At 43.7% G+C, this 123,798-nt stretch overlaps 7 protein-coding genes across 8 annotated transcripts; 5 read left to right on the top strand and 2 right to left on the bottom strand.

The window, feature by feature from the left end:
- The first annotated feature begins 2,413 nt into the window (after positions 1-2,413).
- Positions 2,414-20,171, top strand: LOC109902022 (semaphorin-7A-like). The gene is made up of 14 exons (XM_020498074.2): positions 2,414-2,655; positions 5,007-5,146; positions 9,644-9,706; positions 10,136-10,231; positions 10,454-10,559; positions 11,110-11,217; positions 11,760-11,899; positions 12,218-12,402; positions 12,917-13,025; positions 13,292-13,493; positions 14,128-14,243; positions 14,391-14,563; positions 14,805-14,860; positions 15,663-20,171. Exons 1-14 carry the CDS (start codon positions 2,574-2,576, stop codon positions 16,007-16,009), a joined length of 1,923 nt encoding a protein of 640 aa, XP_020353663.1. The 5' UTR covers positions 2,414-2,573; the 3' UTR covers positions 16,010-20,171.
- Positions 20,172-26,018: 5,847 nt separating this feature from the next.
- On the top strand, positions 26,019-30,335 carry LOC109901726 (toll-like receptor 2 type-2). Its single transcript, XM_031786790.1, has 3 exons — positions 26,019-27,131; positions 27,351-28,533; positions 28,733-30,335. Exons 1-3 carry the CDS (start codon positions 26,137-26,139, stop codon positions 29,219-29,221), a joined length of 2,667 nt encoding a protein of 888 aa, XP_031642650.1. The 5' UTR covers positions 26,019-26,136; the 3' UTR covers positions 29,222-30,335.
- A 5,597-nt stretch (positions 30,336-35,932) lies between these two features.
- On the top strand, positions 35,933-38,633 carry s100a1 (S100 calcium binding protein A1). Its single transcript, XM_031786789.1, has 3 exons — positions 35,933-36,039; positions 37,418-37,577; positions 38,018-38,633. Exons 2-3 carry the CDS (start codon positions 37,437-37,439, stop codon positions 38,165-38,167), a joined length of 291 nt encoding a protein of 96 aa, XP_031642649.1. The 5' UTR covers positions 35,933-36,039; positions 37,418-37,436; the 3' UTR covers positions 38,168-38,633.
- A 767-nt stretch (positions 38,634-39,400) lies between these two features.
- On the bottom strand, positions 39,401-43,841 carry mettl25b (methyltransferase like 25B). Of its 2 annotated transcripts, XM_020498077.2 has the most exons (9): positions 43,569-43,819; positions 43,132-43,250; positions 42,819-43,035; positions 42,634-42,696; positions 42,376-42,513; positions 42,129-42,221; positions 41,314-41,855; positions 40,866-41,050; positions 39,401-40,730 (listed from the first exon to the last, which is right to left on the bottom strand). In XM_020498077.2, the coding sequence occupies exons 1-9, from the start codon at positions 43,671-43,673 to the stop codon at positions 40,615-40,617; spliced, it is 1,578 nt and encodes a 525-aa protein (XP_020353666.1). In that variant the 5' UTR covers positions 43,674-43,819; the 3' UTR covers positions 39,401-40,614. The 2 variants fall into 2 exon arrangements, with proteins under 2 accessions (XP_020353666.1, XP_020353665.1); XM_020498076.2 differs by having other exon boundaries at positions 41,314-42,221; positions 43,569-43,841.
- On the top strand, positions 43,793-48,953 carry LOC109902026 (interferon-stimulated 20 kDa exonuclease-like 2). The gene is made up of 4 exons (XM_020498078.2): positions 43,793-43,880; positions 44,393-45,277; positions 47,975-48,175; positions 48,331-48,953. The coding sequence occupies exons 2-4, from the start codon at positions 44,579-44,581 to the stop codon at positions 48,430-48,432; spliced, it is 1,002 nt and encodes a 333-aa protein (XP_020353667.1). The 5' UTR covers positions 43,793-43,880; positions 44,393-44,578; the 3' UTR covers positions 48,433-48,953.
- A 2,917-nt stretch (positions 48,954-51,870) lies between these two features.
- On the top strand, positions 51,871-72,296 carry LOC109901727 (brevican core protein). Its single transcript, XM_020497699.2, has 14 exons — positions 51,871-52,082; positions 57,502-57,584; positions 57,966-58,352; positions 59,219-59,393; positions 59,546-59,673; positions 59,762-60,055; positions 60,171-61,697; positions 66,141-67,280; positions 69,238-69,345; positions 69,474-69,632; positions 70,179-70,261; positions 70,523-70,667; positions 70,776-70,958; positions 71,111-72,296. The coding sequence occupies exons 1-14, from the start codon at positions 52,078-52,080 to the stop codon at positions 71,236-71,238; spliced, it is 4,545 nt and encodes a 1,514-aa protein (XP_020353288.2). The 5' UTR covers positions 51,871-52,077; the 3' UTR covers positions 71,239-72,296.
- A 26-nt stretch (positions 72,297-72,322) lies between these two features.
- Positions 72,323-75,951, bottom strand: LOC109902028 (hyaluronan and proteoglycan link protein 2). The gene is made up of 6 exons (XM_020498082.2): positions 75,763-75,951; positions 75,498-75,602; positions 74,920-75,276; positions 74,624-74,740; positions 74,322-74,504; positions 72,323-73,069 (listed from the first exon to the last, which is right to left on the bottom strand). Exons 2-6 carry the CDS (start codon positions 75,574-75,576, stop codon positions 72,792-72,794), a joined length of 1,014 nt encoding a protein of 337 aa, XP_020353671.1. The 5' UTR covers positions 75,577-75,602; positions 75,763-75,951; the 3' UTR covers positions 72,323-72,791.
- Positions 75,952-123,798: the final 47,847 nt, after the last annotated feature.

Here is a 123,798-nt window from a genome sequence, read left to right as displayed (position 1 = left end):
CAGGAGTGGGGGGGACAACCACAATTAGTGCAATGTATACCTTCCTGGTGACAGTCCTTCTCATGGGGAGAGTAAAGAAGAACTCCCTAAGAGAGTACTGGAGCACAGATCCCATGTTTGCAACTCCCTTCTTTGCCACCCTCTTTTCCTAAGACTGCTTCCTAGTTCTGCTGCGATGACTGCATTTCATCAACAATAGAAACGGTATAACACGACATACATAAACTATTATAAGGTAATAAGACACTTACTTTGATAGAAACGCAGTCTGGATTTGAACATGCGTTGCAAAATAAATGTAGAAATCTATGTTATTCAATTATTGCACCCACACTGCTCGCGCGCGCCAACGAGCGTCTGCGTTGCCAAGGGCTAAAATAGAAATCAGTTCTATTTCTGATGCAGATCGCGCTGCAAGTCCTGCCTCTCCCATCTCCTCATTGGTTATACCCACGTGGGTGACTGAAAGACGAACGAGGTCAGTGGCGGTAATGCACCTAATTTATGAAAGTTGCCAATCGCAATATCAAGTCAAGAGAAGAAAAGGCATGGAAGGAAGAGAGATGACTAGAAACGATTCGGTGTGTTATACCCACGTGGGTGATTGAAAGACGAACTGTGTTGCCGGTTGTCGTGGTAACACTATAAAAGTTTAGATGACAATCACCATATAACTCACCCCATTCCATACAAATGTGCGCAACCTCAACATTCAAACGAGGCTACAAAGAAAACTAATGGGACTGTAGCGACTGTGTTGACTTCAAAATTGGGGGTGTGAACTAGGTTTCTATTCAAGTGTTGATCAACATGGTAATGGCTCTATAGTATTGGAGAAAAGTTGAAAAAACTGACCCTCCGTTACATCTTGACGTGTCATGTCGTAACGTACAGCACGCATAAAGCTACTATCTCTCTCCACCAGGTGTAGCACTTCTATCATCCTTTAGAAACAAGAAATGGACAGCAAGGGGGGATACCTAGTAATTTTTTTCATCATCATTGCATGCGATCATCATTCTCAAAGCCGCTGTTTACTTTTAAGATCACTTTAGCACCGCCCTAAAAACCAGATTCAAATTCGACACAAACCTTCAAATAGGTATGTAATGACACATTATATAAACTCTTTATTGTGTTTTATTTACATTTATAGAGGCGGTTTGGGTTCCGTGTTTAGGGAGCTGAGCCACTTGGGATTCATAAGGCCAGGGTAGCTTCAAAATACCACACATGCTAATACTTCTCTGACGCAATTAGAATTGTTTTCCAGAGCTAATAGAAGAACGTAGCTAGCTACCTAAGCATTGAGTAAAACACCATAAAGGTTATGAAATGAGTAACGTTACCCCGCGTGTCCACTGTTATAAGGAATATACACCAAAAAATTATGCTACAGTAGAAACGACATGCAGAAACTATTATAATGTAACAAGACACTTACTTTGATAGAAACGCACACATTTCCAAAGTTATTATTGGTAACAAAAACAACTATGACTGCGATGCAGGCAGCAGATGTAAATTGTGAACACGTTTGTGCAGGACGGGAGATGAGCAAATGTCTGCAGAATTTTGTCCGGGTCAGAAATGTCTGCAAAAGTAAAAATGACTACTTTTATGTGAATGAATGAGGCGGAACACACCTCAATTCAAACTGTTCTTAGAAAAAAAAAAAAATATTGAAAATAATTTGAAATTGACTAATTGAAAACAGCCTATAAATAAAAACAGGCTGCCTGCTTTGATTTGAGGGCAGAGCAGATTAAATGTACTGTTGCATAACAATCACATTCTGGAATGGAGAGAACGTTCTAACATCACGTGCATAAAAAAACTCACGCTGGGGCGACCATTACACGGAACCCAAACAGGCTGCGCGCGTGCACCATCATGCGCCAACGTGCGCCATCGTGCATACTTTTATTTTGTCCTCCTACACCAAACGCAATTGCGACACGCAAGTTAAAATATCAAAACAAACTCTGAACCAATTGCATTAATTTGGGAACAGGTCGAAAAGCATTAAACCTTTTTGGCAATTTAGCTCGCTAGCTTGCATTTGCTAGCTAATTTGTCCTATTTAGCTAGCTTGCTGTTGCTAGCTAATTTGTCTTGGGATATAAACATTGAGATGTTATTTTACCTGAAATGCACAAGGTCCTCTACTCCGACAATTAATCCACACATAAAACAGTCAACCAAATAATTTCTAGTCATCTCTCCTCCTTCCAGGCTTTTTCATCTTTGAATTTAAATGGAGATTGGCATCTAAACTTTCATAGTATTGCTACACTGACCTGCAACACAGTTCTTCTTTCAATCACCCATGTGGGTATAACCAATGAGAGGATATGGCACGCTGCATCAGAAATAGAAAGGAGTTCTATTTTAGCCCTTGGCAACGCAGACGCTCGTTGAGGTGCTGAGCAGTGTGGGTACAATAATTGAATAACATAGATTTCAAAATTTATTTTGCAACGCTCGCGCACGCGACGCAAGCGGTGTGGTCAACCTATTAGAGAGTTTTGGAATTCACGCATGAAAGGGTTCGGGCACATTGAGGACGTGGAATGATGAATTATATCATATTGGCGACCGTTTTTTCCATGGTTTTTGCCGAAAAGTCACCTCGGCTGAAATTCATTGTAAAAGGTATGTGCTAATTTAGCTATTTGCGTTTAGAGTGGTCAGATACGCCCTGTCTGTGTATTAGGGTATATGCGAGAACCTTGTTTTTTCCTCCATGGAAATAGTTAGATTAACAATGAACAATAGACTGTAGTCTACTTGAAAATCAAAGTAGTGGATCACTTTCCTCATCACGCGTTTATACATGCATGGCATCATGCATGATTCAAGGCAGACAATCATGTAAAATGTTCCACAAAACAGGCTATACCAACCAAATAGAAATGTAGCCTAATAATGATAGTAGGCTATATTAAATTGACAGAATGAAAGGCATTGTGTCAATGAGAATGGATCTCAGAGAAACGCAAATAATGTGATGAGAGAGAAAACATGTTGGACTTGGTATAATTATATAATTTGAATAGCCGATTTGTCAAATTGTTATGCGTCCCAGTTCTCAACTAAAGGAAATAAAATAAGCAATTTGTATTAGATTAAATGGAATAAATTAAGCACTGTGTATTAGATTAGATTAATCTTCATGTGGGCTAATTTAGGCCCAGTTGCCTATTCCATTGTAATGAAATGGAAGGGATAGAAGCCTTCATACGTTTGGAACAGGTTTATGGCAGCGGGAACGGTGGAATTATTCAGAACCAATTGTGTTTTACAAGAAATTAGCTTAATTAAGATAGCCTATTATTGCTATTTAGGCGTTGATTATTCGGGTAGCCTGTCCTATACAATAGTGACCCACTCATACGAAGACATCTAATCTTGAATTCAGAGCGCACATCAGCATGTCAATGCAGAGGCTGTATGTTAAAGGCCCAGTGCAGTCAAACATATTTTGCCTGTGTTTTATATATATTTCCACAATATGAGGTTGGAATAATACTGTGAAATTGTTTAAAAAAATAGGTTGATAATGCCCCTTTAGTGTAAGACCTGTTTAAAAAGGCCGTTTGGTGGGATGGAATTTTAGTCTGCCTGGTGAAATCACCATCACCAAATTCGGCTGCATTGGTCCTTTACGTGTTTTGACAGGCTCGCAGTTTTGCACGTTTTGGCATTTCGGTCATTAATAATCCATGTGTGAGGTTCAACCTAGCGCAGTGGGTAGACGTTTGCCAGTTGTCATGGAAACGCAGTCCTGGTGTTGTTTACCAATCAGACAGCTGTTATTTGTGATCAATGCCCGGATATTTCTTCTGATCTGCACCTCATTTGGTCTTCAAGACAGAATATAAGGCTAAATGATACGTGCTAATTGAAAAGAGTGCCGAGGAGCTCTGCATGTAATGTCATTAAGTTTACTTAAACACACAATGTCAGTGAACGTATTACAAAACCACTACATTACAGTTCAAACCCAGCATTATGGTGAATACTTAGCTCGCGCTGCAGAACTGCAATGCAGGTGCACGAGCTGACGCGTTGATGGTAGGTACTGCAGTAGCTGACGCTTGTTGAGGACAGAGCAGCAGCATTAGCTCCAGGACCTCATTAACACACGCGAACACAAGCGCGCGCGAACACGCGCACGCGCACACACATCCACACAACCCAATTAATATTTATGAGAATTCCGCGCAGCAAACTAACAATTATATTTCCAAACTCATGCCTCACACCTTGCACAGTGGTCTAATATATTCACAATCAATAGAAACAGGGCTATCAAGTTAAGATGCACAGACCCTATAGTCGTTACAGGTGTAAAGGACAGTATTCCTCTTGGCAGATCAGCAGTCAAATACAGAACAACATGGTGTATTTTTTTGACATTTCAAACTTATATTATAGAAAAATATAAAGGGATTTCATGTTAACGACATTCAGTCTTAGTGTACCGGACAGAGACATGTCAATACAGAAAGATTCAATTGATGAAGCATTACATTCCTCTCAACATGGAGGTTTAAATTACTAAAGCCTATGTCAACACCTGGGACAGCGCCATTTGCCACTCTTTTGTCGGCCAATTGAGGAACTTGTGGTCTATTTTCCTGTATCATTGAGAATGTCAGTCACAGAATTGGTAGACACACTAGTGTCAGATTTGCTTGTGCCTGTAGGAATAGGAGTCCCGAGGGTAAATTGACCTTAACCATGGCAACCAATTCAATTTCAGTACAGACTCTCTCTCTGATCTGTACAGCTTTAGCCTCATATCAAAACTAAAAGACTTGGGCCAAAAGGTAGACTGGCAGCTTTTTGAATTTTATTTTAGACGTTACATGACCACACCAAAGAGCTCAATTAATACATTCTTGTTAAATCCAATTAATGAACGACACTGATCTACTGGTATATCATATAACGACTTTGTAACAACACCTTCTCCTAATTTACTTTGATATGGCCCACAGAGCCGGCCAGGTACCACTTCTCGAAACCGGAGAACTACATGTCAGTGTACCACCAGGAGGGCACAAATGTGCTGTACGTGGGGGGCCAGACAGTGATCTACGTGCTGACTTTCACTGACAGGGGGGTCCGTGACCTGCAGGTGAGTTGCTGGTAACCATAGAGATGAACAGAGATACTCGGTGGTGGTGACACAGTAACCCAATGCAGGCACAGGAGACTGGCTTAAAGAGGAGGCAGCAGCTGTCGACCTAGTTCAACAGCCTCCGTCGCATGAGATGGGTCATGCATACATTTATAGAGCAGATCTCATCTCTGTCCAATCGGAAAAGGAAGTGATTATATAGTGTGGGCTTATGAGGTCAACATACTGTGGTAAACCGTGGGGTGTTGGGTTGAGCGTGCAGAGATTGACACAGAGACAGGGAGGTTTTAGTCCGCAAAAACAACTTTACTAAGACAGAAAATAAACATAAACAAAGAAAATTCACTTAGGTTTGGCTCGGTGTCGGTCTCTCCCCGTTCTCTCCCTCGCGGTGTGCCACAGTGCTCCTTTTATTTGGCCTCCACGGTTGGTTGGCACTTTCCCCTAATTACCTCCACTTGCTATCAGCTATCCATGTCGGGGTGCCCAGCTCACGTACCGGGTGCAAACAAAGCGCATCCTTCAGGGCCTGGAACACTGCCTCTGTGTCCTCCATCCATTGCACCGTCTGGGGTAGATATGCTTTTGTTAAGTCTGTGAGGGGAGAAGCTATTGCGGCAAAGTTAGGTACAAATCTACTGTCGTATCCTGCTAACCCCAGGAATGACTTCACCTGCCTCTTGGTTCGGGGGACTGGCAGCTTTTTAACATTTAATTACATTTTTTAATGTATTTTTATTGGGGTTTCACATTTCCCCTCCCGATCTGATAGCCCAGGTACTCCACCTCGGCGTAGCCCAGCTTGCACTTGTGGGGGATCGCGGTCAGACCTGCATCCCTTTGCGCATCAACCACTACCTGTAACCTGCAAAGATGTGACTCCCAACTGTCACTGTGCACAATTAGGTCATCCAGATAAGCTGCTGCATACTCACTGTGCGGCCGCAGGACGCGGACCATGAGTCGCTGAAAGGTCACTGGTGCCCCGTGGAGCCCGAAAGACAGAACTCGGTAGTGGTATAGCCCCCCGGGGGTGGAGACGTCAGTCTTCTCCCGGGAGGCCGCTGCCAGTGGCACCTGCTAGGACCCCTTTGTCAGGTCCAAGGTGCTGACGTATCTCGCTATCCCCAAGTGGTCGATAACTTTGTCCACCTGGGGTATGGGGTAGGCATCGAACTTACTGACCTCGTTCAGACCCCGGAAGTCATTGCAGAAGCGGACGCTTACATCCGGTTTCGGAACCAGCTCTATGGGGCTAGACCACTCACTGTGGGACTCCTCCAGTACCCCCATTTCTAGCATTGTTGTCACTTCCCGCTGGTCCGCCACCCTCCGGGCTTCTGGTATCCAGTATGGCCACTTACGCACTTTTTCTCCCAGACGTGTGTGGATATGATGTTCCACGAGATCCGTGTGCCCTGGCACCTCGGAGAACACGGCCATATTCTGTTGGACTAACTCTCGGAGCTCTTGTCTTTGGGTCGGGCTGAGGTCTTCCCCCATTGCAACTTCGACAGAGAGCGTGCCATGCTGTGACCGGATCCACGTTACGCACAGCGCCTCGCGTGCGTGCCATTTCTTCAGTAAGTTCACATGGTAAAGCTGGAAGGGTTTTCTCCGCCCCAGTTGGCGGACCTTATAGTTGACGTCGCCTACCCGCTCAACGATGTCGTAGGGCCCATGCCACGTAGCCAGGAATTTACTCTCCATTGTAGGGATCAGCACCAAGACCTTCTCACCTGGTTGGAACTGTCGTGGTGGGGCCCCCCGGTTCGAGACACGCTCCTGGGTACGTTGCGCCTGGGCCATGTGCTCTCTCACCACTGGCCAAGTCGCCGTCATCCTCCCCCTCATCTCCTCCACATCCTCCCCTGAGAAGGGGGGGTTGGCTGCTATTCCCAGACCTCCTTGGCTAGGTCCAGCAGCTCGCGGAGCTGACGGCCATACAGGAGCTCAAAGGGGGAGAACCCAGTGGATGCTTGGGGTACCTCGCGAACTGAAAACATCAGGTGGGGCAGCAGCTGGTCCCGGTTCCTCCCGTCTCTCTCGATGACCTTCTTCAGCATCTGTTTTAGGGTCTTATTGAAACCCGTCTATTTGTGGATGGTACACACTGGTCCTCACCTGTTTTATTCGTAACAGATTGCAGACATCTTTCGTCACACGAGACATGAACGCGGTGCCCTGGTCCGTTAGGATTTCCCGCGGAATACCCACCCGGCTAAATAAATGGAAGAGCTCCCATGTGATACCTTTTGCTGCCGCCGTGCATAGCGGGATTGCCTCAGGATACCGGGTGGCGTAATCCACGATTACCAGGATGTATTGGTGTCCCCTCGCGGTCTTCACCAACAGACCCACCAGATCCATTGCCACCCACTCGAATGGCACTCCTATGATGGGCAAGGGAACCAAAGAGTTTCTATACTATACCCTTGGAGCTGTGATCTGGCACTCCGGGCAACTATGGTAGTAGTCCTCCAAGGCACGCTTGACTCCGGGCCAGTGGAACCGGTTCTTTTCTCCATCCCATGTGTGCCCCAAGCAGGTGGGTGTGGGCAAGCTGCAACACAGTCCTAACATACTGGCTGGATATGAGTAACAAATCCTTTGTCTCCCCATTATGGTTTACTGCCTGATACAATAAATTATGCTTGATTGTGAAGTGGGGGTAACGCCAATCACTTACCCCAGGTAATAGTACGCCATCCACCCCAATCACCTGGCCCCTAGCGTTCTGGAGATTGGGGTCTTCTAACTGGGCTGTCCCAAACTGACCTGTGAGGATTCCCGAGTCGGGAGGTCCGTCTAGGGCCTCCACCTCCATAAAGCTGTCTTTGTGTGCGCCCAACAGGAGGTGACCTAACTCGCCATCCGGGTTACCCCAGTGCTGGGGGATGCGGTGGGCATGGCCTCCTCCCGGCTGGGACAGCTCCACGCGAGGTGCCCCGGCTCACCGCACTCATAACAGCGTCTCTGACCTGGGTCCAGCAGCCGCCGACGTTGTCGGTTTGGGTCATCCTCTTTCTTCACAGCCTCGGCTGGTTCCGTCCGGGCCCCCTTCAGCCCCTCGCCTCTCTTTGTGTTGTTTGTCCCCCTCTCTCTGCTCGGGCCCCTAGAAGGTCCTGGGTGTTCTGGTGAATTTCCACAGTGGTCAGCAATTCCTCCAGGCTCTGGGGGTTCTGCATGCTCACCGTCTTCTTCATCTCGTATGGCAGGACCCGAAGGTATTGATCCAGGACGAGCTTGTCGAGCATCAGGGGGGATGGTACTTCGTCAGTAGCCAGCCCTTGGTCAGGTGCACCAGGTCGCTCATCAAAGCACGGGGGGAAAGGGTGGGGTTAAAGGTCCAGTCGTGGACCAGTTGTGCACGGCGTGCGAGGCTGAACCCATAATGGCTCAGGATCTTCCATTTGAGTCCCTCATAGTTCGCGGCCTGGTCAGCGTTCAAATCAAAGTAGGCCTTCTGGGCCTTCCCAGAGAGGTAGGGTGCCAACAGGCTGGCCCATTTGGGCTTGGGCCATCCTTCCCTCTGTGCCGTCTTCTCGAAGGTGCACAAATATGACTCCACGTCATTTTCCTCCCTTAACTGAACCAGGAACTGATTCGGGCCAGACTCCTGAGCCCTCCCAACCTTCAACTGGGCTACCTCCACTACCAGTCTGCGGTTTTGTTGGTGCTGCTCCTCCAGTGCTTGCTCCTGGAGAGCCTGTTGCTTCTGCTGGCTGAGGATGAACTGAGCCACCAGCTCCTCCATGGTAATCTCTGTACACTTGACCCCACTGCACCTAAAGCTACTGAGTTGCCCACATTCTCCACAGTATGTGGTAAACCGTGGGGTGTTGGGTTGAGCGTGCAGAGATTGACACAGAGACAGGGAGGTTTATGTCCGCAAAAACAACTTTACCAAGACAGTAAATAAACATAACAAAGAAAATTCACTTAGGTTTGGCTCAGTCCTTCTTCTCTGCTTTTGCTCGGCGTCGGTCTCTCCCTCGTGGTGTGCCACAGTGCTCTTTTTAATTGGCCTCCACGGCTGGTTGGCACTTTCCACTAATTACCTCCACTTGGAGCTATCTGTGTCGGTGTGCCCAGCTCGCATACTCCCAGCAGAGGGAGCCAGCGTCGCATCACGTACCTCCCCTCCATTACCACCCCTCGGGGTAGACCTCCTGGGATACCACAATACAATAAAGATAATACACTGAGCTAATAATGTCAGCGTTGACTCGACAAACATGAGCAGAAGGTAGCCTATCATTTGTGTTGTGACTTCTGATTGTCTGTGCCCTATAGTTACGCTTAGTTGATCAAATATTAGAGACAGTAAAGTAATCCTCCCTTTGTTCGTTTATGGTACAAGACCAGACTTTTGTCATTTTCAATCAGCACTGAATTTGATTGCAGTTAATTGAGTATTTGAAAAGGCCTAATTTGCCTACGAGTTATGGATAAATTGTATGACATACTGGAATGTATCTTATATTATTACAGATCCCTGTGGTAACCGATGAAAACGCAAAGGCAGCTTGCATCGCCAAATCAGACCCACCAAAGGTAGGTGGTCACCACCATCATCCTCATCATCAATCTTCGTCATCATTATCACCATCATTACAGTGAGGAAAGTTTGTTGCTACTGAGAATATTAATTAAACAGAGACATAATATCAACATGATATCGACACCAGTAGAAACTGTCCCAAAGGTTAAAGGTTGGGACAGGGGAACGGTACAATGCTGTATTTGGTATTCAGACACAAATTCCATCTGGAAGTTTCTCTTGAGATTAAAGTCCTGCCACTGTACTTAATGAATAAGTGATGCAATGCATATGAAGTTATGCAGACAATGCATTCCCTCAGTACTGCAGAGGTAATTGTTGCGCTATCTGCCAAATTAGGGAAAATGGATCAGTTCCAATATTCTCTCTCTCTCTCTCTCTCTCTCTCTCTCTCTCTCTCTCTCTCTCTCTCTCTGCTACAGTTGGAGTGTGACAATTTCATAACAGTCATTCAGAAAGTCAATGACACTTTTGTGGTATGCGGGACAAATGCAGGAACCCCCAAATGCTGGCTGCTGGTAAGATGACATGATGATGAATAGAATAGCTGTTGTCTTCAACATGTGTCTAGTGTTCTCACACCGTTCACACTTTCATCTTACTTATCTCCTGTATCACTTTTATAAAAGTTGGTAATAGTGTTCAATAAAAAACTTGAACTTATATCTCTATTTGTACTGTATACGTAAGAGCATTCAGGATATGGCTTGTGAGGTTGTGATGTCATTTCCTCTCCATAGGTAAATGACACTGTGCTGACTGACGCCCCCACCAATGGACAGATGGCACCAGCCTCTGACATCTCCCCTCCCTACCCCTCCCAGAGGTCCGTCAGTCTGTCCGCAGGTACGATGAGAGGACAGACAGACACTCCAGCCAAACATCCATGGAAACTCTGCTATTGGCACAATACCAAACCCATCCCTCACCCCTCCATCCAGCCATTATGTTCATAATTATACAGACCAATCAGATCCTCAACATTGGCTTTGGTATGGGATAGGAGATCTGTTTAAAATGGAACTATAGTACTACAGATGGTTTACGACATGTAGCGAAGCTGTAACTCACAGTATTATCGGAATCATGGCAAGGTTACTTTGTATAGCAGGTTCTGTGATAGCGCAGACCAGGCTGGACTGGAGTGATAAACCAATGAGCCATTTGCTAGAGTGGTGCAGCATTCTGATAACGTTCAGTTCTCATTGAACCATTAATGTCTTGATCTAAATTACCTCCCTTATTGCTATGGAGACAGTGCCCTAAGTGGGGTAATTGTAATACGGTTATGGGTGGGTGTTGGCGCAGTCAGCTGTCTTCTGTTGACTTATTTTTTTATCTCTCCCTCTCTACTCTTTATCTCTCTCTTTATCTTTACCCCCCCTCTCGCTCTCAGATGGGAATCTATACTCTGCTCTGTCAGCAGTGGGGCGTCACCCTGGCTCTATCCGCCGGACCTACGGCACTCAGAAGCTCCTGAAGACTGAGAACAAGTGGCTGCAGAGTGAGTGGGATGAGAGCAACATGGGACTATAATGATGTAGGAGAGCTGCATGAGGCACTGGAATGGATGAGCATGGAAATAGCAAGTCTATATGATCTAATATCTTGTAACTGTAACATGCTGCATGGAGAAATGTAATCCCTATGAATTCTTCCAATTTTAAAGATCATAAGTTAAATTCACAGTTGTGATAGTCATACAATGTTTTAACTCCCTGTATTATGTACTGGAAGTCTTTATTAGCCTATGAAACTTCCAAGCAAACACTTTTATCACAATGTATTTTTTAAATACACCTTTATCTCCGTACACACTATATGGCCCTGCTAGAATGAAATGCATTAGTTTGAAATGGGCCCAGATAGTTCCAACCAGTGACTGAGTTGGCCTGGTGCTCACTGGCTTCAAATGTTTCACTACCTGATTGAGTATTATAACATAGTGCCTGTTAAATAGTGATGAGTACCAGCTCCCAAATATAAAGAGTATTATTTCAGTCCACTTCAAGCACTGGTGGAAGTCCTTTCTCTCTCCTGCTGCAGGCCCGCAGTTTGGTGGAGCAGCAGTGATGCCAGCCTCTCAGAAACACAAGGAGGAGATCTACTTCTTCTTCAGTGAGATCAACAAGACGGCCATGGTGGACGAGGAGCCCTACAGGTCGCGCATCGGCCGAATCTGCATGGTAACCACAACAACATCACTATATCAGCTGCATTGCAACGTTATTGCGTATTAAAGCTGAGCTCCGCGAAAGGAGAAACAGCACCACTGGTCACCCCATGCACATTTGTTATTGTTGAGGTTTTTTTTAAACAGAAGAGATGAGCATCCAGCCTCATGGTAAAAAGAAAACTTAGCACATACTCTGATGTTCGTCCGTGCAATGATGTCAGAGGGGGGACAAAACTGGGTTTGTTGTTTGAAGTAACATCTTTGTTGTTGTAATATTGCAAACGAACCTGGCAGTTTCAACTGTTGTATACTGTGTGTCCGTCTCCAGGTGGACGAGGGGGGCATAAAGAGCCTGCTGGCGGACTCGTGGACTACCTTCCTGAAGGCCAGGGTGATGTGTGGTGCGGGTAGCACCCCCCAGCAGTACAACAACATCAGACAGGCCTTTGTGCTGTCTGACGTGGCCCACGAGAAGAGGACTGGGGTCATGTACGGCCTGTTTGCCAACGCCTGGTGAGTAGACACCTTACACCTTACACCTTCAACACCCTCCAACCCATATGGCTGCTTAAGACTGTATCATGCTTAAAATGCAGGAGAGGAATGAGCTGCACAAACAACATAATCAGAGGAAAGGAGGAATTATGCACAGCACATCCAAATGGGGCACAGGAGCTGGATAGACATGGACAGCAATGAAAAGTTTCAGTGAGGAAAATATTTGATTGTATTTGAAAGGGAAAGGGACAGGGGGATACCTAGTCAGTTGTACAACTGAATGCCTTCAACTGAAATGTGTCTTCCGTATTTAACCCAACACCTCTGAATCAGAAGTGGGCTATGCTCTGTGGAGGCGGCCAATTACTTTTGAGCTTGAGTGCTTTTATTAGCATATTAGAGCGGCCTTAAATCTTAATTCAATCAGTCTGTGATTGAATTGCTAACAACATTCCGATTCACATTAAGTTTGAAAAAAATAAGTAGAAGGAAGGAAGGCTTTTAAGTGTTGTATTGTTTGGTTGACCAGGGACACAACAGTGATATGTGCTTACTCCATCGAGGACATTGACCAGGCCTTCGCCACGTCCAAACTGAAGGGCTACAGCAGTCCTCTGATTGGACATCGCCCTGGCACAGTAAGACACCCACTGAATCAGTTAAATTAACTTTCTTTTAATTAACGTTTTGTAATGCCAATCAAAGTCATTTTACAAAGGCCAATTGCATAAGCTCATGCATGTGAGTCCTCAATTTTGGGGAAGTGGAAGACTCGTGTTTCTATTTTGGAACAGTTGCAGATGACAGACGCTGGTTGTGAAATGATTGTTTAAGGCAAAGCCACAGCCTAAGTCTGTCTCTCTTCCTGATTACATCACTTTAATTACATCACTTCCTGTCCCAGTGTGCCTTCAAGAACTCCACGGCAGCCCACAACCCTAAGACCCTAGTGGTGATCAGGGACCACCCGGAGATTGAGGACGTGATTCGTCCGGTCGGGGGTGCTCCGCTGAACCTGCCCACCGACGATCACTTCACACACACTGTCGCTGCCATTGTGCTAGCAGTAAACGACGAGCACTATAGTGTGCTATACCTGGGAACAGGTGTGTGTGTGTGTGTGTGTTCGTGCGTGTGTGTGTGTGTGAGTGTGTGTGTGTGTGTGTGTTTTTGCCGTCAAGCTGTATCCCATGTACAGGCGTTTGGTGTAACCTATTTAAAAGTTATCTTTTAGAAGACGTAGTCTCCTTGAAAAAGTAAATAAACAAGTTGTTTGCTCAATGCAGGCATGAGTTGGGGCTTATTATAAGAGTGCATTTTTGGCATGAATCCCAGATAAATTGACTGAATTTAAAATAAAATAAAAAGTAGCTACAGCCTAATCGATGTGCTCTGTTAAAGAAGTCAGTCGCTACCACAGGGAAAGTAGTGATAGAGCTGTGAACAGAGCCATGGGTCTCTGAGGTGGCCTAATAACAAACTAGAGCAGTTAGTCTTCTGTGGGAAGTAATAGCCTCTCAATGTGGGGAGGAGATAAGAGAGGACAGGCCGGCTCCTCTCCGTAAGTCACCCACTGATGAATTGACCAGTAGAGGAAAAAGGCAGCATGTGCTATTATAAACCTGGGGCCATATTCAATCAAAAATAGTCACTGAGTTTCCGGGATCCATAAAAAGGAACAGGTCTCGACCATGGTGTCTCTCTCTCCTCTGATAATGTTCTCTTTCTTTCTGGTGATAGAACAGGGGAAAGTGCTCAAGGTTCTGCACACTATCGAGGAGGCCTTTATTATATCCCAGTACTCCCTCTTCCACAACGAGGGTCCTGTTCTAAGCATGGCCATCGACTCTAAGAAGGTACTGTGAGACCCTCAGCGAACACTCCTTAACAGCTCACACTAATATCCGTAGAAGAATTGGTTTATGACGTAGCTGCAGTCCAATCCATTTAAACAATGCACTTCTAGTGATAACCACTGTGTGTCTCCCTGCCTTCTCCCCCAGGGCCACCTTTATGTGGGCACGGCAATGGAGGTCCAGCGCATACCATTGGCTGACTGCGGTCGCTATGGAGACAGTTGCCGGGAGTGCATTCTGTCTCGGGATCCCTATTGTGGTTGGGACGCAGCCAGGAGGAGGTGCACACCCATCCCAGCTGGATACAACATCAGCACTGGGTATGAGATGTGATGATGTCACTCCTGGAATACAGTTTAGATACCTATGGAAAACATGCAGCGTACCAAAAAAATAACAATCAATACCAGCCATAACATATCATTTCTTGCAGAGGAGTGTCGGGGTTCCAACTACTATTCTAGGTTTTATGATAATTGTTTCATTCACATAAAATGGTTGATTGTTCAAAATGGTACATGCTAATTTGATGTTCCTTCAATAATTTGTTTCATACCACAGGGCACTCACTCAGAGTCTGGACCACTCCAATGCCTCTATCTGTGGTGAAGCTGCTGGTGAGTGCCCCTCCGCCTCCTCTCTGACTCTCTGTATCTTCATTAACTGAAATAAGGAACTTTTTCCCCAGAGCCTAACTCAGAAGATGATATCATATAATTGAGCGGATGCTCAAACCCATTGGGTGGTTTAATATCAAAGTTTGCCCTCACTTCAAAGCCCAATAGCTTCAGTCATATTAACCTCTAATAATCCAAACAAATGATGGGATATGTACTGTCTTTGTTAGCAGTCTCTTTTTTCCATTACTTCTGTTGGTCGCAGTCTCAGTGCAGCTGTCATGCATATCCGTTGACTATTTCCCTTTCTTCCATTCCTAGAACAGTGTTTTTTAAACTTAGGGAGTGGAGGATGAAAGGTGATGCAATATCGTATATCAAGATATTATATTTTAATCTGTTATTTTAGCTGATATTTTCCAGAGAGAGCAAGTATCAGACCACAGAATAAAATAGATGCATCTCTGTGTCAGTTTGTACACGTTAGTCTGGTTTTAGGTTTACCTAAAGTCACAATTGTCCTACTAACTGAGAGCAAAGTTATAATTTACAATAACCTGTATATTTTTTCACAACTATTAGTGTGGCCTCTTACCCACACATTTGTCACATAATGCAGCAGTCCTGCCAATCCTGTCCTTCCATTCCCATTTTGAACTCACCTATGATTGTTACCGTATATATGTAAACAATCCATAGGTATGAAACCATAGCATATTCTCTAGTCTTGGGAGCACATAAGTAAGTATTTAATTTGGGTGAGATCAATGTTAACCAGGCTGTGCCATCTGAACCCCCACAGCACCGAAGACCCATAGGACAAACCCCAAACAGGTGGTGATTGACTCGGACGGCCCCGTTAACCTCCCCTGCCCCGTGCGCTCCTTTCACGCCACCTACCGCTGGGAGAAGGACAACTGTATCCAGCACTACCCCTGCTTCATCATTGGAGACTCCTGTGTGCTGGAACCCACCCCTAACCTGCCCCTTAAGCAGGGGGTGTTCCGCTGCATGGCCACGGAGAACGGCTACAAGGTGGAGGTGGTCTCCTACAGGCTGGTGATCAACAGTGCGCCTCTGCCTGCCTCCTTGGCCTCCACCCTGGGGCCCTGCCTCCTGCTTGCTGCAGCCACCCTCTGGCTCCTGTAACCATTGCAAATGCTAAAGCTAACCCCTTAGCCTCTAAGGCCCTCTCTCTGTCAGACAAGAGAGGAGGGGCCACCATACCAGATTAGGTTCGCAGAGCATTGCTATTAATGGTCGGGTAATGCGATCAGTGTTGCCCACAGAGACTGTTTTCAGAAAAAGTGTTTTTTAAATTTAATTTACATTGTTCAGGAAATGCCTGAAAATAAACAAAGCCACTTATTTTTTAATTATATATGGGCTTACCATACTAACCAATACTGTACTGTTTAAACAAAAAAAATACCTAAAACAAACTGAAAATACACAACATTTAAACTTAATTAATACATTAACATCATATGGAAAGACAAACTATAATATCATGTCTTAGTCTGAATTTTAAATACAGATTCAAACCACAAGATGTGCTTTGCGAACCTTGCCTGTTCCACCCAAGAGATGACATCTCATGAGTTGCGTTAAATACAATATCAGGCCAATTTCTCAACTTATTTTTAAACTTGATTGTCCTACTTTGTGAATATTTGAAGCTTGAATACTGCTCTAACATCCAAACATCCTGTTGAATGTCATAAGTATAGGATAGTATTTAGAAAATGTCTGGTATTGTGTAGAAAAAAGCCTTAACAATTCTGGGACATACCTGCTAAGCACAATTTGCAGTGGAAGCAAAACTGATCAATTATGTTGACTTGAAACTGTGAATGAGGTGGCCAAGCCTTACTTTGATGCTGGGAGGAAGTGTCATCATTTTGACAAGAAGTCATATTTTTGACAGGAAGTAGGTAGAAGAACATGAGCTCATCCTCGAACATCACTGTGTCTCGGCAAGTCCTCTGCAGTAAAGGCAGTTTTTGCATAATTTTATTGGATAGTATCAGACATTAAACATCATTCAGTGGCAGGTGAGGCCAAAGTAGAATTGAGTAGATGACATGTAGAGTTAGTGGCATTTTGTAGTTTGCTATATGAGAAAAAGCTTGTGATTATATGAGTACTGTGTGTTAAGTATTTTATTGCTCCGCAAATGCTGATTTCCACCATTGCTGCCTATGTATATGAAAGTTATTCTTGATGGTTCAAGGTTTTATACTGTGCGGAAGTCCAGAGAGGACAATAAAAAAATCCTTGTCATGGCGAGATAACTTACTTATCTCGTGAACACGACATAACAAAAGTGGTTTTGTCAACATCACGAGAATGTTCTCATGATCACGAAAAAACAAAAGTTGTTTTGTCGACATCACGAGATGAACTCTATAAATAGGAGTAGACGCATTGATGATAGATTGACATTATGGCAGAGGCGGTAGAGTCCATGGTGGATCAGCACATATATTTTTATTGATTGCTACACTAAGGGATGGTACATTTCATGTTAACATGTTGCTCATTGACAGTTTATAAATTAGAATGTTAGCAAGCTAAATGTCCCTTACCTTGAGCTAAGAGTGGCAGGTAGCCTAGTGGTTAGAGCATTGGGCCAGTAACCGAAAGGTTGCTAGATCAAATCCCTGAGTTGACAAAGTAAAAATCTGTCGTTCTTCCCTGGAACAAGACAGTTAACCCACTGTTCCTAGGCTGTCATTGTAATAAGAATGTGTTCTTAACTGACTTGCCTAGTTAAATAAAGGTTCAAAATAAAAGAGCTCTTGGGGCATCTGAGCCTTCATGGGGCATTTGAGCCCTGAATGATACCTGAAAGGCTGGCTTGTTTCCCAGGTGGTATGCCAATTGCATGCAAGCAACAATGCAGCTAGTCTTGTGAGTGTGTTAGCTAGGTAGTCTTATTAGCTAGCTAGCTTGTTATATATGCTGGTTGTTAGCTTGCATAACTAATGTGTGTAATTATAAGGGGCACTTCATGTTTTATGGATAATATTACAATTTACAGCGTGTGTGAGCTCAATTCCTGACTGATAAGATTATATTTCTTCCTCAGAGCTTGATCAGATTCAATAGCAGTCTCAGATTCCACCTTGTAGGGTGTTTCATAGGTACCGCTTCTTGCAGGCAGATTAGCAGTCAGTGCATTATGTATATGATCAAGATTGAGTGCGCTCGTTTCCTGGCAGGCTGATTTGATTCAGTAGCAGCCTCAGAGGCTGATAAGTCAGGATGCTGCCTAGTAGGGTGTCTGCAAGGAGCCTTACATATGAAACAGCCTACAAGGCAGCACCCTGATTTATCAGCCTCTGAGGCTTCTATTGAATCTGATCAACTTGCCAGAAATAGAGCTCACCCACTTTGGATTGTATGCATCAGTCTTTACAGCGCTGACGGCTAATCTGCCTGCAAGGAGCCTTACCTATGAAACAGCCTACAAGGCAGCATCCTGATTTATCAGCTTCTGAGGCTGAAATGTAATCTGATCAGCCTGTCAGGAATGCAGCTCACCCACTCTAAATGTGTCAGGCATCGTTCAGGGCTTAAATGCCTCATTTTGCGATCAACACAGCCACAGGGCTCCTTGATGAAGTGGTTATCGTGCATCTGAAGAAATTAATGGATGATGCGTTGTACTTTTGATTATCTCGTGATCTCGACAAAACAACTTTTGTTATGAAATTAATATGTCTTGATCTCGACATAACGAGGGAACTTTAAAAAAAAATCATATGTCCTCTCTGGGTTTCCGTAATACTGTGGTTCTACAATGATATAACTCTTTGACTGCTTTAACTAACCTATTCTCAATGGGAAAATCCAATGCATAATTCTCAAAGGGGTTATTTTCATACTTGTATCTGTATGCTGTGACAAGCGCTTTACATAATTTGATAGGCTCCTTTTGTGAAGTAGAACACTGAGCAGCCACCATACTCTGGGGAGAAAGACTGGAATGAATGATTTACATATTTGGAAGATATGGAACAAAATTCCTCTTAAAGCAATCAATGTTTTTTAATTTAGCACCTGACCTCAAATAATAATAGTATGTTGGAGGCAGAGAATGTTTGCTGGGAGGGAGTGGTTTACTCAGAGCAAATGTTGAATGTAACATAGTAATATGAATGTAGTTGCAACAAAATGCAAGTCTATTGTTCCCATTTATTGATTGTAGTATCTCAGTACTGAAGCACCATCTTACAACCACTACTGTGTTTTGAACTGTGCCACTGAGCTTTGTGGCAAATTTTGAAATGGCAAAAAACCCACTGTCGCCTGAAAATATTGGTAGAAAACAGGCTACATAATGCTGTTCTTAGAACAGTTTTAGCCATAGTTCTGCAGGTTCCATCTTTCTCTCTGGGGGTGGCTGTACGTTTGTTGTCTCGAGGTCTCAGGAGGATCTGCCTGCTGCATTGCACTGATGCGGGATATTGACTGTGCCAAACATAAGCTGTGTTGTGCCGCCTCATCCGCAGCCTGCCGCTTCTCACTCACTTAGCACTTTGAGTAATTGGTTTCCCAAATCTCTTTCTCAAACTCACACATATTCTTATATATGTCACAAATACACACAGGCATATCAGTGCGCGAACACACACACCTCTTGTTTACCAATCACTCACTTCAATCTCATTCTCTTTACTGAAGCTGGTGTGTCTCTGAAAACAGTGAACAGAAGCCTCTCATACGCTAGCCAACACTAATTAGGCAACTGAACCTGTATCGCTCACTGCAGAGAAATACAAGCTCTTTTACCAAGACAGATGGCCTAGAGTCACTGGGTATTGTTAAAAACGGTCAATGAATCATGTCTGTGCAGAGTTGATTGTATTTGGCCTTTCATGGATTTCAAAATTGATATGGGAGTTTTGTTTCTCTGGAGCACTTTATTTAATGACCACCTTCGTAGCCAGGAGTCCCTGCTATGACGTGGACATAAACAGTGGCTATATCGCATGCGGGCGATTATCATTATCCTAGAAAGATTTAAACCGGTTTGTTTTTGTTCAGTTTACCCGTCTGATAAATAATGCCAGCGGAGAAATAGAGTGAAGTGAATCTATTGTCTTTCAATCCTTTCTCTGGCGCTTTGGACAGTGTTGATTCTGTGTCTTAGTACGTTTTATTACCATAACCATTCTTTGTTTTAAGGACAGATGTCTGTCTATATGAAGTGTTAATACATGTCCATGTAACACATCTGTAACTCCATATGTTTCCCTTTACTGAACATGTACAGTGAAAATCAATAAAGTAATCGACTACAGTATTTCCTTTTTTATGGACTTTTATTTATTCAGGGTAGCCCAATAATGTATTTTTTCACAAATGTATATCATTGGTCCTTTTTTAATTTGCATGTGTGTCTGTGAAGAAAGAGAGCGAGAGAGAGAGAGAGGCAGAGGAAGGGATGTGGACAAGCATATCAAACGAGGAGAGGGAGAGAGTGATTCATACTTAATGGTATAAAACATGGCACGGTTTGCGGCAGAGTGGAAAGTTGGGTTACTTTCAATTGTAGCAGATTGTGTTCAATTCATGCTTGAGAACCACAAAATGGTTGAATTCCACATTGAGTAAACTATGTTAAATGTTGCACCATCTACTGGTGTAGAAATGTATGACAGTTCAGTGTCAATGCTCCACATGTGATTTTCATATTAGTAAAATAAAATAAAAACATCACTTAAACCATGAAACAGACAGGTGAACCATATTTATACTGGTGATGAACCCTATTTATACTGGTGAATGCCTATTCTAGGACATTCTAGGACATACTATTTTTGCCAACTCACTGTAAGCTCATTTTCTATCCATCACTTTCTACTTTTTCCCCCAAAGGATACTTGGCTTGACATGGTGATGGATCACTTATGATTAATAACAAGATCTTACAAGACAGCTTGCATTTGTTATGGGCTGTCATTCACTTTTTAACACCCACCAACAAACAGAGGCAACCATAATGAAGAACATATTTATTTCTCCCAAAATACAACCCACGACAATCCCCCATCCCCCTCCCTTTTCCATTAAGATCATTTCTATCCATTTCCCATGAAGTTAGTTTCCTATTCGGAATGAAGAAGAGAAACAACTAATCTTATTCAATAACAGACAGGCTTACTTATGGACTGCCAGAGATAGCCACACGAAACAAAATCAAAACCCCTGCTACATACAAACATAACAGTATATTAATCATCCATTTTATAAGGTTCAAGCTTTCCTCGGTGCAAAGACAACCACAATACAAGTATATCTAATGACACGTCTCACTAAATCAATATAATTGCCAGAGAGGTTTTAACTATGATCTTTGAATGATCTGACTTAGCATTTTCTCCAATGTGTCAGAATACCCAGGGTGGAATAATAACAGAGACAAAACTATTTCAATGTACTATTGCACAAGATGGCCCCACATCTTATTTTCCCCACAGTCACCTCAAAAGACATCGTATGCAATTAAAGGTTGCAAAACCTGGCAGTAATGCTTGACTTGGACTGAAATAGGTGCCGGTACTCATTTTGGGTGCAGGTACCTGTTATATTTAGGTGCTCAACTCCAGTACAAGTCAAGCACTGCCTGCAGGAAAGGGAATGGCTTTATCCCCAACATTCCACATTCCTGAGCGCTTACATACAGAGCAATGTGGAAAATAAGACTTAAAGGGCTGGTCTTCTTCCTTCACGATCAGTCACTGACAACACATGTTAATGTGTTGTTGAAAACTGGTAACTGAAGGGCTGAATTGGTTCACTAATATTTCATCTTAAGGTGAGTTCTGAGAGTTTGTCTGACTACTTAATGTAAAATGTTGATCATTTTAACAGTATGAAGATATTCACATTAGGGAGATGGTGATAGCACCAGCCATTTTCACATATGTAGATATTTTTGAGATTCACATTACCTCAAATATTTTAGCAGTAACTATTTTTACGCTAAGGGATGTTTTCACAAATACCAAACAGTTGGGCATCAATGGAAAAAAATCTAGATATGCAAATTTGAACTGTTTAAGTGACTGAGAAATCAAACAAGTTCAAGTAAGCATGTCTAGGCAGGCTGTAAAACACAATTATAGAACCACATTGCAATTATAGAAGGAGTCACCATCATGAGCTTTGCTCTGTCAAATGTTTCCCTCAAGTCCAGGAACAGTGATCTGCCAGGTGGATGAGGGTGCGTTTGACTCCATTAATATTGTGCTAACTAACTGAAGGACTCAGGTGAGGGCCATCGTTTCGTGCAGTCTGTGCAATTGAGACATTTTATCACACATGTATTTAATGTTAATGTGTCAGGGTACAACTTTATATTGAAGACCTTTGACCAGTTCTCTTGAAAAACAGATTCTGTCAATGAGACTAACCTGTATGAAAAATATATATATATATATATATATAATTGTAAAAACTATAGCTCAAGTCAAAGTCATAACTTAACATTATGCGTGTCAGGCAATCAGACAACGGACAGTACCATGACAGAATAGTTTGGGGCAAGTCATTACCTGGGAGCAATGTGCAAAGCTGTCATCAAGACAAAGGGTCTTTGAAGAATATGAAATATGAAATATATTTTGATTTGTTTTAACACTTTTTCGGTAACTACATGATTCCATATGTGTTATTTCATAGTGTTGATGTCTTCACTATTATTCTACATTGTAGAAAATAGTAAAAAAAATCAAGAAAAACCCTGGAATGAGTAGGTGTGTCCAAACTTTTGGCTGGTACTGTATGTCACTCATTTGTAGATAATAATCAAAAGTGAACGTTTGTATTTGTAGTGTTAATCACACATATTTGGGTAGGCAAGTCATCTGATCCCAATATTAGACATTCAGAAGCACACAACCAGTGAGTTGATGGCTAACCAGGCTAACTAACAGAGTTCATGTAGCCTATTAATACTCTAAACATGTAGGTTAGAGGCACATAGCTCAGGGTTGACTGCTCTGACCGGGTGGTAAGCAATAACTTGATGTAAATAGAGACCAGCTTTAGAAGGAAGCTCCTCCTACTTTCCAGTAAAAAAATCCTTCCCTTCTCATCAGCCACTCATTGCTTCATATTTCTGAGTTACCATGCGGTCTGACATTGGTTCGTGGGACATTAATCAATCACTCCATTACAGTTGGCTGATTTTGATTTAATCACTCTGCAAGGTCTAGTGTTAATCTAAGCAGATTTTAAAGGAGGAAGACCTTTCCTGAGTTCCTGGTACAATAACAATAAGATTGGTAAATACTTATATTGAACCATTTCATGATTGGCCTATGCTTTATTTTGGTCATTATATTGGGTTATTATTTTGTAATGGGGTTATATTCATGTAAGGCATTTTACTGAATCAATATTAATGACATTGTTGATCTTTTTTTCACTAATTTGTAGGAATAACTATCAGTGTTGGCTAGAGAACTGATTCCTCTAAACTACTGGTACAGTAGGTACCATTTTTTTTACACCCATAGAAACATAGAAGGGCATATTTCCTCTATGTTAAATGACAAAACAACCCCACATAGTAAGGAAATATTTACGAGTCAAGGAACCCTGACATATATGAATGTCAGTGATGGCGATGCACCTCAGAAAAAGAGGTCAAGATCAAGATAAAGACAGCAGTCTAACAGACTGACCAATGAATTACAAACATCATAAATTAACCCCTCCAGCAGAAAGAAGGCATTCATTACCTAAATATTTACCTCTATATTGAGAGCAGAACTCTGACCTGAAGTTTGAAAGGGTTAGTCGCAATTGCTGGTCTCCAGGAAGCATTCCATAGCCTAAGTATATGCCACCCAATGTATACAGTAAAAAAGTGGAGGCTAATGGAATACCTTAGACATGTTCTTATCAGAAAATACAATATGCCACAGATAAAAAATAAAACAAATCCAGAATCTTTATTGAGAAAAGCAACGGCTTCTGAAAATAAAATGTTTTTGTTTTATGTTTCATCAGTTGGAATTATTGAAAATATCATAAAACATTGATAGAATACCAAACTTACTGTAGGCCATAGCAGGGGTTCCCAAACTTTTTCACTCGGGGCCCCTCTTCCAGCATTGGGGAACATCCCACGCCACGTCTCTTTCTATGGGCACAAGCACTGTTCATGACACAAACTGTTCAAAGCCCTCTTGTTGGTGAATAGAATTTTGCAGGTTTAAAGCTAATTTCCTGCAATTCTACACATTTTGTCATGGGGTGCAAATAACATTTTGCAGTTTTAAAGCTAATTCACTTGCAATTCTATACATTTTGCCATGTCTAATGTGTATTCATCTTATATTGCAATGACAAAAAAATTACAACAATATTTATGGGCTAAAAAAACGACATAAAAAACATTAGCTGACATGAGCTAGCTGATCTGGACATTTCTGACAAGTTATAAATAGCTCTCTAAGGTATGCTATGACTAACAAGCAGAAGTGATGACGCACTACCCAATTTTGAAATTGCACCTTGTGCATTCTACTATTACAACTTTCAATAGTAAGTTTAAAGCCGGACTTAGTTTGCCCTAGGGAGCGCGCCCCACAGTTTGGGAACCATTGGCCTATAGAACAACAGTCAAAGGGTTCACTGGTTCACTTTGATGAGATGTCAGAATATGTCATCCACGACAATCAGATATCAATTTTCTTAAATATTGGCGAAGAAAGTGTTGGCTGATAAGTCGGGTGTAAATATAATGAAGCAATAATTCTGAAGCCAGTCAATATTTATTCATTACATAAATGTTTACTCCCTTCTTGTTACTCACTGGATACAATTTTACTAAAACTATTTGTGGTATGGTAAAAAAACTTGATATATTTCCCACGTAAAGTTACCGTTGGTTTGTAGTATAAATAAAGGATTATGAGGACTTGGGGGACTGTACTTAACAGCCATGAGCAGAGTACTGTGTCTTATGAGGGTTAGTAGAAACATTCAGTCATGACAATTAGTCTGCAAGAGGATTTTCATCTCAGTCAAGGAGGATGAAGCAGTTCAGTCCCTTGTGTAAGGCATATAAACACGTCAGCTGGTCTTGAACAGATACCAGCATCACCTCCACTAACAGGTACAGCTAAACATTTTTAAAAGATGTATCTTTAAATGTACTTTAAAGGTTCTCCATTGAGCATGCATTTTAGCCCATAAATAGATTTAAATCTGCTAAGTCCTGGAAATAGCCCCCTAGAATTGCATATATCCTTTTTTAGTTTTGCTATGGAAATTTGAGCATTTCACTTCCCAACACCACAACAGATCAGGTGGTGAGCATGCCAGAACTAACATAGAGTCCGTGTTGAGAAATATCACGTTCAATTGGCATTTCCTCATTTTATTGCCCACAAAGAGAGAACTATACATAATAGGCAGGAAATGATTGGTTGTTGGTATTCTTCATCTGGTTGCTTTTTGCCTATATTATTAATACTTTGCTGACTTCTACACTAAAGCCTAACTTGAAAGATGCACACTGTTGGACCATTCTTCACTGCAAGCATGTTACTATTCAACCTGTAATAATCAAGACAGTGATGGTAAACATGGATGTAAACATCAAATCAAATCACATTTTATTTATCACATGCGCCGAATACAACAACCTTACAGTGAAATGCTTACTTACGAGCCCCTAACCGACAGTGCAGTTTTAAAAAATATAGACAAGAATAAGAGATAAAAGTAACAAGTAATTAAAGAGGAGCAGTAAAATATAACAATATATACAGAGGGGTGCCGGTACAGAGGCAATGTGCAGGGGCACCGGTTAGTTGAGGTAGTATGTACATGTAGGTAGAGTTATTAAAGTGACTATGCATAGATGACAACAGAGAGTGGCAGTGGTGTGGAGGGGGGGGGGGGGGCATGTGAATAGTCTGGGTAGCCATTTGACTAGATGTTCAGGAGTCTTATGGCTTTGGGGTATCCATAGATAAGAGTGTCATGGCGATATTTCACAAATCCCTTCTCTTGGCTTTGAAACTGAAATGTGTGGGTAATGTTGGGCACAGACACATAAATACTGGGTAACATCAGAGTGAAATCCATTTTCTCCCTCCCTATTACCTCTAGTTGTAATTGAGGATTGAAGGACGTAAAGAGGAGACTATAGTCAAACTTCAAATGATAAAGACCTATAGAATGCAATAGAATGCAATCTTGTCATTTGTTAAACTTGACAGATTTTTACATTCCTTTACAGATCCAAAATGTACATACACACGATGATTCTACTGGGTGTTGTGTGGTTTAGTCCACCACTTCTTGTGATCCTTGCCTCACCAACCCCTGCTTCAAATGATAAGAGAGGCCCCTGTCAAATCTACAACTCTGGTCGCTCCGCAAACTGCCTTGGTCAGCGACTGGATCATGTTCCATGGAAGCACCTCCCTTCCACGCTTGAAAGGATAGATCTCTCCTACAATGAACTTCATACCATTCATGTTAATTACTTTTCTCGCCTACCTCATCTTCGTGTCCTCGAGCTGCAGTTCAACAACATCTCTGTGATTGAGGACCGTGCCTTCCACAACAACCCCCTCCTGGAGCATCTTAACATCTTTAACAACTCCCTAGAGGAAATCCCTGCCAACGCCTTGCAGGACCTCTTTAATCTAAGGGAACTCCTTATGTCGAATAACCTTTACACCCAGGCTACATTGTCAGCTGATGTTTTCTCCAGATTGACCCACCTTAAGGCCCTGTCCATGGGCGGCCCCTTGGTCAAGGGTCTAAGGAAAGGGGACTTCCAGGCATTGAGGGACATTCAGTTGCAGGACTTTGCCATTAAAACTTCATCAAATATCAGTTACTATGAACCGGGTAGTCTGAAGGTAATCCAGACAGGTAGAATGGGTTTTGACATGGCCATAGATCAGAAGCCGAATTTCCTACCTTTGATTCTACGAGACTTGGCCAACAAGACTTTCAGTCTCATCCAATTCAGGAATCTCTTTGAGTTCATGTATTACTTGGGAGATGAGGATATTTTCAGAGGCTTGCAAGACATCAAAGTAGATTCGCTCATCTTTCACCGTGGAAAATTCAATGAGAACCTTATGAGGATGGCCCTGTTTAATCTACAGGTCACCCCCCTTAAACGTCTGACACTTCAATACATTGACTTTGCTCGCTCGCCCAACTTTGTGGATAATGGCTTGGGCTCCAGTATCAAAGACCTTGCTCTGAGTAGACTAAATCTGTGGTAAGCATATCTTATTCTACTATTCTATTACAGAAGCACTATGCAGACATTTCTACCCAGAACATGCAAAAACAAATACAGGTTCAAAGTCACAAGTGTATTTTTTCATAAATTGAAATCTGTTTCTATATCTATGTAGTGTGAAAGTACCAATTATGTTATCATCTTGACCACATGTTTTTTTTCATGCTTACATGTTTTGTCTCCATTACTCCTCAGGCACATCAGCAATCCAGATATTTTGCGATTTGACTGGCGCTTCACATGGTTCAACAAAGTCCGACTGCTGTCCATTCAGAATGTCAACTTCAAATCTGTGCCTTGCGATGCCTGGCTTAATATGGAAGGCATGGAGGTTTTGGACATCTCAAACAACCGCCTGCAGGACAACATCCTCTTCAACCAGAGATGCGACTACAGGGGCACCATGCCGGCTCTTCGTTCCTTCAATGTCAGCACCAACCAACTGACCAGCCTTCAGGACTTAGCCTCCCTGACCAGGGAGTTCAAACAGTTGAAGGTCCTGGATGTCAGCCACAACATGTTGGGTTCTGCTGAGAAGAGTCGCAACTGTAACTGGATGCAGAACATCACCCAGGTGATCGCTCACCACAACCGATTCGAAAGTGGTGCCCTCCAGTGTCTGCCCACCACAGTGCAATTCCTGGACCTCTCGTACTGTGACCTGGACCAGCTGGACATGGCCTACTTCCAACAAACCATCAGCCTCAAGGAGCTCCTGCTCAATGGGAACAAGATCAAGTTCATCCCCTCTGGGTGGAGAAGTCGCTCCTTGCAGTCACTGGCTCTGGATGGGAACTCCTTTGGGCTCATCAGCATGGGCTCCTTCCAGGACATGACCCAGCTTTCTCGACTGACAGCAGGGAACAACCCATTCCACTGCACATGCGACCTCCATGCCTTCATCCAGGACACAATTTCCAAGGGGAAGGTCAACATCACTGACTGGCCAGAGAACTACAAGTGTTACCATCCAGAGGCCCTGCTCAATACCGCTGTGGCAAATTTCTTCCCGGGTCACGTGGCCTGCGATATCAGACTGGTCATCATCATCTGTGTGGCGACTACTGCTGCTGTGGTTTTAGTGTTGATGCTTATATGCTACATATTCAATGTTCCCTGGTACATTAAAGCCACATATCAGATCCTCAGAGCCAAATACAGGGCTCATCAGGAAGGAACATCTGGAAAATCACAAATCTATGCTTACCATGCATTCATCTCCTATAGCCACCCAGATGCAGACTGGGTCAGGGACCAGTTGTTGCCCTGCTTGGAGAACAGCAAGCCCCCCTACCGACTCTGTATCCATGAGAGAGACTTCATGCCAGGAAAATGGATAATCGACAACATCATTGAAAATATTGAGAGCAGCGAAAAGGTAAGGTTGAGGACCCACGAAGACAAGTTAGAGGTGTTTTAACAAATGAATAGTAACAGACTTTTTAATATAAAAGGTCAATTGAACAACCCAAAATGTCAGATGTATGTTTTGTTTAGGTTTGTATCCTAATTCCTGCACTGTGCATTTGCCTAAATGAATACACCCTATCCTCTGAATTTTTTGTTTCCAAATCCAGGTCATATTTGTGTTGTCACACCACTTTGTGAACAGCGATTGGTGCAACTACGAGCTCTACTTTGCCCAGCAAAGAGCCATCGGCAAGACCTTCAGCGATGTTATTCTGGTGGTTAAAGAACCCATCGACCCTGAATCTCTGCCCAGCAAGTATTGTAAGCTCAAGAAGATGCTGAACACCAAAACGTACCTAGAGTGGCCCCAGCAAGCCAAGCAGCAGACCTTCTTCTGGGCTCAACTTAGGAGCTGCCTGGGCAAGCCCACAGTGACTAGAGAGCAGGCTCTTAGTGGTAGGAGCAGCAGTGTATCCTCAGTTGGCGCTGTGCCTGTGATAGAGATTCCTCTAGAGGATGAGAAGCCAGCGATAGCTATGCCAAATTTAGACAGAGAAGCAGAGCTCCACAAAGTAGTTCCTCGGGAGATCAAAAATCTTTCAGTGAGAAGTGCAGAGTTTTGTGGGCAAAGACTGATCCCTGTAGCCGTGGCATGAGACAAAATAAGCCAAGCATGACTTCTTGGCCATGCTGTGGCAGATAATGTGTTTTCCAAGCTGCTTGTGGCATTAGCAAGTGTTTCATAATGATGACAGTGAATAACATGATCCGTCTGCCACCCACCCTTCTGACATGTACAGTGCTTACTCCCCCTTGAACTCTTTACATTTTGTTGCGATACAAAGCGGGATTGAATTAGATTTAATTGTCATTTTTTTGTCATTTTGTCATCTTCACAAAATACTCCATAATGTCAAAGAGAAAAAAAAGTTATACAAATGTTTACAAATGAACACAAATTAAATACCTAAAATATGGTCGTTGCATTTAGTTCAGAAGTAAAAATAATCTTAACAAATCTCATAATAAGTTATATGGACTCACTCTCTGTGAAATAATAGGGGTTGATGTGATTTCTGAATGACTACCCTTTCCTTTGTCTCCCACACACACACACCCACACACGCACACGCACGCACACACACACAACATCTGTAAGGTCCCTCAGTCAAGTCTTGAATTTCAAGCACAGATTTAACTACAAGGACCAAGGAGCTTTTTGAAAGAAGGGCAGAGATTGGTAGATGGGTAACAATAACAAATCAGACATTGAATATATGTTTAAGCATGGCCAAGTTGATAAGTATGCTGTGGAGGATGTATCAAACAACCCAGACACATCAAAGAAACAGTCGTCCTTCTGAACTGAGCTGCAGGATAAGAAGGAAACTGCTTAGGGATGTCAACATGCGGACATTGCTGATTTTAAACAGCTACAGAGTTCAATGGCTGTGATGGGAGAAAACTGAGGATGGATCAATAACATTGTAGTGACTTCACAATAAATGACAGAGGAAAAGAATAATACAAATACACAGAATATATATTTTCCCCAAAACATGCATATGTATGCAACAAGGCACTAAAGTAATACTGAAAGAAAAAGAAACAAGGCAAAGGAATACCGTTTTTGGACTAAATGCAAAGCCTTTATCTTTGGGGAAAGTCCAACACAACAAATCACTGAGTAACTGCCTCCTTATTTGCAAGCACGGTGGTGGCTGCATCATGGTATGGGTATGCTTGACATCGGCAAATACTGGTGAATTGTTCAGGATAAAAAGAAACAGGATGGAGCTAAGCACAGGAAAAATTGTAGAGGAAAACCTGCTTTAGTCTGCTTTACACCAGACACTGGGAGAGGAGTTCACCTTGAAGCAGGACAGTAACCTAAAACACAAAGCCAAATCTACACTGGAGTTGTTTACCAAGAAGACAGTGAATGTTCCTGAGTGGCCAAGTTACAGATGATTTAAATCTGCTTGAAAATCTAGGGCAAGACTTGAAAATGACTTTCTAGCCATGATCCCCAACACCTTCCCAGAACTTGAAGAATTTTGAAAAGAATAATGGGGAAATATTGCACAATACAGGTGTGCAAAGCTCTTATGAGACTTACCCAAGAAGACTCACAGCTGTAATCACTTCCAAAGGTGTTTCTAACATGTATTGACTGAGGGGGTGAAAACGTATATGAACGTTAAATTTTTTATTTTATTTTTCAATTATGCAAAAAAAAACTTTGACAGAGTATTTTGTGTAGATCGTTGACGAAAAAAGACCATGAAATCAATTTGAAATCCAGATGGTAACACAATAAAATTTGAAGAAATTCAAGGGTGGTGTAGACATTTTCTATAGGCACTGTAAGCTCTCTGCCCCATGTGCTCTCTAAGCGACCCAGGCGAAGGGCCCTGCTGACAGGTGTTGAAAGACCACAAACTCAACAGCTCAAATGGGATCTCCCGTGTCACACTTGAGATAACAAGCAAGGTGCCAGGAAGATGTGGTGACAGGTGTCATGCAGCGTGGTTACACTCCCAACACCACTCGGCCACTGATCACAATTACTGTAACACAAAATGGATGCCATTTAGCAGACACTTTAATCCAAAGCAAATGACATTTTATGTGCACGTGCCACATACACATGCCATGTAGAATCTGCTCTGGGTATGCAAGCCACAAATCTCATATGAAAGAGGGAACCAGTGGGGACTGCATGTTAAATGACAGTTGTTTAGAATGAAAAATGTAGCTTATGCAATGTATTCATGTCCAGTAATTTTGAGAAAAATGTGATCCAAATATTTAAAACAATATAAATACATTATAATAATGAAATATAGTTTCCTAAATATGTTTTACTTTTCTATACTCTTGACATGCTTTAATGTACATGTGAATGTTATTGTTAATGTGAATGGTATTTACTAATTAAGTAAATAACAAATGAGTTAATTTCTTATCATAACATATTGCCTAATGCAAATGAATTTAAGCCAATAACTCTAATAAAACAGTGGTGTGTTTTATACTTGACTGTTGAGTGGGTATTTAGAAATAGTGATGTGTTAAAATGCAGTGTAATTCTGTGTTACAATATCAGTGTGAAGGGCTACTTTGTGAAACAATAGATGACACCCTTTTACATTTTCAGATGGACCCTTTTACATGTCAGACATGATATAACAAACAGCATCTGCCTGTAGTTATATGCTCAGCAAGACAACAAACATGACATAATGCCACAGGGGTCACATGAAGTTCAGATTGATTTTAATAACGATTCTGGGAAGAATATGCTGAGATCCTTTCGCATGGGATATTACTATCTGGGTGTATATATATTTTTATTTTATACAATTTTGATATCTTGCAATGCTTCCAGATTCAATATCCAAATATTTGAACGTTGATTTGATGTACAGTATTAAATATGGCTGTTCCTATTCTAGTACGTCTCCTTTTGTTTTTCCAATTATTAAATTAGAAAATTGCTACCCAGACTAAATCCAAATGTATTATGTGCCACCTGAGCACAGAACATAAGAAGAAAACATGGTATCACTCTATGCATTTTTCAATCCCATGTGCATTATCATTGCTACCTGTATTGTCAGTATTCTGGAATAATACGTCTGGAATAACTGTGTTTATCAACAAGATAATTGAAGGTGCGATTAAGTTGAAGATTGCACAGGCTGTAAGAGATTCTAAAAGTTGGTTCTGCTTCTCTGCACAGTAATGAGAGATGGTGGCTTTAGTTTCCCACACAAAAGGGAAAGGTGAGTGCTCTTTTTCCGGGTCACTCAGGTTGACATCTACTTAAGTGAGATCACCTCGGAAACGCACTCCGCACAGCCCACTTTTGTGGCCTCGACATGGCCAAGCCTCGATGAATGACTTCCACCAGACTTCCAGTATTTGTCCTGGAGCTGTCTAATCTTGGAAGGTTAAGCAAAGTATAGCCTACAAAGTAATACACAAAGTAAATGACATGTGAATACTTATGACAGAGGTCTGTATTCTGACAACATGGACAGTTAACACATATCAGGCCTAACACCTTTGCCAAGATATCCTATAAACCACGGCTTCTCGGGCATTATCACTTAATTGACCCCTTGTTTTTGTATTCTGCAAATATACTTCTGAAGTAGTGTTTGTTTTATTGCGTGTGTTTATCTAATCTACCATAGTCATAGCATAAGAGCATGTAATCTTGAAAAAGGACAGAAGGACAGACACTGTATGCCAATGTGGACATTAGCATATGAATGAATTACAATCTCATAGAATATAGCATGTGTGATGAAAGATGGCTCATTCATCAGCTATAGCTGATTTGAATTTGGTAGTTAGCGTCTGATATGAGCACAGAAGCATACAGAGGGATATTATTTCCATGTGATGTCATTTGAGGTGATAAATGCTGGCAAACCATTTTGGGTGCCCAGCAAGGGACAATGGTATGTGAGAGAGAGTGAATGTATGGAACATACTGTAGTAGGCCTAAACATATCTCACCTGCTGCTGTCATATCCCATGGCTACTGTACTGTCATATCCCATGGCTAATGTACTGGCATATCCCATGGCTAATGTACTGTCATATCCAATGGCTAATGTAGTGTCATATCCCATGGCTAATGTACTGTCATATCCCATGGCTAATGTACTGGCATATCCCATGGCTAATGTACTGTCATATCCCATGGTTAATGTACTGTCATATCCCATGGCTAATGTACTGGCATATCCCATGGTTAATATACTGAGGTAAAATATAAACACAACATGCAACAATTTCAAAGATTTGACTAAGTTACAGTTCATCTATGGAAATCAGTCAATTTAAATAAATAAATAATGTTCCAATCTATGGATTTCACATGACTGTGAATACAGGTATGCATCTGTTGATCATAGATACTTTTTTTTTTTAAAGGTAGGGGAGTGGAAAACCAGTCAACATCTGGTGTGACCAACATTTACCTCATGAAGTGTGGCACATCTCCTTCGTATAGAGTTGATCAGGCTGTTGATTGTGACCTGTGGAATGTTGTCCCACTCCTCTTCAATGGCTGTGCGAAGATGCTGTCCGCATAGCATCTTCGCACAGCCATTGAAGAGGAGTGGGACAACATTCCACAGATGTTGACCGGGTAATTGGCAGGAACTGGAACACGCTGTCGTACACGTATATCCAGAGCATCCAAAACATGCTCAATGGGTGACATGTCTGGTGAGAATTCAGGCCATGGGAGAACTGGGACATTCCAGGACTTGCGTACAGATCATTGCGACATGGGGCTGTGCATGATCTTGCTGAAACATTAGGTGATGGCGGCGGATGAATGGCACGACAATGAGCCTCAGGATCTTGTCACGATATCTCTGTGCATTCAAATTGCCATTGATAAAATGCAATTGTGTTAGTTGTCCAAAGCTTATGCCTGCCTATACCATAACCCACCCACCACCATGGGGCACTGTTCACAACGTTGACGTCAGCAAACCGCTCGCCCACACAACGCCTGCCATCTGCCCTGTACAGTTGAAACAGGGATTCTTCCTTGTAGAACACACTTCTCCAGTGTGCTAGTGGCCATCGAAGGTGAGCATTTCCCCACTGAAGTTGGTTACAACGCTAAACTGCAGTCAGATCAATACCCTGGTGAGGACGACGAGCACGCAGATGAGCTTCCCTGAGACGGGTTATTTTTCATGGACAGATTTTGGGCAGAGTAAAACCTCTTGCTTCGCCTCTTCCTCTCTGCTTACAGTTGGTCCCTGTCTTGGGTTCTCAGCAGATGGTATGGAAGACAGCTGGCTCCATGTGAATTACAATCCTGACGCTCTGTTTAAACATTTAGAAACGTTAACAATCCTCCCTTGCGATACGGTTTTGGAAACATAAAGCCTTTCACTTTCACATCAAAATAATTTCACAAATGCAAAACAAATACTTACTGTACACTGTTTAAACCGCTTTTAACACAGTTGCAGCCGACAGTATTTTCCAGTTACAACACTATTACACACAAATGTTAGGAGATGCTTCGATAGCTAATTAGAAGAGGTGGTCACATCTTCTTTTCTTCATCTTCTTCTTCTCCTACAAATTTGTATTGGAGGACCGCAACAAACTGAAAGGTACATACACCGCCAACTAGTGTACTGGAGTGTGAGGCTGGTCACAGCCTACCTATTCATCTATTTCTCTTACCTAGGCCTGTGTTTCCGCCTAATATTCTGGAGTGTGAATTCATTACACTTTGTGACACAAAAAGGGAAGGGGACGGGGAAAAGGGACCAACTAACCTTATACCCATTAAAAACCTCACCACCTTTCCACTACTTGGCTCTATCTGATCCGTCACCAGGCCAACAATCCTGGGAGGACGAGACACTATCATTAAACACACCATGTAAATCTTCTGCAGTAAAATCTCGTACACCCAAGTACTTCTCTGCAGCTGCCACCACAACATATATACCACACCTTCTGTACTACTCTGATCCTGGCAACTTCTGTCTGCCTTTCTCTCACTGGAAACTTCTGATCCTCAGCATCATGGGTACCCCCACAGTTAACACACAACTGTTTCCACCGATACTACATATTCCTTTGTTCCATGCCCTCCTGCACACTTCTTACGGTTGCCTCTGTCTTCCGTGGGCCTAAACAAGCGCTATAACATGGAAATATGGCCGCCCGGCATGGGAACTCTAATCCGAAAAATGTGTGTAGTCATTTAACCTTTTTTATTTATTTTTATAAATACTTTCTCACAGACGTGAAAGTTATTCCAAATCTTTCCAAACGGTATCCTTCGTGCAAGGCATAGGCCTATTTGCGTTTTTACAGAGCATTTGGGAATCGTCATGGCATTTCCCTCAGAAGACTAAAGAGAACGTCGGATGGCTCATGTAATGCAATAGAATAAGTGTTACATGGGGTATATTCATTCACTACGTTCATTCTGTTGCAAGTTTCTTGAGAGTTTCTACTGGCCACATTTAGTTAGGTCCCATTCCCGTTTCCTTTGTTTCCATCAGTTTGGTTCTTTAAGCGTAAACGGTTTCCGTTGCAACTTCAAGGCGTAATGAATAAAAACCTGCTAATAAACTCGGAATGGAAGTCCGTCGTTTTAGTTGCTTTAAATCAATAGGCCCCATCATTTGAAGACGTCGTTGTTAAATACAGCCTATACGATAGTATAAAGATACTGTATTGTTTATGCGGTAGGCTAATAGATTCTGTATAATAATTGTAATTAGTAGGTGCACCGCCAAATGTAACCTTACATGGTCAAATGAATTAGGTCTACTGGTGTCATTTGTATCCGTGATGTTGCAGGTTTCACCGGTGGGAGGCGCCTGATTTGAATTTTCTCACAGGTGAGATGCATAAAACAGGTAAGATGAGGATCGACGCCACTTCTGCTTCGTTTGTCATCGGCGTTGAGGTGAGTAGCGAACATGTTCAATAGATTTTTAACATAACCTGCATTCCAATTTCTTGTGGAGCATATGTATATTTATGTGCCATGCAGCCTATAGGCTACCTGGTGAGAGATCATATTTCCTTTTTTTGTGGGTGGGGGGTAGCATTGAGTTTATTTTATAGTGCTTCTCTTTTGATTATTGCACATTTTGTCATCTGTTTTTATAATTGCCTAAATGAGGCCTGTTTAACTATACAGTGTACAAAACTTTAGGTACACCTTTTACCCTAAGAAGGGCCTCAATTTGTTGGGGCATGGATTCTGGAAGGTGTCAAGTGTTCCACAGGGATGCTGGCCCATGTTGATACCAATGCTTCCCACAATTGCGAAAGTTGGCTGGATGTCCTTTGGGTGGTGGACCATTCTTGATACAAATGGGAAACTGTTGTGAGTGGAAAAACCCAGCAGCGTTGCAGTTCTTGACGCACTCAAACTGGTGCGCCTGGCACATACTACCATACCCGGTTCAAAGGCAGAAATCTTTTGTCTACCTATTCACCCTCTGAATGGCAGGTAGTCTAGTAGTTAGTGTTGGGTCAGTAACTGTAAGGTTAATCTGTCGTTCTGCCCCTGAACAAGGCAGTTAACCCACTGTTCCTAGGCTGTCATTGACAATAAGAATTTGTTGTTAACTGACTTGCCTAGTTCAATAAAGGTAAGATAAAATTAGGCATACCCCCCCCCCCCCCCCCCCCCCCCCCCCTTCAGAGCTTGAATTACTAGGATAGCTGCACTCATCACTCCCCCATCGAACACAAAAGACTGAGCTACATTATTTATGCATCTCTGGGGATGACAATCAATAGCTTGGAAACCATCTAGAAAGTTACTGAGATACCTGATCGTTTTGCGGTTTATACTGGACCCCTGAGAACAGCAAGGTCTGACAGTTTCCTCTGTGTAGGCCCACCAGGGCTGTATTGGTGACGTGTACTCACCTGGGCAACCAATAGCAATGTGTCATTCTCCTTTGGATCAATATTTTTCAATTCTAGTTGCTGCTGGAGTCAATATTATTTAAATATTTTAATTCATGGGTTGCTAGTTATTGGCTGCCTGTATCTAGATCATAGTTTAGCATGTACTTTGAAAGGATTTGAAAGAATTTGAAAGGCGGCTAGATTTGAACCTACATGATCATTTGGAACTGGATGAAATGAAAAGACAACTTGCCCCAGTGGCTTTTGCATACAGTTTACAATAGTCTACACAGACAAATGTGTTAAAATATACAGGAACCAGTAAGGGGTTCACTTCATGCAAATTGACTTCTACTGTGAAATCTAATTGTCCATACAGCTTATACACTGTCGTGGATTGACCTATCCCTTTTTTTAAGGTATCCACAGCTCTGTAACATGGGTTCCAAACTCGAGAGTGCAATGGAGGGGCTAATTCGAGTGTTCCACTCATACTCCTCAAAAGAAGGGGACAAGTACAAACTGAGCAAAGTTGAGCTGAAGAATCTGTTACAGGGCGAACTGAGTGACTTCCTGGCGGTGAGTTTGATTCCTAATGCTGTCGAGGGGAGGGATATGTGTGGTTTCAATATGACATTCTGATCAATTACATTTTTATGGACATAAACAAAATGAACTGCCCCAAAGCATGTCATACAAACAAGTATTGGGGAAGTCTTGATTTATTGAACAGTTGTGGGACCCATCACCTTCAAGACATATTCTACTAGAATAATTTAAATAATTCTATGGCCTTGCCTAGAAACAACGCTTATCACCTAGACATTTCTTAAATCTTAAATTATTTGACGGGTATAACAATATGGCATGACATCGATCTTTCCATCTGATTGGCTTTGTGCAATTTTCTGTGTATTGCCAATTCCAATTATTTCATATCTACAACTGTTCCAAGAGTCATGCGGCTGCTTCTGGTCTGGACCTACATTTCATTAATCATTCCTACTCCTCTCCCTCAGGCAAGTAAGGACCCTATGGTAGTAGAGAAGATCATGAGTGATCTGGATGAAAACAAAGATGGCGAAGTGGACTTTCAGGAGTTTGTCATCTTGGTTGCTGCGCTGACTGTGGCCTGTAACGAGTTCTTTGTAGAGAGCCTGAATGAATGAGTTTGGAAACAGTCTGTGACCTCTGCTTTCTACTCATTATTTATTGTTAATAAAACAAACGTGTATGCTTAATTTTTTTTTAATACTTTCTGACAGAAACCCGCAAAGGTTTCAATATAGTCACATAATGGTTATTTCTAAAAGGCTCTTTTGACTGTTGTAAAATGATTGCCGCTGTCGAGAATCCTGCAATGGACTGACCACTTTCAGTGGACTATCACTCTCATTGCACTAGTAGTTAACATTCTGCTCAGATCAATAAAGGTGATTGCTGTCTAAATATGTTAAACTCAGCTCATCGTAGACTTGAGTGCACATTACCATTGCATGTGTAATCTGGAGCGGTATGAATAATTTCTCAGGAGTGCTGATTTAGGATCAGTTATGCCTTTTAGATCACAATGACTAAGATTACATGGACAGTAGAGACCTGATCCTAGAACAGTACTTGTACTGAGACTCTTCATATGGCCCCTGGTCTGCTACCTATGCTTAAACATGGCAAACTGCACCCAACATTATCGTGAAGGATTTGCACTGAAATGCATAACTCCTTCTGTTTGGCTAAAAGCAAACAGTTCTCAACCAATTTCCAAGTTCCCACACAGCAGACTGATTAGAATGCAGCCAGCCAGCCAATCTTAATTACATGCAAGGCTTGCTATAAATCTAACGTGTGTGTGACGATGCGTTGGCAGCAACAGAACACTGCAGTCTGAACTTAATACTGGCGTCTGAGGCCCAAGTCAGGATGCTTCAGTCATGTGTTAAACACACCCTGTAACAAACTGTCACGTGTGGTGCAGACTGTAAAATTCAAACTATTTTTGGTTCAATAGAGGTACATCAAGATACTGTCTATATGGCACATTTGTGGTCATGAGTCATGGACACAAGTAGGATACGACAATGGTATGTGGCGACTGTTAAAATGTGGCTGATCACGATGTACTTGGTGTAACTCTAGCGGGTTGAATAAATTGAACAATAGCACCAACAAGGTCTGGATAAGGTTGAGACGTCTAGAGCTTGCCTGCTTAAAATGAGCGTGCACTGAGCAACAGGTCAGGGGTTCCATGTATGGCTGCTGTGTGAAATACATTGGCTACATTGGACTAATCCTTCAAAACTACAGGTCGATTTTGAGTGTCAGCGACAAATGTCTCAATCCCTGAAAATATTCATGAACAATGACTACTGGAAACAGGCTTTGGAAAATAACGATTCATCTGGTGAAGTCTAAATACTAGTCTTTATTCATTTACACAATTTGAAAGAAAAGGGGCACATTACATGAATATGAAAAAGCAACTGCATTGTGTATGGTTGCGTGCCCTTCACTTCTTTCCACATTCTGTGATGAAATTAGTCATTTGACTCTGGCCATGTCTGAATACCCATACTTGCATCCTAAATATTTTGATTATGCAAAAAAAAGTTTTCTATTATGCAACATTTTGAAAATCAAGTATTCTTTAAATAGCCAGATATCCTTATTTCAGCTTTGACAACCAGATATGGGGATGTGCTACCAAAATTAACCAATAACATGAAACAATGCAATTTTGCATGATGCATTCTCAGTATGGGAAAACAAAGTTTTATAGTATGCAATTTTCAAATATCAAGTATGGTTTAAATGTTACTCATTTCAGCTCATCTAGTTGAATTCAATGCACATTTTTCCACAATGCATTGGAAGAGGGTAGCTGCGAGTGATTGGCTACTTAGAACTAGGGCCTAACAAAATTAAACAACTTAATTAGGAAGATGCTGAATAGCAACGCTTCTGCAGTGGTGTTCAAATGTAATGTTGGCCAAGTAGTTTTTTGTTCTCTTTAAAGTAATCATGAGTGTAGCGTCATAGGCATTTTTTATACCCAAAGTGGATTTCTGTTCTCATTAAAGTGTTCTGATGTCATTCCCAATTATCAGTGCTTTAGTTTTATGTTGCTGTCCAGCAGTTTTGAATTTGCGATGCACCTGACTACGTTTCTTTTGTCGATTTGAACATTTGAAAAGTTTGTGTGTGTACTAGGGTATTTGATTTCATTTATATATGCACTTGGGTTTGACTAAATATGTTAATGAAACTAAAAACAGATTTAAGAGCCTTTGAACAGGGTATGGTAGTAGGTGCCAAGTGCACGTTTGTGTCAAGAACTGCAATGCTGCTGGGTTTTTCACACACGTTTCCCATGTGTATCAAGAATGGTTCACAACCCAAAGGACATCAAGACAACTATAACTCCATTACTATTCTATTCAGACATTACGTGCAAAATAGTTTGTGACAATGAGTATATAGTATACAGTTGAAGTATGTAGTACGCTAGTATGGATATTCAGACAGCTACTCACTTCTAAACTTACACTCAAGTCCTTGAGCACCAATGAGTAAAGGTGTAAACTCTGAACACAACACACGGTTCTAGAGGTGTCCTTGGTTACGGAAGAGTGCACTCAGTCTCCATGTCCCTTGTCGGCTGCTTCAAAGCCATCAGTACCAGGTTTCGGGGAGAGAACGCAGGGTCAAAGAGTGGCACTAGCTGACTCTTTATACCTACAACAATCAAGCAATAACAAATAACACCTTTACTGTTAGCACTGGGCCCACAAGAAAAGATGTATGGAATCCAGATACAATATCAGTATACATTAAGATCTGATAATACACAGTCTCTGTACATTTACTCACCTTTCTCCTGCAGGTATAGCATCCTGTCCAGCAGCACCAGTGTCTCCACCACCGGTGCCAGTAGCAGAGCCAGGCTGAAGTAGACCACCACACGACCCTCCTGCCTCAGCATGGCCCCCACTCTGCAGGTGTCCAGGGGCAGGTCAGGGGGCAGGCCAACGCGGGGCAGACCCAGACGGGCATACCTGTGGGTATATGGTGAGAGGGGGTCAAGGGTACATATAAGATAGATGATCATGTTTGACCTAAAAGCGATATAGAGAGAACGCAGATATTGAATTCCTAAATGTGATCATCAAAATTCTCCTTATACACAAGGATAATACCAAATAGTTTCTGAGAGATATGCAAGGTTGAATTTCTTAAGTTTTCAACCTAACATACAGTGAAAGCTGCTGCCTAATGATAGACTGAAGAGGTATGGAAACAAACTTGGGTAAACACTCACTCTGTAAAGGGTAGTAGATGTGCTTTCTTTATTGCCTGGACTCCCGGCCTGCGCAGCTCTGGATTCGCCTCCCTGATAACGGTCTCTAGGGTTGCCCGATAACAGTGCATCCTTAGCAACCCACTCTCCTCCCGCAGCCTGTGCATATAGTCCTCTATGGCGTGACACGCCCCCTCCCGCGCCTTATAGGACAGCTGGTGTCCCGGCAACCCCTGCACCCAGGAGCTCATTGGGTAGCCAAACTCTGAGTGAGATGCCTCACTGGTGGGCAAAGGGGATAGGGGAGGGGCTATGAGGCCAGGGGGGTTGGGGTTCTCACTGGTGGTGATCTTCATGTAGCAGCACGCCACGGAGGTGATGCCACGAACGTGAGGGCAGCTGGCAAAGTGGCGAAGGAGGGTGGCACTGAGGTCCCCGCAGGCATGGAGGCCCGTTAGGATAAAATCTGGATATTCCTGCCCCTCTTCTACAGGGCAGACGACTTCTGTGGATGAACTCTCTTGGCAGAGTGGGTGGACATATGGGTCTTGCCCGGCTTCAGTCTTGCAGAGACGTTTTGGAAACAAGAGTGAGCTAGATCGGGGTTCATGTTTTACACTAGTAAAAGAGTTTGTACATGTATTGTCATTATTCTTGAGTGGGGATGCAGCCTGGCCATTGTCTGAACAACCCAGGAATTCTGATTCTGCAGTCAACACAGGCTGGTCTCCGTGACCATGTTGCTGATCAGCTTCTGACATGGACTCCCGCTGTCTCTTCTTACTGGATCCAGCCGGAGCGGTCTGATCCTCACAGACACATTTACCATTTCCTACCTGCTTGACGAAGTCTTTCCATGATGCTTTGGGGTTGACCCAGCCAGCCACATGGCAGGGTGAGGGGCCAGATCTAGAAATCGGAGGTCCATTCTGAAAGAGTAAGAGCAGTATAAATATTTAATTATTCATTACATTGCATATTAGCAATATTCACCTAATTTCTTAATAATTCTGGTTTTACAAAAAATGCCTAGTCTGAGCCAATCATCTTTTTTGCACTTTACTGAGCGTGCTGGTGCATTACCTTCCTCTGCCGCTCCTTCTCCAGCATCCACAGAAGCTGTCCATCATATTTGGATGCCATGGAAACTAGAGTGGGATCAGCCTCAATTCCAGTCACAGACAGACCAAGCCCAAAAGACAAGAAACGAGTCAAATGGCCCTAGGGAGACCAGTAGGGATACACAATCATGTACCGTGACAAATCTCATTGTTAGGCAGATTACAAAAAGTAATATTGTGTGACACCTAGGTCTGATAACAAGACTGAATATTAAGTTACCTGTCCAGAACCCACATCCACCACACTATTGCAGTCTGTCAGGTCACAAAGCTGCTTCACCAACTGTGGAGAGAGATGAACAGATCAGTATCAACAACAACTGAAATGCTTATTTGAATCAACAGCATATATAAAAAAGCAGTATGCACATCCATATTTATGCAAATGAGTATGCACATCTTTACCGTTCCCAGACTCCGGATCTCATGCTGCTTCTTGGGTTTCACATGTTTCCTAAATATGTGTCCAAGCAGTGAGCTCTGACTCTTGTTCTCCAAGAACTCCTCTGGCTTCAGCATGCCCACTTCATGTCTCCGCTTGCCCTGGGGTGTCCTGGGGAATGTCAGGGCATGCGCGGTGGCCCGGAAAGCCAATAGTGAAAGAGGCCATACACAAGAGTAGCTGAAATAAAAAGTAAAATTGTACAAGTTATTTCAAACTGTTTTATGATATAGAATCCAATTCAAATTGAACAAATACACTGGTATGACCGAATACCTTCTATTCACATTCAATCTGTCCAATAGGAGGTCAGCTATTTGTGGGGGTGACAGGTCACAGAGGATCTGTTGCCATCTGGTAGGCAATGTAGCCCATAGATCCTCACTGAAGAATTCCTATGGCAGGAGAAAACATGACCAATAACACATTAATTGAAGAGTAGCTAGAGAAATCGATTCAGGGGTCCAGGGATCAAGCTTCATCGGAGCGTGTAGGGTGAAGTTGCCTCTAGACGCTGACTTTTGGTCAGTTTAGCATTTTTCCAAATAATGGTTTAGGTCAGGATTGAGGGAGGGGAAGTAATCCTAGATTTGTAGGGGAAACTTCAACCTGGAGCAGAGGACGTGATCATCTTATAATCAAATAACATTATAAAAACCTGCAGCAACGTAACTTAGAAAACAGAGAAATATAACGAGTTGTTTGCTACGTACAATTATGAAGGAATCGGAGATGTGTTTGTATGTCGACAGAAAATATGTAAGATTTCTTGCCAACTCTCTTTGCTGCACAGCTGAAAGTGTCGGTGAGCACATCATTCGACCGTCAAATCGGCAACTGACCGGTTATAAATTGTGAACATTAAACATTTCAACAATACACTATTACAACCGAGTGAAAGAGTTTTATATAACGACGATAAGAAGTGTTTGTTTGTAGCTCTTCCTCACAACACGACCTCTGAACCGGAAGTAGTCGATTGTTTCGCTGTTAAGGATGTCGGAAGTGTGGTGCTATGTTTATAGGTCGGTGTATATATGTAATTTGTTGTATAACGCTGATTTGTGCACCATATTATCAGGACACAATATAAGTTTAGACATACAGTTAAATTAGTCTGTCTGGAGAATAAAGTTGAATTCCTAGCTAGCTAATGTTCGAGTCACTGTTTCGGGTAGCTTAGCATCAGAGCTAGCTAGTATTACTGTAGCTTGATAGCAAGCTAGCCAAGGGCCCAATGCTAGCTCGCCTAAGCCGTATTTTCTACTGTAATATCCTGACAACTATCTATCAAGCTAACATTTACACCTCACGGATTACACATACTTTTCGAAAATACCTCAAGTTTAATTGTGGCTAGTTAGTTACGTGGCCTCAATGTGTTTCATGTTAAACTAGAACCAAACTAGCTAGATTATATAAAACGGCAAACTAGCTGGCTAGTTAACTTCTTTGTTTGTCATGACTGGAATGTTTTCCCACAATTTCAGACATACCAGCTGATTTGTTAACATAAATCAATTTTCTTTTTGTCCAGGCATCACAATACCGCTTCAATTGATGTCATGACAATTGGGTCAGAATGACATTTGATTAAAACAAATCTTTGAACCTAATTTTGCACAGCAGTGAAGGCCTTTATGTCCAGTTGGAGGGAGTGGGACGTCAACAGTTTTAGTCCAAGAACAAACCTAGCCCCAGCTGAGGAAGATTCCCCTCCAAGATGTCGGACATGATGTTAAACCTGGACTGTTCTGGCAGCAGAGGGCCCTGTAAGGACTCATCGGGAAGCAACAAACACAAGGCATTCAACGACAGGCGGCGACTCTTTGAGAAAAAGAGTTACCTCAACAAGAAGCAGAACCAGCACAATCATAGACAGGGGAATAAACATCAGGGCCCGCCTCCCTGGGCAATTCGGCCGTCTCAACCCAATGCTGCACACAACAAAAGCTCTGCTCACACTCAGAATACTCACAGTAAAAGTTCATATCACATACCCAGTTCAGAGCATGCCAGAGGTGTTGCTTCCAAGCCTGCATCATCCACAAGCAGCTCAACATCCTTGACCATTACTGTGAAGAATTCTACCAATCCTGAGCAATCCACTTCAACTATCACCCCGGGGCACCAACACCCACCCACCAGGACTGTTGCCCACTGCGCCCCTGTCCCAAGAGGGTCAGCCCCCTTTTGTAACCCCCTGAAGTACCTTGCCATGGACTGTGAGATGGTTGGCACGGGCCCCAAGGGTCGCAACAGTGAGCTAGCACGATGCAGTATTGTCTCCTATGATGGAGACGTGGTGTATGACAGGTACATCAAGCCCACCAACGAAGTCACTGACTACCGGACTCGTTGGAGTGGCATCTCCTGGCATCAACTGGTCAAAGCCATGCCATTTCAACATGCCAGGAAGGAGGTAAGAAGCCTCCCGGAGGAGAATGTTTGAAGAAGGATGAAATTATAATTTTTTCACCGAAAAGGACCTATAAGCATATCAAATTCGGTGTCAAATGAAAGCAGAGTCTATATTTTGAAGGCATAGATACATTTTTCAACCATTTTCTATCTTGAAAATGTGATATTAGCAAAGGCTTTGATTTCTCGATAAACAGATGGAAAAGGGGCCTTAGAAAACATATACCAAAAAAGTATTTAAAAGGTATCAGAAATACATCAAAACATAGCCAATTAATATCAACACTTATATTTAGTTTTGGGTAAGTTGTTTACCTCCTGTAAGTTGAATAAATATTGCCTTGTAATTCCATTACCAAAGCCCACATGTTTAAAATATTTTCAAACTTCTTTCCCTCATGAGGAAGGAGGATAATGAAAGTTCACAGTAGTAACAAGTAATGGTAGACCTACCAATAAGTTATAGTGATTTTACTGACATAAATATTGTTTATGAATTATTAAGTGATTCAAACTCATAATTCTGTTACCACACCGCCTTGGTCTGTGGGCTTGGCCACTGAACGGCACCAATGATCCATGTTAGGATTTACAGGAGGGTGTAATGAACACCATGCAGAGCGCAAGGGCGCCGGCTACAACCGCAGCATACCAGTTGCGTTGGCGCTTGTTCTGCTCTTAGTGCACTGGTATTGAGGTTGTGCCCGAGTCATGCGGGGTGCAGTATGTCCTCCAATACCTACAGTCTCGATTGGATGAGGGCTTGGCAGCCTCTACACTGAGCAGGTGCTTGGCTGCTATATCTGCCTGCCATGTGGGGTGGATGGACAGGCCAGTGGGGCGCCATCCCTTGGTTTACAGGTTTATGAAGGGGGTTCGTCACCTGCGTCAAGCTAGGACCTGCTCAAAGGCGATCTGGATGTGGTCTTGGCAGCTTTGGCAAAGCCGCCTTTCGAACCATTGGAGTCTGCCTCCCTGAAACACCTACATGCTCTTTCGGTAAGTTCTGAGTGGCGGATTGACCCCGGGGGGAGGAGTATATCACTCCGCCCCAACCCTCCATTCCTCCCGAAGGTTCTGTCAGACAGGCATGTGAACATCCCTTTTATCCTGTCTGCTTACGACCCCCGGCAGTTGTGGGGGATTCTGAGCCTCCCTCTGGCATGCTGTGCCCTGTGAGGGCACTGGTTGCCTATGTGGAGCAGACACGGTCAGCGAGAACAACAGACCAGCTCTTTGTCTGCTATGGTGAGAATCCTGGGGGCTGGATCGTGGCTCCGATTACGACAGCATACCGCTGGGATCTGTGGTGGCACATTCAACACGAGGTGTGGCTGCATCCTTGGCTCTACTGAGAGGAGTGCTCCTCGCTGAGATCTGTGCTGCGGCCACCTGGGCTTCCTCTTGCACCTTTACTAGGTACTCTCGGGTAAATGTGGCACCTCCCTTTGCGGTTGGTTCAGCGGTCCTGGGTGTCGCCTCCCCTTCCGGGGACTGTACCGGGACCCCCTTCCACATTGACGGCCCCTGCGTCTTGGTCCCGCGCTGTGACTTTGCCGGGTCCCTCTAGCACTGACTAATCTGGTATGTGTATGCCAATATATTTGAGTGATCCAATATAGTGAAACATGATGAAGTTGCGTATGAAACCACAGTTATGTGGTGCTAGAGGCACTTAAACGGTGCTAGAGAACTTGTCGCGGCCATGGGGTCTATATATAGGGGCGGACCCCAGCCATGACATATGTGTACAAGGGAGTAAATCTGTAAATCCTCACCTCGAATGTATCCCTCCGCCGCGGAGTGATACCAATAGCTCACATAACCATGGTTACATATGTAACCTTCGTTTTTACAGCATGAGTTGATGCGCTTGTTTTGAGATCAAAGCGAGAGTTACATGTAGTGGCGTGTGCATATTTGTTCATATCCTTTGCTAGTTAGTGAGTTACTAGCCCAATTATTGATAATTTGTAGTCAGCAATGGGGGATTTATTGCTGCATAGAAGAGCACAAACATGAGCATGAGCAAGTCAGGTAAAGAGCTTTTTTTTTGTCTTAAAGTGGCAGTGTTGTATTAGGGTAGCATCATTTGTCTGATTCTCTGTAATAATGCTTTCGGAATAATTATGCATTTTATTTTGTAAAGTGGTTTCTTGCATCAAACAATATAATTTTAGTCACCTTGTCTGAAGGTCAAGTGGAATAACAGGTTAATGTCAAGCCCTGCATGTTTTTTTCAAAAGTCTCTTGTAATGTAGGCCTACATTGAACCCACACATTGGCCTGTTGTTTTTGATGGTTTGCCACTCTGGTAGAACTACATTATGATCAAATACTCACAGTAGCCTACTTGACCACTGTTTAAACTTACCTAAAAGCGGGTACAGCATCAGTGTTCACAGTAAACGTGCACCGGAAGTTGCACTGAATTTTCACAATGTTCAAGTTTGCACTCAGCAGACCTGAAATTTGCTCAGTGATTTAAAAAAAATTGATGGAACATTGGTTGTATGGATTGTTAAACTTTGAACTCAATGGTTTTTGTTTGGCATAGTTTTTCACTTGAAAATGTGAGTCAAAGAGTAAATCCGTTACTGTGGAATTGCCCCTTAATCGATTCTATTTGGACCTTTTACTTTACTGAACATGACCATGATATCATTTGATCTCTTATTTGTATTCCCCCCTCCTATAGATTCTGAAGATCCTTGCAGGAAAGGTGGTGATAGGGCATGCTGTCCACAATGACTTCAAGTCCCTAAGTTACAGTCACCCTGCTGTCTTAACGCGGGACACATCCCGCATTCCTCTCCTCAACCAGAAGGCTGGCTTTCCAGAGAAAGATGTTGCCTCACTGAAAAGACTCACCAAGGCCCTGTTCAACCGTAACATCCAGGTGAGAAGAGACTTCTGATTGAAACGGGATTGATTTGAATATAATCTACAGTGATTCAGTCTGGGTTGTTCTCGACAAAAGTAGTAAGCTAATAAACCTCTTATTGTATAGCTTATGTTATTTGTAGTAACAAGGAATTCCGCTTGTGTTCTCAGACTGGGAAGAAGGGGCACTCGTCTGTGGAGGATGCCAAAGCCACCATGGAACTGTACAAAGTTGTGGAGGTGGAGTGGGAGAGGACCTTAGCCTCCAAATAAATTTTTAAAAGCCAGTGAAAGCCTCAATGACTGACCTTGTGAACGGGTTGAGCGATGGTATGGACGTATCATGTTTAACATAATTTTAACATTCAGAAATCACTATCAGGTCTTCTACTTCTCACCTCAGCCACTTTTGTCTCTTTTTCTACTTCTGTAAAAAAAATTAAACAGTTGCCTTCAGGGTTGCAGTTGTTTATTTTGTGGTGGATAACCTATGCCACAAGCTGACAGTCCTCTGCCACAAGGGTGCAGTCTATTTTCTCGGTTTAATTAATTAATTCCTAATACAGTACTGTGATTTTTAAAAAATGCTTTGAATTGTCTAGAGTTATTTGTTCAGACACTTCTAATTTTATATATTCAATTGTTAACATACAGTATTTCAGTACATGTTCATTTAGACGGGTGGAAGTAAAATCGATTTTAATGCAACTGCAGTATAATGATGAAATTGGTTTTAAACAAGCATTGTAATAGCAAACATGGGGGGAAACTAAATAAATGACCATTGCAAACTTTTAAGCCTACATTACTTATTGATAATAACCATTACACAGAGGCAATTGTATGTCTGTCCAGGGACTTGATATTTCTAGAATCTTTCCTGAGGGGTTCTTGTGAAAGTAGACTGTGGTCCTATTGACTCACAACTGTTACCAAGACACCATTCAACACAACAGTGCCAGACTGGTGTGATTAGACTACAGCCCCAGTAGTCATTAAACAAACATCATGCATTGTCGTCCAGTTTCTTTTCAGTGGATAATTTAGCGACGCATTAGCTTAATGGCAATACTCAATTAAAAGCATTTGTGTCAAAACTAAAAAAGATTTCAACTAGAAATCCCATTGATTCATGTTGCTGTTGGAGCTGACTGTGGACTTATACTTCAGTGCTGTGGGACCCATAAAGAGAGGCCCCTGTTGTATCTTCTCCTGCCTTGGTCAGAGTGTGAACTGTGCTACTGCCTTTGGCTGTTCTGTTTTCCCCCTCCTTCTGTGAAGACCTATGCTAGGTATTCAAAGAGAACCGTTCTGTTCTTCTCATGTCAGCCTTAGCCTAACCTCTATTGACTGAGCAGGCAACTGAAAACCACGGTATCGCCATCGCTGGTGCCAGAGCTCCTGATGGCTAAATCCAGGACATTACACCTTCTCTCCAGAATGTATCAGTGATTCTGAGAGGGCACGCCACTCTATGCCAGTCTTCCTGGCTGCCATCCATTCACTGGTTATGTGGACCCTTGTTTTATCTTGACAGACATCTTGACTCTTCACAACTATCCACAGATTAAAAGACAATTCATTTCACAATTTTTTGGGGGGACTTGTTGGAGCTTTCCATCGTTTCCTCTTGTCAGATGGTTTTTACCATTTCATGTCAAGGAATAAATTGTGTCTCATGCATATTTACTTTTAACTCCACTCCCACTTGTGTAGGCACCGCAGAGTGGACCTTTACAAATGGCAGAGAAGCCTGAGCTCTAAATTCTGCCACAAAATGCCTGTAGGTGCCGTGCAGAGAAGTCATTGCGTAAGGTTGAGAAATGACCTTCTACCAATGCATTCATCAGTGACACAGCGGAAGAGGTTTGCAGCCTGAGAGATGAGCCAAACAGGTTCTCATTAATGTTGATTTGAAAAGGCAGTAAAGTATTATAGCAGTGGAACAATCAGGTCAGTGATCAGATTTAATCGCAGGTGGAATGCATGTCTTTGTGCCATGAAGGGATATAGCTGAATGAATTGGGAAATGTTGCCTGGAATGAAAGTATGTCCAGAGCAAGTTAAAGTTGTAACATACATGTGTTTTCTACAATGATGCTTTGGCCCTCACAACATTATCAATTTATAACATTGACATGGATGGTGGCAATAACCAATAATGAACTAGACTGGGGGTGGGAAGTGCATGGCAAAAATATCGGCGACTCTCTCTGAGCCAGCCTACAATCATATCCATACCTCTGGGCCTGCAGTCCAACAGCGGCGTCCGTTCCACTGGCTTCCCAGCACCCATGTTGACCATCCCGCACCATGCCTATATGTTAAATTCCTTCACAGCCTGCCACTCAGCCGCAACTGTCAGCTGAGCAAGGCTATGAACAAAGCGGTATTCACCCTCCCCTCTTACCAAGACCTCTTACTCAGCACTACTACTATGCTACACCCACTTTTCTAACTTCTGTCTGTTTATACTGTTGGGCCATTAAAACCTCTGTGGGTGGCCAGCATCCACCCTCTGTCCACAAGTGGTGAGCATAGCAGACATGAATCACGACTCTGACTCTGCAGCCTGTCCACGAGAAAGCAAGGTCCTGCTTTGTGTCTAGTTGGAAATCTGTACATAATCGTTTCCCACGTACTTTCAACCTGTATCATGTGTTTAACTTATAGGAAACGGTTAACTCTGATAGCTGTGAAAGGACAAATAGTTCCTCCACACACTAATATTGTTGTGCAAGTAATCCAATACAGGTCTTGATGAATCCATAGAGATTTAGTTAAATTGGGAACTGAAATTGCATAAGCATCTAAATGGAACTCAAAGCAATGTGATTGTGACACTTTGTTAGGCCTTTCATGTCGATAGGTTGAGCAAAAACATCTGCTATCATCCACGTTAGTCAAGATTATCCCAGATTACTAACCCTTAATCAATCCCTTTGTGCAGGGGTACATAATGAGGATAATGTTAGATTGTTCACCATTAGCTGTTAACCCTCAGTCTTGCATGAATTACTAATTTCTTGAGAGCCTTGCAATATTTCAGGGGAGCTTGTAGGAGGAGTATTTTAATGAAGATTCCCTCTCACCTTTTTATGAGTGATCAGTGATGGTCATAACTGGTTATATTCTTCATGACAGGCAATGAATAGGCCTAATCAAATCATCATGATATGTTCTCTTCTCACTGAATGTGCAGCATGGAAACAAATAATTTGTGGTTTACAAGTTTGGTTGATAAATTTAAACATTTATGCAAGATTGCTCTAAATAAAAATTGAAAGATTGAAAAACCAGCAGACTGAAGTGCTGTTTTCTTTTAATTGTAGTATCGGTAACTGGAGTATTTGAATGGGCGCTGCTGGTAGCCTATAGGGCTCACTTCAGCATTCTCAGTGGTGCCCTCTGCTGCAAGATGGTGTGGGATCATGCTTTTCACATGTGTTGCTTATCGGACCGCAAAGCATCCTGAGTCCTGCTTTGACAGACTGACTTGCAACTTTGAATTCAGGCTATTGACTTCTGATATTATTTTCCCATAAAGTGATTCCTTCAACCTGCATCCTTGTGAGTGATTGATTTGTCTTTTCGTTATCCCCCCACATCCCCCTTTCTCCATTGTCCCGCAAATGGGAAAGTGTTCTTTGTCGGAGGAAGAAAGTGGGCTGTTCAAGATTTTGGTGTGCATAATTCTCTGCCCCCCAATCCCTCTTTACTTTGCTTCCTTCGCTGGCGGACGGAGCTCAAATCGTTCTTTAGCTTTTTCAATTCAACGTGGGGTATCCTCGTACCTGACAACTCATTGTCTAATTTCATTCAAATTTGCTGGACAAATATTTATTAGAAGTTGCACCTGTCGAGTCTGCTTCAAAATACAAAGGTACACAGAAAGGATCTTTTGAGTGCGTCGTTTAAATGAGGTAGGTGATGGATTTGTCAATCATATATTTTTGGCATGTCCTTGATAAATATAAGAATACATTTCTGTCGCAAAATAACACGTTTTGCTCATCAATTAGCCAACAAATGTTTTTTAGTTGTATAAGTCAAACATAAATTCCTCAATACATTTTGCCATAATTAGAGCAAATTAGAGACATTTTCGAAAAACGTTTTAAATAATACAGCCTATTTTTCGTCAAATATATATTTTAAATATTTTCTATTACCTCTTTTATCCTACTGTTAATGCTATTCTGTAGGTCAAAAGGACCATTTTATGGACGTTTTTTGATATAAAGTTATTTTGACTTACCCTTGAACCCACAATCTCAATTATGCAATGTAAAATAACATTTTCTTCATGCATTGTTTTCTGAGCACAGTTAAGCAGGATCCAGACAGATTGTACCTGCTATAGTGCTGTGTAAGGATTCCCTCCAAACTGATTTTATTAAGTAAATCATACTGGGCATGGGGCAATGCACACTGTTGTTGCAGGCCTACTTGTACCTATAGAAATACATGTTGTACTGTACTCCAAACTGGCTACATATGGACATTCTGTGACAGGGAATAAAGCTTATTTTCCCCAACCAACTACTGTATTGACATTAATACCAGTGGCTTTGTTTAAAAATATTGATTAAGACATACAGATCTCTGAACTGGAAAGGGAAAGGTGGATACCTAGTCAGTTGTACAACTGAATGCATTCAGCTGAAGTGTGTCTTCTGAATCAGAGAGGGGCAGGGGGCTGCCTTAATCGACATCCACGTCATCGGCGCCCGGGGAACAACTGTGTGTCAAATGCTTGGACCTTTTGATGCCAGGTGATATTTGAGTGGGCTAACACAGATGTTTTGTGGAATGGCAAGTGATAGTTACGTTGGAACAGGTAGCTAGCTAATTGCTCTACACCTGTCACAGTCAGCATACATATTTTGCTAGTTTTCGTCATAGTGAGGGGCACTTACAATGTTTAGCCTATTTCAAGTGATTGGGTTCCACGCATGACATTTCAGTGTTGATTTATCAACACTTCTGTTTCTAAGTTGATGTTGTCGTTTTAAAAGAACATCGACCCATACAGTACGTTGACCTAGTTTAGTACTATGCCCCAATCAGGACCTGTCTGATACAATATGTATGTCAACAAGCCTTGTACTTTTACAAGATGCTTTGATGCTGTGGTATCTGGGTTATTCTTCTCAGTTTGACTAACCCACGCAAATATGACTGTCCATTACAAATGTGATATCACTGGTTTCTAAATAGGTCTTTGTGTTGTTGACTGAAGAAAGTGGACTGATTTGGTGACCTGCTGTGAGAGTTGCCAGAGTTTGCCTTGACAGTCTCCCATAAGCCCTTAAAGCGCTCAGAAGCCCTACATTTCTGCCTAATCAGCCCATGGCACAGGCTACAAATGGGCCAAGGCCCCTGCCCCCCCATCCACCTCCATGAGTCAGTTCCTTTGGCTGGAGTGGCTAACGCTAATAGCAATATGGCTAAAACCACTCCTCAGCTGGACCTTCTGTTGTGTCCTGCCCTGCTGGAGGGGCACTGCTGAATCACACCAAAGCTTCCTTCCTGCTGACTTTTTCTCTCTGTCTCTGTCTCTCTCCTCTCTTAGTGCACTCTGTACAGTTTTGTCCCCCTATCTCTCTCTCCCTCATAGCCCCTTTCTTTCTCATCCCCCCCCCCCAACTTTGCTTCCTGCCAGCCCGGGCCTGTGAGGGGGTATGGGTTGCCCCTAGAGATGGGCAGATGGAGTCATTCGAGGTAACGTGAGGCAGAATTGGAGGGTGGGTGTGGTGGTGGGGTGGAACGAGGCTGGGTAATGGAGGGTGGCAGACTGGCAGAGGTGGTGGTGTGTGTCGAAAATAATGACTAGGACAGCTGGTGTTTGATAAGCTACAGAGGAGAGAGGCTGTGTGTGTCAGGTGTGTGTGTTCATGTTCACAGTATCTCATTCTATTTGACCATAAAGAGTGACGTATCATACCATTACATAAGCCAAAATATAAATAATCTGTTACTAACCCTCATTGATTCAGTTCAAGAAAGCATAAGTCCACTTACAGAGGTACTTCCACACTCACACGCTTCCCCCTTCCCACCACCATCATCCCCATCACCAACACTGTATACTGCAGTCCATCAGCCTGAAATTACCTTTCTTGGTCAGACCAAGGTGAAGTCATTGGTTATTCCAGCCACTTGTGATGCAGGTCTGAGGTTGCCTGGGATGCGTCCTCCCCTCTCTCTCTCCCCAGAGGAAGCCCTCTCCCTCTCTCCTTGGAGTATGGAAATGTGGTTGTGGCTAAGGGCCATGTGCCCAACACAACAGGGAAGAAAACTACTGTGTGTGTGTGTGTGCGTGTGTATGTTTCCGTGTGTTTATGTGTGTGTGTGAGAATTTGGCGGTATGAACAAAAATCCATATCATGATACATTTACTGAATTATCATGATAAGTTGAACGGTAAGTTTACAACATTAATGTGCACTAGTTACTTTTTTTTATATTACACTTAAAACTACTTCTACCTCTTTGAATGTTGTGGCTACCATTGTGCCGTTTCATTTCAAACTTCACATTTCTCTAGTAAAGGCTACTTATCATTATTATCGATAGCAGTAAAATGCCCTCGAGGAACGGTTGGTTCGGTCTGTATCGATCATTTTGGGGTTTATTTGTGTGTGTGTGTTTGTGGATATTGGGGGGGGGGGTTTGGGTGTTGGGGGAAATGAACACATATCAGTGCTGTCTGCTTATATACTTTATTAACAGTCAAAGGATTGAGGAAGATTGAATGGAGGGTAATTGAGGAACCGGACAAAAAAGACTTCATTCTCCTAGAAACCGGAGCTGAGACAAGTAGGGGAGGGAAGGCTGACAGGTTGACGGTTCATTTGCTTGTCCACATTCTCACAATCTACTGTTATGGATACTGCCACAGATCCATCAGCTCCCCAATTTAATTTCAACCGACAGTTATGATGTGGATGATTTACCCAATGATGTTCTTCACAGGTTCGAGACAGTTTCGTTCATGTGCAATTGACCCACTCTTCTATCATCACCACTCCTCTACTGTACTAGTCGAGATCACACTCTGACAACCCCCATGTTTCCTAATGGATTTACAGTTTATGTTATGCAACAGGTCACTGAACATCAAACTTTGAAAACAGAGTTTTACACTGGAACATTGGGTAATTGATCATAAAGCGCCGTCGGATTACTACAAAACCAACAATAATTACTGCCTTGATTTTGAGTGAATTTAGTTCTTCTTGACCTAATTCCAGTTCCTGATGTGATTTTCCAAAATATCAGGATTCTATATAAAAGTGAAGCAACAATCCAGACAGGCAATGTAGTGTATAGGTTGAGATTCTCCTCCTCTAACCTCATCACTGGTTGCTTGTAAAATAGCTTGTAAAAAAGAACAAAGGGTATGGATGCGACGTTTACAGTAAATCAACAATCTACTGTGGGCTGTCAGTAGACATTCCATCACTTCCTCCTTAGACAAACTTTAGGACATCAAGACATTTGAACTACAGGGATATATCTGCAGATAGAATAGTCATTATAAAGATAATTGGCCTGATGATACATGAATGCCACCTTCTGTGCTAGATAGTTTAGGTTGAATAAATAATTCAAATTGAATATATAGCCGAAGTTAGACTTGCATTTGAATAAAGGCAATTTACTGTAGTGCACAAAACATTAAGAACACCTGTTCTGGCCATGGCATAGACTGACCAGGTGAATCCAGGTGAAAGCTATGATCCCATATTGACGTGTAGACAATCAGTATAAATGAAGGGGAGGAGTTAATTAAAGAAGGATTTTTAAGCCTTGAGAAAATGAAGACATGGATTGTGTATGTTTGCCACACACAGCGTGAATGGGCAAGACAAAAGATTTAAGCGCCTTTGAACGGGGTATGGTAGTAGGTGCCAGGCGCAGCAGTTTGTGTCAAGAACGGCAACACTGCTGGGTTATTCACGCTCAACAGTTTCCCATGTGTATGAAGAATGTTCCACCACCCAAAGGACATCCAGCCAACTTGGAACGCTTTTGACACCTTGTAGAGTCCATTCCCCGGCGAATTGAGGCTGCTCTGAGGGCAAAAGGGGTCTGATCAATAATAGGAAGGTGTTCTCTAATTGTGAGTGATCACTAAAGCACCCAGTGCACTGGGTTTGCAGCGTTACTGCGCAGATCATTCACCAAGACATCCTGTGGGGGGGACTCTATTCACATTACATTTTTGCACCCTCTAAGAAGCGCACTGCTTATTTGAATACACCGGCCTGCTCAGAATGGGTAATGTGGCGGTCCTATTGAGTCAGTGGGGGAAATGTGTAGCTGTGTCTGTGTGTCTTTGGTGCGTGGGTAATGTTAATGGGGTGGGGGTGGTTGGGATTTAACATTTAGGTTGCTAAAAGGGATATAACGATGATAAAGCAGTGGAGTTGGAGAAAGGGCTTTGTGCCATATCATCCTGGGGGAATTTGTGGGACATCAGAATTCTGCTCACACTCGAGAGCTCCCAAAGGCTGACTCATGCCAGCTGGATAACACCAAGGCCACACAGACAGTTACTCTTTAACACACTTTAGTTGACTGATGCAAAAAGGCACATGCAGTGCACAGCTACTTTACACACACACACACACACACACACACACACACACACACACACACACACACACACACACACACACACACACACACACACACACACACACACACACACACTATCTGACTAATGACACTCCCTGACTTAAAGAGATTTATATACACATGCAAAACACAAAACCCCACAAAGACATATCCATAGACTCATCAATTAACTTATTGGATGCTCAACAAAATTCTGCAGAACTAAAGAACAATCCCTCACACTTGTCATACAAATACATTTGTCAAAATGAAGAATGAATATTTGTTATTTCAAAAGGACTTCAGCTTGATCAGGACTGACGTTGCATGTGATGGATTAACACACCGTCCTATCCGTTCTCAAGGTCTCTGCTAAATGACAGCGCTGATGTCTTAGCCACGGCTTTTACTTTACGGTCGCTGAGGTGGTTGGTGAAAGCTGGCCACTTGCCACTGTCTAGTAATATACTCTGAGGTTGATGAATGACTGTAAGCATGAATCAATATTTGTATATGTCTTATCTTGTCTCCAGGTATCCAAAGAGGCCACAGGACCCTCTGAGAGTTATTGAGGGAGTCATCCCTACTTCTTTTCCTCTTTCTCACTTTCTTTACAGCACTTCTCCATTTGTCTATTAAGCTTTCACGATAATGATAATGTCTTTATCTCTTTGTGTCTCTCTCTCCCCCCCACCTCTCTATTTCTCTCTATTGCAGATTGGAGATGCTCCTGTCTTTGCTGCTGTGTGCCATCTGTCTGCTCATCCTACCGTCCTCCTCTACCCCCAGCCAAGCCTCAGGTGCGTGACCACCCTCCGTCAGCCTCGGCTATACTGACATCCATTCAATGATCTATGACATTTGACTTCTAAGGGTATAGGGGCACTTTCTAATCACTCCCCGGTCATTCATCATTTTTGCTGACACACACTCTGGAAACTATTTTAGATGGTGTGACTTTAATAGCAAAAATCAAGGTTAACTGATGTGCACAGGTGTGAAGAGGAAGTATCTCATCCGGTATTTGTTTCAACAACACCATGACGGCAAATGGCAACTGGCAAGACTTTTAAATGGGTTCCAGACTTTAACAAAAAACATAAACTGCAACCTGAGACAACCTGTGAACTTTTTGACTGTATAAAGTCAGCAATTGAACCCCTTTGGTCTGCTCTCTCCAGATGACTCCAGACTCCTACAGGTGACCATCCCTACGACCCCTCCCTTATCTGCCGTCTTGGGGGGCTCTCTTACCCTACCTTGCCTGGTGTCTCTGTCCCACCCGCCCCCCAACACGAATGGCCGCCACGCCGTCCTCTCCCTACCCAGGGTCAAGTGGAGCATGCTGTCCCAGGGGCACGAGACTGAGATCCTGGTGGCCCGAGGGGACAGGGTGAAGGTCAGCGAGGCATACAAGGACAGAGCCTCCCTGCTCCATTACGCTTCCTCCCCGGCCGACCTCACCCTGAGGCTGGATGGCCTGCAGTACAACGACTCTGGCTTCTACCGCTGTGAGGTGCAGCAGGGCCTGGAGGATGCCGACGGTGTGGCTCAGGTCAAGGTCAAAGGTGAGGCCAGGGGTTGAAGTCATAGATGTTGGGGATAAGCCAGAGTTCCTGACCTATGACAGTAACAACTCAGGAGTGTGTGTGTCAATGCTTGTATCTCAGCAGGCAGTGAGCCAGTCAGAATTGTCAGTCACAGGATGGCTCTAGGAGAGACAGAGAATGTCCTACAAAACACAGCATAGACACTGACTGTACATTACCACTTACACGGAGTATACAAATCATTAAGAACAGCTGCTCTTTCCATGACATAGACTGACCATGTGAATCCAGGTGAAAGCTATGATCCCTTATTGATGTCACTTGTTAAATCCACTTCAATCAGATGAAAGGGAAGACTCAGATTAAAGAAGGATTTTTAAGCCTTGATACAATTGAGACATGGATTGTGTATGTATGCCATTCAGAGGGTGAATGGGCAAGACTAAAGATTTAAGTGTCTTTGAACGGGGTATGGTAGTAGGTGCCAGGCGCACCAGTTTGTGTCAAGAAGGGCAACGCTGCTGGGTTTTTCACACTCGACAGTGTGTACGTGGGCCAGAACCCTTGTGGAGACCTTTCGACACCTTGTAGAGTCCATGGCCCGACGAATTGAGGCTGTTCTGGTGCAACTCGGTATTAGGAACGTGTTCTTAATGTTCTGTACACTTATTGTAGACTTCTGTCCCTTTATAATGTCATACAAATTCTGCTGAGATGAATTGGTTGTCCCACCCTATGCACCCAGCAAGTAATAGATTATGGATTGCCTGACCAGAGCAGTTTATAACCTAATAAATCAGATACAGCCTTCCCTTGTGAATGTAGCTGTAGTTCACACAAAATACTGAATCTGAAATAACGTCAAGACTGTGGACCTTCAACAGGGGTGGTGTTCCACTACCGGGATGCTTCCAGTCGCTATGCCTTTACCTTTACGCAGGCCCGGGACGCCTGTGAAGAGATCGGGGCTCACATCGCCACCCCAGAGCAGCTCTTGGCAGCCTACCACAGTGGCTATGAGCGGTGTGATGCGGGCTGGCTCTCAGACCACTCAGTGAGGTAAGGGCCACAGGCAGATAAAAGACCGCTGTGAATGTTCTCTCATATCAAGTGGACACAGATAGAGAGATGCTTTCATCCACTTCAATAGACGTTCCCCTTTGTTATAACAGTTGTATAACACTATGTGATATCAACACTCTTCTCCACAGATATCCCATCCAGATGCCACGAGAGGGATGTTTTGGAGACATGGACGGGCATCCTGGAGTGAGGAACTATGGGCTGCTGGAACCTGATGAGCTGTACGATGTATACTGTTATGTGGAGAACATAGAGGGTAGGAAAATATGTTATTTATTGGAGTGTTTCATGAATTTGATCAAGTGCAGATTATTACAACCTGACTTCTCCCTCCATGTCTACAGGGGAAGTGTTCCATGGCTCTTCCCCCCGAAGTTTCACCCTGTGGGAAGCTAAGGCCTATTGTCTGGCCCAGGGAGCGGAGCTGGCCACCACAGGTCAGCTGTATGCAGCCTGGAATGACGGACTGAATGCCTGCAGCCCGGGGTGGTTGGCTGATGGGAGTGTACGCTACCCCATTGTCACTCCCAGGGAGCGTTGTGGTGGAGGGGAGCCTGGGGTCAGGACTGTCTATCGCCATTTGAACCAGACAGGCTTTCCAGAGGCACACACTCGCCATGACACTTACTGCTTCCGAGGTAAGAGGTTTTGAAAGTATTGCTGGGCTTCAGTAGTGGCATCCCAATGCAGTTCCTACGGTATTCTAACTCATCCTCTGGCCTAACTTTGTTTTGTTGCCCTTGCATCTGACAGGCAACAGCAACACTCACACCGAATCTCCCCATGATTACCTGGCAACAGAGCCAGAGGACATCGGCCAGGACATTGTGACGCTGTTTGAGCCTCTGGAGGAATTCAGCCTGGGTCAGGTGACGGAGCAGGTGATGAGCGAAGAAGTTCAGGGCTACCTGACTGCACTCCCTATTCCAGCGGAGCAGCACCCATCAGAGCATATAGAGGAGCAGGGGGCTGTCCCTGGAGAGCAGTACCCAGAGCAGGGGGCTGTCCCTGGGGAGCACGGAGAAGAACAGTGGGTTGTTCCTGGAGAACACGGAGAGGAGCCGGGGGCTGTTACTGAGGAGGCGTACATCAAGGAGGACGGAGAGGAGCAGGAGGCTGTGCCTGGGCAGCATAGAGAGGAACAGGGGGTTCACCATGGGGAGCAGTACCCAGACCAGCCTGGAGAGGAGCAGGGGGCTGTCGATGGCCCAGGCCCTACTGTAGTCTATCACGAGGAGCTACCCTTTCCGGTTGAACCCCAAGACCCATTCACCCCCACATCCTTCCCCCAAGACCTGGAGCCCACAGAGGACACCTGGCAGCTGGTGAAAGAGGTCAGCAACCCAGAATCATATCAGCCTGCCACTGAGGAGGCAAACTTAGATTCAAACTACCCAGTCACACCCTATGATGAGCTGAATGCAAACCCAACACTGTATCCACCTTCTCCCGAGACAAATTATGAATCAGATGATCTTACAACTGCTCATGAAGACAACATTGGTATCCCCGATCCCTACCAGCCCTCGTTAGAGTCAAACATGGAATCAGGAGAGCCCTCTATAGAGGGTGTACCTGGGACTGCTCTGGAGGCCCCCGTGCCCACCACAGCATATGAGGAGGTGGACAGGTCCAGTGATCCACATCCCATGCCTGGCACAACCCCTGAGAGTGGTGAGCCAACAGAGTCTCAGTATGGTATTTCAGAGGAAAGCCAAATGCAAACAGAGATCACCCAGGAGACCGAACACTACACTTTTACCTCTGAGACCACAGGCTCTAATGTATCAGGAGTTGAAGCCACTACTAGTTATGACAGCTCTCCAGAGGAGCAACTGGAAAGCGGGCTGCCCATACCTCCTGAGGAGGACCACTCCGGAGATGAGCATGCCATCCAGGTGGAGCATGTCACGGACACGGTCTACCCAAGCACCTCTTATGACCTCTCAGGAGGGTCCATCAGGCCTGAGGGAGCCATCACTGGGGGTGTTGAGGATACATCTGTATCTTCCACTTCACCTCATGAGGAAACGGAGCTCTTCCCTGACCAGTCCACCACTCAGCCTACATACTGGGAGAACACACCTGAATACCACCGAACCAACTCTGTGGACCACAGTGCCAGTGTCCTTCTCCCTGAGGAGCATACCACATCACTGGACTCATTGGTCTTCCAGACAGAGGAGAACAGTGGCTCTGCTACGGCTGAATCAGGAGACCTGGCTACCCTAAGCCCTTTGGAGATGGACCCCTATGAACTGATCCCTACCTCTGAATATGGTGAGTCCATAGAGAAGCCTTTTTGTGTCGTTTAAAAAAAAAACACTTTTCTTTATGTAATGTACTGAAGATTTAGTGCAGTAAATATTTAATGGTATTGAATGACATAAAAAGCATGAGCTGGCGCACCCCCAAAGAATGTGGTGGAGGTGCTGACTAACGGCGAGTAAATTGTACTCATTTAATTTGATGTAACCCTTATTTTACCAGGTAAGTTGACTGAGAACACATTCTCATTTACAGAAACGACCTGGGGTATAGTTACAGGGGAGAGGAGAGGGATGAACGAGCCAATTGGAAGCTGGGCATGATTAGGTGGCTATGAGGGCCAGATTGGGAATTTAGCCACTGGGGTTAACACCCCTACTCTTAACGATAAGTGACATGGGATCTTTAGTGACCACAGAGAGGACACCCGTTTAACGTCCCATCTGAAAGACAGCACCCTACACAGGGCACTATCCACAATCACTGCCATTGGGATATTTTTTTAGACCAGAGGAAAGCATGCTTCCTACCAGCCCTCCAACACCACTTCCAGCAGCATCTGGTCTCCCATCCAGGAACTGACCAGGACCAACCCTGCTTAGCTTCAGAGCCAAGACAGCAGTGGGATGGAGTGTGGTACTCTATAAAAGGCTATAAAATTATAGGCTATAAATGTTTTTTTTTTAAGAGAGTCGCACAGACTATATACCAGCTCCAAGTAATTTATTGGATAAACTAGCAACATTTCAGCATCACTTTGCCTTCAGGGTAATGTCATGAATGCTTGAACGTGAATGTCTACATAACCTGCTTCAAGCATTCATGACATTACCTTGAAGAAGGCACAGTGATGCCGAAACTTTGGTAGTTTACCCAATAAATTACTGGAAGCTTGTACAGTATATAGACTGTGCGACTCTCTTTCAAATCAAATCAAATCAAATGTGATTGGTTACATACACATGGTTAGCAGATGTTAATGCGAGTGTAGCGAAATGCTTGTGCTTCTAGTTCCGACCATGCAGTAATATCTAACAATTTCACAACAACTACCTTATACAAGTGTAAAGGAATTAATAAGAATATTCTTATTAATATGTATATATAAATATATGGATGAGCATGGCTGAACTGCATAGGCAAGATGCAGTAGATGGTATAGAGTACAGTATATACATATGAGATGAGTAATGTAGGGTATGTAAACATTATATAAAGTGGCATTGTTTAAAGTGACTAGTGATACATTTATTACATCCAATTTTTAATTATTAAGTGACTAGAGATTTCAGTCAGTATGTTGGCAGCAGACACTCAATGTTAGTGATGGCTTTTAACAGTCTGATGGCCTTGAGATAGAAGCTGTTTTTCAGTCTCTCGGTCCCAGCTTTGATGTACCTGTACTGACCTCGCCTTCTGGATGATAGCGGGGTGAACAGGCAGTGGCTCGGGTGGTTGTTGTCCTTGATGATCTTTTTGGCCTTCCTGTGACATTGGGTGCTGTAGGTGTCCTGGAAGGCAGGTAGTTTGTCCCTGGTGATGCGTTGTGAAGACCTCACTACCCTCTGGAGACCCTTACGGTTGTGGGTGGAGCAGTTGCCGTACCAGGCGGTGATACAGCCCGACAGGATGCTCTCGATTGTGCATCTGTAAAAGTTTGTGAGTGTTTTTGGTGACAAAACAAATTTCTTCAGCCTCCTGAGGTTGAAGAGGCACTGTTGCGCCTTATTCACCACACTGTCTGTGTGGGTGGACCATTTCAGCTTGTCCGTGATGTGTACGCCGAGGAACTTAAAACTTTCCACATTCTCCACTACTGTCCCATCTATGTGGATAGGGGGGTGCTCCCTCTGCTGTTTCATGAAGTCCACGATCATCTCCTTTGTTTTGTTGACGTTGAGTGTGAGGTTATTTCCCTGACACGACACTCCGAGGGCCCTCACCTCCTCCCTGTAGTGGTAATCAAGCCTGCCGCTGTAGTGTCATCTGCAAACTTGATAATTGAGTTGGAGGCATGCATGGCCACGCAGTCATGGGTGAACAGAGAGTACAGGAGAGGGCTGAGAACGCACCCTTGTGGGGCCTCAGTGTTGAGAATCAGCGGGGTGGAGATGTTGTTTCCTACCCTCACCACCTGGGGGTGTCCCATCAGAAAGACCAGGACCCAGTTGCACAGGGCGGGGTCGAGACCCAGGGTCTCGAGCTTAATGATGAGTTTGGAGGGTACTATGGTATTAAAGGCTGAGCTGTAGTCAATGAATAGCATTCTGACATAGGTATTCCTCTTGTCCAGATAGGTTAGGGCAGTGTAATTGCGATTGCGTCATCTGTGGACCTATTGGGGCTGTTAGCAAATTGGAGTGGGTCTAGGGTGTCAGGTAGGGTGGAGGTGATATGATCCTTGACTATTCTCTCAAAGCACTTCATGATGACGGAAGTGAGTGCTACGGGGCGATAGTAGTTTAGCTCAGTTACCTTAGCTTTCTTGGGAACAGGAACAATGGTGGCCCTCTTGAAGCATGTGGGAACAGCAGACTGGGATAGGGATTGATTAAATATGCCCGTAAACACACCATCCAGCTGGTCTGCGCATGCTCTGAAGACGCGGCTAGGGATGCCGTCTGGGCCGGCAGCCTTGCGAGGGTTAACACGTTTAAATGTTTTACTCACGTTGGCTGCGGTGAAGGAGAGCCCGTAGGTTTTGGTAGCGGGCTGTGTCGGTGGCACTGTATTGTCCTCAAAGCAAGCAAAGAAGCTGTTTAGTTTGTCTGGGAGCAAGACATCGGGGTCCGCGACGGGGCTGGTTTTCTTTTTGTAGTCCATGATTGACTGTAGACCCTGCAACATACCTCTTGTGTCTGAGCCGTTGAATTGCGACACTACTTTGTCTCTATACTGACGCTTAGCTTGTTTGGTTTCCTTGCGGAGGGAATAGCTACACTGTTTGTATTCGGTCATGTTTCCGGTCGCCTTGTGTCACGTTCTGACTATTTTTTTTGTTATGTCTTTGTTTTTAGTATGGTCAGGGTGTGAGTTGGGTGGGTAGTCTATGTTCTTTTTTCTATGTTGTGGTTTTGTGTTTGGCCTGGTATGGTTCTCAATCAGAGGCAGGTGTCGTTCGTTGTCTCTGATTGAGAATCATACTTAGGTAGCCTTTTCCCACCTGTGTGGTGTGGGTGATTGTTTTCTGTTATGTGTATGTCACCTTGCAGAACTTTTTCATTTCGTTCTCCTTTGTTATTTTGTTGAGTGTTCTCTGTTTAATAAACATAATGATGAACACTTACCCCGCTGCGCTTTGGTCCTCACCTCATTCCAACGACGAACGTTACACCTTGCCCTGATTAAAAGCAGTGGTCCGCGCTTTCAGTTTTGCGCGAATGCTGCCATCAATCCACGGTTTCTGGTTGGGGAAGGTTTTAATAGTAGCCGTGGGTACAACATCACTGATGCACTTGCTAATAAACTCGGTCACCGAAACAGAGTATACATCAATGTTGTTGTTCGACGCTATCCGGAACATATCCCAGTCCACGTGATCGAAGCAATCTTGAAGCGTGGAATCAGATTGGTCAGACCAGCGTTGACCAGACCTGAACATGGGCGTTTCCTGTTTTAGTTTCTGTCTATAGGCTGGGAGCCACAAAATGAAGTAGTGGTCAGATTTGCAGAAAGGAGGGCTTTGTATGCGTCGCGGAAGTTAGAATAACAATGATCCAGGGTTTTGCCAGCCCGGGTCGCGCATTCGATATGCTAATAAAATTTAGGGAACCTTATTTTCAGATTAGCCTTGTTAACATCCCCAGCTGCAATAAATGCAGCCTCGGGATATGTGGTTTCCAGTTTACGTAGAGTCCAATGAAGTTCTTTCAGGGCCGTCGAGGTGTCTGCTTGGGAGGGATATACACGACTGTGATTATAATCAAAGAGAATTCTCTTGGTAGATAATGCGGTCGCCATTTGATTGTAAGGAATTCTAGGTCAGGTGAACAAAAGGACTTGAGTTCCTGTATGTTGTTATGATCACAACACGACTCGTTGATCATAAGGCATACACCCCCGCCCTTCTTCTTACCAGAGAGATGTTTGTTTCTGTCGGCACGATGCGTGAAGAAACCAGGTGGCTGTACCGACTCTGATAACGTATCCCAAGTGAGTCATGTTTCCGTGAAGCAGAGAATGTTGCAATCTCTGATGTCTCTCTGGAAGGCAACACTTGCTCGGTTTTCGTCTACCTTGCTGTCAAGTGACTGGACATTGGCGAGTAGTATACTCGGGAGCGGTGGGCGATGTGCCCGTCTACGGAGCCTGACCAGAAGACTTTATTAAATTACATAAAACATTTGTGCATATGTAATGTGTGCTACATTTTTTTTAAAGAGCTGAACACTCAAGTGTGGACAGGGTTACACTAACTGTAGGCTTGAATAATGTTTGTGATCTGTTTCCTGGCAGCTTATGACCCCACTCAGGAGCAGTCTGGTGTCACGTCACCCGACTCCTCTACCGTAGATGACCATGTGGAGCAGGAGGCAGGAGGCACAGTGGACTCATTACCAGAAGTTTCCAATGGTTCCACTGACCAGGATGAGCACACTGACCTGGGTTCAGTTCCAACTGACGAAGTCCTTACAGTTATTTATGACACTGACTCTAGTGAAGCCTCTGGGGTCCACAAGGGAATGCTTGACATTACCCTTTTGACATCCCCCATACCTATAACCTATTCGCCCCCGACCCAGCGTTCCATGGAAGCAGGGGCCAGCTCCCCAGGTGACTTCATAACCGTCATCCCAGAATCAAGCGTTCCATCTGGGTTTGAACCCCTGGAGGAAGGGCTGGAGAAGGTGGAGCAAGAGGGGTTGGGTGAAATCCCAGAAGTAGTCGAAACTACTACCCCAGAGACAGCTTCTGGTGAGGAGGTGAGTGGAGAAGAGGAGAGTGGTCAGGAGGCGAGTGGAGGCAAGGAGAGTGGTCAGGAGGCGAGTGGAAATGAGAAGAGTGGTCAGGAGGCGAGTGGAGACGAGAAGAGTGGTCAGGAGGCGAGTGGAGACGAGAAGAGTGGTCAGGAGGCGAGTGGAGACGAGAAGAGTGGTCAGGAGGCGAGTGGCCAAGAGGAGGTGGAGTCTGGCCTAGGATCAGGATCAGACGAGGAGCACTCTGAATCTGCTGAATCTGGAGATAGCTCAGGGATCCTTGAACCAGAAGTCCCATACATGAATGAAACTGTCATTCCCATCAATGGCACAAATAGCACAGATAAAAGCGAGCCTGAGTCGAGCACAGATGCGCCTTCTACTGATATGCAGATCACGCTGCTCTCTGACTTGTCCCAGACCCCCCTGCCCTCCCCCACCATACCCCAAGAGTCCCGGGCTGATGTAAATCTGGAGTACAGTGGGGAGACCTCACTCACTGAGGACCCTGACTCCATCACTCCACTCACTAAGGAGCCTGAGGAGACCCCCAGCCCGACGCCCACCACAGAGGACTACGATGACCAGACTACGACGGCAGCACCCCTATATCCAGAGGACGTTGATGAGGAGAAACTGATTACCATTCCTACTACTCCAAGATTTGGGAACATTTCAGGTAACGTTCAATGTAACTCAAACCATGACAATTATTTGAATGCATGTGTTAATGCAAATCATAATTGCATACTTTCTACCATATACCTCACCTTAAATTACTCACTTGACTCTTGTATTTATTTTATGGTCTCATGCCTCCCCCACTCTGCTTAGTCATTAGAACGTTTTTAAAAAATGCATTCACATGGCAGTCAGAGTAAACAACTGACTCAGCAAAAGAAGGGTATTATCATTGTTTCTGTTGGAGGTAAACACACAGCAGGAGGAGCTGTCTCTGTTCATAGAAGCAAAGGATTGGGAACATGATATACAGTGAGCTCCAAAGGTATTTGGACAGTGACATTTTTAGTTTTTGTCTTGGCTCTACTCCGCCACCTTGGATTTGAAATGATGCAATGACTATGAAATTCTAACCACTTCTACATTAATGTGGATGCTACCATGATTACGGATAACCATGAATGAATTGTGAATGATGATGACTGAGAAAGTTACAGAGACATAGATAACATACCCCCCCAAAGAAAAAGTGACTCCAAAATGACACAATACATTATTTACCATTAATTTGTATTGGGCACAAAATAATCTGAAACTCAACCAAAACAAATGCATCCAACAAGTTTGTAGGGTCACAAGCTTGATGTACTGTATTTAGTCATTGGGTGCTAGGAATATGGGACCAAATACTAAACTTTAATACACAAGTGAATTTGTCCAAATACTTTTGGTTGCCTAAAGTAGGGGGACTATCTACAGAAAGTGCTGTAAGTTCACCCTATATTGATGAGATTACCCTTACATTAAAGCTTAAAGTCTGCACTTTAAGCTCACATTCATTGTATGTATTCAAAGTGCTGGAGTACAGAGCCAAAACAAAAATAAATAAAGGGGCAGTGCAGTCGAAACATGATTTCCTGTTTTTTTGTAATGATATTTCCACACTATGAGGTCAAAATAACACTCTGAAATTGTAAAAAAAATTATGATAATTCCATTTTAGTGGAAGAGCTTTTTGAAGAGGAATAAAACTTTTCAGGTGGATGGGAGTTTTTGGCCCACAGCATAACATCACAATCTGATCTGATTATTCTGACCAATGACCTGTCATCTTTTATTTGCATATGTATCCTCTTACTTTGAAGGGGCTCTAGAGTCTAGACCAGGGGTGGGAAATTCCAGTCCTCAAGGGCCTGATTGATGTCACAGTTTTTCCCCAGCCCTTGCTAACACACCTGACTCCAATAATCACCTAATCATGATATTTTGTTTAGAATGCAATTTGATTAATCAGCTGTGTTTGCTAGGGATGAAGAGAAGGTGTGACACCAATCAGGCCCTTGAGGACTGGAGTTTCCCACCCCTGGTCTAGACAATCATATCCGCCAAGCAGGGCTGTATATGTAAATATATTTCAATTTGTATCAACACGCTCACACGATCATACTGGGCATTTTAATGGCAAAAGGAGACTCAGGGACTTATTTTCATGAAATAAACACAGTGATTTATTAGACATACAGTGATGATTTAAAAAATATAATTAAAAAGGCTGCATGGAGGCATTAACAAAATGGCATGGTAAAAAAGAGCATGGAAGCATATGTGCTGAAAACATTTGAAAAGGTCACCTATGTGTAAAAGTTCCTCAGCACAGGGGCTTGAATAGGTCAAATTCTATTTTCTGTAAGCTGAACTCTCAGGCCACTGTAGGCCTACAGTCAGTCAGTCTGATGATGAGTACTGTTGGTATAATGGCTCCCTCCAGTGGCAGTCAAATAAATTCCCATGTAAATCAACAATAAAGTGATCCCATCATATCTGTCCTTTACATTGACACAATAAAGAGGGGATTCAAAAATGGAACACACACACACACACCAACAATATTTTAGATAAGTTGTTACTGCATTTACATTGGTGTCAATAGTTGTTCTCTCCTACCTTTGTCTCAGATTCCTGCCATGAGAATCCTTGTTATAACGGGGGAACATGTGTTGACAGTGGGTCTTCAACCAGGTGCCTTTGCTTGCCCACCTATGGAGGAGACATGTGCCAGACAGGTACAGTAACAGATTTCATGTTTTGTTTTCTCAAAGATAATGTTAAAACAATTAACATATCGCTCCCCCTTGTGTATATTTTTGTCTCCTCTGTGTGCATCTAACCTCTTCTTCGTCATGTTGGTCAGACCTGGAGGTGTGTGAGCCAGGTTGGGAAAAGTTCATGGGCTTCTGTTACCGACATTTCACCAAGCGCCAGGGCTGGGAGGTGGCAGAGCAGCACTGTCGTATGTGTGGCGGTCACCTGATCTCGGTCATGACCCCTGAGGAACAGGACTACATTAATGGTACAGCAGGCCTGAAAACATGTACTTTGATCTTGTAACAGACAGCTCCAAGTGCTCTGCATAACTTGACCTCTGTAACCCTCATCCGTGGATTGTTAAAACGGTGTAATTCAAACATTTAAATGGGGAAATGTGTTCATTTAACTCTTTGTCGTAGCTTTATTCAGTGTGAACAGAACTTACAGTCCCAAAATGAATAAACTGAATGCGTAATGAACCCTCTGTAACCCCAGTACCATCTGTGAGGAATGTTTTGTAAACTAAAAACAATTGTTTAAACAGATGGCTTTGACTGTTTAAGGTTGTATCGTCCAGAGAAGATGCAACGTTGTCTTCTTTCATGTTTTACCTGCCATTCACTCATTTTACCATGAAACATGGGAGGGCTTGGATGCCAGTGTTAGTATTATGTCTGGAAATATGGAGGAGATTATCTAGCATTCCTTAGTTGTTTCCCATGGCCTGTAGACTGACACTGACCCCTATCTGCTAGTGAGCGAGTGTTTGCAGGCCCAAAGTTACAGTGCGCTCTCTCTTTCCCTTTAGATAAGTACAGAGAGTACCAGTGGACGGGACTGAATGACAGGACCATAGAGGGAGACTTCCGCTGGTCTGACGGGAATCCTCTGGTAAATCTCAGATAGTCTGTGTATCCATGAAATATGTCTAGGTTCTCCATAAACATGTTATTTGCATGAACGTGCCTTTGGGATTGTATCCTATTGGTATACAGAACATCCTCACTTATGGTTTGTAAGACCTGATGCAAAAATGACCTCCTCCTGGTATGTGATCTGCTTCTCATACTACTTTTCAGCGACTTTAAATGTCAACTAACATTATTAAAACTCCCCTACTTCTTCATCCTACTTCCCATCTTTCTCTGCCAGTTGTATGAGAACTGGTACCGGGGCCAGCCTGACAGTTACTTCCTGTCTGGAGAGGACTGTGTGGTGATGGTATGGCATGACGGGGGGCGCTGGAGCGATGTGCCCTGTAACTACCACCTCTCCTACACCTGCAAGAAGGGCACCTGTGAGTACACATCCAAAACCACCACTGTAGTGTAGCATAGAAGTTGTCCTCAATATCTCAGTATAGTTTTAATGTATTTGCAATCCAAACCGCATTATTTCTGTTCAGCTTTCTGTGGCCAACCCCCCATCATTGCCAATGCCAAGGTGTTTGGTAAGTCGCCTCTGCGCTACGAGACCAACTCCAAGGTGCGCTACTACTGTGAAGAAGGATTCCTCCAGACACAGAACCCCGTCATTAAGTGCCTATCCAACGGCCAATGGGAGGAGGCTCTGATCACCTGTCACCCTGGTGAGGACAGACATTAATTCTATTGACTGACATACAACTAAATAAATGTATGATTTGTGGGATAGGTCTCTAATGTTATCATTGTATGACCCGCTTAAGTTATTTTATGCTCACTGTGATACTGACATGATGTACCTGCTATGTTTTTCCAGCCCTGACCAACTTGGCAGAGGGAGAGCAGAAGGTCACAACGCCACGCTATCAGAACGAGGGGGTGGAGGTGGTGGACACAGCCACGGAGAAAGCCACTTCAGAGTTCTGGGACATCAAGTGGAACTAATAAGCTCATCAAACTCAATATGCCCCTTCCCTCTGCCCCCTTCCCTGGAATCCTATGTTCCACTCAAAGACTGTCCAACCTTGTCCCTCCAACAAGGTGGAGCCTTGTAAAATAAATGTTCTCCCTGAGAACGAGTCATCACATTCCTGTCACCAGCTCTTTCCAGGATAAACCCATTTAGAACATCAACAGACTTGATCGATCACACTTACAAATAAGAGTACATAACATAAGGCCACTATTAGAGAAAATGGATCACATTTGAACAGTACAGTTTGTCATTGGAATGAGCTTTAACGAAGATGTCCCATCCATCATTGGGCTTGTTTGTTGCATGTGATTGTTGACTAGTGAAGTACTTCAATATCCACCTGTGCTACGACACTGTTGGATTACTGTATTTGACTGCTAGTAACATGTTTTATGACATGTTTATGATGGTATACAGTATGATTTTGATGGAGAGTTTTAGTAAAGTGCAACCTAAATCTCAACCTCAGCTGGTCTGACATTAACTGAAGCCACTTTCCCACTCTCTGCCACAAAGACAGAATTAAGATTTCCACTTTTGTATGCTTTTGTATAAGAAGATCTCCTTATCAATCCACATCTTCTCAATTCCCACAACCCAAAGCATTTTCTCAACATGTCCTCTTATGTGGTTCTTTGTTTTTCAGGTGTCTTAAACTTTAGACACAATATTAGAAGCCAATATCCACTTTAAAAGTACTTGGTTTGAGAATAGCCAGAATCCAAAGTTTGTTATTTTAAAACGTAATCACTAAGATACTAGGAAGAATATGTGAAAATGTCCACAATGGTATTTCAATTTTCATGCATCAATTACATCATTGTCTTAGTTCCAGTGGAAGTACTACTTTACGTTGGTAGTGTTTAACAGTAATCAAATAATTCTAATTGTTAATCCCATTTGTGACTGCACAATTACACAATGAACATGTTATGAAAGAAAAAAGGTCATTGTAAACTAATTAAAACTTAATTTTGTTAATGTAGTCTGAGTTATTGGAGAATAGAAAATAAATCTAATAAAACGATTACAATGTATTTATCCATGTGAATATAGTTGCATTTGAATTATATTTTAATGCCATTGATCAAATACACTTTCAAGATATTTTATTGTATTACAGTTATGGTCAATGCATATACTTTCTTCCATTCTGCTATTCACGCATTCTCTTACATCAGATAAGAAGCTAGCAGCATTTTATGAATTTGTCATTGTTTAATAACTTTCCTGTTACATTAGAATAGTGCTTCTTGGATAACAAAGGTTACACAAACACAGGGAAACATGTACAGCAGTTGTTACCTGTAGCAGTAAAGCTCAAAAAAGTGGCAGGCTTTTATTGATGTATCCCATGAAAAAAAGGTGTTAAACCTTTGAGGTTTCCTGTAATAACATATTGTAGTATTGCAGAAAAGCGTAATGAAACCTGTAGGGGACACTGGTAGTCTTCACAATGGCTGCGTCTTGGATCTATGAAGTCAGTGGATGTAGGCTCCACACGCTATGGGTCTCATGAAAGCTACCTGTAGCAGTAGGCACCATAGAGACGCAGGGTCTTGCTGGGGTACCCAAAGGTGCGCACCCCAGCCTCGGGAATACCGCCACAGCGCTCTCTAGGGGTGGTGATAGGGAAACGCACACTGCCGTCCTTCAACCAACCTCCATTACAGCGGTCATAGCTCAGGAAACGCCAGGCTGAATAGAGCTGTCCAACCAGAGCTAACTCTCCTCCCTCACCCCTGCACGCATGCACTGCCTCCCCAAATGTGAGTGGCCCTCCAACGAAGAACACAAAGCCTGGAAGAGAGGAAGGGGAATACAAGTTCTTTAACCTGCTAAAGCAGTGTTCGCCAACTAGCGGCCCGTGGTTCTATTAGGACTGCGGGTGATTTTATTTAGCCCCCCAAGTATGAGCCTTTTTATTTTATTGTTGGACATAAAAGACTGTAAAAACATCAGCAAATCAGCTCCAAGTGATTTCAATTTTGGAAATCTGTGATCGTATACAAATGTAAGCAAGGTTCAAAATGATTGTTTTAGTCAAATGTTATATCTGTTTGGGCTTCTTGCTGTCAATTGTTGCAGAACACAAATGATTTGTAAGTATGTCCCTGCACCCTGACCATCCGCTCAAGAAAAAAAATCATCCCTCTGCTGAATCTAGTTGATAACCCCTGTGCTAAAGCATTAGAAGTCATTTGTTGTCTCAGTCATTCTGGATCTGAAGTGTTGACATGCACTCACAACAATATCATGACTGTTATTTAAGTTAAGTATGGTGCTGTATCCATCCCTATATGGCAGTGATCAACTAGATTCAGCACAGATTTTTAAATAATGATAATAATTACAAATAGTTTGTAGACTGCAAATTGACCGCAAGAAGTCAAACCAGATATAACATTTGACTGAAACATAATCATTTCAAACCTTGCTTATATGATCACATACCTGTATATCTCTCTATTATGTGTGGGAATACTTTCAAACATATTTCCTAAATTAAAATGTACAGTATTTTATGTCCAACAATAAAGAATGTAAACTTATTAGGGAACCATGCTATATGGTAAAACCAATTCAACATTTCCACTGAGGTTTGTATTTTCAGATTACAGTGGATGTTCTAATGTCACTAAAGGGCAACTAGTTTCTCACAGATGGACTTGTTCACAAGTGGGTCTGAACAACAGCCTTTATTGTCCATTCTCATCCTCTCAGGACCATTAACGAGCCCACTCCTATGTATCGCCAAAGGTCACCCTGTTGCTATGGAAAGTTTACAGTCAGAATAACATAAGACTGTTCTGAACACAGTCTTTTGCCAATACTATAACATAATTGCATCCTTATTAATGTTTGATTAATATGTTGGTTCCAGACAATTTTTTAAATGTACCACATCGCCCAAATCCAATTGAACTCCTTTTATTCATTTTCAATAAGCAGCATCCAGAATTAAAAGGGGTGGAACTAATTTGGCACATGAAGACTGTCCTGACATTGCTATTTGACATCTTCACAAAGCACCAAAACCCACTCAGCTGACCTGTGGTTCTAGAGGTGAAACAGAAGGCATCAAAGTGGTCCCGGATCCTGTCCCGGGGGCCATAGCTGCGAATTCCAGGCTGCAGCCCCCCCCCACATTCTGCTCGTGGGTGCAGGATGGGGTAGTGGACTGTCCCATCGATGAGCCATCCTGCGTTGCACCAATCCAGACCCTCTGTCCAGGCTACACAATGAGAATGTGTTACTGTTTACTTAGTGAAAGTTAGCCTTACATAAACCTCTATGGCATCAGCAAAGTTACAGAGTAAACTGTCAATGTTTTACTGATTTAATATTGAATACCTTTGTATAGCTGCTTGAATGTGGCCAATGTGCCATCCTGTTCAACACAGGCCTCCTTAGCTTCCTGGTAGGTGAATTTGTAGCGGCCCTTTTTGCTCTGATATGGAAACACCATCCCTAAAAGTAAATAGAAGTTGTCTCTTTTTATGTTGATGTTAAGTCACACAACATATCAAAACATTTGTATGATTTTGCTTTTTTTTCTCCAAATATATTTTTGTCTGAATAGCAAGCTATACGGTTTCTTTACAACATTTGAAATGTTTAGAAAGGTTACAAGAATCATCTAAATGTACCTTCTATCCCCAATGTAATGATGACACTCTCATCCTCGATACCGTTGATCAGCTCACAGCGATATCTACCACCGTCTTCTAGTTCCAGGTTGCTGAGTCGTAGTGAGGCATCCATGACATGAGCCTTACGAAGCGAGGCCCGTGGCCCAAGCAGGCCATAGGGTTTGTGGGCTGAACCGTTTGTGATCATGACAATGTTCTCGCTTCCATGACGAAGTGGTTCCAGTTTTGTCCATTTCACCTTGTAATGGCTTGGTTTGAATCGCAGTACACATGGCAAAGTGGCATTTCCTCCCCGAGGGCTGGTTACTTCGGCATAAACAGGAGGCTCAAGCAGATACTTCAATTTCTTTGTTGCTGAGGGAATTAAAACAGCTTCCTTGTAGACTATTCCTCCATCATTCAACAATGAAAGTCACATACATTACATTGGGTTATTATTTTATGGTCATCATTAAACAATGTCACTGACCTGTAGCTAGTGGCATAAATTGAACAGATTCAATAGATGGATGCAATTCTGCATACTCTCCTGTCATAAGCTAAAATACCTTTTATACTCAGAAAATGATAAATACCTTGTCTGTTTGGGAGATAAATAGCAGACGTCCAACTGAAACAACTTGTGGTTAGTATCAAAATAGCAGCACAGTTCATAATGAAGCAAGTCACCCTCCCTCTCCCTGCAATAGAATAACGACATTATCTGATTTAGAATGGTTACATAATGTGGTAGAGCATTTTTGATTGTACTTAGAAAAACAGTTTTATACATCGAACATTTGCCCCTAGGAGGACCACAACAGATCAACAGACACCAAAAGAAAATCCCAAAGCTCTAACCTGTAGCAGTTGATGAGATGAGGATTTATTTTTCTCTTCAAAACAGTGGTGACTGATCACCTTTGAGGGTTATTCAGCCAAACATGACCGTTGGTTTCCCTGAGACCCTTTCTGCCACTGCAATTTCTCCCTCCTCCCTTTGACCTTCAAGGTCTCTCTCTCTCCCTCTCCCTCTCTCCCTCTCTCCCTCTCTCTCTCCCCCTCTCTCCCTCTCTCCCTCTCTCTCTTCTTCCCTCCCCCCCTCTCCCTTCTTCCCTCCCTCGCCCTCCGCTCCCTTCTTCAAGCGCCCTCTCCATCTCCCTTCTTCCACCCCCCCTCTCTCAGACCCTGTAAACAGGGTTGTTCTCCTTTCTGCTCCAGATGTTAATGAGGATGTGATCTGACAGGCTGCCATTGTGTCTCTCTCTGCCTCCATCCTCTACTTGTCAATAAGGGACACGTGAGAGGAAGTGAGGAAGAGTTGCCCGTTTTCAAAGGGTTTGAAACTATGTGTCTGTTACTGTATTTATGTAATAGAGAAACAGTTAGAGAAAGGGATATTTATACATGTTAGTTTTGAGCCTGGTATTGTCTATGGGTAAAACAGCAGCATAGCCCCATGGAAGTAACCATGTTGCTAGTCCATGCTGTGACTTTAAGTAGCAAGGATGTAACCTACTGCTAGCTCAACCACTGGCTTAGCGCAGTTTCTCTGACCCCAGAAAAGTTGGAGTTTTCAGAAAATCTCATGCGTCAGCCACTCACGAAGTTTAGACTACTTACTGATCGCTGTCCATGGTTCTTAAATTGCGACATCTCCACTGCTGCCTATCACATTATGTGGTGCTAAAGCTTGTAGTAGCCTATAGCTTTGCTTTAATGGATTCATGTTTACTTTTATTTGGTCTGCATTTTCTCATGTTAAGCCGAACGTTTATGTTTCACGAAGCTATAGGCCTACTGTGTCTGCTATTTAGAATCATGGCTGGCGACAATATTGTATGTACTTGTTCAGCAATTAAAGTTGGAAATTCAAACATTGCAGATTGTAAAATGAATTTTCCATGTAACAGCCCAATGTAGATTGACAACACAAACACTTTGATGCTACATGTTGACATTGAAAAGGAGGGTTACTGTCAAAATGATTTATCAAAAAATATAATAACATTTAGACATACTGTAGGTGTGAGATGATGGGCGCATGGGCACCCAGAGCTCATGGGACCCCCACCTTGCGGGGGCTACTGGGGTTTCCCCTACGCCAGTGAGCTCAATTTATCATCCCAAAACCCTATTGATCGCAAGCCTGCCTGTACGCTGAGGACCTTTCCATCTTGCAGGGAGGGAGGAAGCTGTGTGAGCCCTGGCTTACTCTGGCCCTGTGGTCCCAGACACAAGGGCTGCATTGTGAGAGCCACAGTCTCCTTTCCCCCCCAAAGACAACAGGCGGCGGGCTGGCATACAAACACGAGGAGAAGGGAAAAATGAAATAATAGAATTCCTCTTCTTCCCCTGTCCCTTCTCCATTGTGCTCAGCCATCAATGGAACTCTTTCTGGCTCTTTAGTTCACAGCAATTAGTATTCATCAGGACACGCTTAAGTGACAACTGTCCGTCTCTGTCCTTCCATCATTCCATCCAGCTCCATCTCTTTCTCGCACTCCCTCTCTCACTGTACTTCGACCCCAGCTCTCCATGTATTTTCTATCATTGTCACACCCTGGCCTTAGTATTCTGTGTTTTCGTTATTATTTTGGTTAGGCCAGGGTGTGACATGGGGATTTGTGTGGTTTGTTTTGTCTGGGGTTGTTTGTAGTTATGGGATTGTGGTTAGAGTAGTACTCTAGGTAAGTCTATGGTTGCCTAGAGTGGTTCTCAATCAGAGGCAGGTGTTTATCGTTGTCTCTGATTGGGAACCATATTTAGGCAGCCATATTCTTTAGGTCTCTTGTGGGTGATTGTTCCTGTCTTTGTGTTTGTGGCACCAGATAGGACTGTTTTGTTTTTTTTCACGTTTCTTGTTTTGTAGATTGTTGTATTTTCATCTTTATTAAAGATGTACAAAACTAACCACGTTGCATTTTGGTCCGCCTCTCTTTCACCAGAAGAAAACCGTTACAATCATACTGTATGTGTTGGTCTTATTGATACACTGCTCAAAAAAATAAAGGCAACACTAAAATAACACATCCTATATCTGAATGGATGAAGTATTCTTATTAAATACTTTTTTCTTTACATAGTTGAATGTGTTGACAACAAAATCACACAAATGATCAATGGAAATCAAATTTATCAACCCACGGAGGTCTGGATTTGGAGTCACACTCAAAATTAAAGTGGAAAACCACACTACAGGCTGATCCTACTTTGATGTAATGTCCTTAAAACAAGTCAAAATGAGGCTCAGTAGTGTGTGTGGCCTCCACGTGCCTGTATGACCTCCCTACAACACCTGGGCATGCTCCTGATAAGGTGGCGGATGGTCTCCTGAGGGATCTCCTCCCAGACCTGGACTAAAGCATCCGCCAACTCCTGGACAGTCTGTGGTGCAACGTGGCGTTGGTGGATGGAGCGAGACATGATGTCCCAGATGTGCTCAATTGGGGAACGGGCGGGCCAGTCCATAGCATCAATGCCTTCCTCTTGCAGAAACTGCTGACACACTCCAGCCACATGAGGTCTAGCAGTGTCTTGCATTAGGAGGAACCCAGGGCCAACCGCACCAGCATATGGTCTCACAAGGGGTCTGAGGATCTCATCTCGGTACCTAATGGCAGTCAGGCTACCTCTGGCGAGCACATGGAGGGCTGTGCGGCCCCCCAAATAAATGCCACCCCCACACCATGACTGACCCACCGCCAAACCGGTCATGCTGGAGGATGTTGCAGGCAGCAGAACGTTCTCCATGGCGTCTCCAGACTGTCACGTCTGTCACGTGCTCAGTGTGAACCTGCTTTCATCTGTGAAGAGCACAGGGCGACAGTGGCGAATTTGCCAATCTTGGTGTTCTCTGGCAAATGCCAAACGTCCTACCGGTGTTAAAATCACTGAGGAAGCCAAGCCAAGCCAGTAAAAAATCAACTACACATAAATTCAACTACACATACGTTTGTTTCATCACAAACCGGAGAGCAACATCTGTCTGGTGAGGTCCACAAAGCAAATATTGCATGTAACAAACCGTTTTTTCACGTGCAGAATGGTCAAGCAAGTTAATGTTTGACAGTTTACTAAACAACTAATGATTTAGAACCACAGAGTTATTGCAAATCTGCACAAAGACAACAGGAGCACTGCCTCAGCTATTTCAACACTATTTCAACAAACATTTAAACATCGTCAAATCAATAGGGTTGCTTAGTTTGCACATGCTTAGTTTCATACACTGAAAACAAACGTAAAGATACAAAAACGATTTAGTCAATGTTGTGTGTGTGCATGTGTATGAGTACGTGTGCGAGCAAGCAAAATCATTTTTGGACTGACCCTACTTGTAAACTAGTTGCACGCCAATGTCATCCTCCTCTCTTTTATGTTGGCAAAATGGTCCATGGCTCTGTCATACAGTAAGTAAGCTTTTAGTTTTCATTGTCCTAGGCTACCTAGCTAACATGCTTGCTAGCCTAACTTCCCCGCATGGGCAAATATTGACCAGCTAAATTAGCTAGCTAGTTAATTGTGAGACTAAAAGGGCTAGGCTACATCTAGACTGCATATTGAACTTCAATCTTCTCAGGCAAATTGCACAGAATATTCATTTATGGTTACATCAGAATCATATAATCATTGGCCTGTACAGAGAATTAAGTCAAAACCACAAGTCCAAATCCCCATCTCCATCCATGGATTAGGAAAGGGCCGATAGCTACTGCAGGACATCAACACAAGAAGACCAGAAACTAAAATTACATTTTGCTTAGGGTAAGATTTGACTGGGGTGAAGCTAAATCCAAACTGGCCTCCCTTTGGGGTGTTTTGATGCACCAGGACAGCCCACTGTTGAGCTCAGCTCAGCACTAATTGGCAAATTATCTTAAATTTGTTTTATTAAAGGCCAAATGATTGCTGGCATCAATCAATCTAATGCTACAGGCGCAACATGTCATACTCTTTTTGTCCAGACAGCATCAGATACATTGGCTACACACACTGAGACAGTGTACATGGGCTACACACAATGCCATCCTTCTCTTTCATGTTGCAGAAACAATCTATGACTCTGTCATACAGTACACGATTTTAGTTTTTGTTGTCCTAGACTACCTGGCTAAAATGGTTCATCACTAGCCTAACTTCCTTTCATGGGCAATGATGTGCCAGGCCAGCTAATTAATAACATTAGCCTACTACATCTACCTACATGTTGAACTTCCATCCTGTCATTGTATGAATTTAGGGTTGGATCAGAATCGCCGTTATAATCATTGGCCGATACGGATCATTTAATAAAACCACAAGTCCAAATCTCTATCTCCACCCATGGCTAATTTGGGAAATGGATCATTTTAGCTAGCTAGATGCAAATGCAACAATTCAAGTTATTTCTGTCAATGACGTTTGGCTTCTAATCTGATTGGTTTGAAGCCAAGTCCAAACTGGCTTTCTGGCTTCCCTTGCATTCAATGCTGTGGTACTCTTTCTGACCAGACAGCATCAGATAGATGGGCTACACATACTCAGTCAGAAGGGCACTGTTTCGTTTGATCTGATGATTTCGTGAGATACATTCAGCCTCTTGCAAATTGAAGGAAATGTATGAAGCAGAGAGATGTCTGTATTTTTTGTATGTTTTGTTCTTGGTAAAGTTTTGGAAGAAGCCTGGCTTCCCTTGCCAACCATGAATACTCACAACTGTCATTAGGGCCACGAGGGTAGATTGACTAACACAAGACTAACTGACAGGTTTTCTCTGTGTTTTCTACTAGTGTACTGTATGTACTCTGTGTTGGAAGTTAGCACAAATGTATCGACCCCTCTCTATATTGCTTCTCTCCGTTATCGCTTGTTCCCATTCTCATTATAAACATTTTTACTCTTACCCTCATAATTTTTCTTGCCCTTAGGTAAACAGTACTAAATATCCTGACTCAACTAAAGACATGTTCGGATGTTTAATTTCAATTTGATTTATGGACTTTTTTGTGGCTTCTTGGAAATAATCTTTGTGGTAAACCGACAGGTTTTTCAAGAAGCTAGGGTCATGAGTATCATGGCTATTACAGTGGAGCTGCATTACTTATATAGTGTACGCTAACTAACCATGAATGAATGGATGTACAGTAAAAAGGTCACTTGTTTTCTATACCTAACTAGACATTTTAGTGTAATTTAGCTCTTCACTTCTAGAAGTGTGAAAAAATATAGTTTCACATTATAGATTTAAAATATAGTCTGTAAACCTATTGTACAAAAAGTTAACATGACATTTTATATTTGGGGGGTGTCAGTTGAGCTAGAGCTTTTGAATGACCTTTTCTTTGCCTATATCATAGATAAGAAAGAATGATAAAGAGCAGGTTTGGCCGACCAGCCCTGAAGCCCTTATGTAGTATCAGTTTACTGGGATCACCAGTGCATGACAGTGTTGATGAAAGCTTGACACACACATCGCGGCCATGAAAGGTTTTCAAAGCCAAAGGTACGAAATTCTTTATCAACTTGCAAGAGGCCCTTTCCCTCCAGTTAAATACATGCTCCGGAACTTTGGTAATTACTAAGTCATTTTACAACCTCCCGCTTTGGGCTGGATGTGTCAATGTGCAGTTCAGACATGCATAATCTATGAGCAGAATTACTGTCTTACTTAAATTAGCCACAATATCCTTCGTTTGAAAGCGACTGTTTACTGAAAGCTGTGTGGTTGACATTTTCCAAAATGTTCACCCACTTGGGCCAGCCCCCTACCAATTTGAGATCAAGACAATGAGCTTCAGCCAGTGGAGACTCCTCAGAGGAGGTGTCAATGGCGTGCGTACTGGGAGTGGAGTCAGGTGCAGGAGAGAGCAGAGAGTTGTGAACAGGCGCACACTTTATTGAGGCAGGAGAAGCCAACAGACGGACGCCACTGCGTCGAAACCTCCAGCCAATGCAAAAGTGCAAACGTGCAAACAGTCACAATAATATTGTATAAACACAATAACATACCTCATGAAATAAAACACGGAATAAACACATACCAGTAAAGCGTGTCAACATAGACACGTAACACAAAACAATCTCACACAAAGACAAATGAGGGGGAACAGAGGAATAAATACATGTAGTGTGATTGGGGAATGAAAACCAGGTGTGCAGGGAACAAGACAAAACAAATGGATAAATGAAAAATGGAGCGGCGATGGCTAGAAAGCCGGTGACGTCGACCGCCGAACGCCGCCCGAACAAGGAAAGGGGCCAACTTCAGTGGAAGTCGTGACAGGAGGAAGGGGAGGACCGTCATCTTCAGTGAATTTCGTCTTCCAACTAATCAGAGCTCTTGCAGCAGGAACTGACATGTTATCCACCCAATCAAAGGATCAGGGAATTAATCTAGTACTGAAAGCATAAGCAACAGATAGCTAGCACTGCAGTGCATACAATGTGGTGAGTAGTTGACTCAAAGAGAGGGAAAGGCAATAGCTGAACAGTTTTGAACAAATTCATTTCTATAAAAATGAAGAAGTAAGAGAGATAGAGAGAGAGAGAGACAGAGAGCTATCTATATAATCTGTTGTATTTTTCACTTTCACTTAGCTGGCGAATGTAGACTAGCTAACTAGTTTAGCCTACTCAAACACCCACTTCATAAAGAGAGGAATGCCATGCTAGCTAGCTGGCTATGGCTATCACACTGGAACTGCCACACCCTGATCTGTTTCGCCTGTCTTTGTGCTTGTCTCCACCCCCCACCAGGTGTCTTCCATCTCCCCTCATTATCCCCTGTGTATTTATACCTGTGTTCTCTGTTTGTCTGTTGCCAGTTCGTTTTGTTCGTCAAGCCTTCTCCTTGCTCCTGTCTTTTCTAAAGTTTCTGTTTTCTAATTATCACAGTTTTGGCCATTCTGCCTGCCCTGACCCTGACCCTGAGCCTGCCGTCTTGTACTTTGTCCCACCACACTGGATTATTGACCTCTGCCTGCCCTGACCCTGAGACTTCCTGTCATTCTGTACCTTTTGGACTCTGATCTGGATTACTGACCTCTGCCTGCCTTTGACCTGTCGTTTGCACATCCATAATCTCCTAGCCTACCCCAGTGTCCTGAGAACCCTGCTTACCTTCTCTGGAGCGCTTCGCTGGAGATTCCGGAACCTTCCGGGCTTTTCTCTCCCAGTGCTCCTTCATTTTTGAGCTGCAGCCTCTTCGTTCCCCTCGGACCGCTCGAGGATAGCGTACATCATTATGCTGATGTCCGGGAGGTCACTAGCATGGGCTACGGCGGTGTGGGAGCAACAGTCCACCATCTGCCTCAGTCTCAGTCTAGAGGAGTTTGTGGCGGAAGTTTGGAAGGTATTTCATTCTCTGTTGTCCAGGAGAGAGGCTGTTGGTAAGCTGCTCCAGCTACGTCAAAACTCCCGTAGTATGGCAGACTACACAATGGATTTTCGCTCGCTGCCGGCTGAGAGTGCCTGGAACACGGAAGCATTGTTCGACATGTTCCTTCACGGATTATCGGAGGAGGTCAAAGATGAGCTTGTAGCCCGGGAGCTGCCCATGGACCTTGACTCCCTCATAGACTTGACCAACCTGGATCAATGGGCGGCTTCGAGAACATAATAGAGGGGTAAGGGAATCTGTGCCCTGTCATCCTTGTTCACCCTCGATTCCCACCCCGCCTCCGAAGAATCCTGGAGACCCCCGAAGTCTACATGTCCGAGTGACTCCGATGTCATCCGAGTTCTCTTGGGAATCACTGAGGGCTGCCGACTCACCTCCTTCGGAGTCCAGGCACCTGGGCAGGGCTAGATTGACTCTGGCTGAGCGCTTACGCCGACTCCACACCTAGAGCCGTCTATATTGTGGACCTACGGGACATTTCAAAGCTACCTGCCCATTAAAAATCAAGGCTCATCAAGAAGGGGAGAGTACTCTGGTGGGCCTTATGGAGAACTTTCCCTTTACTCGCACCCCTTTCCATGCCATCCTGCTCTGGGGGAATCAGTCAATCCTCCGGGTACTCAATCTCTCCGGGTGCCCAGCTCTGACGCAACCCTGGCGTCCGAGCTGGGCATCCCCACTCAGCCCCTTTCCATTCTCATGGACGTTAGAGCGCTGTACTGGCGCTCTATAGGCCGGGTCACTCACAATACCACTCCCATCAACCTACGAGTGTCAGGGAACCACAGCGAGGCAATCCAATTTATGCTAAGGTTCCCAAGGTAATGGGATTCTTTTGGCTCTTTTGGGATTATTTTGGCTCAAGCGACAATCCCATCATAGACTGGACTGCTGTGCCATTCTGGGCTGGTGCCCGTTCTGCCATGCCCATTGTCTGAAATCAGCACAGCCTGCCCTTGGACGTCTTCCTGAAGGCTCGGAAGTTGCCCCGGACCTCTCCGCCATTCCCGTGGAGTACCAGGACCTCCAGAAGGTGTTCAGTAAGGCCTGGGCCACTTCGCTTCCGTCGCACCCACCTTATGACTGCAGGATTGACCTTCTCCCAGGCATCACTCCACCCCAGGGAGGACTGTACCCTTTGTCGGATCTGGAGACCAAGGCTATGGAGACCTACACTGAGGACTCTTTAGCTGCAGGGTTCATCCCTCCTTCTGCTTCCCTTGTCAGCGCAGGGTTCTTTGTGGAGAAAAAGGAGAAAACCCTGCGCCCGTGCAGCGCCTACCGGGGTCTCAACGACATCACGGTGAAGAACTGCTACCCGCGACCTCTTATTTCCTCTGCCTGGTGTGGATACAGGAACTATGAGTATATCTCATGCCATTTGGCCTTACCATCACCCCTGCTGTGTTCCAGGCTCTGGTTAATGATGTTCTCCGCGACATATTGAACCAGTGCGTATTTGTCTACCTCGACGACATCCTCGTCTTCTCCCACTCCACCCAAGAACACATACTCCACATCCGACAGGTTCTCCAACACCTCCTGGTGAACCAAAAAAAGTGTGAATTCCTGCGCTCCACCATCCCCTTTCTGGGTTACATCATCGCTGCAGGGAGTGTACAGATGGATCCTGGAAAGATGAGAGTGATGGTGGATTAGTCCCAACCTCCGTCCAGGGTGCAGCTGCAATGTTTCCTGGAAATCTCCAACTTTTATCGCCGCTTTATCAAGGGGTTACAGCACCCTGGCATCCCCCCTGTCTGCACTCACCTCTCTCAAGGTTTCGTTCATGTGGTCCCCAGCTGCTGACCGGGTGTTCGCTTCACCACAGCTCCCATCTTGGGTCATCCTGACCAGTCCCGCCAGTTTGTGGTGGAGGCTGATGTTTCGCCTGTCGGAGTGGGGGCTGTCCTGTCCCAGAGTTCTGCCCTGGACCTCAAGTTACATCTCTGCGCCATCTTCTGCCACCGCCTCAATGCCACGAAGAAGAACTTCAATGTGGGGAATCATGAGCTCCTCACTGTGAAGATAGCATTTGAGGAGTGGAGGTACTGGCTGGAGGGGGAGGAACATTAGTTCATTGTGTGGACTGACCACACGAACCTGGAATATCTCCGCCCTGCCAAGCGCCTCAATTCCAGGCAGCTGGGAACCAAGAATGTCAAGCCAGATAACCGGATGTTCGTTCCTGACGCGGTCCCCTGCTCGGTCCTGGAATGGGCCCACTCCTCCAGAATTGCCTGCCACCCAGGCTCCCGGAGGACCCTGGCCTTTGTGCGACAACGCTTTTGATGGCCTACCATGGTTCCTGACATCTCCGCATTCGTCGCCGCATGCACGATCTGTGCACAGAACAAGACTCCTCTGCAAGCTCCGGCTGGTCTCCTTCAACCTCTGCCTGTCCCTCACCGTCCCTGGTCTCACATATCCCTGGACATTGTCAAGAGTTTCCCCCCAGTCTGATGACAACACCAACATCCTGACCATAGTGGATCGGTTTTCCAAAGCCGCCCACTTCATTCCTCTCCCCAAGCTACCCTCTGCCAAAGAAACGGCCCAGCCCATAATGCAGCATGCCTTCTGGATCCTAGGACTGCCAGTGGACATGGTCTCTGACCGGGGTCCTCAGTTCTCATCCCGGCTCTGGAAGGCTTTCTCTGGAAGCCTGTCCTCTGGGTTCCACACCCAGTCCAATGGCCAGTCAGAGCGAGCCAACCAAGACATGGAGATAACTCTGCGCTGCCTGGTCTCTGCCAACCCCACCACCTGGAGCCAGCAACTAGTGTGGGTCGAATACGTTCGCAACACCCTTCCTTGCTCTGCCACGGGTCTATCGCCCTTTGAGTGTTCCCTGGGGTATCAGCCCCCGCTCTTCCCAAAGCTTGAGGAAGAGGTCGACATACCCTCGGCCCAGATGTTTAACTGCCACTTTCATCGTACCTGGAAGAGAGCCTGGTCGGCCCTTCTGAAGACCACCTACAGGTATTGACGACAAGAGGATCACCACAGGACCCCAGCTTCCCTATATTGTCTCGGGGAGAAGGTATGGCTGTCCACTCGGGATCTGACCCTCCGGGTGGAATCCCGCAAACACTCCCCCTAGTTTATCGGCCCTTTACCCATCTCCAAGGTTAAGTGCCCCTCTGCTGTTCGTCTTCTGTTGCCCCGTACCCTGCCTTTACCTCCCACTTTTCATGTTTCCAGAATTAAACCCTTGTTTCACAGCCCCCATATCTCACAGCCCTTTGTCTCACAGACCTTTGTCGCCTGTCTCTGTTTGTCTGTTGCTAGTTCGATTTGTTTCAACCTACCAGCATTTTTCCTTGGCTCCTGTCTGTTCTAGTTCCTGTTTTCTAGTTTTGACCATTCTGCCTTCCCTGACCCTGAGACTGCCTGCCGTTCTGGACCTTTTGCGCCCTATCTGGATTACTGACCTCTGCCTGCCCTTGACCTGTCGCTTTGCCTGCCCCTGTAATAAACTTTTGTTACTTCGACACTGTCTGCATCTTGGTCTTACCTGAAACGTGACAGTCACCCAATATGTTTTAATAGAAATAAGGCCATGCTCATCATTTTTTTTATCGTCCTTCCTCCTCTTATTTTTTGTCATTCGGATGAAATGTTACAGATCAAATTCGTATAATATGTAACACATTTGTTGTGCTTAAGTTTCCGGACTGCATCATTAAAGACATCACATTTCTGTTTGTTTTTCACATTGTTAAAGATGCCCTTTCGTCCCTTTAAACATATTACTGACACATTTTGAACATAGTGAAAGATGTCCCCTTCACTAAAAAGTGCATGTTACTGACAGGTTTAAAAGGTGCCCCTTCCTGACCAAACATTGTTAGTGTTCACAATAGTGAATGCGGGAAGATGTTCTGGCACGCCTTTAGCATACAACCTGGATCTATTGAATGGACTTGAATTAGCCTTTTAACCCTAAACAGTGCAAACAACCACCCTCTCAAACTCTGTAAACAACTTGTATGTCCGAAAAACCTTTTTTTTTAGGTTTGCACGTTGTGCAGCATTTTATTTTAATCTTTCATGCTACAGTAGAGAGAATAGAGTAGATGTCACGGGTCAAAATTTTGATTGATGACCCTATGTGAACCTATGTGAACTCTATGTGAACCCTATGTAGTGATGACGTGTGCATGTCTTCTGGTCAGGCAAGCCTGGTTAGGTGGGGGCTATGGGGTGAGTAAGGGTCCATTTGACAGGCCGTTAATGATTGATGACCCAAGCCTGATAGACAAGCCTGGTTAGGTGGGGGCTATGGGGTGAGTAAGGGTCCCTTTGACAGGCCATTAATGATTGATGACCCAAGCCTGATTTATGACCCTATGTAATGATTTATGACCCTATGTCATGTAGAAGGGTGCATGCCCTGGGTTGAGTAAGTGACCATGTGTCAGGTCAACCTGTTACTGTTTCTCACGGTTTGGGTTGGTTAAGGCCCCTTATAAAGCCGCTGAACAATACCTGTTTAAGAGTGCACAAGATCTTAAGAATAACCATGGAATTTGGGATCGGTACCAAAGCAGTGATGACTGTAACAACTGAAACAGGCCTTCGGGTTGCCCATAGAGCAAGGGCAAAGTATCAACCAGCAATATATGATGCGCCAAAAAAACGTTTTTTAAATGTGTATAGAACCCAAATACCGCCAGCAAATGCTCTGACAGATCAAGTGTTGATGTCTAATGGCCAGCAGTGGGGGTATCGGTTTGATTACCTGGCCTGTAGAGTGACCCTCTATACGGTAGATGAAGGAGAAGAATATACAGACCAGACTGTAGGCTTGGAATATGGTGTTGAAGACTGGTCGGTTTTTCGCAAGGTTGTGTGTCCTGAACTGAGCCTTATCACCAAGGGGTATAGTGTGTTCACGGGCCACGAGACCCGTTGGGAAGGTACCCCGGACTCCTCAGGACAAATATTTCACAGGGTGAAAATACAAAGAAAGAATGGCCGACCGTGCGGCAGCGTGGAGTTCTATATCGGCACCGAGGCAATCCGAAACCACAAACTTAGGGGTGGTGGCCTGACTGGGGATACCCGACTGCGTCTGCTTATTCCTTTTAACAGTTGGGATGTACTGGAATTGAAAATGTTGCAACCGTTGGATGCTCTCTTTGTACAGAGCCAACAGCGTCAGAGCCTTGTTCATTTAAAGAAGTGCATAATATATACGAATCGTAAAGATTACGATGCAAAAGAGCCTCAAGAAGATACAGCGTCAGAAGAAAACTAAGTAAGCGGATGCTTTAACCCCGCCCCCCCAGATACCCAAGGGCCTTGTTCTACAATAAAAAGAAAAAAAGCAGACAGTTCTTCATTTCAGCATACACCATGGATCTCCAGACCATCTACGAGGAAGCCACTACGTCATGGGGGCCCGACACTAAAGACTCTATGCCACGAAGCCCTACACTCTACGCACCCCTGGCAAGACCCGTGACACCCCCGACATTTACCCAGCCTGAGGATGTGTTTGATGGGGTGGCCAGTACTGTTTTTGTGGATACAATCAAGGCCTCTGTAGCTACACTTTTAAACGTGGTGATTGGCGAATATATACGAGAAAAATGCATCGGCTGTGAGATCAATCATCCCAGCCAGCGTCGTCATCCTTGCCTCTACGACCCTCCTAGATACTACTTTTTCAATCATTTTGAGGAGCTGGTGAAAAGACTGTGGTCCTGCCGTTTTATACCAGCGCTGGTCATCGCCCTGGAGTCTATGGGTATTGCGCCGTCTATCCCTAGAGTTTACGGGGTAACCGAAGCCTTCCTACATGAACTGAAGGAGGCCCTCTTCATCCATGAGAAACTCAAAGAAATCCGACACACCCTGGTGGACGACAACAAATACAGGGAAGCTGTGATGGCTGATGTGATGCTTTTCTGGCTCAATAAATCCCAAGAGACCGAGTGACATTTAGTTTATTTAGAGCTATGGGTAACTATGTGTCTACGATGTTTGAGCGAATAAATACATTTTTTCTTTTGAGAGACCTTACAAATGTTATGCATCAGATTATTGAAAATAAAGTGAACAATGTAAAGTTCTACACAACCCACAATACAGGGGTTATTGTAGAGCGTGTGTTAAAAATGGAGCAAATCATGAAACATGTCCGACATACGGGCGAGAGTTTACAATGGTCACATATGGTATCAAGGCTTGTTGAGGATTCTGAAGAACTAGAAATAACTTTGGCTAAGATTTTACATTATTTGTTTGAACCACCCTTTAATGTGAATGTGTATCATATTTGTTGTTTATATACTTATATATCAGACGTGTGTGTTTTAAAAATTCAGCGAAACAAACCTGTAAATCTAAACAATATATACAGGGTGTTGCATGCTGTGATTGTTGAGAAAACGGGGACTTGTATCTTGCAACAAATCCTGAATTGTCTGTATACGTAATAATTGTTGCATTCTTAAAATAAAAATTCACAAACTGAAATGTTGTCGTTATATGAAAGTGGCTCATTACAGTTATTGTACCTCAGAGAGGCAAGAAGGATGGCTGAGCAGCTGTTGAAAAACATATATTATAATCCCTCTAACCCCGGGTCTTATGGGGGTAAAGAGCGTTTACAGAGAGCTATAGTCGAAGAAACAGGTAGTCTGTTAAGCGATGCTAAAGTGAATGAATGGTTATCAGAGCAAGATGCCTACACTCTACATAAACCTGTAAGAAAACATTTTCCAAGAAATATAGTTTTTTCTACGCATCCATTATCCCAATTTCAGGCGGATCTATGTGACATGCAGTCCCTTGCCGATAAAAATGATGGAAATCGCTACATGCTAACGGTTATAGATATTTTCTCTAAATTAGCCTATGTAAGGGTGTTAAAAAATAAGAGCGGGGCAGAGGTGACCAGGGCCTTTGAATCGATCTTGAAGGCAGGAGGCGCCCCCAAGAAAGTGCAGACGGATGGGGGAAAAGAATTTTTTAATCAAACATTTCAGAAGCTAATGAATAAGTATAATATAGTACATTTTGCTACAGGCTCTGATTTGAAAGCTTCGGTTGTGGAACGCTTTAATAGGACTTTGAAAGAGCGGATGTGGCGCTATTTTACAGCTCACAACACCAACCGATATACAGACATAGTTCAGGATTTAGTAAACGGTTACAACCACAGCTACCATAAGACTATACGTATGAAGCCCTCGGAGGTCTCTTCGGAAAACTCTTTTCAAGTCTTTAAAAATATGTATGGTTTGTTCCCACTTCGCCGTAAGAAAAAAATGACTTTTAAATTCCTAGTGGGTGACTTGGTGCGTATATCAAAGTTGAGGGGTGTTTTCGACAAAAAATACGAACAAGGCTTTAGCTCGGAGTTGTTTACAGTTACCGAATGTCTGCCACGCATTCCGCCGGTCTACAAATTAAAAGATTATGACGGGGATCTTATAGAGGGATCTTTTTATGAGAAGGAATTACAGAAGGTCCAGTTGGGTAAAGACAAAGTCTTTCACGTGGAGGAGATTCTAGATCAGAAGAGAGAAAAGGGTAAAAAATGGTTGCTGGTCCGCTGGAAAAACTGGCCTCAAAAGTTCAACAGTTGGGTATTGGAGCAGGATGTGGTGGAGGCAACGGGGGTTAATTTAAACCCCTAGTCATGATAACTAGCGCATCATTCGCGTGTACACAGTTGGGCATCATGGAACACAGCGGCTTCTACCTGACTCTCCCCAGTAATGCGTCGGCACAGATATATCGTAATAATCAGAGTTCGAAGTATACAACCAATTTTCCAAAGCCTATAGAGTTATCAGAGGCTTGGGAAGTAGGTCTCAGCGAGATTACATACCCCCATAGTTGGTATAATATCAAAGCTAAGGACCGTGATTTTTATTGCAAAAGGTTCTCGGAACCTGCGAAACTTATTAAGCTTAAAAAAGGTTTCTATAGAACCGTCGACAGGATCGTCTCAGAGTTGAATGAACACCTAACCCTGAACAAGATGGAAATATTCCTATTCTACAATCCAATCCATAAAAGGATACAAATCTCAGGGCCTGCTAACGGAGGTATAAAGACCAGCGGTAATTTATCCTACATGTTGGGGATGGGTCCCAATAAATGGACGTATGTGAACGATAAATTATTCCCATTCCCTGCGGATATACATGCAGGCTTTTACAACATATTTGTCTATACCGACATCATAACCTATCAAAGGGTCGGAGACAGCTGTGTGCCCCTCCTGCGAACAGTTCATATAGACGGCAAGGATGGGGACATCGTCACTGTCAATTATGACAAGCCGCACTACGTACATGTCAGCAAGAACTATATTGAAAACATTCTGGTTGAGCTTAAAACGGATCAGAACGAAAACATTGAATTTACTTATGGTAAAACGATTGTAAAACTCCACTTTAGACCCACCAAAACCTCTCTACATATATAATAGCTGTATTATATTTATAAACATAATACAAATAAAAGGGTTATGGAGCACCATCAGCTCGACCCTAACCGTTATGTTTCATACTATGTGGATCAAGTGGGTAATGGACTACCAGGATATCATGGAGCGCCGACAATGTATGGTTCGGGGATAGGAGGTATATTCCGTAACCTCTTCAGGATGGTTTTACCGTTTATGAAGAGAGGCTTCAGCATAGCCAAACCACATTTAAAATCAGCGGCTAAAAATATAGTAAGTGAGGTTGTAGCCAATGCTATGACCCGAAGGGCGTCACCAGAGGTGGAGCATCAAGAAGGCTCGGGGCTTATGATATTGTCTCGAAGGCCAAAAAAGAGACCCCCTGGTTTAAGGCGTAGACCTGCACCTAAAAAGCGGCGGTTAACTGTTAAAAGAACCTCAGTAAGTCAAAGACGGGGTAAAGTGAGGAGGTCTGTACCAAAACAGGCTAAAAGAATACTAGGAAGTATTTTCTAAAAGAATAAGTGACATGGCTCTTTTACATCGAATGTCCTCTGAAGCTATAAAGACAGAACTTGATCTTTTCACGGCACCGTTAACGCAGCATTCAATAGATAGATCCAGTTATGTGGAGATAGCCCCTCTCTCTGCTATTACCGATAACGGGCCTATCGAATTTTTCATACCAGGCCATGGTGACAACTATCTGGACCTCAACAACACCTTGGTGCATTTACGTCTAAAAGTGACCAAAAGAGATGGGTCTAATATTGCAGACGATGCCAAAGTGAGTCTCATTAATTACCCCTTGGCCACCATTTTCTCCCAAGTTGATGTGACTTTGGGTGAACGCCTAATCAGTCAAAGCAGCGCTACATACCCTTATAGAGCCATCATGGAGTGTTTACTAAACTACTCCGAAGACACTCTCAAAACCCAATTTAGCGCCGGGCTGTTTAGCAAGGATACTGCAGGAGCCTCTATGGAATCGACAGACCCTTCCACCGGTGCAAACAAAGGACTAGCGGCACGAGCTCGCTACTGCGCCGAATCTCGAGAGTTTCATTTGCTAGGCCCTATACACTCTGACATTTTCTTTCAAGAACGGTTACTCTTAAATTCGGTTGATTTAAGATTAAAATTAACCAGGGCCAAGGATGATTTTTGCCTGATGTCTCCCCAAGACGGGGATTTTAGTTTGAAAGTGTTGGGGGCAACCCTTTTTATTAAAAAAGTATCTGTATCTCCGGCCGTGCGCCTGGGTCACTCACATGCTTTGATGAAAGGAAATGCCCTTTACCCTCTCCAAAGAATTACCATGAAAACCTTTAGCATACCTGTGGGCAGTAGAATCTGCAGTCAAGAAAACCTATTTCTAGGCCCTTTACCTAGATATGTGGTTATAGGTCTGGTTGATCACGCCTCTAATACGGGCAGTTTAGATAAAAACCCCTTTAATTTTCAGCACTTCAATGCAGAGTATGTAGCGCTCTGTCAGGACGGACGTCAGGTTCCGGCGAAGGCTTTCCAACCACAATTTAATAACAACATATCTGTGCGAGAATTTTACAATCTATTCCTGGCTACAGGGCGACATCTAAAAGATCTCTCTTTACCTATTGACAGAAATGATTTTGCAGAGGGTTACACATTGTATGCTTTCAATTTATCACCTGATGATGACACCTCAGGAAATCTGTCTGTGGTGTCCCAAGGTAACCTCAGGCTGGAAATGCGTTTCCGTACACCTTTAACCTGTACAGTTAGCATGATTGTTTACGCATGCTCTGATTCAATCTTGGAAGTGAATGCCCGAAGACAGGTCTTAGTGGATTATTATTAAGGACCTTTGAACAAAGACATGAATACCCAAGAGTTGGACGGGCTCATGAGCCGCTTGATTGGAAAACAATTTTGTGGAGTGTTGGCTTGTGATGAATTACCTATGGAGATATGGTCTGAGAGGCCTGCAATGTTTATTGTCAATACCCATCCTAAACACATGCCTGGTGAACATTGGCTAGCTATGACATTAGAACAGGAAGGTGGACGAAAAATCTCAACTTTTTTTGATTCCTATGGCTTTCCCCCCGGTTTTTCACATTTCCCTAAATCTATTAAAGATTTTTTGACCCTAAACGGTACAAAGATCTACTACAACATCAAACAAGTGCAAGATAACCTTTCCACTACATGCGGTCACCACTGTGTATTTTACCTGTGCCAAAGAGCCCGGGGAGTTTCTTTTGAAGATGTTATGTCTCTTTATAAGGATGATTTAAGAAGTAATGATAACCTTGTATCTTGTTTTGTTAGAAAATATCAAAAGTGTTCAAATGTGTGTCCTTTAAGAACGCGTAATCAAGGCGTATGCTCACGTCATATGTTTCAAGAATGCCACAAATGTTAACTTGCTTATTTTTCAAATAAAAAATTTATTGAATTTAATCATAGTCATTCAAAAGTCATTTTCAAAAGTCTAACCACGCCGAGAGATCGGGTTTAGGAAAAGGTCCTGAGACGTTCATGGGAGTAAATGAGTTAGCATCATCGCTTTCATATGGGGCCGGTGTCGTTGGGGCATCTTTAGGGGTGCTGTATCTCGTTGAAGGCTTTTGTTTTAAAGCTTGAATCTGTTGACGAAGCTTATGGTTGGGTACACCGGAGAGGGGGATGTTGAGGATTGCCAGGGCCTTAAGAAACTGACGCCAGCCGGGAGGCCTTCGGTCATCAGCAACCTTGTGGGCAGCCGTGGTACTTTTAAGCAAGTCCTGCATATGGGACCCCCTAACCACAGAGCCCTGAAGGATAAACTCTCCAGAGTCGTTCCAAGCAGCTATCCCCTTTGAGTCTTTTATCTTGTTCATAATGTATTTAACATTCTTCCTGTTACGTAAAGGCACATGTGTCAGTAGGTCATGCATAACTTTATCTTCAAATGGCATTTGAGCTTCACCCGACATATTATCTCCACTAGGTAAGATCGACGGTACAGGCCTTACAGGGGCATGGCTATCGTTAGGTTCGACATCTGTTAAAGGGTCCGGTAGGGAAAGGGTTAAATGGTTAGTCTCTCTCTCCCCTTGCTTTACCCGAGTCAAATACCTTTGCATTAGGTTTGTGTATTTTTGAATCTTATCATAGGGGTTCAATCCTTTTCGGTTCAAAACATCCTTCATGGCCGTATCCAAATCATTTTCCGCTGTTTGTCTGATATCTTCAGGACCCTGCATTTGTTTTTTAAGTCTATCCAACTCTTGTTGAGGCACCAAGTACATTTTAGTGGCCATCACACCCACGTGTTCAACCACCACGTCTGGCCGCAATAAGGCTGGTGATGAAGGGCACGGCTATACTGAGTAAAGGTAGAAGAAAACCCCCAGACTGTTGTATACTATGTCTTTTCTTTTGAAGACTGGCCCTTTTATTGGCAAAGAGTTTGATCGCTGTCTTTTGTCTCCTTAATTTTTTCAATTGGTTCAGGGTGAGTGGAATGCGTCCTTTGAGAAGATTCAAAGCAATCTCACATAGGGCTAATATGAGATCTGAAGAACAGCGACCCAAGATGGCCTTCCGTTCTTTAGCTGTAGAACCTACTAGCCTTCTCAAGAGGGGGAGGTTTCTTTTTAAACGCAGAGACATAGCGTTTACTTTTTAGGAAGGTATGCAGCAGGCCTCTCCCCCGGAAACAGCCCTGTACGTAGCCTAAGGTGTTCTGGAGTATTTGCTTTTAAATCCACGATTAAATAAGAAAATGGCTCTTTGGTAGCGTCCTCATAGCTCTCCATAAAGTATGATTTCCGTCCAGGGTACATCTGCTGAGCTAGAGTGCTAATTTGCAGTTTGTCTCTAGGATTTTTAAACAATACCATGTAGTTGGCATTCAAGCTAATGGTCCGACTATTTTTACCTTGGTGAAACACATTCTGGACCAAGTAAAGCACGGACAGGTTTCTATGATGAGTATATTGGGTAAAAGCTCGTGCAATTTCAGGGTGTTCGCTACCAGCAAATAGCATATCGTCCAAAACCAGCAGATTATTTACATGTGGGGGGAGAAGTTCATCATCAGACAGAGAATCGGGTATTCCTTCAACAAACTTGATTTTTATTGTCTTCAATAATTCATCATACAGAGGTTGGTAACATGAATAACACCATACAATATTGTCAGGCTTTTGAGATAACACATGTTCAGAATTCTCTAAAATACTTTTTACAAAAAAAGTTTTGCCACTGTTTGAAGGTCCTGCAATTAATGCTGAAAAAGGCAATTGTAGCCGGGGGTCAAAACCCTCGACAGCAGTCATAATATCTTAAGCTTTAAGACACACTGGGGCTTGTAGCATAAGTCAGTAGCCAAAGGGCAATGTGGTACCGTCAGGCAATAGCTGTCTCTTGTCATAGACTACCCTGAATCTTTTAGTGAGTGGTGCGTTTCTTAGATGGAACCCCTTTTTATCCCTCACTATTTTGTTGTAGGAGCTCAAAATCTCCAAGTCACTATTCTTGTCCTTTACGAACCCCTCGACCAAGCGCGTGATTGATTCCAAGTTTACACGCGGTGCATTTTCATAGTTTTGAGTCACGCCTTTGGCTTTCAACACCACGTGATTGGCTTTAGTCCTAAAAGCATAGCTTTTTGGACCACATGAGGACCATTCTGTAATATGGTCACCCTCTTCGAGTTCACTCGTTAAACCCCCAAGATAGTTGCTAAGTGGGGGGGTCCAATCCCCCGGTTTGCTTACATAGACCACAGAGTCTGTGTCGTGGTAAAGAACCCGCCTCTGAAGCTGTTCCATGAGGGTGTACAGTTCAAGGCGGCCATAGGCTGTGGTAAATGCTGCAAGAAACACATTTACATTACCCGGGGGTAGAACCCACTTTTGGTGGCGCCTCCATTGCACCAAGGCAATGTCTTGACTCAAGAAGGAAAAATGTGAAATTTCGTATTGGTCCGAAAAAAACAAATTCCAAAAATTCTTCGGGGTCTTTAATGATCGAAGTTGTTAGCATATTGCATCTCTGCGCTAATTTCCCCCAAAGGGAGTTCAAGTACAATTTCGACACATTTCTTTTGGTTTTGTTGACCTCTATTCTGTCAGGGTCAAGAAGTATGCCTTCTCTGTCATGGTAGTCTTGAATGTACTGGTCTTTACTTGGACAGAGGAACTCTGCCTAGAAGGCCAGCATCCCGGAGTCGCCTCTTCACTGTTGACGTTGAGACTGGACAGAGGAACTCTGCCTAGAAGGCCAGCATCCCGGAGTCTCCTCTTCACTGTTGACGTTGAGACTGGACAGAGGAACTCTGCCTAGAAGGCCAGCATCCCGGAGTCTCCTCTTCACTGTTGACGTTGAGACTGGACAGAGGAACTCTGCCTAGAAGGCCAGCATCCCGGAGTCTCCTCTTCACTGTTGACGTTGAGACTGGACAGAGGAACTCTGCCTAGAGGCCAGCATCCCGGAGTCACCTCTTCACTGTTGACGTTGAGACTGGACAGAGGAACTCTGCCTAGAAGGCCAGCGTCCCGGAGTCTCCTCTTCACTGTTGACGTTGAGACTGGACAGAGGAACTCTGCCTAGAAGGCCAGCATCCCGGAGTCTCCTCTTCACTGTTGACGTTAAGATTGACAGAGGAACTCTGCCTAGAAGGCCAGCATCCCGGAGTCTCCTCTTCACTGTTGACGTTAAGACTGGACAGAGGAACTCTGCCTAGAAGGCCAGCATCCCGGAGTCTCCTCTTCACTGTTGACGTTAAGACTGGACAGAGGAACTCTGCCTAGAAGGCCAGCATCCCGGAGTCTCCTCTTCACTGTTGACGTTAAGACTGGACAGAGGAACTCTGCCTAGAAGGCCAGCATGCAGGAGTCTCCTCTTCACTGTTGACGTTAAGACTGGACAGAGGAACTCTGCCTAGAAGGCCAGCATGCAGGAGTCTCCTCTTCACTGTTGAAGTTGAGACTGGACAGAGGAACTCTGCCTAGAAGGCCAGCATCCCGGAGTCTCCTCTTCACTGTTGACGTTAAGACTGGACAGAGGAACTCTGCCTAGAAGGCCAGCATCCCGGAGTCTCCTCTTCACTGTTGACGTTAAGACTGGACAGAGGAACTCTGCCTAGAAGGCCAGCATGCAGGAGTCTCCTCTTCACTGTTGACGTTAAGACTGGACAGAGGAACTCTGCCTAGAAGGCCAGCATGCAGGAGTCTCCTCTTCACTGTTGAAGTTGAGACTGGACAGAGGAACTCTGCCTAGAAGGCCAGCATCCCGGAGTCGCCTCTTCACTGTTGACGTTAAGACTGGACAGAGGAACTCTGCCTAGAAGGCCAGCATCCCGGAGTCTCCTCTTCACTGTGACGTTAAGACTGGACAGAGGAACTCTGCCTAGAAGGCCAGCATCCCGGAGTCTCCTCTTCACTGTTGACGTTGAGACTGGACAGAGGAACTCTGCCTAGAAGGCCAGCATCCCGGAGTCTCCTCTTCACTGTTGACGTTGAGACTGGACAGAGGAACTCTGCCTAGAAGGCCGGCATCCCGGAGTCTCCTCTTCACTGTTGACGTTGAGACTGGACAGAGGAACTCTGCCTAGAAGGCCAGCATCCCGGAGTCTCCTCTTCACTGTTGACGTTGAGACTGGACAGAGGAACTCTGCCTAGAAGGCCGGCATCCCGGAGTCTCCTCTTCACTGTTGACGTTGAGACTGGACAGAGGAACTCTGCCTAGAAGGCCAGCATCCCGGAGTCGCCTCTTCACTGTTGACGTTGAGACTGGACAGAGGAACTCTGCCTAGAAGGCCAGCATCCCGGAGTCTCCTCTTCACTGTTGACGTTGAGACTGGACAGAGGAACTCTGCCTAGAAGGCCAGCATCCCAGAGTCACCTCTTCACTGTTGACGTTGAGACTGGACAGAGGAACTCTGCCTAGAAGGCCAGCATCCCGGAGTCTCCTCTTCACTGTTGACGTTGAGACTGGACAGAGGAACTCTGCCTAGAAGGCCGGCATCCTGGAGTCGCCTCTTCACTGTTGACGTTGAGACTGGACAGAGGAACTCTGCCTAGAAGGCCAGCATCCCGGAGTCTCCTCTTCACTGTTGACGTTGAGACTGGACAGAGGAACTCTGCCTAGAAGGCCAGCATCCTGGAGTCGCCTCTTCACTGTTGACGTTGAGACTGGACAGAGGAACTCTGCCTAGAAGGCCAGCATCCCGGAGTCTCCTCTTCACTGTTGACGTTGAGACTGGACAGAGGAACTCTGCCTAGAAGGCCAGCATCCTGGAGTCGCCTCTTCACTGTTGACGTTGAGACTGGACAGAGGAACTCTGCCTAGAAGGCCAGCATCCCGGAGTCTCCTCTTCACTGTTGACGTTGAGACTGGACAGAGGAACTCTGCCTAGAAGGCCAGCATCCCGGAGTCTCCTCTTCACTGTTGACGTTGAGACTGGACAGAGGAACTCTGCCTAGAAGGCCAGCATCCGGAGTCTCCTCTTCACTGTTTATGTTGAGACTGGACAGAGGAACTCTGCCTAGAAGGCCAGCATCCCGGAGTCTCCTCTTCACTGTTGACGTTGAGACTGGACAGAGGAACTCTGCCTAGAAGGCCAGCATCCCGGAGTCTCCTCTTCACTGTTGACGTTGAGACTGGACAGAGGAACTCTGCCTAGAAGGCCAGCATCCCGGAGTCTCCTCTTCACTGTTGACGTTGAGACTGGACAGAGGAACTCTGCCTAGAAGGCCAGCATCCCGGAGTCTCCTCTTCACTGTTGACGTTGAGACTGGACAGAGGAACTCTGCCTAGAAGGCAACATCCCGGAGTCTCCTCTTCACTGTTGACGTTGAGACTGGACAGAGAGGAACTTGCCTAGAAGGCCAGCATCCCGGAGTCTCCTCTTCACTGTTGACGTTGAGACTGGACAGAGGAACTCTGCCTAGAAGGCCAACATCCCGGAGTCTCCTCTTCACTGTTATGTTGAGACTGGACAGAGGAACTCTGCCTAGAAGGCCGGCATCCCGGAGTCCTCTTCACTGTTGACGTTGAGACTGGACAGAGGAACTCTGCCTAGAAGGCCAGCATCCGGAGTCTCCTCTTCACTGTTGACGTTGAGACTGGACAGAGGAACTCTGCCTAGAAGGCCGGCATCCCGGAGTCTCCTCTTCACTGTTGACGTTGAGACTGGACAGAGGAACTCTGCCTAGAAGGCCAGCATCCCGGAGTCTCCTCTTCACTGTTGAAGTTGAGACTGGACAGAGGAACTCTGCCTAGAAGGCCAGCATCCCGGAGTCTCCTCTTCACTGTTGACGTTGAGACTGGACAGAGGAACTCTGCCTAGAAGGCCAGCATCCCGGAGTCTCCTCTTCACTGTTTATGTTGAGACTGGACAGAGGAACTCTGCCTAGAAGGCCAGCATCCCGGAGTCTCCTCTTCACTGTTGACGTTGAGACTGGACAGAGGAACTCTGCCTAGAAGGCCAGCATCCCGGAGTCTCCTCTTCACTGTTGACGTTGAGACTGGACAGAGGAACTCTGCCTAGAAGGCCAGCATCCCGGAGTCTCCTCTTCACTGTTGACGTTGAGACTGGACAGAGGAACTCTGCCTAGAAGGCCAGCATCCCGGAGTCTCCTCTTCACTGTTGACGTTGAGACTGGACAGAGGAACTCTGCCTAGAAGGCCAACATCCCGGAGTCTCCTCTTCACTGTTGACGTTGAGACTGGACAGAGGAACTCTGCCTAGAAGGCCAGCATCCCGGAGTCTCCTCTTCACTGTTGACGTTGAGACTGGACAGAGGAACTCTGCCTAGAAGGCCAACATCCCGGAGTCTCCTCTTCACTGTTTATGTTGAGACTGGACAGAGGAACTCTGCCTAGAAGGCCGGCATCCGGAGTCTCCTCTCTGTTGACGTTGAGACTGGACAGAGGAACTCTGCCTAGAAGGCCAGCATCCCGGAGTCTCCTCTTCACTGTTGACGTTGAGACTGGACAGAGGAACTCTGCCTAGAAGGCCGGCATCCCGGAGTCTCCTCTTCACTGTTGACGTTGAGACTGGACAGAGGAACTCTGCCTAGAAGGCCAGCATCCGGAGTCTCCTCTTCACTGTTGAAGTTGAGACTGGACAGAGGAACTCTGCCTAGAAGGCCAGCATCCCGGAGTCTCCTCTTCACTGTTGACGTTGAGACTGGACAGAGGAACTCTGCCTAGAAGGCCAGCATCCTGGAGTCTCTCTTCACTGTTGACGTTGAGACTGAAGTAGCCTTTAAAGAATTCAGTTTGTCTTTGAAACTCTGGTACATTTCCCCAAAAGTCTTTTGGGTTAGGACACACAAGGTGTGGGGGACAAAGCATAATTTACAACCGTGGAAGAAAACAACCGTTGTACTCATACACTGTCTCAACCCCGTCAATCTGTGTGTATCCATCTACATGGTAAGGCCCAAAAGCCTTCTCCCCCCGATTCAAAGCATGTTGGATAAAATATCTTTATCCTGGGCCAAGTACTCCAACCATTGAATGGAACCACTAGAGTAGGCCTTGAATTGGCGTCGGTAGTTGTCTGGCGATGGGATAGCTATAGATTCAGGAGTTAGATAGTGTGTACGATAGGTTTTCATGCACGCTGATGCAATAGTTGTACAGCTCCAGGGGTCAATGCCCGCATCTTTGATTACCTCTTCTCTGAATCTGAGGCATCCTTCACGAAGTATAACAACGTCATTGTCACAGTATGATTCCATCTCTTTATGGAAATCAAAAGTGCCATGTCTTACGGTCTCGTACCATGTCATGAATCTCTCACGCTCTTTGGGAGACATTTGATCACACCCGTACATTTCGGGGGCTGGATAAGATCCTATATAATGTAGATTCTCCTCAGATGTGAAGAAATGAGGGAAATAGCCTTTGACAGAGTTTTCAAAACCCAAGGCCTCTGGCATTTGAGCCAATCTCATGGGTAAGAAGCTTAAGCTGTCAATGTATCTCTGTTTGAAGGCGGGGTCAACAAAGCATAATATTTTACTCCCTTGAGCTATGACACTGGGTGCCACGCCTTGCTGTATCAAAGGGTTCAGAAGCAGATAGGAGTCATAGGCCCTAGCATTGTGAGCTATAAACGTGAAGTTTCTGTACTGGGCTTTTCTAAAATGTTTTAGAAAGAGTCGGGCACAATCGGGTCCCTCGGCCGACCATTTTTCACCCTTGAAAGTCATGGTTGACACAAAAATAGGCAAATGAACCCCTGATTGCTGAGTTGTCTCAAAATCATAAAACACATATTTCTCTGTATGTTCATCTTCAGCCAAGGGCTGAATGTAACACTCATGTGTTACTTCTTGAACCGCTTCCGCGTCTCTGCTTTTCAAAGGACCTTTACAGATTGGGCAGTGTATAATTCCACAAACATGAGGTTTAGGGCTATCTATTTTAAGGTTGTAATTGCAATGACATTTTGGACATTTCTTGTTAATGTCACAACTGCTTACAGATTTACATGCCTTGGGATGCCATGTTTCAGTTTTGTGTTTTTCGTAACAGTAGGCCGAACGACATGTGCGGTGACAATCCGCACAGGGGGTCAAGTTTAGCGGCTGCATAGGGCAATGTTTATCCAGACATACTGAACAGTTGTAACGGCACGAGTGCCCCCCCATGCGTGTGTAGCCGGTATGACAGGCTGGACAGACATATGGCGCGCCTAAAAAGGCTGTGATGTTAGTTACGGCATAGTAATGCTCATTTTGCACATAAAAGTACATAGTCTTAGGATGTGGTTCGGGTATATTTTGGAACTTGAGGAGAGCGTCATTAGCCCTACTGTGGTACAAAACCACAATCTTGATGTTCAGAAAGTTTTCAAATTTGACTATGTCTGAGAAAGCCACAGCATCCTGTATACCGAGACCCACCGCAGTTTGTAGCTCTCGAGCTTTATGTAACGCGGCTTGATCCGTACATCCTGGGCTGAGTAAGTGGGCCAAACCTATGGCAAAACATAGCTTATTACCTGGATTGTGAACGTTTATGAGATAGGCCCTTTTATTGCTTATGATTTCGGACTGCATTAAACTCTCGAGCTTTCGTCTCTGACCCCCGCCCCCTTGTGGTTGGCGTACTAATTGTACTACAAGTTCGAGGGTCCTATCTGCTAGCACGTTTAAATTTGACTGTACAAGGCGTTCTAGCAGTTTAACAAATTGTTCAAGCTCTGCTTCACCATTCTGTAAAATAAGCGATACCTTGCTCTGTAGACTGTCTCCACAAATTTCCAACTGTAAGAGATCCCTAGGTTCGCTATAATCTCTAATCCTCGCTAACAGTTCATTCAAAGTGTCCATAAGCATTACGTAAAACACAGCATATTCCCGAATCTGACCCCCCCATGCGAAATTGAAAAACTGGCGAACCTCAATATTGTTGAATTTATTTCGACGCAAAACATGTACACTTCGATCAAGACCTCCCCCTTCCAGATTTACTAGGCAATTGTCCAACTGTTCAAAAACATCGTATTGGGTTTCAGACTCTTCGGACATTGGTGTTAAAGGCTGATTTATAGGTGTCTGGGGTGCCGAATTAAACCTAGCGCTCTCGTTCTGTACACTGATCTCAAGACCGCCCCCCTCCAGATTTGCTAGACATTTGTCCAACTGTTCAAAAACATCATATTGCCTTTCAGACTCTTCGGACAATGTTGTTAAAGGCTGTCTTAGAGGTGTCTGTGGGGCCGAATTAAACCTAGGGCTCGCGTTAAGCTGGGTAATTAGAGATATGATGGTTTCGGGAATCTGTGTTAACATGTTTTCCTCGGAAGGCCCTGACTCATTCATACGTGTAATAATGTCTATGAGTTCGGAGGGAATCTGGGATAATAGATTTTCATCTATTGTCATTATGTCAATTACCCCCGAATCATTCATATGGTTAACTATATCTTGGAGCTCTGTAGGGATCCTGGCTAAGAGTGTTTCAATTGTCTCACTTTGGTCTATAGGGGGCGCCATCTGTCTAATTAAGGATGTGTGTGTGTGTGTGTGTGTTTACATGTGTGTTTTTTAACGGCGGTATTTGCTTGTTTTAGCCCTAATGTTTTTTAACATACGGGGTAGCTCGCTACGCCAGAATGACACATCCTGATTGTATTGATGCTCGAGTAGAATACACATGCGCCTCTGGAGTAGAGCCTTTCGTGATTTTAAACCCAGGGTAAACGCTTTGAAAAAACGTTCTTGGTCTATTTCAGAATCTGCTGTTTCCCCCACAGAATTGGCCGATTCAAGAAGGTTGGCAGCTTCACAGAACATCAAATCGTCTACCTCAGAAATGTCATTTAAATCTTTGACATCATCAGGTTTCGCTGGTGTCTTTGGAGCCTCCTCGGGGATGCTTGTCTGGGCATCCTCCGATGTTTGTGCGTTGTGTTCATAAGCCGGTGAGGAGTCTGAAATAAAAATAATACATACACAAATAGGTTATTAACCCTCAAATATGTTAAAAATGCCAAATACATTTCAGATATAAGCCTATATATTAACAATACATTAATTAAATACCTCGGCTTTTTTGACGAGGGCTGTTCTGAAGAAGCTCTGAAACCAGGGGCTGTTGTCTTTGTTCAACCTGTATTACAGCATCTGCAGGTCCGGTAGATGGGGAGCCTGAAAAAAACAAACAAACAAAAAAACAGCATTAGGCCTTGTTTTAACATATTCCGGCATAAAAAAAATATATAAATATTAAAATAATAATATATATAAATAATAATATATAATTGATTCATACCTAGTCCTTGGAACGACGTCTCGTGAATATCGGCCAAGTAGAATTGTTCGGGTGAAGCGGAACTGTGGATCTGAGCACTAATTATCCTTTGGTGTTTAGAAATATGGGGGACAACGTTGTCCTGGCCAAGGGGAGTTGACCTGCCGTTTAAAGTCTCTGTTCGCTGCTTTTGTGTAAATACATCCTGGGAGTAGGGCAGAATTGTCTCGTAGTCATATGCTTCGCAGAAACCGTTCAGGCTCCATAGGGCATCGTTTAACCTTCTAGGCTTTAGGTCCTCTGTAAACATATAAAATAACTTTTAATATAAGATGCCCACACTTTTTGTTTTTAAGGTATAAATATTTTTATGTATGGAATTCTTGGAGCTTACTTACGTTGACAATTCAGGGCAGGCGTTTGTTTGTCGGCACTTTGTTTCGGAGCCCCATTGGATGGTTCGAGCTCAGTTATACCTCGGAGTATCTGCGTGAATGCTTCAGAATCTATAAAACATTAGACAATATTAAAGCTATAATCACTTTAGCTAATATTGCCTTGTTATACGGTAAGCATACTGATCCTAATGATTGTTTAATATTTCTATAACATCCCACGCTTTTCAAACAATTCCCCACAACAATCAAATCTAATAAAGATTTATTTCAAGAACTTACCTTGCGATAGATCCATTAGACTGTTTTCCCCGATTATCTTTTTTAACGCTTCAGTCCGATAACGATTCTTGGAGTTTCTGGAGGTGCTGTTTGCATCGGAACTAAAACGCTGCTAACATTGCCCATGGTTTCTAGCGCTTTTGTACCCTACGACCTAGAGAAAAACCCCTGAATGATTTTTTTACATAGCATTTGGGGTTTGTCGTTTTTTTCGGGCTATACCCCCGCCCATGGTATATTTGACACATTTCAAACACATGGTATTGGGTGTGTCTAAACATTAGGATCCTTTTGGAGCTTCTAAAATCTCCGGGGTGCTAGCACCTAGATGCATGGGGGTGTGTGGTTCTCGACATCGCTGGGATGAATGACTTTTTAGCCCACCTAAAAAAAATAGTTTTATGAAAGGCCTTTAAGATTAGGAGTCGTAAGACACAATATTATTGTTGGGGGGTAGGCATCTGTTTTGCAGGCTAGTGTAAACCTTGGTTTCAAACGAACCACCAGGCATGCAAGGGTATTTTTTTAACAAACAACCCGCCCCCCTTTTTCTGTTTTTGAAACACACACACACACACACACACACACACACACACACACACACAGCCACTACAGAAAACTCCCTCACGCACATGCGCGCCCACATGGCTTTTTCCGCAAGATTTTTCTCAGGGACAGACTGCGCTAAGAGTGAACAAACGCGAGAGTTCATAACGTGGTGAGATTCTGATTTTAAAACCATTTATTTCATTCAAAATATTTAGTACATACATTTTATATCGTTACATTCTTAAGGTATTTTACGATGCCTTTCTTACAGATCCTGGGAGCTTATGCAACCAACCGCCATTGTCCGTGTCGAGTTCACCCTCAAAAGGCAAGGCTCTCTTGCTATGTCCATCAACACATGGTAAGTTTTCACTCCAGGGGTAGATCCGCCGTCGGGCCTTTTGGTCTTGATTCTGTCTCAAGGAAAGCCTCGCCCAGCGCTTTAACTGTTCCCCATTTTGGAAGAGAATGTCCAGCTTATTCATAAGTGTTATGAAAATTGGATAATCCACCCATTTAAAACTAAACACAGGAATAAAAAAGTTTACATGTTTGCGGGCTCTGGAAGCTACCGGAGAATTGACAGACTTTGTAGCATTAGCCTTATCATAAAGGTCACAGGCTAAAATTGTCACTTTGTTGTCAGGGCTATAGTCCATTGAAGCAATTCTTAGAGCCTTGAGATCACTGCGGCCGCAGACCTGTTCTTCCAACGCATATCCTGGCACATTTGTAACACTTAGGACCTGTTCAATTTTACAAAGAGCCAGCCTGATGTTTAGCCATTCTCTCATCCCCAGAGCCGGGGGAAAACTCCCAGGTTTTGCAGGATAAAGGGGTTTGGGTCCACGGTCTGTGAATATCTTTACCGTAGAATCCTCCGGGTGGAATATGTAAGACATGTGGCCCTCACTCGTACCCAAAAATCCTTTAAAACATTCTGGAGCTTCACACAGAACTTCTTCAAGGCTTTGGTCACTGGGTTCATGACAAGCCGAGCATAACATCCCTAAAATTGGCATAGGTGTCATTTTTGTTTAATATTCAGGGGGGTTATCATGTACAGTCTTAAACAGGTATTGTTCAGCGGCTTTATAAGGGGCCTTAACCAACCCAAACCGTGAGAAACAGTAACAGGTTGACCTGACACATGGTCACTTACTCAACCCAGGGCATGCACCCTTCTACATGACATAGGGTCATAAATCATTACATAGGGTCATAAATCAGGCTTGGGTCATCAATCATTAACGGCCTGTCAAAGGGACCCTTACTCACCCCATAGCCCCCACCTAACCAGGCTTGTCTATCAGGCTTGGGTCATCAATCATTAACGGCCTGTCAAATGGACCCTTACTCACCCCATAGCCCCCACCTAACCAGGCTTGCCTGACCAGAAGACATGCACACGTCATCACTACATAGGGTTCACATAGAGTTCACATAGGTTCACATAGGGTCATCAATCAAAATTTTGACCCGTGACATCTACTCTATTCTCTCTTACAGTGCAATATGTTCCTTAGGCTATGATGTAAATATGACTTGGCACTGACACTAATAGTGTAATAGATGAATGGTTAAGTAATTAAAGCATATCAAACATAATTGAACTGTTGGTTCACTTCCAACTGGGCACACAATGGTTGAATTAACGTCGTTTCCACATCATAGAAATGAAATTACATTTAACCAACGTAGAACAGATGTTGAATTGACATCTGTGCCCAGTGGGTTGGTTGTTGTTGTTGGAGTAAGTCTTTACATTGATGTTGTGTAATCGAAGAAATGCCACAAATGTTTGTATCGAATTGCCCCAAATGTTACTTGTAATGTATTTTTTCTTATAGGACCCTTTACAGTAGATCACAAGATACATTTTGCTTTGCTTTCCTTCGTGAGTCTTTCATATGAATGTTAGTCAGGTGAACCTAAAAGGCATGCTGACCTGACAAAAACACTCTACATATGTAAAATGGTACATTTGTTAGTTTGTTTTGACTGTCTGCCTCTCTGCACTTTCAGTTGGGCGTTTGACTGCATTATGCCTTCACAAACTGCCATTGTACAGGGAAAACTGATAAAGGGTCTACACACATACCTGAGTGAATGGTGTTTTTAATTTCAGTTTTTGGGTCTACTGATGGTTGTCTAAAATGTGTCATGTGATGTTCTGGTATACAGATTGCCTAGGGGACAACCAGATGCTTCTCCCAATCACACATAGCTTGTATGGATTGGCTCATTCAAAACTCTGCTGAACCGGTTCTATTGAGGCTTATCTCTGTGCTCCCTTGTAAAAGCTGATATGTTCATTATTGTCATGAGCCTTCTCCCTCAATGAGTTACCCGTGCCATCACATTGTCTCTCCAAATATATTGCATGCATAACTGTACTCATCACACCTGCAACCTTCATGAAAAAGAAAAGCCAAGCTTCTATATGTGGTTTGTAGATATGCCTAGGCCTACTGTTCCATGTGTAGCGCACAGCAAGGCATCTCTTACTTAGACATTATTATCATGGTAGCTTATAGTGATAACACTGATTAACTCACTATAGTGAACCTAAGCTCTGGAGGTTAGGTGAGACGCTATCTCATCTCTGTTATTTCTGACCTGTCGCCCAGGGGTCACTGCCCCCCCCCCCCCCCTCCCCCCATGGATAACCCCATATATTCTCAGTCTAGTTGGTTTAGGGGCATGTGTGCTCCTCATTTGATGGGCAGTCACATAGGCAAAGATCAGAGATAGGTCTCAGGTATAGGACTGTTTACGTATCTCTTTCTCGCTCCGTTTCCCCTGCAGCTACTCCACACCTCTCTCTGCTCTAGCAACACACTGCATGAGAGAGAGGGAGAGAGAGAGAGAGAGAGAGGAACTGTCATTTGGTTTGGAATGTAATAACAAAAATGCCTTCCTAAACACACATACTTGACTTGCACACAAGCATAATCACTTATTCTCAGATCACTTGTGGAAGAGGAGTTAATAGGTGCGCTCTCACATCTACAGTCTTCGATGGAGTCCCCCACTTTAGAATTTCTCTCCGAGCCTCATTACTAAACATGGAAGCACAGTAGTACTATAACGTTCCGTAACAGACACACCTCCACACACACAGGTTTGCAGGCTGTGTGTGAAGTACCTGTATGGTGTATGTTATCACAGGTTGTATAAAGGACAGGTCCTTTCTTGTGCTTATCGCATCGGATCAGGTGCCACGGCTCCAGTAGCCGGTTCTGTTACAGCGCACGTCCCTTATTTGAACCCCTCCCTACACAAGCAACTCCCCCGTCGCCACATGTCCCATCAGCCATGCCTGATGGCCAGATTGTCTTATCTGAGAGGCCCAGGAGCCAGCCTGTAGATGGAGTGACAATAGAGCACTTCATTGCACAAATCTTGCACGCATATTTGTGGTAGTGCAGCTGCTGGAATTCTACAGTTTGATGCCTGTGGGGACAGGGGTGGTTGACAAACTGAGGTGTGTGTGTGTGTATATATTATGTAATTTATTTCTTTGGATTGTGTGTATATGCTAATGAAAAGTAATTATTCAAATGTTAATGGGCCTTTATTTGAGGTGGAATCTGTGGTAAATCTTGAACAGTCTTGAGATGTTTCAATACATAGGCCTATTGGAACTGCGTTATGGCATATCACAATGTCTAGTGTTCATGTTAAATAGATGAAATATGTTAGAGTTTGAGACTCTTAGCAGAACAAAGGAAATGACAACAGAGATAGTGTTTGTACCAGCACGGGACAGGCTTGCATCTGGCTTACAAAAACTGTTGGGACACCATGTGTGTCTCCCCACTACGCCTGAGTGAGTGTGCTGGAATGACAGTGATTCCTGGCATCTCACAGGCATCCGGCATAGCCAACCTAATCCGGTATCGCATTTAGGTCCATATCGCACATCTCTAGCCCTGGTTACACCTTGCATTAACATGTGATTGTCGTCACCTGATCAAGGGGCGGCAGGGTAGCCTAGTGGTTAGAGCATTGGACTAGTAACCGAAAGGTTCCAAGTTCAAATCCCCAGATCTGTCGTTCTGCCCCTGAACAAGGCAGTTAACCCACTAGGCCGTCATTGAAAATAAGAATTTGTTCTTAACTGACTTGCCTAGTTAAATAAAGGTTAAAAATGATGATCTGATTGAGATTTGTTTTGTCTACACATAAAGTGAGGCAAAAAAGTATTTAGTCAGCCACCAATTGTGCAAGTTCTCCCACTTAAAAAGAGGAGAGAGGCCTGTAATTTTCATCAGAGGTACATTTCAACTATGACAGACAAATGAGAAAAAAAATCCAGAAAATCAAATTGTAGGATTTTTTATGAATTTATTTGCAAATTATGGTGGAAAATAAGTATTTGGTCACCTACAAACAAGCAAGATTTCTGGCTCTCACAGACCTGTAACTTCTTCTTTAAGAGGCTCCTCTGCCCTCCACTCGTTACCTGTATTAATGGCACCTGTTTGAACTTGTTATCAGTATAAAAGACACCTGTCCACAACCTCAAACAGTCACACTCCAAACTCCACTATGGCCAAGACCAAAGAGCTGGTAAAGGACACCAGAAACAAAATTGTAGACCTGCATCAGGCTGTGAAGACTGAATCTGCAATAGGTAAGCAGCTTGGTTTGAAGAAATCAACTGTGGGAGCAATTGTTAGGAAATGGAAGACATACAAGACCACTGATAATCTCCCTCGATCTGGGGCTCCACTCAAGATCTCACCTCGTGGGGTCAAAATGATTACAAGAACGGTGAGAAAAAATCCCAGAACCACACGGGGGGACCTAGTGAATGACCTGCAGAGAGCTGGGACCAAAGTAACAACGCCTACCATCAGTAACACACTACGCCGCCAGGGACTCAAATCCTGCAGTGCCAGACGTGTCCCCCTGCTTAAGCCAGTACATGTCCAGGCCCGTCTGAAGTTTGCTAGAGAGCATTTGGATGATCCAGAAGAAGATTGGGAGAATGTCATATGGTCAGATGAAACCAAAATATAACTTTTTGGTAAAAACTAAATTCGTCGTGTTTGGAGGACAAAGAATGCTGAGTTGCATCCAAAGAACACCATACCTATTGTGAAGCATGGGGGTGGAAACATCATGCTTTGGGGCTGTTCTTCTGCAAAGGGACCAGGACGACTGATCCGTGTAAAGGAAAGAATGAATGGGGCCATGTATCGTGAGATTTTGAGTGAAAACCTCCTTCCATCAGCAAGGGCATTGAAGATGAAACGTGGCTGGGTCTTTCAGCATGACAATGATCCCAAACACACCGCCCGGGCAACGAAGGAGTGGCTTCGTAAGAAGCATTTCAAGGTCCTGGAGTGGCCTAGCCAGTCTCCAGATCTCAACCCCATAGAAAATCTTTGGAGGGAGTTAAAAGTCTGTGTTGCCCAGCAACAGCCCCAAAACATCACTGCTCTAGAGGAGATCTGCATGGAGGAAAGGGCCAAAATACCAGCAACAGTGTGTGAAAACCTTGTGAAGACTTACAGAAAACGTTTGACCTCTGTCATTGCCAACAAAGGGTATATAACAAAGTATTGAGATAAACTTTTGTTATTGGCCAAATACTTATTTTCCACCGTAATTTGCAAATAAATTCATAAAAAATCCTACAATGTGATTTTCTGAATATGTTTCTCATTTTGTCATGAAAATTACAGGCCTCTCTCATCTTTTTAAGTGGGAGAACTTGCACAATTGGTGGCTGATTAAATACTTTTTTGCCCCACTGTATATAAAATGTCTCGAGCTGCCCACTGTGTCCATATTGTGACCAGATTCCCTGGTCCCTTCCTTTATGCAAATGAATCCAACCTGCCTTGAACCTCACCTTATGACACAAGCTGTAGAAATTGACAGAAAACAGCAGACTTAAAGTCAATCATTTATACTCTCATCATTACAGCCTACCTTTGTTATCCAGCGATTTAAGACTGGGTATACAGTCGTGGCCAAAAGTTTTGATAATGACACAAATATTAATTTTCACAAAGTCTGCTGCCTCAGTTTGTATGATGGCAATTTGCATATACTCCAGAATGTTATGAAGAGTGATCAGATGAATTGCAATTCATTGCAAAGTCCCTCGTTGCCATGCAAATGAACTGAATCCCCCCAAAAACATTTCCACTGCATTTCAACCCTGCCACAAAAGGACCAGCTGACATCATGTCAGTGATTCTCTCGTTAACACAGGTGTGAGTGTTGACGAGGACAAGGCTGGAGATCACTCTGTCATGCCGATTGAGTTCGAATAATAGACTAGAAGCTTCAAAAGGAGGGTGGTGCTTGGAATCATTGTTCTTCCTCTGTCAATCATGGTTACCTGCAAGGAAACATGTGCCGTCATCATTGTTTTGCACAAAAAGGGCTTCACAGGCAAGGATATTGCTGCCATTAAGATTGCACCTAAATCAACCATCAAGAACTTCAAGGAGAGCGGTTCAATTGTTGTGAAGAAGGCTTCAGGGCGCCCAAGAAAGTCCAGCAAGCGCCAGGACCGTCTCCTAAAGTTGATTCAGCTGCGGGATCAGGGCACCACCAGTACAAAGCTTGCTCAGGAATGGCAGCAGGCAGGTGTGAGTGCATCTTCACGCACAGTGAGGCGAAGATTTTTGGAGGATGGCCTGGTGTCAAGAAGGGCAGCAAAGAAGCCACTTCTCTCCAGGAAAAACATCAGGGACAGACTGATATTCTGTACAAGGTAGAGGGATTGGACTGCTGAGGACTGGGGTAAAGTCATTTTCTCTGATGAATCCCCTTTCCGATTGTTTGGGGCATCCGGAAAAAAGCTTGTCTGGAGAAGACAAGGTGAGCGCTACCATCAGTCCTGTGTCATGCCAACAGTAAAGCATCCTGAGACCATTAATGTGTGGGGTTGCTTCTCAGCCAAGGGAGTGGGCTCACTCACAATTTTGCCTAAGAACACAGACATGAATAAAGAATGGTACCAACACATCCTCCGAGAGCAACTTCTCCCAACTATCCAGGAACAGTTTGGTGACGAACAATGCCTTTTCCAGCATGATGGAGCACCTTGCCATAAGGCAAAAGTGATAACTAAGTGGCTTGGGGAACAAAACATCAATATTTTGGGTCCATGGCCAGGACACTCCCCAAACCTTAATCCCACTGTGGTCAATCAATGGATTGTGGTCAATCCTCAAGAGGCGGGTGGACAAACAAAAACCCACAAATTCTGATAAAACTCCAAGCATTGATTATGAATGAGTGGGCTGCCATCAGTCAGGATGTGGCCCAGAAGTTAATTGACAGCATGCCAGGGCGGATTGCAGAGGTCTTGAAAAAGAAGGGTCAACACTGCAAATATTGACTATTTGCATCAGCTTCATGTAATTGTCAATAAAAGCCTATGACACTTATGAAATGCTTGTAATTATACTTCAGTATTCCATAGTAACATCTGACAAAAATATCTAAAGACACTGAACCAGCAAACTTTGTGGAAATTAATATTTGTGTCATTCTCAAAACTTTTGCCCATGACTGTACAGGATTGCTATGTATACCAGGGGTTAGATTCTTATTCAGTATAGGCCTAAACAGTAGCCTACCAAAGGGGGAAAAACGTGACATGCAGGGAGAAGAACGAGTGTAGTTTGGTTTCCTCCAAATCATTGATCAGTGATAATTCACCTACAGCCCCTTTCACTCATTGAGAGTTGATCGACTGATAAAGCATTACAGAGTTTTAATTGAACCACAAATGTATTGGGGATGCACTACAAACGTATTACTAATAATCATGCACCCATTAAGAAAATGACTGTAAAAATGGTTCAATACCTTGGATTGATGAGGAATTGAAAAATTGTATGGTTGAGAGGACGAGGCAAAAGGAATGGCAAAAGTACTGTAAATGGAGAAGTCATGTGACTAAACTTAACAAAAAGAAGAAACTGTACTGTGAAACAAAGATAAATTATATAAAGGATGATCGTAAAATGTTTTGGATCGCCTTAAATGAAATTCTGGGCAAAACGCCAAACTCAGCTCCATCGTTCATTGAATCAGATGTCTCATTTATCACATATCCCACTGATACTACTTTAATACTTTTTTTATTGGCAAGATTAGAAAACTTAGGCATAACATGCCAACAAGATACTCTGAACCTACACATCCGTGCATAACTGACCAAATTATGAAAGACGAGCATTGTAATTGTCAATTCCGTAAAGTGAGTGTGGAAAATGTGATTTTTGTTGTTGTTGCCAATGACAAACCACCTGGGACTGACAACTTGGATGGAAAATGACTGAGGAGGATAGCGGACTACATATATTGCCACTCCTATTTGCCATCTCTTAAATATTACAGGAAACTGTGTGCCCTCAGGCCTGGAAGGAAGCAAAAGTAATTCCGCTACCCAATAATAGCCAACAACCCTTTACTGTTTCAAATAACCAATCAGCCTGCTACGAACCAAAAGTAAACTTTTGAAAATAATTGTATTTGATCAGATACAATGCTATATCACAGGAAACAAGTTAACAACTGATTTTCAGAACACTTATAGCAAAGGGCACTCAACATGTATGGCACTCACACAGATGACTGATGATTGGCTGAAAGAAATTGATAATAAGAAGATTGTGGGAGCTGTTTTGTTAGACTTTAGCGCAGATTTTGACATTATCAATCATAATCTTCAGGCCTAAGGGTTGAACTAGCAACTCTGCATTAACATGGCGAGAGCACTAGTTGTACCATTAAAGGTTCAGACCTCTTGAGACTTGACAGTGAACACACTAGGCTACACTCATAAACAGGGATACTAGAAAATTAGGACTTGGGAATGGGATGCAAGACGGAGTGGAATTAATCTATACAATTAGCCCAGGCTAGACTAATTATTCTCCCTCTTGCACCACATCTCCCTCTTGCACCACAAATCCTAATTTGAACAGCGGGACCACATCGGTAAACCCACTGCTACTACCAGGAGTGGGATTTATCGGGATTCATCTACTTTTGGGTAGAAGAAAGCTACACTCACATACTGGAGTGGGTTGGCATGTAACCAAACCTATTTAAAATGTATTTTTTTTAAACAGCTTTCCACAAATAGTCCTAGAGTTGCTTTAATTAACTTGTCTACAGTTGTCTGCAGCTGGCTCTGATCGTAGTGTAATGAAACAAGGAAGGAGAGGGAGCTCGTCTGTGGTGGTCGGTGAACCCTCAACCTTCTTGACCATAGCCCTATGTGGCATCGACTGTGCCACAAAAACATGCTGAAGTGGCAAAGTCGATATGCATGTTAATAATCACAGGGTACAGTTATTGTTATTTGTGATCGTAAACATTATTTTGAGTTAATTCTATGAGTAGGAAGGGTATTCAATTTATTTTACAGTACAAGGGAAGGGTCATGTGAAAACATTTTACTTTGGGGAGGGGGCGCATTTTTTAAAATGAAACCTTGAGTTGGATATATGTAATTACACTGTAAAGTGTTGTAATTAATTGTAATATTCATAGTTACACTGTAATAACAACATGTAACAGGTGATAATTGCAGTCTGTAATTACAGAGGTGTAACAACGACTGCTTATTACCATGCTTGTTATGAATGTTAAAGTTTCCTAGCGTCCCAATACACCATACTGGCCAGTGCTATCCTTGGGACGTCTGTACCCTAAAGCCTAACCCTAACTTTAATCCATACCCGTTAACCATAACCCTTACCTAACCCTGACCTTAACCCCTACCGTAACCATTTTAAATAGGACGCCCCAAAGATTCCGGATTGCACAGGCCGCACCATATTTCAGCCTGTACACACCACCTCATAAGTGTTAGCCAATTGAAAACTGACCACCTCATTGACATAACTCTGGAGTCTGATGCCCAGCCCCAATGACAAAAATGTGTCAATGTCAATTTCTTTAACCATCAATTAAACATTTTTATACACATTAATAAACAATTATGGTACAAATGTTGCGATAGTAATTAGTGCTTGCCAAATGGTAAGCCTATTAAAGATGCACTATACAGAAATCGCCCCGCCATTTCCTGGTTGCTAAAATTTTAATAGTTTGTCTAATTTCAGTTTATGTGACAAAACAAGAAAGTATAGTATAGAGAATCATTGTTCAATCTAAAACACTGTGAAATGTATTTTCCATAACCAAAAATATTGTATTTTCAGCAGTTTGAAGCTGGTGTACTAAACCGAATGTAAAATATGCAAAAAACAAAACTTGAGAACGGGAAGCATAGAAATAACACACATAGAACAGGTATACTGCTTCTTAGACTTGCTTTCAATGAGAAAGCAAGTCTGAATTTGGTCAGATTGCCCCAAAAGTTACATATTGCAGCATTAAGCTTGGTCGAATAATGGTTTATCATAAAACTAATTTTTATTCCATCACGTAACATCTTTTGAATGGGATGCATTGGTGCAATTATTCATTTATCCCAAGAATTAAGGCATCATGTCAAAATCTGCACAACACGCTCGCAATAAGGACAACCTTGAACCTGCCCATGCGCTGACACCTAAGTCATGTGATAGTGCCGTGAAGAACAAGGTCGAGAAGGTCAGTGTGCAAAATCCGGACATGAAAGATTGCTGTGAAAGAAAGTGTTTTAGGTCAAAAAGCGCCAACACAGGGGAGAGAAAGTACTTTTTCCATGCAATTTGTTTAGCTTTTTTGGAAACATGAATTCTGCCGGACGATTTAACATAGGTAGTTAGCTAGCTTGCCTAGTGTTGCCTAGCTAGCTAACTGTAGTGATATACCCTCTAAAACTAAGAGCATTGTATTTGGTACAAATCATTCCTTAAGTTCTAGACCTCAGCTGAATCTGGTAGCGAATGGTGTGGCTGTCGAACAAGTTGAGGAGACTAAATTACTTGGCGTTACCTTCTTAGATTGTAAACTGTCATGGTTAAAACATATAGATTCAATGGTTGTAAAGATGGAGAGAGGTCTGGCCGTAATAAAGAGATGCTCTGCTTTTTTTGACACCACACTCCAAAAAGCAAGTTCTGCAGGCTCTAGTTTCGTCTAATCTTGATTATTGTCCAATCGTGTGGTCCAGTCCTGCAAGGAAAGACCTAGTTAAGCTGCAGCTGGCCCACCAGAACAGAGCGGCACATTTTGCTCTTAATTGTAATCAGTGGGCTGATATAAATTCTATGCAATGCCAGTCTCTCTTGGCTAAGAGTTGAGGAGAGACTGACTGCATCACTTCTTATTTTTATAAGAAACATGAATGTGTTGAAAATCCCAAATTGTTTGCATAGTCAACTTACACACAGCTCTAACACACACACTTATCCCACCAGGCATGCCACCAGTGGTCTTTTCACAGTCCCAAAATCCAAAACAAATTCAAGAAAGTGTACGGTATTATTTAGAGCCCTTATTGCATGGAACTTCCTTCCATCTCATATTGCTCAAATCAACAGCAAACCTGGTTTAAAAAAACAGATAAAGCAACACCTAGCACAACGCTTCTACCCTATTTGATCTAGAACGTTTGTGTGTATGCATTGATATGTAGGCTACGCCTCCCTTTGAAACTGTTTTTATGTAGTTCTTTGCTTGAGCTGTTCTTCTCTGTTGATGTTCTGTATTATGTCATTCTGTATTGTCGTGGAAATTTCCTCTATTTACCAAATCATGGGAGCAAACCACACATACAAGTCAGAGTTAGTTATCAAAGTCCATCTTTAATTATATAAGCTCTATAGCATTTTGACTTTGAACAGTTCAGTATCTCTAATGAAAAGTTGAGAGTCCCCCCACAACGGCAAAATGGGATCCTTTATAGTAAATATACACAGGATAAAACAGCATCGGCATAATTCATTGTTCAGCTTTGTCTCCTCCCTCAAACTCAGAACCATAAACCAATCCTCCAAATCAACAGGCATATATCAAATTGTCATTTAGATACAACCAACTCTAAATACAACCAAACCTGGACAAGCTCACGGAGAGGAGAGTGAGGCTATAGGTTAAGATAAAAGGGAGCATGAAAAGGATTCCAGACACTGCCACCCTCCTTTCCCCACTAGAAAAGGGTAGGGAGTAAAAGATATGTTTACACATGATGACACTTTGACCTCTCCCCTCTCTGCGGCCCATGCAACTTAGTCTCGACATAGAACAGATAACTGCAACCCCGCCACAGTATTATACAAAAATACCATTCTGATGAGAAGTAACTTACACACATTTGATGAATATAAAACATAGTACAAATGTTACCAACAAATTCTGAATCTTCCACGACAGTAATGTTTCATGTGGACCCCAGGAAGAGTAGCTGCTGCTTTTGCAACAGCTAATTTTATTTTATTTTATTTATTTTACCTTTATTTAACCAGGTAGGCAAGTTGAGAACAAGTTCTCATTTACAATTGCGACCTGGCCAAGATAAAGCAAAGCAGTTCGACAGATAAAACGACACAGAGTTACACATGGAGTAAAAACAAACATACAGTCAATAATGCAGTATAAACAAGTCTATATACAATGTGAGGTGAGAAGGGAGGTAAAGGCAAAAAAGGCCATGATGGCAAAGTAAATACAATATAGCAAGTAAAATACTGGAATGGTAGTTTTGCAATGGAAGAATGTGCAAAGTAGAAATAAAAAATAATGGGGTGCAAAGGAGCAAAATAAATAAATAAATTAAAATTAAATACAGTTGGGAAAGAGGTAGTTGTTTGGGCTAAATTATAGGTGGGCTATGTACAGGTGCAGTAATCTGTGAGCTGCTCTGACAGTTGGTGCTTAAAGCTAGTGAGGGAGATAAGTGTTTCCAGTTTCAGAGATTTTTGTAGTTCGTTCCAGTCATTGGCAGCAGAGAACTGGAAGGAGAGGCGGCCAAAGAAAGAATTGGTTTTGGGGGTGACTAGAGAGATATACCTGCTGGAGCGTGTGCTACAGGTGGGAGATGCTATGGTGACCAGCGAGCTGAGATAAGGGGGGACTTTACCTAGCAGGGTCTTGTAGATGACATGGAGCCAGTGGGTTTGGCGACGAGTATGAAGCGAGGGCCAGCCAACGAGAGCGTACAGGTCGCAATGGTGGGTAGTATATGGGGCTTTGGTGATAAAACGGATTGCACTGTGATAGACTGCATCCAATTTGTTGAGTAGGGTATTGGAGGCTATTTTGTAAATGACATCGCCAAAGTCGAGGATTGGTAGGATGGTCAGTTTTACAAGGGTATGTTTGGCAGCATGAGTGAAGGATGCTTTGTTGCGAAATAGGAAGCCAATTCTAGATTTAACTTTGGATTGGAGATGTTTGATATGGGTCTGGAAGGAGAGTTTACAGTCTAACCAGACACCTAAGTATTTGTAGTTGTCCACGTATTCTAAGTCAGAGCCGTCCAGAGTAGTGATGTTGGACAGGCGGGTAGGTGCAGGTAGCGATCGGTTGAAGAGCATGCATTTAGTTTTACTTGTATTTAAGAGCAATTGGAGGCCACGGAAGGAGAGTTGTATGGCATTGAAGCTTGCCTGGAGGGTTGTTAACACAGTGTCCAAAGAAGGGCCGGAAGTATACAGAATGGTGTCGTCTGCGTAGAGGTGGATCAGGGACTCACCAGCAGCAAGAGCGACCTCATTGATGTATACAGAGAAGAGAGTCGGTCCAAGAATTGAACCCTGTGGCACCCCCATAGAGACTGCCAGAGGTCCGGACAGCAGACCCTCCGATTTGACACACTGAACTCTATCAGAGAAGTAGTTGGTGAACCAGGCGAGGCAATCATTTGAGAAACCAAGGCTGTCGAGTCTGCCGATGAGGATATGGTGATTGACAGAGTCGAAAGCCTTGGCCAGATCAATGAATACGGCTGCACAGTAATGTTTCTTATCGATGGCGGTTAAGATATCGTTTAGGACCTTGAGCGTGGCTGAGGTGCACCCATGACCAGCTCTGAAACCGGATTGCATAGCAGAGAAGGTATGGTGAGATTCGAAATGGTCGGTAATCTGTTTGTTGACTTGGCTTTCGAAGACCTTAGAAAGGCACGGTAGGATAGATATAGGTCTGTAGCAGTTTGGGTCAAGAGTGTCCCCCCCTTTGAAGAGGGGGATGACCGCAGCTGCTTTCCAATCTTTGGGAATCTCAGACGACACGAAAGAGAGGTTGAACAGGCTAGTAATAGGGGTGGCAACAATTTCGGCAGATAATTTTAGGAAGAAAGGGTCCAGATTGTCTAGCCCGGCTGATTTGTAGGGGTCCAGATTTTGCAGCTCTTTCAGAACATCAGCTGAATGGATTTGGGAGAAGGAGAAATGGGGAAGGCTTGGGCGAGTTGCTGTTGGGGGTGCAGTGCTGTTGTCCGGGGTAGGAGTAGCCAGGTGGAAAGCATGGCCAGCCGTAGAAAAATGCTTATTGAAATTCTCAATTATGGTGGATTTATCAGTGGTGACAGTGTTTCCTATCTTCAGTGCAGTGGGCAGCTGGGAGGAGGTGTTCTTATTCTCCATGGACTTTACAGTGTCCCAGAACTTTTTTGAGTTAGTGTTGCAGGAAGCAAATTTCTGCTTGAAAAAGCTAGCCTTGGCTTTTCTAACTGCCTGTGTATAATGATTTCTAGCTTCCCTGAACAGCTGCATATCACGGGGGCTGTTCGATGCTAATGCAGAACGCCATAGGATGTTTTTGTGTTGGTTAAGGGCAGTCAGGTCTGGGGAGAACCAAGGGCTATATCTGTTCCTGGTTCTAAATTTCTTAAATGGGGCATGTTTATTTAAGATGGTTAGGAAGGCATTTTTAAGAAATATCCAGGCATCCTCTACTGACGGGATGAGATCAATATCCTTCCAGGATACCCCGGCCAGGTCGATTAGAAAGGCCTGCTCGCAGAAGTGTTTCAGGGAGCGTTTTACAGTGATGAGTGGAGGTCGTTTGACCGCTGACCCATTACGGATGCAGGCAATGAGGCAGTGATCGCTGAGATCTTGGTTGAAGACAGCAGAGGTGTATTTAGAGGGGAAGTTGGTTAGGATGATATCTATGAGGGTGCCCGTGTTTAAGGTTTTGGGGAGGTACCTGGTAGGTTCATTGATTATTTGTGTGAGATTGAGGGCATCAAGTTTAGATTGTAGGATGGCTGGGGTGTTAAGCATGTTCCAGTTTAGGTCGCCTAGCAGCACGAACTCTGAAGATAGATGGGGGGCAATCAGTTCACATATGGTGTCCAGAGCACAGCTGGGGGCAGAGGGTGGTCTATAGCAGGCGGCAACGGTGAGAGACTTGTTTTTAGAGAGGTGGATTTTTAAAAGTAGAAGTTCGAATTGTTTGGGTACAGACCTGGATAGTAGGACAGAACTCTGCAGGCTATCTTTGCAGTAGATTGCAACACCGCCCCCTTTGGCAGTTCTATCTTGTCTGAAAATGTTGTAGTTTGGAATTAAAATGTCTGAGTTTTTGGTGGTCTTCCTAAGCCAGGATTCAGACACAGCTAGAACATCCGGGTTGGCAGAGTGTGCTAAAGCAGTGAATAGAACAAACTTAGGGAGGAGGCTTCTAATGTTAACATGCATGAAACCAAGGCTATTACGGTTACAGAAGTCGTCAAAAGAGAGCGCCTGGGGAATAGGAGTGGAGCTAGGCACTGCAGGGCCTGGATTCACCTCTACATCGCCAGAGGAACATAGGAGGAGTAGAATAAGGGTACGGCTAAAAGCTATGAGAATTGGTCGTCTAGAACGTCTGGAACATAGAGTAAAAGGAGGTTTCTGGGGGCGATAAAATAGCAAGGTATAATGTACAGACAAATGTATGGTAGGATGTGAATACAGTGGAGGTAAACCTAGGTATTGAGTGATGAAGAGAGAGATATTGTCTCTAGAAACATCGTTGAAACCAGGAGATGTCATTGCATGTGTGGGTGGTGGAACTAATAGGTTGGATAAGGTATAGTGAGCAGGACTAGAGGCTCTACAGTGAAATAAGCCAATAAACACTAACCAGAACAGAAATGGACAAGACATATTGACATTAAGGAGAGGCATGCTTAGTCGAGTGATCAAAAGGGTCCGGTGAGTGGAGAGGTTGGTTGGTGATTTAGACAGCTAGCCAGGGCATCGGTAGCAAGCTAGCATAGGATGGAGGTCTGTTGTTAGCCACCTCCTGCGCTCCGTCAGTAGATTAGTGGGGTTCCGTGTGGTAGAGGGGATCAATCCAAATCACACAACAACAACAAAAATAAAAACAATAGATATAGTTATAGAGGCCCAAGAAGAAAACATAATAATAATAATAAAAAAATAATAAAAAAATTTTAAAAAAAAGAATTGTCCGATTGTCTATTCAGATAGCAGCCGGTAAGACAGCTAACGGTTAGCAGGCCGCAGATGGGCGTTCAGGTAACGTCGCGACGGAGGAGCCAGCCGAATAACCCCTTCGGGTAGATAACGTCGGCAGTCCAGTTGTGAAGGCCCGGTGGGGCTCCGCGAAGGCAGCAAAACGGGTCCGGATAGGCGACTGCAGCCCAGGTGCGATTGATGGAACTCAGGAGTGATTGACGGAGCTTGCTAGCTCCGGAACAATTGATGTTTGCTCCGGAATCGACGAAGGCCGATAGTCACACGGATAGCAGCTAGCTAGCTGTGAGATCCGGGCATGAATGTCCAGAGAGCAGTCGAAATCCAGGGACATGGAGAGAAAAATTGGTCCGGTATGCTCCGCTCCGAGCCGCGCTGCGCCGTACAGAACTGGCGATAGACTTTCGAGCCAAAGGATAGCCGATGACCACAAACCGTGGTTAGCTGAACACCAACGACTTACCAGTAAAGGAGCCAACTAGCTTCTGAACTAGCTTCTGGATTAGCTTCTGGCTAGTTTCAGGCTAGCTTCTTGGAGTTTCTGGCTAGCTTCTTGGAGGATTACAGATCTGAGGTAAATAATACTTTTTTATAAATATACATTGGTGAGGCGGGTTGCAGGAGAGTGTTTTGAAGATGAGTTGATGGAAAATAAAAATAAAATGTATGTGAAAAAGTTGTAAATATATATATATATACAGGACACGACAAGACGAGGACAAAAGACGTCTGAACTGCTATGCCACCTTGGATGGCATATGGGGATCCCCAAAAATACCCTTATGATATAAGATTGCAGAGTTCAGCAAATACTGCATCCAAAATACTACAGTATTTTTTGTAAGGGTAGAAAACATTAGCTGGTGTTTTTGTTCGGCCTAACAAATAGGCTAGCTAGTTACATAAGTATATCATAATTAAGTATATTATTTGTATTGTTATTTGTAAACTTTGGCATGAAATGAGCAGCAGCAGTACAGAACTGTCGCTAGACCGGCACATTTGATTCCTCACTGTGTCACGTTCATCATAGTGAGGAGACCAAGGTGCAGCGTGATACAAATACATCTTCTTTAATTAACACGAAGAACACTAGACAAACTAACAAAAACGAACGTGAAGCTAATACAACGAGTGCTGACATGCAACTACACAGATAATAACCCACAAAACCAAAATGGTAAATGGCAACCTAAATAGGATACCCAATCAGAGACAACGATAAACAGCTGCCTGCAATTAAAAGGGATTTTTAAAATTTTGTTGTGATTTAACAATGGACTCAGAACATCCAATGTCCTTGTTTCTCTATTAACAATTGTAATTTTGAGAGTGAAAAACAAAACAAAATCTAAAACCAGGAAAAATACAGATAAAACATAATTTGGGAAAATATAAAACATAATTTCTTTGAAAAAATCACAGATTTTATAGGGCCCCCTGAGTTGTTTATTAACCACTGTTTTACCAGGTATATCTTCTACACTAAAGACCTGGGGAAGACTTACAGGGAGGAGGAGAAGAATGTGTATATTTGAAAATTTGAAAAAAAAATGTATAGCTCGTGACTTTAAAAAAAAGTAGCTCTCATGCTAGAAAGGTTGGAGACCCCTGATCTACAGAATACACTTTCAATGGAATCTGTGAATTTTTGGGGATTAGCTAGCACACTGGGTAGCTAGCTAGTTTTCAAACATTGACTCTCCAGATAGCTAGCTACCTGCCTAAAGCTGGCAATTATGGTTTTGT

This window comes from Oncorhynchus kisutch, linkage group LG13, assembly GCF_002021735.2.
Source record: "Oncorhynchus kisutch isolate 150728-3 linkage group LG13, Okis_V2, whole genome shotgun sequence".
In the NCBI taxonomy this organism is placed as follows: Eukaryota; Metazoa; Chordata; class Actinopteri; order Salmoniformes; family Salmonidae; genus Oncorhynchus; species Oncorhynchus kisutch.
Note: the sequence above shows the minus strand (reverse complement) of the source record. Positions and strands in the feature narration are given on the sequence as shown.

Excerpts from the sequence above, each read along its gene's own strand:
- s100a1 (XM_031786789.1), top strand. The coding sequence starts at position 37,437 with ATGGGTTCCAAACTCGAGAGTGCAATGGAGGGGCTAATTCGAGTGTTC. Across the intron at positions 37,578-38,017 it reads AACTGAGTGACTTCCTGGCG|GCAAGTAAGGACCCTATGGT; the intron begins GTGAGTTTGATT and ends CCTCTCCCTCAG.
- LOC109901726 (XM_031786790.1), top strand. The coding sequence starts at position 26,137 with ATGTACATACACACGATGATTCTACTGGGTGTTGTGTGGTTTAGTCCA. Across the intron at positions 27,132-27,350 it reads CTGAGTAGACTAAATCTGTG|GCACATCAGCAATCCAGATA; the intron begins GTAAGCATATCT and ends ATTACTCCTCAG. Across the intron at positions 28,534-28,732 it reads ATATTGAGAGCAGCGAAAAG|GTCATATTTGTGTTGTCACA; the intron begins GTAAGGTTGAGG and ends TTCCAAATCCAG.
- mettl25b (XM_020498076.2), bottom strand. The coding sequence starts at position 43,673 with ATGATGTGCTCACCGACACTTTCAGCTGTGCAGCAAAGAGAGTTGGCA. Across the intron at positions 43,251-43,568 it reads TCTCCGATTCCTTCATAATT|GAATTCTTCAGTGAGGATCT; the intron begins GTACGTAGCAAA and ends CTCCTGCCATAG. Across the intron at positions 42,697-42,818 it reads AGATCCGGAGTCTGGGAACG|TTGGTGAAGCAGCTTTGTGA; the intron begins GTAAAGATGTGC and ends CTCTCTCCACAG.
- LOC109902022 (XM_020498074.2), top strand. The coding sequence starts at position 2,574 with ATGATGAATTATATCATATTGGCGACCGTTTTTTCCATGGTTTTTGCC. Across the intron at positions 5,147-9,643 it reads GGGGGGTCCGTGACCTGCAG|ATCCCTGTGGTAACCGATGA; the intron begins GTGAGTTGCTGG and ends ATATTATTACAG. Across the intron at positions 10,232-10,453 it reads CCCCCAAATGCTGGCTGCTG|GTAAATGACACTGTGCTGAC; the intron begins GTAAGATGACAT and ends TCCTCTCCATAG.
- LOC109902028 (XM_020498082.2), bottom strand. The coding sequence starts at position 75,576 with ATGAACTGTGCTGCTATTTTGATACTAACCACAAGTTGTTTCAGTTGG. Across the intron at positions 75,277-75,497 it reads TTATCTCCCAAACAGACAAG|CAACAAAGAAATTGAAGTAT; the intron begins GTATTTATCATT and ends TAATTCCCTCAG. Across the intron at positions 74,505-74,623 it reads ATTCAAGCAGCTATACAAAG|CCTGGACAGAGGGTCTGGAT; the intron begins GTATTCAATATT and ends CTCATTGTGTAG.
- LOC109902026 (XM_020498078.2), top strand. The coding sequence starts at position 44,579 with ATGTCGGACATGATGTTAAACCTGGACTGTTCTGGCAGCAGAGGGCCC. Across the intron at positions 45,278-47,974 it reads TTCAACATGCCAGGAAGGAG|ATTCTGAAGATCCTTGCAGG; the intron begins GTAAGAAGCCTC and ends CCCCTCCTATAG. Across the intron at positions 48,176-48,330 it reads TGTTCAACCGTAACATCCAG|ACTGGGAAGAAGGGGCACTC; the intron begins GTGAGAAGAGAC and ends TTGTGTTCTCAG.
- LOC109901727 (XM_020497699.2), top strand. Across the intron at positions 57,585-57,965 it reads TACCCCCAGCCAAGCCTCAG|ATGACTCCAGACTCCTACAG; the intron begins GTGCGTGACCAC and ends TGCTCTCTCCAG. Across the intron at positions 70,959-71,110 it reads TCTGATCACCTGTCACCCTG|CCCTGACCAACTTGGCAGAG; the intron begins GTGAGGACAGAC and ends ATGTTTTTCCAG.